Source organism: Pelophylax lessonae (assembly GCF_965119305.1).
Source record: "Pelophylax lessonae genome assembly, chromosome: 7".
In the NCBI taxonomy this organism is placed as follows: Eukaryota; Metazoa; Chordata; class Amphibia; order Anura; family Ranidae; genus Pelophylax; species Pelophylax lessonae.
In genome coordinates, this window is record NC_138774.1 from 171,695,451 (window position 1) to 171,819,749 (window position 124,299).

The 124,299-nt window shown below is 43.0% G+C and overlaps 1 protein-coding gene across 1 annotated transcript; it reads right to left on the bottom strand.

Annotated features, from left to right (window-relative positions):
* Nucleotides 1–1,849: 1,849 nt before the first annotated feature.
* LOC309560944 (ras-like protein family member 11A-like) lies at nt 1,850–115,521 on the bottom strand. The gene is made up of 4 exons (XM_082264642.1): nt 115,220–115,521; nt 106,113–106,169; nt 99,112–99,194; nt 1,850–2,918 (listed from the first exon to the last, which is right to left on the bottom strand). Exons 1-4 carry the CDS (start codon nt 115,338–115,340, stop codon nt 2,451–2,453), a joined length of 729 nt encoding a protein of 242 aa, XP_082120768.1. The 5' UTR covers nt 115,341–115,521; the 3' UTR covers nt 1,850–2,450.
* Between the last annotated feature and the right edge of the window lie 8,778 nt (nt 115,522–124,299).

Consider the following 124,299-nt stretch of genomic DNA (forward strand, 5'->3'; position numbering starts at 1 on the left):
TTCAATACTTTCTAAATCACTGTCCTGGATTCTTGTTCCAGGTCAACCGTTCAAGGTATGGAAGCAAAAGTCTCAGCATGTAGCCAGGCAAGTAGACGTTTTAGGAGAGGTTTGCCATGGAAATATCTAAATGATAGGTTTCCTTTAACTCCTTCCAAACTGAGATTTACAATATTATAGTAATGAAATCAGAAATATTCTGGTCAGATGGCTTTATTTTTTTTATTTATAACTTGTTTAAACTTTCACCGTTCACAGTAACAGACTGGTCACTGCACGGTTAAAGTGGTTTGGAATGTGCTCACTTTTAAGCATTTAAATATTGGTACGTAGGTACACAGCAGGGGCTGACTGGTAACTTTCGGCCCAGGAGGCAAGTACAAACCAGAGGCCCATGGTGCAGCAACTCAGCCCCCCTCCTACTTTCCCTCTGCCTGGCCTTCTCCTGACCCCCATTCCAGGCTGAAGCTCTGCTCCAGGTACTCTCCACTCACCGGCCGAATCCAGGTTCCTGACCTGGCCAGCGGGAAGCAGTTTGGGGGAGCTGGGACATCTCGGTCGGGGCTTCCTGGAGGAGGAAAGTCTCCAGTGGGGAATGGAACCAGCTTCTGCTCAGACACTATTTACACCATCAATGCGGGGGGGGGGGGGGGGCTGCGCTCTGTCCTTGTCTTCATCCCACACTCAATAGGTCAGCAGTGGGGACTTTTTAGTTCTTTTTACCAGGAATACTTTAAGCATGTCTGTGGCAGAAGCAGGGCAGCCTTTTTACAGGGCATCAGAGTGGCCAGGGGGGCAGTTGCCCCCCTGCCCCAGTCCTCCCCTGGTACACAGGGATATAAAAATCAATCCAAGTTATCTATGTAAACCAAAAAGCAAACCTAAAAGGGGTGTTTAGTTTAATCAGGCAAACCACACCTGTTTGACTCCCCTGTAGTGTAACAACAGCACATTTGTGCTAATTTCTTTTTTTTTTTTTTTTTTTTACATTGCTATCACTGATTGTTCTGTTTGTACTGCAATAAAAGCTTTCAACAATAGATGGTGCTGCAGGCAGAATCTGAAATCATCTTACAGTCAGATATATGAAGAAAGGGTAGGGGGTAGAACATTAAAGTCGAGCTTCCAGGCTGGAAGAAAAACGTCCCCCCCACAGTGCAAGAGTTATATGATTTTGTTATTTCTAGGAATTAGCAAAATAAGCTGTACCACTTACCCTGTACCCTGTTCTAGCAGGCTATAGCTCTGTCCTCTGCTTTCCTGAGGCTAACTACAATACACAGCAACTGTATGTGGAGGGGACAAGCATGTGACCATGGCTGTGAGCAGCTTATTGACTAGGTTGTACAGGTAAGGGGCATTTTACCTTGCAGCGCAAGGGGGAGGGGGCACTACAAGGGTATTTTTTTGCAGCCCAGAGTTCAGCTTAAAGGAAAATTTGCAAACAGATGATTTCTTTATAAACTGAAAATCCCATTAAACATTGCTACTAAAATAATACATTTTAAAGGCTTTTAAAATATGTTAATTAGCGTTCCCAGAACAGCAATAAGATCGAATGTGACCTCAGCACAGTTGTATAGGAAAAAGTTGCACTGTGTCAAATCTACAATGTCATAGAACAAAAAAATATATTACTGGCAACTGATTTAATTTTTTACCTTTGTAAATCCATGCATTACTCTCTATTTCATAAATGGTCCTGCTGTTTTAGTAAAGCCTTATTGAAATTGTGAATAGTTATGCATCCACAGTCTTAAACATTTTTTTGATAGTTTTTAAAAAAGGTCAAATAATAAAAGCATTGAATAACAGAGGCCAGACCAACATAGCAGCCTATGAACCACCCACATTCATTAGACAGTATTTGGTCAAAGCCATTGAAAGATCTTATACTTGGAGATACTGACATACTAAAGTTCTTATCCTGAGTGTGGATATGCATGTAAACAACCCGACACGCTTGCTATTACTCATCATTCTGCCAGTGAAATTAGAATATCAGCCACATCCTTGTTGGTAGAACCTCCTTTAAAATTTTGATAGCTCCATTGAGTTTGACAAGGTTTTTTGTCTTCTAGACAGTGAAGATCCAGCCATGACAAAAGTCAGAAGAAGTTGCAAACAGGCATTATTGCCATTAGATACCTGTATATATGCAATTTGGCCAAATTGGTACCAGCACAATTTGGGCCAATAAACATTTAAAGAATAACCAAATGTTTTAAATGTAGGCAAATAAAATATAAAGACTATATAAAATACCCTTCTCAAAAGCTTCTAATGAAAGCATCCATGTTCTCAGGCACTGTGCATCTAGTCACTACACTGAAACAAATTTGTGATCCATGTCCATGAATGGATGCTGCAATAGGTGGCCTCTGAGATAAGTATTTTCCTTTGTGACAGCCTCTTTTAGATCCAAACCACTCTTGCAAAACCAGAAGAGGTCAAAGGGTGGTAGTGGACTTCACTTTGGAAGACAACACCTGTTTAAAACGTCTTTTCAGGTCTTGCATGTTAGGAGACCTGGGGCGCACAAGATGAAGTCCTCTTCTCTTTTCCCCATTGCAGCTGAAGATCATCTTTCCAACCTCCTGACACAGCTGGTAGAAAGCTCCATATACCCCTTCATAGTTTTCTCTAGCAGATACTTCAGCATATGTTCCAGACAGTTCATTAGCAAGCTGAAGACCTTCATCAGATTCTACTTGTCGGGCTCTTAAAAGATCGGCTTTATTTCCTACCAGAAGAAGTGGAATTTTGGTGTTTGGGTGGATTTTCCTTAAGTGCTGGTACAAAGGCCTAATCATACGGTAGCTATTATAGTCTGTGATTGAAAAGACAAACACAAAGCCATCCGCCCAATAAATGGATCGATTAATTTGTTCCTGGCAGGAAATGTTGTCTGTTTCTTCCTGCAATAAAAAAGAGAGAACAAGATATAAGTTTAGCCAATCCTTGTTGAAAGTATTAGCAAGTTGTATCAACTGTAATTTTTTTTTTTCACGTTGTGACCTGAAGAGGGATGTTCCATATGTAAGGCAAGGTAACAATCTCACATGAGGAGGAACCATCCTAAAGATTCTTAACAGCTACAGACTTAACAAGAACATTTAGGGTCCTTTCACAAGGGCTTTCAACCCTGCTGACTCAGTTTTGCTCAGTGGGGATCGTCCTGCTGATCCCCACTGAGCAGGCGGATGACAGGTCCGTCTCCACACACTGTGCAGAGACGGACTTGTCAGAGCCCTCTCCTCTATGGAAGATCGCATAAAAATGGACCGCCTGATTCATCCGATTCCGATCCTCCAGACGGATGGAAAATAGGGTTACCATCCGTCTAAATTTCACAGACAGGATCGGATAGCAGCGGGTGTCAGCAGACATGTCACCGCTGACACCTGCTGCCCCATAGGGGTGCATGGAGTGTCTGATCAGGTACGCCCGAAAAACTGACAGTGAAATGGGCCTCATGTTTTTTGTTTTGTTTTTTTAAGGCCACGTTCACATCTTGGCATTGCTATTACAGGCATTTTTATGGGCGTTTTTTCAGGCGTTTTTATGGGCGTTTTACAGGCGTTTTTTGTGCAGGCGTTTTTAGATTGACTAGAGACCAATGGAAAACGCCTGTAATCTGCCCAAAAAGAAGCTCATGTACTTTTTTGAGCGTTGGGCGTTTTGCTAACGGTGTCAAAACGCTCAGATGTGAACAGGGGCCATTGAAATGAATAGGATTTGTCTTGTTGGGCGTTTTGAGAGCTGATCCTAGAGCAGAAAAAAGCCCCCAAAATGCCTACATGTGAACGTAGCCTTAGGGTGATACCATTAAACAGTAACTTTCAAAACATCCATGTGATAGTCCAGAAACTCTCATACCATATTGCCTATGTGTGGCAAATTTGTAGAGCGATTAAACTTTCAATTCCATCTTTTGTTGAAATTGCAGAGCAATTCCCAGGGACTCCCAAGTTATTAAAATTAACTGAAAACTGTGCGAAGTGTATGGTCAGCTTAGGCTTTATTTAACAGCCTGGTCTGGTTGCACACACAAGTGTGGGACCACAAAATGCATTACTATAACAATCCAAACTTTGGCTACTAATTATCACTCCCTTGGGAGTCACTGAGGCAGCTTAAAGAATAGCAAACAATAGGTGTAGCGCTTATACAGATGACATATAGAGTCCGCAAACAGGGGTGAGTACAGAGACCAGTGATCAACATATCTTGACAGTAGTGTTTCATCCAGGGACCACCACCAACAACAGCACCCAAGTGTCAGAGCCTCTTACCAGATAGGACCGACCCTCATTACAAAGGTCAGTCAGATGCACAAACTCATATCTCCAGGAGAGTCCACAAACAGTCCCCCTCAAGGTCCTTGGTCAATAGCCCGATAACAACAGTACTAGACCTCAGATCAAATAAAGAGGGAAAGACTCCTTATGGTGCATTACGTATCACAAGTATTTTATTAAAATAATGTAGCAACTTACAAAAGAATCAGATGAAAACAGCTCTCCATAAGATAAGGCAGCTAGCTTGATAACCAGAAAGATAGCCGCCGCGTCCGCCGTTGGTGTCGGGCGTCACGCGAATAACCAAAGGCAATACTTTTATTTTGGTTTTAGATAGCGCGGAGAGGAATTAGAACCCTTGTCGGTGTTTAATTCTGTCTGTGCCCCCATTAGGGAGATTCCCCCTCTCTCTTTGCCCTGTTTACCATAATTAAGCAAAAAAAAGGATCAGGTGCCCAGGTAATCAATGGTCAAAAAACACAAAAAAGGAGTCAGGACGAATTGCTGCTAATTAACTGCAGGTGATCCCACATCAAAAGTAGATGAAAATATATCATCGCAAGTTTGTACTCCCCTCACCAGGTGGATAATATTATCCTTTCATCTAAAGTGCTAGTGCATCACAGCGCATCATAAATCTTTTTCAACACTCATATCCAAAAACAGTGCAAGACAGAAAATTGTAGCTTTTTTCAAAAAGTGCTAGTGCAACAAAGTCTGTGCAGTCCAATCAAAATGAATAAAAATAAAAATTTAAAAAATACCTAATCATAACTTTAAAAAGTGCTAATGCAAAAATATTAATTCCAAACATATCTGTGAGGTGCAATCAGAACAAATAAAAATATATGTATATAAAAAAATGCCTTATTAATTCATCAGTAAATTCATATTATACATGTGCAATTTCAAAAACCACATAAAAATAAAACAATAATTTTAAAAAGAAACATTTTTTTAAAACAATATTCAATCTTCCTTAAAGTCCAAAGTGAATATTAAAAAGGGCAAAAAAGTGTCTATCACGTAGTACAATTTCTTCTGTGAAAGAAATGTGCAAAACACCCAACATGATCCTTCCGCCGTATCCCCCAAACTGACTCACCAGATGGGGTAGCTGGTCAAATTATAAAACCAGCAAATGCGCATTTTTGTATAAAATTCCCAGCAGGTTGGTTCTTATTCCAAAGAATGATCATTCCCATATTTCCATACAGGCATTCTCGCAGAGATAAGTAAGGGTAGTGATTTAAAAAAAAAGGAGAATCCATATAGTTCAATTCCGTATAAAACTTCACTTGTTTAATAAAACACAAACGTTACACTCCAGTGTCTACCCAACACTGGGGGTTAAAAGCATTCGTCCTTCACGCCTCCAGCCATGTATCAAAGCCGCGAGTGTGAGTCAGACCTGTGCGGTGGTGTTCAGCGTCTTAACCCCGCCCTACTAGTTTCGTCAGTCGACATCCTCGCGGCTTTGATACACGGCCAGAGGCGTGGAGGACGAATGCTGCTTATTTAAACACTCTGACATCTAGAACCTGGGGTTCACTTTTCTACTCATATGTGTACTGTTATCATGCCAGGCTTTTAACCAATGATCAGTACAAGCTTCTGGGTGCTTATGAGTTAGACAAGGGATTTAAAAAGGTTGCAAAAAGGATTTTAAAAGATTGCCAAATTGTTTAAAATCAATTATTTCACTGTAAGGAAAATAATATACAAGTAGCAATGATTTCAAGCAACTGCTTATTTTTGCAGAAATAGCTGACCCAGCAAATTCAACCAAAGAGATTACCATTTGCTATTAAAAGAAGTTTCCATGAACCCGAAAGGTATTTTCAGATTCTGCAGCTAACTCTTGCTATAGTTGGTGTTAAAGTGCATGCATCTACAATCAAAAAGAGCCTGCACAAATTTAATCTATATGGGAGGTGTGCCAGGAAAATCAGCTCACCATTGAACATAAAAGCAAAGACCAGGCATTAAGGCATAATGTACTGCGGACTGATGAATTTTGAATTTAAGCTAGCCTGTTTGACAACAGTAACATTATACAGTGGGGAAAATACTTATTTGATCCCCTGCAGAATTTTTAAGTGTACCCACTTACAAAGAAATAAACGGTCTATCATTTTTAACATAGGTGTATTTTGAATGATAGAGACAGAAGAACAACCGAAAATCCAGAAAAACACATGATACAAATGCTATAATTTAAGTTGCAGTTCAGTGAGAAAATAAGTATTTGATCCCCATAAAAAACATGACATACTACCTGGTGGAGAAACCCTTGTTGGCAAGCACAGGTTTGCTAGCCAACAAGGGTAAGATGTTTCTTGTAGTTTGTGACCAGGTTTGTGCACATCTCAGGAGGGATTTTGGTCCACTTTTCTCTACAGATCTTCTCTAAATCCTTACGGTTTCTTGGCTGTCTCTTGGCAACTCGAAGTTTCAGCTCCCTCCATACATTTTCTATAGGATTAAGGTCTGGAGACTGACTGGGCCACTCCATGAACTTAATGTGCTTCCTCTTAAGCCACTCCTTTTGTTGCCTTGGCGGTATGTTTTGGGTAATTGTCATGCTGGAAGACCCATCCACGACCCATCTTCAGTGTTCTGGCTGAGGGAAGAAGGTTCTCATCCAAGATTTTACAATACATGGCCCCATCCATTGGCCCCTCAATGCTGCAAAGTCGGCCTGTACCTTTAGCAGACAAACAGCCCCAAAGCATCATGTTTCCACCTCTATGTTTGACTATAGTGATGGGGTTCTTAGGGTCAAAATCATAATTTTTCTTCCTCCAAACACAGTGAATTTAGTTAATGCCAAAGAGCTCAATTTTGGTCCCATCTGACCACAACACTTTCTCACAATCCTTCTCTGAATCATTTAGATGTTCACTGGCATGACTGTACATGTGCCTTCTTGAAGAGGGGGACTTGCTGTGTTTGGAGGAAGAAAAATGGTGACTATGACCCTAAGAATGTACCCTAATGTTTTGGGGCTGTTTCTCTATTAAAGGTACAGGCCGACTTTGCTGCATTGAGGGACCAACAGACGGGGCCATGTATTGTAAAATCTTGGATGAGAACCTTCTTCCCTCAGCCAGAACACTGAAGATGGGTCATGGATGGATCTTCCAGCAAGACAATGACTCAAAACATACCGCCAAGGCAACAAAGGAGTGGCTCAAGAAGAAGCACATTAGGGTTATGGAGTGGTCTAGTCAGTCTCCAAACTTTAATCCTATAGAAAATTTATGAAGAGAGCCAAAACTTTGAGTTGCCAATGGACAGCCAAGAAACCTTAAGAATTTAGAGAAGATCTGTATAGAAGAATGGACCAAAATCCCTCCTGAGATGTGTCCAACCCGGTTACCAACTACAAAAAACATCTTACCTCTGTGCTTGCCAACAAGGGTTTCTCCGCCAACTACTAAGTCATGTTTTTCTTGGGCATCAAATATTTTTGGTTGATATTCTGTCTCTATCACTTAAAATACACCTATGATAAAATTATAGACCCTTCATTTCTTTGTGTGTGGGCAAACTTGCAAAACATGCAGGGAATTAAATAATTTTCGTCACTGTTCATGTTTGGCACAAACCATAGACAGCATTTCAGGATTAGAATATCATACCAAATGTGAAACTTGGTGGTAAAAATGGTATTGTTTGGAATTGCTTTGCTGCATTATGGCCTGCTTTCAGTCACTGAGTCAACCATGGATTTTGCATCTTGAATGCAGATGAGCTATGTGAGGGCATCTGTTCAGGGGTGGCACCAGGGGGGTGCTAAGGTGTGCTTTAGCACTCCCAAAGATTCCCAAAGCACCCCCATAGCACTCGCATTAGCAGCCACCCTGTGCTCCTCAGGAAAGTGGTTCACAGTTTGCAGCCTGGGTCTCCTGTCTGTCATATTGACTGCAGGCAGACCCAGCTCCTGATATGAGTGGTGCCCCCATGCCTGCTCCTACGTGCACATGTGCTTACTCAAGCAGGCAAAACAGGCACTTTCTTTAGCTGTACTCCACACCAGCCTGCCTGGTCACTGCCAAATAAAAATGTAAGTATGCTGTGGATTGTGATAGTGGTGGATCATAATACAGTGTTTATGGTAGATCATACTGTAATGTTTGTGGTGGATCATACTGCAATATTTGTGGTGGATCATACTGTAATATTTGTAATAGGACATACTGTAATGTTTGTGGTGGAGAATCCTGTAATGTTTGTGGTGGAGCACATTGTAATGTTTGTGGTAGAGCCTAGGCCTCTTCACTAAAAAAGGTTGTGTTTAGAAGTGGTACCACCCACTGAATGAAAAATGGCATTTTAATTTTTGCCACAGCTGCAAAGCAAATATCGCAGCCATGGCACTTGTACAGCCCTGAGCAGCTTCATCTCCTTGTTCTGGTTGGCAGTCAAAAGCAGGAGAACCACGACTCAACTGCATGCTTTTACTCACCCCCCTCCGGCCATCCGTGTGAGCAAGTCCCAAGAGGGCACACTGACAACCAATGTAAGAGGGATCATTGATCACCAATGTAAAGGGGCACACTACACATTCCCTGCATCAGGGTAAAAATGAGTACACCCCCACATTTTTGTAAATATTTTATTATATCTTTTCATGTGACAACACTGAAGAAATGGCACTATGCTACAAAGTAGTGAGTGTACAGCTTGTATAAAAGTGTAAATTTGCTGTCCCCTCAAAATAACTCAACATACAGACATTATTGTCTAGTCCACTGGCAACAAAAGCGAGTACATCCCTAAGTGAAAATATCCAAATTGGGCCCAGTTAGCCATTTCCCTCCCCAGGTGTCATGAGACTCATTAGTATTACAAGGTTTCCGGTGTGAATGGGGAACAGGTGTGGTAAATTTGGTGTTTGCCAAGACCCTGAAACTGAGCTTCAGCATGGTGGCCAAGACCATACAGTGGTTTACCAGGACAGGTTCAACTCAGAACAGGCCTTGCGATGGTCGACCAAGGAGGTTGAGTGCACGTGCTCAGTGTCATATCCAGAGGTTGTCTTTGGTAAATAGACATATGAGTGCTGCCAGCATTGCTGCAGAGGTTGAAGGGGTGGGGGGGCAGCCTGACAGTGCTCAAGCCATACGCCACCCACTGCATCAAATTGGTCTGCATGGCTGTCGTCTCTAAAGATGATGCACAAAAAAGCCTGCAAACAGTTTGCTGAAGGCAACAAGACTAGGGACATGGATTACTGGAATCATATCCTGTAGTCTGATGAGACTAAGATAAACGTATTTGGTTCAGATAGTGTCAAGCGTGTGTGGTGACAACCAAGTAAGGAGTACAAAGACAATTGTCTTGCCTACAGTCAAGCATGGTGGTGGGAGTGTCATGGTCTGGGGCTGCATGACTGCTGCCGATACTGAGGAGCTACAGTTTATTGAGGGAACCATGAATGCCAACGTGTACTGTGACATACTGAAGCAGAGCATTATCCCCTCCATTCAGAGACTGGGCCGCAAGGCAGTATTCCAACATGATAACGACCCCAAACACACCTCCAAGGCGACCACTGCCTTGCTAAAGATGCTGAGGGTAAAGGTGATGGACTGGCCAAGCATGTCTCCAGACCTAAACCCTATTGAGCATCTGTGGGGCATCCTCAAAAAGAAGGTGGAGGAGCACAAGGTTTCTAACATCCACCAGCTTCGTGATGTCATCATGGAGAAGTGGAAGAGGACTCCAGTGGAAACCTGTGAAGCTCTGGTGAACTCCATGCCCAAGAGGGTTAGGCAGTGCTGGAAAATAATGGAGGGGACACAAAATATTGACACTTTGGGCCCAATATGTACATTTCCACTTAGGGTTGTACTCGCTTTTGTTGCCTGCGGTTTAGATATTAATGGCTGTGTGTTGAGTTATTTTAAGGGGACAACACATTTACACTATTATACAAGCTGTACACTCACTACTTTACATTGTGGAAAAGTGCAATTTCTTCAGTGTTGTCACATGAAAAGATATAATAAAATATTTACAAAAATGTGGGGGTGTACTCACTTTTGTGAGATACTGTACCTGAGTGTTCACTTAATCCAAGGTTGTGCCCGGCCACAGTGTTCTCTCCCCCCCCCCCCTTCACATAAGGACTGAAAGGCAGCAGCGGGAGCAATTGACTCCTGCTGCTGTCAGTCAAATTCAGTGAGGGGGGGGGGGCAGGGCCAAGCCTCATTGTCTATGTCTTTGGATGCAAGCAGCATGGCTTGGGATTGAGCCTACATGTGTGGCCTCATAGGAAGTGCCTTTTTATGTTTATGGGGGAGCATAGAGAAGAGGAGCCAAAAGTGCAGGTGGGAGACCACAATATGAAGGTTCAAAGCCGCTCTGTGCACTACTATTAAACATAGAGCAGGTAAGTATAACATGTTTGCTATTTAAAAAACATATTTCGACTTTACATACACTTTAAGTGTTCTGAACTACATTACGGTGACTAATCAACTAGCAAAACAGATGTAAGTACCTATCACCACAACAAAGGTATGGAAATAATGGACCTTCTGTGCAGAAAGATTGAGAGCATTTACAGCACTAAACACCCCTGGAGCTGAACTGTTATAGTCATAAGAAATCATCTGATCATAGGTCCCTAGTACCTCATTATATGTCCTGTGAGTACTTGCCTGAAAATGGCTAAAAATGAAGAGTCACGCTAAATAAAACGCAATTACTGCTAATTCATATGCTTATTCCCTGTATGAGTATTAGAAAACCACTATGTATGGTCATACTAAAGGCCAAATGAGAATTTCATTCAATTATCCAATGCCAAACATAATTTCCATTGTTCCAAAGGTTGGCAAATGAGCAGGCAGTGGTTACACAGTGAATTTCAACTTTGTTTTTTGTTATTAGGAGCTCAAAGAGGAGGTAAATGTTTGACTTAATCTGTTCAGAAGAATGAGGTGTGAATATATTAAGTGCAGCAATACTTCATCATATGTCTCGAATAGCATATCCCAAGTAAGAATAGAGGCTTGTTTATTTTTATTAGCTCATTTGGCTGTCACTCAAAATTAAATGTTGTAGGTTAGAGTAAGAAATAAATGCATCACTAGTAGACTGCTCATAAGAATTTCACATATTCAGTGTGTTGTGTCCCTGTAGTGAAAAGAATACAGGGTACAGAACTGAAAGCTATTGAAAAAAAAACTTTTCAAATTCAGGAGCATAAAAAGCATGCCCTTCACTTTAACATTGCTTTATTTTGCTGAAGACTTTTCATGCATTAGTATTAGTAAGGAAAAACATGTTGTCCTCTTAAACCAGAGAAGTGCTAGTGAAACCGCTGTCATCAGAACACTGCTTAATATTGCACCTGTTGATGTTCCCCCATACTAACATAGCAGTGCACCAACCATAAAATATTTCTACTCTACAACAATATATACATTATATGTTATACTTTGCGCTAATTAGGTCACCAGAGCCATGCTATTCTCTATTCGAGCTCCCAACATACACAGTCGCACATAGAAGAACATCAATAAATGCAGATATACCTTTCTCAATAAAGAGGAACGTCATTCCCCCTCTTTTTTCTCTATCCCCTCTTGCCTGTAATGCACCGTTGGTCTGGATCCCCATACTCACTTACCCAGTGAATCCACTGTTGTCCTGCTGTATCTGCACTGATCTGCTGGCACAGCTTGGGGCCCTGTCTCTTCAGGTTCAAACAGATAACCCCTGATGTGCTATTAGCTCTACCCACAGGCTACTGTGTGTCCCTGCTCCTGCAGCCTCCTTCCCATGGACTTTACCTGGCTGAGAGACATCTCTTCCCATGAAACTCACGTGGTTGACAGAATTCTCTTTCCACTGATCTCACCTGGCTAACAGACATCTCTACCTATGGACCCCACCATCGTGAGAGACATCTCTTCCCATGGTGCCCACCGGGGTGACAGACATCTCTTCTATGGACCCCACCTGCCTGACAGACATCTCTTCCCAAGGACCCCACCTGCCTGACAGATATCTCTTCCCATGGACCCTATCAGGGTGACAGACATCCCTTCCCATAGATTCCACCTGCCTGATAGACATCTCTTCCATGGACCCCACCTGGCTGACAGACATCTCTTCCCATGAGCTCTAGCCACTGACAGACATTACCCCCTTGCCAAAGTAGAAAAGTAGCAGTGCTCTACCTCCCAATGCTCATGGGACTGGAAACATTTATCCCCGTGGACCTCCCACTAAATAAAAACACATTCACCCCTGATACAAATTGCTCCACAACCCATCGCCATTCTGACCTAGCCATTTCCCCCAGCGTGCACCCCTTCCCAGTCACCACACTCCCTTTGCACACATTTATTCCTGGCCTTCGAACCCCCCATTGACAGCAGCTGTCACTGTAGAAAAGCTTATTATCACCAAGCCTGCCTACAATGTACACTTCATGTAAGTACACATCTGTACCACATATCTCCCATTTCTAGCCCGCACCACAAAGATTGCACTCCTTTTTTTGCCCATATTTCACACTGTAATACCCTCCACACTACTCTCTTGCATGTTCTTTCTGCTCTCATACCCTCCACCATTCTCTCCTGAAATTGCTACTCATTGTCACAGTTATTTACCTCTAGATCATTTTACTCAATGTTATATCTTCTGCAGTCCTCTCCTGAACTTACTGCCCTTTTTCATACTCTCTGCACTCATCTTCTGCATGTTCTACATGCTGTCATATCCTTTGCATACCTTTCTTGCACATACTACCCACTTTCATATCCTCATATGTTGCAGACAGCGTGTATGGCGTTGTGTGGGTAAGCGGTTTGCTGATGTCAACATTGTGGATGGAGTGGCCCATGGTGGCGGTGCGGTTATGGTATGGGCAGGCGTAGGTTATGGACAATGAACACAGGTGCATTTTATTGATGGCATTTTGAATGCACAGAGATCCTGTGATGAGATCCTGAGGCTCATTGTTGTGTCTTTCATCCACGACCATCACCTCATGTTGCAGCATGATAATTCATGGCCCCATGTTGCAAGGATCTGTACATAATTCCTGGAAGCTGAAAACATCTCAGTTCTTGCATGGCCAGCATACTCACCGGACATTTCACCTATTGAGCATGTTTGGGATGCTCTAGATCGGTGTATATGACAGCGTGTTCCAGGTCCTGCCAATATCCAGCAACTTCGCACAGCCATTGAAGAGGACTGGACCAACTTTTCACAGGCCACAATCAACAACCTGATCAACTCTATGCAAAGGAGATGTGTTGCACTGCGTTGCGTGAGGCAAATGGTGGTCACACCAGATACTGACTGGTTTTCAGACCCCCCCTCCCCAATACAGTAAAACTGCACATTTTAGAGTGGCCTTTTATTGTGGCCAGCCTAATGCACACCTGTGCAATAACCATGCTGTCTAATCATTCTAATGATTAGCATGAAAACACTGCTGTGGGGGAGCTTCTTGTACTCTGCAATGAGAATGTGCGTATTAGCGTGAAAACACTGCTGCTGTATAGACATACATATAAGTGTTGTCACCCTAGGAGAAGAAACTTCATGGAGGAGTGGATCAACAGATGCAAAGACCAGAGGAACTAATTACCCCGTGTAACCCCGGGAGAACCTACAGCCCCCCCTAAGGAGATAGAGCGATACCAAGCTGAGGCAGGAGTGGAGGCCCCCTTGTGGAGAGAAAGCGTTACTACGCTAAGACAGGAGTGAAGGAGCCATATCCACCCTGGCAATAATAATACATGCGTATTATTAATATAATTAAGGTGAGCACCTAGAAGTGGCACCACTGAAGAACGTCTCACTCATGAGTCCCTGAGGTGGAGCAATTTAGAAAGCGATCGAAACAATAAGGAAGCACTGGGAAATAATCACTTAAGAATCAGACACTACAAGACGTTTATTTATTGGACTAATATAGATTTATAAAGCCCGCACTGGAATACACCAATTTATTTGTTTACACTTATATGCACCCGCACTTTATATAGAATCGGATAATTGCACATATCTACCTAATTTAGTAACAATTCAAGCACTTGATATTTATATTTATGGATTTATGTAATTAGCACAATAATTTGTTATACACAAGTCACATATTGATTTGATTTTTTGATTATGATATAATTTTGAGCAAGATATACCATACACAGGTTAATAATAACACCTTTATGTGAATAAGTACTTTATTTATATATTTATTGGGAAAGAAAAGGGTGCGCTGATTGTGTAAAAGGCTGCAACCAGAATATGAAAAAATGATTATGTTTAAATGTGATGGTGCGCTTTTCAATAGGTTGTGAGATTTACCCAAAATATATCTATACACAATATACATATATATAATGTGACAGTGACAAAAAACCAAAATGATTTCCAAATATGAAGTTGAACAGTGAACAAAAAGTCCCATAAAATTCAACCTTGATGTGAATCAAACAAGTGATACATAAAAAATAAATTCCTTAAAAGTTAGGGTGATAATAACAAAAATATGGGTGAAGAGTCCAATAACAAACCATTCAAGTGATTAAGTGTTCCCTCCACCTAATGCCTTCTTACCCGGCGGAAAAAAGGTAAGTGCCTGATAAAACAATTCCTGTGAAGGTGATACAGTCAGGTCCATAAATATTGGGACATAGACGCAATTCTAATCTTTTTGGCTCTATACACCGCCACAATGGATTTGAAATGAAACAAACAAGATGTGCTTTAACTGCAGACTTTCAGCTTTAATTTGAGGGTATTTACATCAAAATTGGGTGAAAGGTGTAGGAATCACAACAGTTTGTATATGTGCCTCCCACTTTTTAAGGGACCAAAAGTAATGGGATAATTGGCTACTCAGCTGTTCCATGGCCAGGTGTGTGTTATTCCCTCATTATCCCATTTACAAGTAGCAGATAAAAGGTCCAGATTTCATTTCAAGTGTGCTATTTGCATTTGGAATCTGTTGCTGTCAACTCTCAATATGAGATCCAAAGAGCTGTCACTATCAGTGAAGTAAGCCATCATTAGGCTGAAAAAACAAAACAAACCCATCAGAGAGATAGCAAAAACATTAGGTGTGGCCAAATCAACTGTTTGGAACATCCTTAAACAGAAAGAACGCACCAGTGAGCTCAGCAACACCAAAAGACCCGGAAGACCACGGAAAACAACTGTGGTGGATGACCAAAGAATTCTTTCCCTGGTGAAGAAAACACCCTTCACAACAGTTGGCCAGATCAAGAACACTCTCCAGGAGGTAGGTGTATGTGTGTCAAAGTCAACAATCAAGAGAAGACTTCACCAGAGTGAATACAGAGGGTTCACCACAAGATTTAAACCATTGGTGAGCCTCAAAAACAGGAAGGCCAGATTAGAGTTTGCCAAACAACATCTGACAAAGCCTTCACAGTTCTGGAACAACATCCTATGGACAGAGGAGACCAAGATGAACTTGTACCAGAGTGATGGGAAGAGAAGAGTATGGAGAAGAAAAGAAACTGCTCATGATCCAAAGCATACCCCCTCATCAGTGAAGCATGGTGGTGGTAGTGTCATGGCGGGGCATGTATGGCTGCCAATGGAACTGGTTCTCTTGTATTTATTGATGATGTGACTGCTGACAAAAGCAGCAGGATGAATTCTGAAGTGTTTTGGGCAATATTATCTGCTCATATTCAGCCAAATGCTTCAGAACTCATTGGACGGTGCTTCACAGTGCAGATGGACAATGACCCGAAGCATACTGCGAAAGCAACCAAAGAGTTTTTTAAGGGAAAGAAGTGGAATGTTATGCAATGGCCAAGTCAATCACCTGACCTGAATCCGATTGAGCATGCATTTCACTTGCTGAAGACAAAACTGAAGGGAAAATGCCCCAAGAACAAGAAGGAACTGAAGAAAGTTGCAGTAGAGGCCTGGCAGAGCATCACCAGGGATGAAACCCAGCGTCTGGTGATGTCTATGCATTCCAGACTTCAAGCTGTAATTGACTGCAAAGGATTTGCAACCAAGTATTAAAAAGTGAAAGTTTGATTTATGATTGTTTATCTGTCCCATTACTTTTGGTCCCTTAAAAGGTGGGAGGCACATATACAAACTGTTGTAATTCCTACACCGTTCACCTGATTTGGATGTAAATACCCTCAAATTAAAGCTGAAAGTCTGCAGTTAAAGCACATCTTGTTTGTTTCATTTCAAATCCATTGTGGTGGTGTATAGAGCCAAAAAGTTTAGAATTGTGTCAATGTCCCAATATTTATGGACCTGACTGTATCTGTGTCCTAGTATCCACCTGCCAAACGTGCACGGTCACACAGGTGATAAAGCTGATGCAAGCCTCTTACCAGATAATAGAGAAAAACAGCCTCTAAATCGGTAGATGACGCTGTAGGCACTCTATTTATCCCTTTGTAGTGTAAATGGATGGCTCGCACTTGTTCCCATGTATCAAACAAAGGTAGCTTCTCGGTCTCTTTATGTGAGCGTAAATGCTTCCCACGGTATTCCAGTAAAATACATGTAAGGCATAAAGAGGACTAATGGTGCATTACCTTTTAAGAGGTTTTATTTAGAAACAAGATTACACTTACATTTGCTTAGGTAGTTACGAGCAGGAAAAGACTTTAGTTACAGGCAGAGGATCTCTGTTGCACCTCGGGTCCGGCTGCAGCATGGACTCCGAGTGATGTAATGACGGCACGCCTCCCTCTGACGCGTTTCCTCCAATAGGGTTTCGACTGAGATGGGAGATGACTTTTTGTTCACTGTTCAACTTCATATTTGGAAATCATTTTGGTTTTTTGTCACTGTCACATTATATATATGTATATTGTGTATAGATATATTTTGGGTATATCTCACAACCTATTGAAAAGCGCACCATCACATTTAAACATTTATATATTTATTGTTTTTGGATCAATACATGAATAAGGATTTGCATATTTAAATCACAGTTTTACTAGCACTTTATCCTATTGGAACATACTTTGATTTGCTATTAGAATGTGTTGAATAATCAGATACCTTATCGATATTCTTACACATTAATAAGGATTCGCAGCTATCACCCTTGACGCGCAGTACTCCCCCTTTTCTTATTGATTTATTTTGACTGTTTTAGGTACCAGTAACTGTACGTGCAGCATCGGGGTATACATTTTTCTTTCACCCTATGATAGCGCAGGAACCACACTCTTAGAGTAAACATTTTTGTCTTTGTATTGGGGAAAAGCATAAATCAGACGATACTGACCCCAAGGTGCCACCAGGGCGTCCGCAGCGTCAGCCAGAGGATCCCACGACAACGGATCCTTGTTCAATTTGGTCAGAATCTCTTTACAGAGGTCTGGTGTTGAACTGCACAAACAGAACCGCCTCAAAGGTTGAAACAATCAGACCCAGCACTTGCATGCAAGTCCTGAGTGATGATAGATGGTTGGACAACAGAAGCCTAACTGCATCCTGTAGCTACAGAAGTTTTGTCTGAGGAAGAAACACCCAGGCTGATGCTGAGTCCAGCGTCAGCCCCAAGTAGTCCAGCTGGGTAAACGGAGTCAGTGCCGATTTCAGAAAATTCAGTGTCTACCCGAACTCCTGTAGACGTCGCATAGTAATGTCCAAGTCGGCTTCTAGAGCCAAGGTAGACTCTGCATGCAGAAGCAGATTGTCCAGATAAACCAATACCCCGATCCCCTTCTGCCGTAGCAAGGCCAGAACTGGGGACAAAACCTTTGTGAACACCCAAGGAGCTGAGGCAAAAACAAAATATAACGCCACAAATTGAATGTGCTCCTCGCCCACGGCAAAACAAAGAAAACGCTGATGCCCGACATGTGTTTGAATATGAAGGTAAGCGTCCTTGAGATCGATAGAAGCCATAGGATCTCCTTGATGAAGCAAAGCTACTACTGTGCGAATGAACTCCATCCAAAATTTCTGAACCTGCACAAAGTGGTTCAGAGCCTTGAGATCCAAGATCGGACAAACCTTGCCTTCCTTCCTGGGAACTGTAAACAGGTTTGAATAAAAACCGTGAAACTGTTGACACTCTGGAACCGGCACAATAATTCCTTGTGCTAACACGTCCTTCACTGCTCCATAGAGGTCCTGTAGCCACTCGTGAAACAGGCGTAAGAAGGAAAGAACCTTGCCAGAGGCAAGGACCAAAACTCAATCTTGTTACCAAACAGAATCAGCTGTGCCAGCTCAGAAGGGTGTTAACTCCCTTCAAGATCCTGGTGTAAAATCATAGCCCATTCTGTTAAAGTCTGGAATACCAAGGTGATGGCAAACACCGGTTTCAAAATTGAAACAGCCACGGTGAAGAGGTACCGGACCAGAGCCTCAGCCCTTTTGTCTACGGGGTCCTTAAAGGACGAGGAATCCTCTACCAGTAACAGTGTAGCCTTATTTAGTCGGGAAACCTGAGAGTCCACCGAAGGCGGAACTGTCAGTTTCTTCAGAAGAGACTTCTCAAAGGGATATTATTATTATTATTCAGGATTTCTATAGCGCCAGCAGTTTACGCAGCGCTTTACAATGTTAGAGGGAGACAATACAGTTACAATACAATAAAATACAAGAGGATTAAGAGGGCCCTGCTCAGAAGAGCTTACAATCTAATGGACATCTCCTAGTGAAACGCTTAGGTATTCCAACCATGTGTTTCAGGGAACCCCACCGACTAGTGACAATCTTGTCATAATAGGCAGGAGAGGGAAACCCCTTTAATCACCTTGGAAGATTTGCGGGTGCCAAACTGCAACGGCGTCTCTGACTCCTCCAACTTTAAAGTTTCCTGCACTGACACAATTTTGGCCTTCACCAGGGCTTTTTCATGCGTGGCTGTGGAGGAAGAGGACTCATCTTAACTATTAGAGCACTCAGCGTACATGGACGCAGGCACAGTGGGCTGACTCTCGTCCGCGGCGGCTAGATCCACCTCAGAATCTGAGGAAGCACAGGATACAGGTAAAGGGGGCGGGGGCTTCTTGCTAGGCCTCCTTTGGATCCCCGAACTTCTTCTGGAGTGGTCCCCTTTAACTTCAGGCAGACCCCCAGGGGCAATCCAAAGTACTCACAACCTGTGTAGGCTTCCCTGGGACTGGACCCATCTGACTCTCCGCAGGTTCTCGGCACACCGGATCCCCTCAGCTTAGCTCAGCACTCTCTGGATCTTTAGGCAGCACCCTGAGATCCTCCTCCTCAGACAGGAGGGGAGACAGCCGTTATCTCATTCCTTACCTCCCTCCTGGGACTCTGCTCCCGCCAAAGACATTGTGTCATGCGCCACCCCCAAACTTATACCCACTCCCAGAATCCTTTGAAGCACAATCTGCATTCTGGGTAGTTACAAGCCTGGATGTGTCCCCTGATTGGGTTTCCTGCACCGCCCTATGAGAAGCCTCTCACAGGAGCCAGTGGGGAGACTCCCCCTTCAGCAGGCACATCTGGAAACCATGACACCCTGGCTAATAAATCACAGCCCTGCTGGCACCCCCTTTACTTTGCTCCTGCACTGGCTAGCTAGTTACTGAATCCCTTTGACCTTCTCCAGAGTGGTCCCCTCTCACTAGGCAGAGAGTAAAAGGGGAAAGAGGGGAAGGGAGGAAAGGTGAAGTGAAAATCTTGGCCTCAAGAGTTTCTTTAGCTGTGACATGGAAGTCGGAGCAGACAACAGTACTGTACAAGTGATAAGAAGGCAGAATTTCCAGCATCGGCAGCTGGTGCTGTCATCCAACTTAAGTCAGAGATTCCACCGGTATGAGTTCAAATTGGGTAGGGGTGAAGGGGCATCACTAGTGATTGAGAGAGGAGAGGAATAAGGGTCCTACGATGAGCACTTCCCACCTGCTGCCAATAGCTGGAGTGTCGATATTAGTCCTAGGTCACTTGAAAGAAATTATACTGAATAGAGCAGTAGGTCAGCACAGAGGCAAATTTGATCAGTGGCGAGCCGGTAGGAGTAGCAGACCAACAGAAAGGATCAGCCGCGATCGGCTGACTGCAGTTGAGTGGACCATCTCCTATCAAACTTGGCAGTGTCAGATGTGTTAGAGAGCCTAATATCCAATGCTTCCTTGTCGAACAGCGATTGGAGTCCGAGCTTGACATCTCTTAGTGTGGGATGGGAGTTCGTTATCCATTTGGCCAGGATAGCTCTCCTAGCAACCATGTAGCAAGAGGACAGCCAGCTTTTATGTTTGAGAAGATTGCGTGCTTGTAGCTGAGAGATCTTGTGGGTCGTTTCATTGAAATGGCCAAAGATCAAAAGGAAGGGGTCGTTGCAGGGGGCGAGCCCTGTGGTTGAGGCCACATAAAGTTCCACCTTGGCCCAGAAGATCCGTATCGTAGGGCAGCTCCAAAATCTGTGTTCAAGAGAAGGTTTGGGCGTGTCATTTAGGGCAACGTGTAGAAACCCCCGCAGAGTTGGAGCGTGGGTATGGGGCATAACCGCAGTGGAGGATTTTGAACTGTTGTTCCCTCCAAAATTCATTGGTGTTGTATTTGCAGGTGGTAAGATATCCGGAAAGGGCACGGTGGCGTGCGTCCATGTCAGGGAAGGCTTTGTCCCATGAGGAAGAACAGGGCAGTGGTTTTGATATCAAGGGGTGGGAAAGAAGGCGCTGGTAGATGTCTGAAATCTTGTGTAGATCAAGATCCAGAAGCTGATCTATCAGAGTTCTTGTGAACCGGTGCGACCTTGAGGGGCAGAGTTTGGCTATGAAGCTCGAAGCCTGTAGAATTCCCAGAGTGTGGCTTGAGGGTAGATTGAAGCGAGATGTGACGGTGTGAGCTCCCAGTGGTTTACCTGAGTCCGTATCAAAGAGGTGTGCAAAATGGGTGATACCTTTGGCAGGCCATAGACGAAAAGGAAGGTGGTACTGCGCCTGTGGAAACAGAGGGTGACCCTCAATAGGCAAATGAGCTGAGACGAGATTAGAGGCTTGAAGCTGTTTCATCACTTCCCTCCAAGTGATTATCGTATCTCTAATGAGAATGTTGTTTTTGAAGTGATTGGGGAGATCTCTGTGTCCACAGTGCAGAAGGGAGGGTAAGGTATAGGGAGCAGCTATTTGCGATTCAAGTAGTAAATTGCAAAATCTAGAGGTTTTGCCAACCCAGTCAAGCCCCACTCTAAGGAGACAGGCAAGATTGTATAGTCTAGTGTGAGGGAGTGACACTCCTCCCTCCCTCCTAGGCAGGAACAATTTGTGAAGAGCAATACGTGGCTTCCTACCGTTCCATATAAAGAAGGTGACTGCTTTATGTAGTCTTTGGACATCCTTATGCTTGAGGAGGAGCGGGATAGTTTGTAGAGGGTAAAGGAGTTTGGGGAAGCTAACCATCTTGTAGAGGTGACACCTACCGAAGAGGGAGAGGGGGAAATGTTTACAAGTGTCTAATTCCGTCACAATTTTAGAAATGACCGGAGGAAAATTGAGCTGGTAAATAGATGATGGGGAGCGGCCAATTTTAATACCTAAGTAAGTGATGAAGTCTTTGGCGATGGGGAAGAGAGGGGTAACCAACCAGGAATCGGGGGGTGAATAACGCAGCGGTAGAAGTTCACTTTTAGAAAAATTTATTTTGAGGCCAGAGCAGCTGCGGAAGGTCTCAAAGATTTGGTGAATCACTTCAATGTCGTGGGATGGTTTAGCGGAGAATATGAGTATGTCGTCAGCGAATAGTGCGATGCGTAGGTCTTGTGTGCCTATCGGTATGCCATGGATGTGAGGGTGCGCAAGTATCAACCTGGCCAGTGGCTCTAAGGCCAAGTTGAAAAGAAGGGGGGACAGAGGGCACCCCTGTCTGGTGCCCCTACCGAGCAAAATGGTAGTGGAGACCTGGCCATTGGCCACTACGTGTGCAGACGGATTTCAATACATGGCCTTGATAAGGTGAACAAAGGGGCCGGAAAAACCAAAGCGAGCAAGGACCATATGCAACCAACCTATGTCCACCCTATCAAAGGCCTTTTCGGCGTCCAGGGATAGTATGGCCATGTCAGAGTGCGAGTCGGCGTGAGCTGCGTTGAGAGCCGCAAGTTCTTTTCTAATATTAGCCGTAGCTGACCTACCGGACGTGAAACCCGCCTGTGCTGGGTCTATAAGAGTAGGCATGATGGGGGCTAGGCGATTTGCAATTATTTTTGAAAGAATCTTTCCATCGATATTTAACAATGAAATGGGGCGATATGACCCGGGGTCAGTGGGATCTTTACCCTTCTTCGGTATCAATTTAATATGAGCCTGGAGTCCGGTAGGGAAGTATGGGTGGCCAGAGAGTATGTGTTGGTATAGCTTCTGAAGGGAGGGAGCAATGGTGGTGGCAGAAAGTTTGTAGAAATCAGAGGTATAGCCATCAGGGCCGGGGGCTTTCCCTGAAGGTAATTGTAAAATGGTGCGGGTGATTTCATCTAATTCAATAGGTGCATTGAGGGACAGGAGTAGGGATTCCTCAATAGTGGGTAGTGAAACCTGATCCAGCCAGGAGGTGGCGACTGTGACATCCGTTGGTTCTGCACTATAGAGATCCTGGTAGAATTTAGCTAGGATTGTTGCAATATCTGTGGGTGAGGATGACTTTAAGCCATTGTGGTCTTTAAGGGTTGAAATGTGTGTAGGGGTGTAGGGTCCCCTGCAGAGCTTAGCTAGAAGCTTGCCAGGTTTGTTTCCATATTTATGGTATTTCAGGTCCTGGAGTGAAGAATGGAGTCTCTCTTGCGCCGCCGCCCAAGAGTCAAAGGCAGACTTGGCTTCATGCCATTGCTGTCTGTTGGCTTGGTTGTTGGATCGAGAGAGAGCTAGTTGAGCGGCTCTTAGTCTAGTACTAGCTTCCGCATAAGATTTGCGGATGGCCTTTTTGCGGCCAGCGGGGTAGGACAGAATCCGACCACGGAGCACCGTCTTTCGGGTCTCCCAGAAGAGGGTTGGGTCGGAAGCGTGTTCCGCATTGGTGTCAGAGTATTCCTGCTATGTGTCATGAATAATGGAGGCCACTTTGTCATCATGAGCCAGAAAGGCCGGGAACCTCCAGCCACTCGGCGGGGGGTTTAGATGAGAAACTCGACAGTGATAGTGAAATGGGCGCATGGTCCGATATGGCTAGATTTTGAATGTCAGTGTCTAGAAACATTGAAGAAAAGTGAAGTCAATTCAGGAGAGAGAGTCGTGCAGGTTGGAGAAGAATGTGAACTCCCTACCCTCTGGGTGTTGTAGACGCCAGGCGTCCGTTAAGAGTAAATGGTCTGCGAATTGGGACAGCAAAGATGGAGTGTGGGAAGGATAAGAGGGAGGGCTTGGGTGAGTGCGTGATTGGTCTTGACCCGGATCCATGACCGTATTAAAATCCCCTGCCAATAGCAAAGGGAGATGTAGGTGTGGGGCATGGTGGGCTGCCAGTGATTGAAAGAATCTCTAAGTGGGAGAGTTTGGGGCATATGTCGTTGAAACCACCCATTCCCTATCACCCATGATCAACTTTACGGCGATGAATCTGCCTGCCTCGTCTATATGAGTGGAGGCGACCGAGCACGCCAGATTTTTGTGCAGTAGTATGAGCATGCCTGCCTTACCATGCACCGCAGGGGAGCCCAATACCTGGCCCACCCACAACTTACGCATTCTGCTGAAATCCTGATCCGAGAGATGTGTTTCTTGGAGCAGGGCTATGTCTACCTGAAGCCTCTTCAGGTGACGTAGGATCGCCATTCGCTTATTCGGGGAACGTAGTCCCTTCACGTTCCATGATATTACCTTGAGCATCGGGGGGTTGTGAGGGACATGGCATCAGTGAGTAGAGAGCATACGGTAGAATCTAAGATGGTATATATAACAGTATGTGAGCGCCAAAATAGATGTTGATGGAGGTAGATTATGGGGAGGGGGGGAGGGGGGGATGGGCAAGGGGGAGACGAATGGGGTAGCAAAACCAAAACAATAGACCAAAACAAAAACAATCAAACATAAACATGGTAGTAACATACCCAAGGAAGCCCTTGCTTCACTTTTTTCCATATGTGCGACCTCCTAGTACGGCGTTACCGAAAGATGGAGAGGATACAACCCTCGCGGCGAGGCCGCCCCCACTCACGAATCACCGCCTCCCACAGGGGAAGTCGTCTACACCATCTGGATGGGACAGAGTAATCTGTATCACCCCTGGTGGCGATATATCGGGTAACTTGCAGCAGCGCCGTAACAGTGGGTGGCTGTGGCCGTCTACCCGGCCCAATCCAAAAACTAGAATAAAAAGAAACAGAGTGATAACATAATAGCATATAAAAACCAACATCAAAAGATAATCGATGAGCGAATGGGGTTAACAGAACCTAATAGTGAATGTAGGCCATCAGAATTAGGAAAAAAGATGTACTAGACTCAGGAGAGTTAAATAATGTGGATAGAGAGATACGACCTCAGAGATGGTGGAGTGAAAAGCTCATGCTGGTCTGTACTGTCCCGAGAGATCCGTGAGGCAAAGTTTTTTAGCTGGATCCTGTCGGGGACTCCTTTGGTCCCTAGGTACTTGCATGCGGTGTGAGGCTGACAAGGGAGGTGCAGAAGTGTCCATAGGAATACGCATAGCTGATTGAACGTATTGCATGGCTTCCTCCGGATGTGTAAACGATTTGTGTTCCCCTGTGTGATCCGTGAAGCGTAACGTGGCAGGGTAAGCCAAAGTGAATTTGATACCCTGTTGGTACAATGCATTACATTACACAGGTTGAAGCGCCTTGCGTCTCCTGGAGACCTCTTGCGAGTAGTCGGCAAACATGAGGATTTTGTGCCCATCGAGTTGGAGGAACTTAGAATTGCGATAAGACTTGAGTATATTTACCATGTCCGTGTAGTTTAGATACCTCACAATAACTGGGCGGGGGGTCAGACGTTCATTAGATGGTTGCCCCGTAAGATGGGCACGCTCCGCAACACAGGGAGTTGCAATACCCAGGGCCTGGGGTATGCGAGTCATACAGATATCCAGGAGAGAATCTGCTCCAAAGGACTCAGGGAGGCCTATTATCCGCAAATTATTCCTCCTGCATCTGTTTTCAAGGTCGTCCACCTTCTCTAGCAGGTATTGCTGTGTCTGTCTAAACTGCTTATCCGTGTGGAAAGAGGCCTGGGTTTCTTCTTCAATTTCCGCCACTCTGCTTTCCAATTCTGTTAAACGCATGGCATGCTCGCCCAAATCCTTTCTGATCTGAGCGATACCAGCTGCCATAGCTTTATCCACTGCTGCTGTAATGGTGGGCGACAACAGGGCAGCTACAGCCTGTGCCATCGGAGTGTACTACTCGTTTGATGGGGCCAGGAGTGTATCAGCAGGGACTGCACCAGGGGCTGGGGCTGTGAGAGAGGCTGTGAGGCCGTGCTGCAGGCTCGCGCCGTCCACCATATTGGCTGTGAGGGAGTCTGACTCTGTGTGAGGATAGCGTGGGACGGAGGGAGCACTGGCCGGTCCGTGTAGCAGGAACTTGTCCATCGGGTGTCAGCCACTATACCGGAGGGCGGTGAGGGGGTGAGGACTCGCCACTGAGGGTGTTATTGCCGGTTTTGTAGTGAGATGAGAACGGAGCCGCCGCTTCCTGCTCCCTCACATATGGCGCCAGAACCGGAAAGTGTTTTAACAAGAGTGTGTATTTATTGCTTTGCATAGGGTTCAGCTTTAACCAGCATTTTCTATAAATAGAAGTTGTAGCATACAGTGCATGCGGAAAGTATTCACAGCACTTCACTTTTTCCACATTTTGTTATGTTACAGCCTAATTCCATAATGGATTGAATTCATTATTTACCTCAAAATTCTACAAACAAAACTCCATCATGACAACGTGTAAGAAGTTTGTTTAAAATCTTTTCAAATTTATTAAAAATTAAAAAAATTAAAAAAATCACAGCTACATAAGTATTCACAGCCTTTGCCATGACACTCAAAACTGAGCTCAGGTGTATCCAGTTTCCACTGATTATCCTTGAGATGTTTCTACAACTTGATTGGAGTCCACTTGTGGTAAATTAAGTTGATTGGACATGATCTGGAAAGGCACACACCTGTCTATTTAAGGTCCCACAGTTAACAGTGCATATTAGAGCACAATGTGTAGAAGTATACTCAAATATATATCGTCCCTTGGAACATATACAATGGTATAAGTAGCGCAGGTATAATTGAGGAGAAATGACGTAGTTAAAACCAGTCACATCTTATTATAGTCCTTTAACGTCCATCAGTGGCAAAATTTCAAAACAAGGGGTTAATTCCTCCAGCAATAGTCCAATCCACCAAGTGAGAAACACCACCAAGTGTTGGGGTCACCACTGCTCTACACCTCCACCGATGTGATAATGGGGGGAATGGCAACTCACCAGAAGCTGTGGCCCACCTATTTGCATAGGACAGGCAAACAAGCTGTTGTAACACAAATCCCACTCAGGAGCGATTACTGCTGCTATTACTGGATTTCAATCTCGGGTAGTCACGTGTCTCCCTTCTCCTCCCGATAATTGCTCAAATGGTGAACATAGGGGGAAAGAAGGAACCGCACTAGTGTGATATTGTTTCACCCATCAGATAATTTATTCAAAAAAACCCCAATACAAATGTACTCACAAACGCATTAAAACCATATGCCTTCAATATCCTAGTAGATATCAGTGCTACGGGTACCGTGGTATGCTGTGTCGATCCTGCTCACCCTCTCCACGCTGGTGTCTCGGATCTCCAAAGCTGCCGCTCGTGTCCCCCGTGCACTTCCGGTCGCCGTAAGGTTCATGCCCTGACGCGTTTCGTCATTTCCGACTTTTTCAAAGGGCGTGAACCTTACGGCACGGCGTCCGATTATATAGGAGTGTCTGCTGACGGTTTTGACGAGGATCTAATGACCCGCCCTCATATGTAAATTGGGCCGCTCCATGACAGCGAGCACTTCCGCCCACACCGGACCGCTGAAAAGGTCCTACATCCTGCTTGTCTTGCCCATACTTAGGTCCTATTCCCGTAAGGCTACACTACACGATTATCTGGTTTCCCATTAGTCATACAATGTGCAGTGGGCGGTCGTACCAAATACAGTATACAGCCGCCGTTATCATAATTGTATTATATTAATCTACGGTGTCCCATTGATTAGAATGATATACATTTAGGTGGTCTTGTGAATACAAGACATACCCATATACCGTCAGCATGCTCCTCCCATATTCATGTAATACTAAATATACAATGAAATACAGGCTAATTATCCTTATACACCTCATAATAATGTGCATATCAAAAATTACATAGAAAATTACATAAAAATCACATTCACAATATCTACTACACTCCCCATAACAGACAGTGTAAGTAACAATAAATTAAAAATTTTTTTTTGTAAAATTCCATAAAATTAAAAATGAAATTGAAAATAAAATTGAAAATAAAATTGTGCAACACTCAATGTCCAATACCACATGTGTGGTCACGAATGATTTCCCAAAAGATGCCAACCAATGCAACACATCAGAAGTCGATATGGATAATAGTGGGATCCAATAGGAATCCACACAAAGCAATTAAATTATATTATATATAAAAGGTCTAAAATTTAAAGTTAAAATTTTAAAATTTAAAATTAAAACACTTATTAAATGGTCTCAAAACCTGATACTCATACTACAATCCCATTTTCTAAAAAGATCTTTAAGGGTTAAAAAATACAATTAGAACTGTAAACTACAACAAAGGTGCATTCTCCCCCTATGTACTGTCCATCAAAGATCACTGATGAAACAGTTCAGGTCCAAATCTATGTTTAACCCTTTGGGGATCAGGGCCTGGGTGAGAAAAATCCATCTGGTTTCGCATTTGGATAGTTCTCGAACCCAGTTAGATCCCCTCCAGGATGGAGTCACCCTCTCTACACCCCAAAACTGTAGATCAGTGGGGTCCTGGTTATGATGCCTCCTAAAATGCTCCGATACGCTGTGGTCCTTAAAGCCATTTATAATGTTTGTGATGTGTTCACCTACACGTTTCTTAACGGTCCTTTTTGTTCTACCAATGTAAATTAAATTACACGGACACATTAAGGCATATACTACGTGTGTGGTGTCACAAGTTATTAAACTTTGAATTTTAAACTGTTTCCCTATAGCTGGGACCTCAAACACTTCCCTTTTCCTCAAATTATTTTTAGTGAATGAGCACGCCCGACAACGCCCACATTTGTGGAAGCCTTTCCTATCAGGGAAGAAGGTAACGTTTGGGGGGTCCAAAACCTTTTTTACCACTCTGTCCCCAAAATTGGGGGCTTTACGGTATATAAAGGAGGGGTTAGTTGGAAGAACTGGGCCTAGTACCCTATCTTTTAAAAGCATAGGCCAGTGCTTTTCAAAAATTGCCTCAACATTTCTGTAGTCACTTGAAAAGTCCGAGAGGAAACTCCATTCCTTCCCATTATCTACAGACTTGGTTTTGTTTTTTAAAACCTCAGATCTAGGCAACTCGAGAATCTTTTTAATCTCTAAATCCAACTTATCTTCCTCGTATCCTTTTTGAATGAACCTCTCTTTGATAACAGCTGATTGTGTCATGAAATCATCATCAAACGTACAGTTACGCTTCACCCTCATGAGTTGGCCCCTGGGAATGTTCTTCAACCACGTAGGGTGGTGGCCACTCATGATGGAAAGGTAACTGTTACGATCTGTTTTTTTAAAAAAGACCTTTGTTGCAAACCCTGTAAAATGTCTAAAAATGGTCACATCTAAAAATTGTATACTTGTCCTGTCCCAATGAAATTCCAGCTTGATATCATTGGGATTGGAATTTAGATGGGACATAAATAGTAACAGAGACTCCTCCGAGCCTTCCCATATGAACAGGATATCGTCGATGAACCGTTTGTAATAACGTAATTCGTTTTTTTGTTGGTTAAATACAAATTTGTCCTCCCATTCAGCCATAAAGATGTTCGCCAAGCTGGGAGCAAATTTGGCTCCCATGGCGACACCTGTCTTCTGACTGAAAAAATAATCCTGAAACCAAAAATAATTATGCGAGAGACAGAAATCCAACGCTTTATGGATGAATCTCTTTTGTTCAAAGGGAATCTCATCCCTCTTACTCAAAGCCCAATTAAGGGCCAACAGAGCATCATCATGCTGGATGATGGTGTACAGCGAGGACACATCGGCCGTCACTAGGAAGGCCGATGAGTCCTCGCCCAACAACACATCATCCAGCGTTAACAACAAGTCTTTAGTGTCCTTCAAGAAGGCTCTCGTAGTCAACACACTGGGTTGGAGAAATTTGTCAAGATATTGGCCCAACCTAGCGGTGACGGACCCAATCCCATTAACAATAGGACGGGCTGGAGGACATTCCACGTCCTTATGAATTTTGGGAAGCGTGTATATTGTGGGTATCCTACACACGCTAGGGGTCAAATATCTTTTCTCCTTTTTTGTTAAGGCATATGTCCTATAACCAAACTCAACCAGGTTTTTCAGTTCCTCATCAAACCTGGATGTCGGATCGGCGGACAGCTTGATATAAGTTTTCTCGTCATTAAGCATACTAGACAATTGATGGTGGTAAAAGCTTTTATCAAGTATTACCACTCCCCCTCCCTTGTCCGCTGGTCTAATAATGATCTCTTTCCTTTTTTCCAAGGATTCAAGACCTTCTGTAATATGCCGCATGCTATTCTGAATTTTCTTAGTGTTGGGAATTAACTCCTGCAAGTCTTCCAGAACTGAATTTTTAAAGACTTCCACATAGTGATTGTTGTTCACTTGAGGGTTCATGGTGGATTTGTTTTTTAAACCACTATTCAACATTGATCCCCGGTTCCCATTATTCGCAGAGGTGTTAGAATTATTACTCACTGAGATGATGGGGTTATTCAAAAAGTGCTTTTTCAGGTTCAATTTTCTAATGAACTTATGAGTGTCAATGTACACATTAAACTTATTGACAGCCCGTTTTGGTGCACATTTTAATCCCTGATCCAGCACATATAATTCTTTCTGAGTCAGTTCCACTTGGCTCAGATTGAAAATCCCTTGGTTTAGAGTTCCCTTCTCCTTTTTCTTGTGCTGGACTCTACGTCCAGCTCTGACTCCTCTTCCTGTGTGTTGCTTTCTACCGGTCTTCCTGGGCCCCCTGGATGTGAGTGTTGGAAGGGGCGGCGTCTCCCCCGTCCCCTCCCTCTCCCTAAAAAAGGCCCATTCCTTGAGGGTTGGCCATTAGATGTTCCATAATCTGCCAGGGGTTGGTAGTAATTGTTATGTATGAAATTAGGATTAGGGTGACCACTATATTGTGGATGAGTGGTAGTTCCACTTTTACCCCTCCCTCGTCTTCCATTGCCGAATCCCCTATTGGACTTCCCTCTTTGGGGGACCTCAGTCCACTGTCTATTCCCTGGGCCATAGGTATTCCAATTACCTTGGTGCGATCTCCAATTGGGGGTGGCGTCTCTAGGTTCCCACTGATTTCTAGGGGGTCTCCTAGGTGTATTATTCCGAATAGGAGTGATCGGAGCATTTGAAGTTGCTCCTCCTTCTCCTAATTCCTCTATTTGAGGTTCATGCACTTCAATATTCGTGGATTCCAACTGCCATTTGAAGATAATTTTATTTTCAAAGTCTCTCTTGTCTCTGTTATATTTCTTAACCTTCTTTTTCTGTACATCCTTATTTGGTACGACCGCCCACTGCACATTGTATGACTAATGGGAAACCAGATAATCGTGTAGTGTAGCCTTACGGGAATAGGACCTAAGTATGGGCAAGACAAGCAGGATGTAGGACCTTTTCAGCGGTCCGGTGTGGGCGGAAGTGCTCGCTGTCATGGAGCGGCCCAATTTACATATGAGGGCGGGTCATTAGATCCTCGTCAAAACCGTCAGCAGACACTCCTATATAATCGGACGCCGTGCCGTAAGGTTCACGCCCTTTGAAAAAGTCGGAAATGACGAAACGCGTCAGGGCATGAACCTTACGGCGACCGGAAGTGCACGGGGGACACGAGCGGCAGCTTTGGAGATCCGAGACACCAGCGTGGAGAGGGTGAGCAGGATCGACACAGCATACCACGGTACCCGTAGCACTGATATCTACTAGAATATTGAAGGCATATGGTTTTAATGCGTTTGTGAGTACATTTGTATTGGGGTTTTTTTGAATAAATTATCTGATGGGTGAAACAATATCACACTAGTGCGGTTCCTTCTTTCCCCCTATGTTCACCATTTGAGCAATTATCGGGAGGAGAAGGGAGACACGTGACTACCCGAGATTGAAATCCAGTAATAGCAGCAGTAATCGCTCCTGAGTGGGATTTGTGTTACAACAGCTTGTTTGCCTGTCCTATGCAAATAGGTGGGCCACAGCTTCTGGTGAGTTGCCATTCCCCCCATTATCACATCGGTGGAGGTGTAGAGCAGTGGTGACCCCAACACTTGGTGGTGTTTCTCACTTGGTGGATTGGACTATTGCTGGAGGAATTAACCCCTTGTTTTGAAATTTTGCCACTGATGGACGTTTAAGGACTATAATAAGATGTGACTGGTTTTAACTACGTCATTTCTCCTCAATTATACCTGCGCTACTTATACCATTGTATATGTTCCAAGGGACGATATATATTTGAGTATACTTCTACACATTTTCTTTCTTAAAGTAGCTGCGGTATTGTCTGTTTAAGACTTGTTTTGAGGTCACTTGTGCGCAGGGGATATATTTGTATCACCAGTAGAGGGCAGATTTGTGCTACACATATATATTTTTTCATATATTAGAGCACAAACCAAGCCATGAAGTTCAAGGAATTGTTTGTAGACCTCCGAGACCAGATTGTATCGAGGCACAGATCTGAGGAAGGGTACAGAAAAATGTCTGCAGCATTGAAGGTCCCAATGAGCACAGTGGCCTCCGTCATCCATAAATGGAAGACATTTGGAACTACCAGGACCTTTCCTAGAGTGGGCCTCCCTGCCAAACTGAGTGATCAGGGGTGAAGGGCCTTAGTCGGGGAGGTGACCATAAACCCGATGGTCACTCTGACAGAGCTTCAGCGTTTCACTGTGGAGAACCTTCCAGAAGGACAACCATCTCTGCAGCACTCCACCAATCAGGTCTGTATTGATAGAATGGCCAGACGAAAGCCACCCCTCAGGAAAAAACACATGAAAGCCCACCTGGAGTTTGCCAAAGGGCAATTGGAGGACTCTCAGACCATGAGAAACAAAAATTCTCTGGTCTGATGAAACAAAGCTCAAACTCTTTGGCCTAAATGGCAAGTCTGGAGGAAACCAGGCACCACTCATCACCTGGTCAATACATCCCTACAGTGAAGCATGGTGGTGGCAATATCATGCTGTGGGCATATTCTTTTAGCGGCAGGAACTTGGAGACTAGTTAGGATTGAGGGAAAGATGAATGTAGCAATGTACAGAGGAATCTTGATGAAAACCTGCTCCAGAGCGCTCTGGACCTCAGACTGGGGCAAAGGTATATCTTCCAACATGACAACAACCCTAAGAGCACAGCCAAGATAACAAAGGAGTGGCTATGGGACGACTCTGTGAATGTTCTTGAGTGGCCCAGCCAGAGCCCAGACTTGGACCCAATTAAACATCTCTGGAGAGATCTGAAAATGGCTGTGCACTGACATTCCCCATCCAACCTGATGAAGCTTGAGAGGTCCTGCAAATAACAATGGGAGAAACTGCCCAAAAATAGGTGTGCCAAGCTTGTAGTATAATACTCAAAAAGACTTGAGGCTGTAATTGGTGCCAAAGGTGCTTCAACAAAGTATTAAGCAAAGGCTGTGAATACTTATATACACGTGATATTTCTCATATTTTTAATAAATATGAAACGATTTCAAACAAACTTCTTTTATGTTGTCATTATGGGTATTGTTTGTAGAATTATGAGGAAAATAAGGAACTTAATCCATTTCGGAATAAGGCTGTTGTTACGGAACCATCCCACACTCAGAAATGATAGCCACATTTGCAACCAAGAACTAGATGGAACTTGTTTAGCTGCAAAACTCTTTATTGAACAAGAATACAGGCTTTTTATACTCGCTCAGGTGAGGCTGATTGCATTATCATTTGCAAATGCAACTGTATACAGACATATAATTAACACTATAAACATTAAGTTAATTAATTAAATAACTAATCACCTGGACAATCAGGGATCTCATTCCAGGTCAGACTTGCCAGTATCGAGCTCACAAAGTACAATACACAATATTATAAGTATAAACACATTTCACAATAGTTGGCTAGCAGACAATAGGTGTGTTAATTACCACAATTAACAATGGGTGAAAGACAGGTGGCGTGAGTTGATGAGAATAACATTTGCTATGAGTTTCCCAGTGTTGAGCAGAAAACAAATAACATCTGAATAAACAGACAATAGCAGGAGACCACCAGCAACAGACTGTCCGGCTTCTACATTGGAGTACATGAAACAGAGATCAATGTGACCAGCTCTTTCAATGAACATGTACAGTTCACAATCAAATAAACCAGGAAAAGTCTTCATATATTCCTTTACAGATATTGTTGATAAATATTACTGTCCCATTTGAAGTAATCCAAAACACATTCTTAGTGTCCAATAGGTAGTTGTCCATAATTTTTTCGGTCACCCTGTGCCCCTAATAAACACATGGTGACTTGCACAAAAAAGGGGTCTGGGGAGCTGAGAGCGGGGTTTCCAAACCTCTCTAAGGTAAGCTGGGTTCCACCGACCCCCCACCCAAAGTGACTTCTGTCACATCTCTCCCCTTCTCAGACCAGTAGGCAACAGACTATAGCAGAATGCCTACTTACAATAAACACATTATGGCAGGGGACCCCAGACAGGTGGCTTGCTGATGACATCAACATCTGCTAGTCTCACAGTGTGAAGCAGTCACTATTTTTAATGAGGCAGTTAGGCCCTAAACAGGGACCCCAGGCCTAGAGTCTCAGAGTCTGTGTGTCTTGGAGAGACATGGACTTGAATCCAAAGTAACATTACTCCAAGGGTCCCCCAGGCATACACCTCACAAAGAGCAGTGTTCCCCCAAAAGCCAGGACCCATAGTCAGAGGGTAAAAGGCTTTCTCCCAGTCCTCTCCAAAAGCCCCTGCCCTGGCTAGGTCTGTGACAGCTGTAACATAACAAAATGTGGAAACATTTAAGCATTGTGAATACTTTCTGGATGCACTGTATATAGTAGCATGACTATGGCTACACTAAATGCCAGGGCAACTAAACTGGTGATCCCAAGGCTTCCATCCAATATTTAGTGTTGAAATCATTGTAGAATTATCCCCTGCAGTATGCTCAGAAAATCATTTTCTCTCTCCAGCTGTATCCTCTCATGTTTAGCTAATCTGTTGCAATTAGCATACATGAAATGTTTATGGGATAATTTGATGGATGAGAACAGCCTCTTTCTCCAGTGAGCAGTTATTCTTTCCTTTATTGTGAACAAGTTCTGTAAAGATATTAAAGTCCATGTTTGGGTTGAGGATTAACCTCAAATTTAGAGAGAAAAGCCTAAAAGGAAGATTTTAACAAGCACAAATCAAGTATAGATATACAAGCATGGATGTAATGACTCAGTGTTTGGTTAACCTAAATCAATCTAAATGAATCCCTGAACATAGAAACTGTTACATGGTTATAGCCAAACAATAAACACCACATCTGTAACCTCAATATATACTTTTCATAGTATGATGAAATTTGATTAAACACAAAAGCACAACAAAGCTTTGCTCAAGATTTGATTTTTCTGCTTTGTGCTTCACTCTAGTAAATACAGGGATGGCAAATGCAAGTTAAAACCTGCCCAAATATAATTTAGGCATCTCATGGTTTGAAGTGCTGTTTATTTTATGCATTTTAATATTTATTGGTTATCTATAAAGATAAACGTTACATGTTTTTGTGTCACAATAACTTTTTTATTACATTTTTCTGCTAAAATAGTAGCAGAAAGGCCGCTGATGGGGGGGGCACCAGTCCTCCTGTAGGGGGCCCGGGCACACAGGGGGGCCCCAACAACATGGGCAATCGGCGCGGTGGGGCAGAGGGGCAATTACAGAAGGGAGCCCTGTGCGGCTCTCTGCAGCTGAAAGAAAGTTTCTCCCACTCCTGCCAGCTTTCAACTGCTGCAGGGAGAGACACAGACACAGGGCATCATTCCTGTATTTGCTTCTCCGACACCGATCCCCCTCCCTGTTTAAAAAAAAAAATGTAAAAAACAATTAAAAAGGGCTAATTCACACAGGTTCCCTGTTATGTTTGTGTCCGCTAGTAATGACTTTAGTGTGTTTTTAGTGAAAATATTGTCTTGATATTCGGGGGGCCTGTCAGGTAGGCTGTACGGGGCCCAATGATTTCTAAGAACGGCCCTGGTAGCAGATGAAAGGGATTTGGTGCAGATTTATAAATAAAGGCAACATTTTGGCACAGTGCTTCCCACACTTTTGGTAGTTTAGTTCTGGTTAGTGGCATAGATACAGGGTTGCAAAAAGTACATTTGCAACCATACCCTTTCCACTGGGGGCTGAAAAAGTTACCTAGAAATATCCAAAATCATTCTCACTTAAGCAAGTGTTGCGCTAAATAATTTATCAAGGTTAAAAAGGGGAGGCAATATACTGGGAAAGCCAGAGAAGGTATAGTAATTGGGGATTTGGTGTGAAAAGGGCTTATGAGGGTTTAGGGGCATTAAGGTATGGAAGGTATGGAGATTGGCATGTTAATTGTAGGAAGAGTTACAGTATATGAACTGAAGAAGCCTGCAGCAGTAGGTACATGAATAGGGATTAGGGCCTGGGTGATATCTTGTACCAGGACTCAGATTTCTACTTTAGAGCCTTTCTCAAATGGCTTTGTTTTCTAAAAGTGGGTTTTGCATTCCTATATACAGTAAGTCTATATAGGGAGGCTAGTTAGTTATTGTCTCATTTCTTCTGAAAGACTTTCTGGCTTCAGTAGATATTTGGGATACCTACTTGCATATTCACATATTTCCTTTCTATCAGCGCTATCTGCATTTTGCAGTGGGTGATCAGCATTACCAATTTGACATCCCTTTTTTTTTTGGCTGTCCACGGCCCACAGGGTTTTCATAAAGGTGCTTGCCCTGGTCTTAGATCTGGTCCATGCCCAAGGGATTCATGTTTTCAGGTACCTAGACAATATCCTGCCGAAAGAAAAGTTCCCCCTTTACCTGTTAGCAAATGTCAAATCTCAACCTACAGAAGTCATCACTAGAACTGTTTCAGAGATTGTAGTACTTGGACCTGACAATAAACACAGACCTATTCAGGATCTTTCCTCCCTAAGAAAAACTTTTGTCCCTATGCTCTCATGCCTGGGCTCTCAGGGCCCTAAAAGGAGAACCTCACTTTGTACCTGCATAAGGGTCTTGAGCATTAGGGTTTGAGGCTGTGCCATATGCCCAGTTTCGCTCCAGACTAATGCAATCAAACTCTCTGACAGTAAGGTGCGAACAGACCCAGTCCTTGGAGTGCCCCGTGGGTCTGACCCCTTCCAATGAACTAGCCCAGGAGGTTGTGATTCTTGGAAACAGGCAGATTACTGGCAGACTGTTTATTGCCCCTTCTGGATATTCTGTTTAAATGGCTGGTCCACCATTCTACTGCTAAGGTGCTGGCCTTAATGGCATGACTGTTGAAATTCAGGTCTTAAGGGAGAGGAGGTCAAGTGTAGACTAGGAAGTCAACTTCTTGCAAAGTCTACCACTGAACCTGCATGAAGCAAGCACAGGAAATTTCATCCTAAGAAGAACTGTGGGACACATCCTGTCCTTCCTCCATTCTGGTCTAGTTCAGCATTTGGCCTTAAATACCACCAAAGGGTATTTTTGAGCCTTGGTCATTCTATTTCCAAGATTGCTGGCCTCCTATTTCTTAGCGAAGGCCTTTGTGCAAGATGTAGCACACATCTCTCCCCGTGTCTGCTCTCCTGTGTCTCAGTGGGACCTTAACCTGTTTCTTTTTTTTAGCTCTACAAAAGGCCATTGAGAGGGGGGACTCGCACAGCTGCAAAAATGGCACCAGCGTGCTCCCTGTAAATAAGAGGAAAAGTCCTACTCACTATACCTGAGGTTCTCAGGAGGTGGTTTCCAATAGACACACATGGGAAAAAATACAAAACTCAGAAATGTGCAGTGCTCTCATACAGTATTGCAAATAAATGTGTGTCGTATTCTTTTAAATAACAAAAAATTTATTCCACATAACAAAATAACCAATATCAGTTTACATCCCAAAAGTGTATACATAAAAATGTAGGAAACAATTCTTCCAATGGTGCATTCGTTTTCACATCTAATTCTCTGTGCTCATAGATGTCATATATGAACAAAAATCCACACTTGATCCTCAGTGTTAAAAATATGTTGCTTATAGACTACCACCATCACCTCTACACTGTGTGCAATATACTGTATATGCTCAACAGGTTCAAGACCTCTAAATTATAAGAGTTTGGATGAACTTATATTCAACCACACCATTCACTGGTCGATCAATGCCCTCCACTGCTTTACTGCTCCCGGGCTATGACAGCAAGTGCCAGGGATGAATCCCTGAGGGCTATATACATTTTCCCTCACTGCAAACCTAATCTAAATGTTCTCCGCACACATGGGAATAGAGAGGCAGGATCAAGGGAATATGCTGCTTCTCTAGTCTTTACCCCTTTGGTGGGCATACCCCTGACCTTGAACCAGTAGAAACTCTGCAACTAACTCAGCACATTACATATCAGTGCCTTTTAGCAGAGTCCAGTGTTGCACTTTAGGTAGTTAAAGAGTGCATTTTTTATAAAGATCTATCCTTCATCAGACCATAAAAACAACTGAGGAGGCAAGAGGGACAGGGAGGTTTGATTTTAAAACAGGAACAATCCAACTCTTTTCTGGAGAGAAAATCAGATGAAGACATTAGGAAGAGTATTGTGACCTCTGTGAGAAGTAATTTATACATGGGAGTGTTACACTTACACACTATATAGCATTTAAGTACTTAACATTTTCCATAATGATATGTCCACTTTAACCAAATCAAAGCAAAACAAAAGCCAAGACTCGCTGGAAAACAATGTGATACGGGAAAAGAATGAATAAACAAGTGAAGGGAAAAGGCATTTTTTTAAAGTTCAAACAAAAAAATAAGCATTATCAAATCAATAAATATGTACCTACAAGAGCTCATGGAAATAACTACTGACAATCAGGCCTGCTTGCGCCAAAGGCCATGAGGTCATGAAGAACCGAAAAAAACCCCCACAAAAATCTTAAAGGGTCACAGCCACAAGTTTAGAGTTTTCGAAGAACCTACAGTCACCACAAAAAAGGATTGGAAACTGTTTACAATAAACATGCAATATTTTCCGCACATTTGAAGAAGTATCTGCTACATAATATATATATATATATATATATATATATATATATAAAAAACAAATATATATATATATATATATATATATATATATATATATACACACACACACTGTATAGGTATACACAAACTGTAAGACTGTAAGTTTGGAAATGTAAAATATTTTGCTTTTATCAGGTAATTTAAACTAAGCTTTAATGTGGAACTTTACCCATAACAATTTGATAAAAAAGAATGTTATTTAGCAAGGAACACACATTCCACATCAATATATATACAGTATACTACTAAAATTACTGTGTGCTGTAAATGGCCTCCAGAATTTCTCCTGTTTCTTCTTGCTGGAAACTGCCATTTCTCTGAAGCCCAGAGCTCCTGAACAGCAGTTCAGGAGTAAAGTGGATCTAAACTAGTAATCGACCCATTATGGAGGGCCGATATGCACTTTCCCCGATATATCGCAGTCAGCCACCAAGGTGACCGATATTGCAGATATTTCAGGAAAGTGCTTGTACCGGAATGATGCCTGCAGCTAGAGGTACCGGCGTCCAATAGCCGACGGTCGGCTGTCTTGTAATGACAACCAACGTGGCTGAGAAGCGGCTCGGCTGTCATTACAAGGAGTGGGAGGGGACGTCCCCCCCCCTCCCGCTGCCTTCCGCGGCTTGCCCGGGTCTCTTGTCCCACCGGGAGACCTGGGAAACCAGCCTACACGGCCGCCGAAGACCTGATCTAAGCCGCATTCTGATCGGGTCTCCATGTAAAAACCCGGAAGTGATGTCATGACATCACTTCCAGGTACTCAGCACCAGATTTAAAAAAAATGACAGCATTCAAAACAGCCAAACTTGGCGTTTTGAATTCTTTTAATTGTAGAGGAGGGGTTTGGGGTCTTTTAGACTCCCAGATCCCTCCACAAGAGTACCTGTCAAGTGATAAAAGAAAAAAATAAAACATTTTTAAATTTATGAAAATATCGGCCAATATCGGCCGATACCAATATGCAATGGCCAAAATATCGGTATCGGCAACGAAAAACCGATATCGGTCGATCATTAATCTAAACCCATTGATTTAATGGTTTCAAAAAAACAGTTTCATTCCTGGAATGCCGGGATTGCTAACTGTCACATTTGCTTGTGTCCTCAACCAAACTGTCAAACCATCAAATGACTGTTGTCATAACTGATCACATGTGCACCACTATGGGAATTTAGGATCAAACAGAAGCAGCTTCCCTGGCTATAAAGGAAAGGAGAATTTAGTTCTGCTTTAAGGCTGTCAGCAGATTGGCCTCTATAAACTCAGCAATGCCAAAAATGCCTAAAAATGGAGAGCAACCGAGCATGTGCAGAGCAGAGTGTATTACTGGATTTTAAACAGTATAGACACTTATTTTTAATGTTTTACATAGCTATACCTGCAAAAGGGGCCAGCCTGAACTGATCTGACAAGACTTAATTTTCTGACTAAAGTTTCACTTTAACCACTTGCCGACCGCCGCACGACTATCTACGTCGGCGGTCAGCCCCTCACAGGCAAACTAACGTAGGGCTACGTTGCTTGCTTGTGAGGGTCTAGGGAGCGAGCGCGCGCCCCCGGAGGCGCACTCCCGCTCCCGCGTGGTCACGGACCCCCCCGAGCGTGTGACCAGCGGACCCGATGTCCGCCGGCCACTCGGCGATCGGCGGGGGAGAGGGAGAATGTCAGGCAGCTTGTGTAAACAAACTGCCTGTCATTCTCCTCGCTGCAAAGACACTGATAAAACGGATCTGGTATGTAGATCCGTTGATCAGTGTCCTTACAGCTAGAGCCACAGCCAATCACAGTAGAAACCACGCCCCTAGGGACACACACAGCCCCTCCCTTCCAAATAAAGTTAACCCCTTCACTACCAGTGTATTTTTACAGTAACAGTGCATATGTATAGCACTGATTACTGTAGAAATGTCACTGGTAACCCCAAAAGTGTCAAAAATGTCAGTCAAGGGTCCGATCTGTCCGCCGCAATGTCGCAGTACCGCAAAAAAAATCGCAGATCGCCGCCATTACGCGTTAAAAAAAAAACAACAAAAATGACAAAAATCTTTCCCTTTGTTAGTAAACGCGATAACTTTTGCGCAAACCAATCAAAATACGCTTTTTGCGATTTTTTTTACCAAACATAGGTAGCATAAAACAAATTGGCCGAAAATTTTTAAAAATTTTGATTTTTACATTTTTTTTTGGGGGAATTTCATATAAAAAAATGTGAAAAATATTGCTATTTTTGCAAAATTGACGCTCTTTTTTTGTTTATAGCGCGTGATCAAAAAATCGCACAGGTGATCAAATACCACCAAAAGAAAGCTCTGTTTGTGGGAAAAAAAGGACGTCAAATTCGTTTAGGTACAGCGTCGCACGACCGCGCAATTGTGCGTTAAATTCACGCAGTGCCGAATCGCAAAATACCCCCTGGTCGGAATGGGGGTAAAATCTTCCGGGGCTTAAGTGGTTAACAGTCAAAATATTAAAACGTTTAACAATAAAACCTGACTGTCTATGCAAATGGAAAGGTTCTTTTACAAAAATTATTTGAAGAAGAGTAGTCTGGTTGCTATTGGTTGATTGGAGTTCTCTAGTGCTTTCATTTCTGTTAATACCTTATTAGTGACATGTGTTTCAGTGCCCTGTGAAGTGACCTTGACAGTAAGGATTGCATTAGTAAGAGATCATGGAAATGTGAGTGGCTGACAATCCAACAGTCCAAGTCTTCCTGTCCTAATTTGTCCATTTCCTTTCCCGCACTAGGCTAGCACAGGAAACATTCTAGATAGCTCCAGACTGCCAGCAGCTGTTCTTTTCAGCCTGGGATGGTTCTTGGAGTCAGTCGTGAGAACATAAAGTTTTCATTCCTATGGCAATGATGTCAGGGAAAACTCACCCATTAAGGGTTATTGCCTTCAGTGTCAGAGACACTTCGAAGCTGCAAGATCTTTGTTCCCTCTGTCCTAATGACTCTGGAAATAACTGAAGATAACCAAACATCTGCATAATGTATCCCAGACCAGTTACATATTTACCCTTCATACACAGGCATTCATTTAAATGCAATAAAAAATAAAAAGTCATAGAAAATTAAATGTGTTATTGCAGTATAATGTGTTTTATTTAATCTTTACATGGACATAAAGCATACTTTAAAAAAGTCATAAGAAAAAATGAGTGGCTACACAATGGGATGGATTTACTATAACTAGAGAGCACAAAATCTGGTGCAGCTGTGCATGGTAGCCAATAAGCTTCTAACTTCAGCTTTTTCAAATAAAGTGATTGTAAACGATCACCTTTGAGGCCCCGTTCACACTGGGGCGACGCTACTTTGCCGGGCGACCTCATAGGTCGCGGCGCGCTGCTCGCCCGCGACCTCGGAGCGGTCGGCACGGACTTCATAACATTGAAGCCTATGCCGGTCGCTCCAGGTCGCCCCAAAGAAGCTCCGGACCCTTTTTCTAAGTCGGAGCGACTTGTGTCGCTCCTATTAGAACGGGTCCGCAGCTTCTCTATGGAAGGCGACCTACGGCGACCTGTCAGGCGACCAGGTCGCCTGACAGGTCGCCCCAGTGTGAACGGGGGCTTAAAACAACCAATTTTGTTTAGAATAGAATTGAAAGGTAAAATATTTTTGTATAGATATAAAAAAAAAACATTATAAATACCTTATTTCCCTTTCTTTTTTTTATAAGGCTCCGTTGAGCAGGCGGATTACAGCTCCGTCACCGCTCTGTGTGCAGAGACGGAGGTGTCAGAGCCCTGCTCTCCTCTATGGGGGAATCGGATGAGAATGGACCGCCTGTCCGTTCTCATCCGATCCGATCCGCCAGACGGATAGAAAATAGAGTTTCCATCTGTCCGGATTTGACAGACAGGATCGGATCGGATGTCAGCGGACATGTCTCCACTGATATCCGCTGCCCATGGGGATGAATGGGGCATCTGTTCAGATCCGCCTGAAAAACTGACAGGCGGATCTGAATGGTCCGCATGTGTAAAAGGGGCCTAAGTGATTACATTCCTTCTGTTCTCAGTTGCATAAGAGTTGGGGGGAGGAGAAGCAGCAGCACACTGAGCTTCCCAGTGAATGGCTGTGCAGCAGGGGCGTGTCAGGACAAGTCTGATCATTGGAGAAGAGAACAATGAGTTCCCAGCATAGCTAGAGAACCGACCTCGCTGTACCCTCCTGCTTAGTGAGGTCAGTTTTTAATAGGAATGCAAAGCGACTAGTAGAAATACCAGGGATTTCACACAAGGGAAGCAATACAAAGAGAACCGGATATTTTCTCATACAAGTACATGGTACAGCAGGCACATATCATACCTTGCTGGCATTTACAGCAGCTAACTCTACATACTCTGCTTCATAGGGGGACTAACACAACACTGACAGGAGTTACACTACCAGAAGATTTAGTACTAGGAGTATGACTAAACATAGCAACAATAATCTGTAGACAGGGAATTTTAGTTTTAGATGGAGAAGAAAATGGTTAAAACCCCTGTCATTTTTTGGAGATTAGTGTCTTACTGGGGAGATTTCTGCTCACATCTTAGGGACACAACAGAACATGAAAATGAATCTCCCAAAAGTCTGAGGAAATCGCCTCTTAGACAGTTGTCACTGATACACTTGTTCCGGCGATCGCTCCGCGCTGAGAGAGAAGAACAGTCAGCGAGAGAGAAGAACAGTCAGCTGTTGTAAACACAGCCGACCGTTCTTCTCTCTGAAATGATCACAGAGCGCCTGTGATTCTTCTATATAGGCTCACAGATCTCTATGGTCATTTCATAAGCCCCTCCCCCCACAGTTAGTAAACACTCCCCTAGGCTTACGTTTAACCCTTTGATCACCCACTAGGTTAACCCCTTTCCTGACAGTGTTATTATTACAGTAACAGTGCATATTTTTAGCACTGATTACTGTAGTAATGTCACTGGTCCCCCCAAAAGTGTCAAAAAGGTCAGTTGGGGGTCCGATCTGTCCGCTGCAATGTCGCAGTCCCGCTAAAAATTGCAGATCGCCGCCATTACTATTTAAAAAAATAAATAAATAAAAATGACATAATCTTTCCTTTAGTTTGTAGACGCGATAACTTTTGCGCAAACCAATCAAAATACGCTTATTGCAATTTTTTTTACCAAAAATATGTAGCAGAATACAAATTGGCCTACAAGGATGAAAAAATTAGATTTTTAAAACATTTTTGGGGAATGTTATATAGCAGAAAGTGAAAAATATATATATATATATATATATATATTTTTTTTTTTTTCAGAATTGTCGTGCTCTTTTTTTGTTTATAGTGCAAAAAATAAAAATCACACAGGTGATCAAATACCACCAAAAGAAAGCTCTATTTGTGGAAAAAAAGAACATCAATTTTATTTTGGTACAGCATCGCACGACCGTGCAATTTTCCATTAAAATAACGTAGTGCCGAATCAAAAACAATGGCCTGGTCATTAAGGAGGCAAATCCTTCCAGACCAGAACTTGTTAAGGGACATTGGGTCAGAGGTATTCTAAAACATGTGAGTTATATGCTGCCTATAGGAGAACTACCGTACTTTTGCAGCTTAAATTGTTGGCTGAAGGACTAAGTTCAATGCATGGATCAGCCTAAACACCCATATGGTAAAACTTAGAGAAGGTGTGAACAAATGGCAACCTTGCAATCTGGGAACCAGATGCCTGATGTAGAAAAGCTCAAAAGATGCTCACTGATCTAGTGGAGTTCACCTTTATAGGAAAAGGTGGATTCTTGTCCTGAAGTCAGTAGGCATGAATAATGAGCTCCCTAAGCCACCCAAAAACAATGAAACAAGAGGCAATCAGTCCCTTAGGAGGACCCCCCCGGAATGCTGAAAAAAGAGTTAGTAAGTCTGAAAGAAGCAATAGCTGAGAGATAAACTCGAACAGCTTGCATCACATCCAAACAGGACAAAGGGAAGAAAGTACAATGTCCCATATAAGGTAAAAGAAGAAGAGACCAGGTAGAGAAGAGGCCTAAGAACAACCTTACCTCCTTGAAAACAAGGAAAGATTCTCTACAAAAGTGGGCCACCAGTTCAGACACTTGCAGTGGTTTTGGCATGGAGGAAGGCAACCTTGTGGATGAGATTTGACAGAGGACTATCTCTGCTAGGATTATAGGGCCATTTTTGAAGATTGGAGAGAACCAGGTTGAGGTTTCAGATTGTCTATAAGCAACACTCTGTATAAAGGCTTTTCCCAAGGAAAGAAGAAAGTGGTACTTAAAAAGAATTGCTAGAGCTAAAATCGGGCCTTGCTAGCACTCAAGGGCAACTGATGTTCCAGACCCTCCAGACACAAAGTAATTGTCAATCTCCCTCTGTCTATGACTCCATGCAAGATCTCACCTCGTGGAGTTTCAATAATCATTAGAACAGTGATGAATCAGAACTACACTGGAGAATCTTGTCAATGATCTCAAGGCAGCTGGGACCATAGTCACCAATAAAACAATTTATTAACACACTACGCCCTGAAGGACTGAAATCCTGCAGCACCTGCAAGGTCCCCCTGCTCATAAAAGCACATGTACAGGCCCGTCTGAAGTTTTCTAATAAACATCTGAATGATTTAGAGGAGAACTGGGTGAAAGTGTTGGAGATAAGACCAAAATCAAACGCTTTGGCATCAACTCAACTCGTCGTGTTTGGAGGAGGAATGCTGCCTATGACCCCAAGAACCAGGGTCGGATTAACGTAAGGGCTATTGGAGCTGCAGCACCAGGCCCCTACCATAAGATCGGCCTGTCCAGCCAGCAGTATGAGCCCAATTTTTCCTGTCCATAAACGTCTATGGGACAGGAGAAGCTGTTTGTAAATGTAGGCGTGGCTGGCTGTACCTGTGTTGGCTCAGTGTGATTATTACAGTGTCAATGTGTACAGTTCCCTCTGCACAAATGGAAGAGGAGAGAGGCTGGATTCGCTTTGCCTTCTCCCACCCCTTTTCCTCTGTGTTCCTATACACTCTGTGAAGTCAATGCAGTGAAGTGAAGGAGCCGCATGGGCGGGAATTTATAAACAGAGCAGCGGGCAGCTACAACATGAATAGGATATAGGGAGAGGACTTGTGATAAGCCTCCAGGAACCATCCAAGTGTGAGCACAGTGACTGGACTCTTCCCCATGCCTCCTTTCTTCTCTACCACCCCCTCTTTTTTAACTTTTTCCTCCAGCTTTAGCTGTTAAAATGACAGCCAAAGTGTTTGGAATTGTGTCATCAGCCTTCGGTAGTACTTGGTCCTTTGTGCTTTTAAGTGGGTTTACACTAGTTTGCTATGGTTTGGCCCATTGCTGGTGTATCGGCAGTTTTCCTGCATTTTACCCACAGTCTTATTGATTTCTATTTGGATGCATGTTTCTTTCTGCATTTTCTGAAAGCTCACCAAAATTCCTGCATGCTGCATCTTTGGCACACTTTCAGAAAACACAGCAAAAACTTGCAACCTAATAGAAATCAATAGGACTGCAACTAAAACTGCAGGTAAAACGCAGGAAAACTGCAGATACGCCATATAATGTGGCCAAACTGCAGCACACTAGTTTGAACTCAAAGGCTTGTACACACTTGCAGCAGGCACTGTCACTAAACTGAAAAGTGACAGGCAGTTACAAGGTGATATCATACCTCTTCACTGCATGTTTTAACCCCCAAATGCCAATCCCTGCAGGTAATAGTATGGTTCTTGTTTAACTCCACCTTATTTCTATTGCTCTTTTTAGGTATTCGATGTGCTCTCACCTTATTTTCTACACATGCAATACCTAAAAATAGCAATTGAAATAAGGTGGAGTGCAAAGTGACACTTTTTACACTTAAGCGGAGCACTTCACAGAACATTTTAGGAAATTGTTAAAGTATAACTAAAGGCAAAATTTTTTTTTTTTTTTTTTTAGTTTGGCGATAGAGTGGAGGGGCATTACACCCCCTGTCAGGTTTCCAACACCGTCTGTGTCTCTGTTAGGGAGATTCATCCTCTCTGTTTGTCTCTATTTGTTCTGTTTACTGTTATCATCAAATGTGAAAATAAACAAAAACCCTAAATTTTGGGTGTCCCCAGATTAGAAAAAGAGTGGAAATCCTTCAAAGGGGACACTAGTTCTGGTGACAACCAGGGATTATCTTCACTTTGGAGGGATTTTCTATCACATCCTGTTTGGCATTGGGACAGGAAGTGAAGGGAAATCTCAATGGGACACGGATTGGAAAAAAAACTGACAGGGGTATGGGCCTGTGTTCACACTATTGCGAACACAGACATTGCATGTGATTCGCACCGCATTGCTGTGTAGATCACATGCGATGTCTGTGCGATGAAAATTCCGCCATACAGTTTGTATGGCTAAACTCACATTGCATTCGCACGAAAATGCTGCAGGAACTTTTTTTCCTGCACTGGAATCAGATTGCACGGGTGTTCACACAAAATAGGAAAACAGTAAAGTTAGCCACATTTTTTTCTATAATGTGAAAGATAATGTTATGCCGAGTAAATAGATACCCAACATTTCATGCTTCAAAATTGGGCAACAAACATTGGTACTTTTAAAAATGTTCTACAGGTTACCAGTTTGGAGTTACAGAGGAGGTCTAGGGCTAGAATTATTGCTCTCACTCTAAAGATCGCGGCCATACCTTTACATGTGTGGTTTGAACACCATTTACATATGTGGGCACGACTTGCGTATGCGATCGCTTCTGCGCGCAAGCTCAAAAGGGAAGGGGCGCTTTAATTTTTTTCTTATTTATTTTACTTTTTTTTTTTTTTTAAACTGTCTCTTAAAAAAAATTTTTTTTGATCACTTTTATTCCTATTACAAGGAATGTAAACATCCCTTGTAATATAAATAAGCAGGACAGGTCCTCTTTAACCACTTGCCGACTGCTCACTGAGCTGGTACTGCGGCAAAGTGGCTCGTTATCGTCTGGCGACGTAGACCTACATCACCAGACTTTCCCCTTCCTCGGCGGCGCGCGCACGCCGCCGGAGGCTCGCTTCCGCTGTATTCAGACACAGTGGGAGTGGGGCCAGGGGAGGAGAGGCTGTGAACACCGCCGCTCTTCCCCGATCGTTGGGGATCGAGTGAGGAAATCCGCCCACTTGTGTAAACAAAGCGGGCGGATCTCCTATGTGACAGACAAGGACAGATTACAGGATTCAGCATAGCTGAACCTGCGATCTGTGTCTGTGTCACACAACCCCCTCCCCCCACACAGGTCAGTAAGCATGAGGCATACATTTAACCCCTTGATCACCAATAAAGTTAACCCCTTCCCTGCCAGTGTCATTATAACAGTAACAGTGCATATTTATAGCACTGATTACTGTAGTAATGTCACTGGTACCCCCAAAAGTGTCAAAAATGTCAGTTAGGGGTCCGATCTGTCCACCGCAATGTCGCAGTTCCGCAAAAAAAAAAAAAAAACGCAGATCGCCGCCATTACTAGTAAAAAAAATAAACAATAAAAATGACAAATCTTTCCCGTAGTTAGTAAACACGATAACTTTTGCGCAAACCAATCAAAATACGCCTATTGTGATTTTTTTACCAAAAATATGTAGCAGAAAACAAATTGGCCTAAAATGTTAAAAAAATTTATATTTTTACATTTTTTTTGGGAATGTTATGGCGCTTTTCCACTGCATAGAACCGTACCGACTCGGCACGCTTTTGTGCTTTTCCACTGCGGTACCGCATGGTATAGGGTCGGAACGGTTCGGTACGGTACGGTATAGGTTTGCTTTTCCACTGCATGGAACCGGATGGTACGGTACGGTACGGCTCTGAAAAAACAGTACCTACTCGATTGTGGTTCCAACAGGTACCAAACTGGTACCATATCCCACAATCCTTTGCATGCAGTCACTTCTAGCCACTAATTGGTCAGAGAATCACACCCACCCCGTTGTTATCCCACCCACTAAACTTTAGTACTACTTTAGTGGAAAAGCAAACCTATACCGTACCGTACCAAACCGTTCAGACACTATACCATGCGGTACCGCAGTGGAAAAGCAAACCGGGCCAAGCAGGGCCGAGTAGAGCCGAGCCGGTACTAGCCGGTACTTGCAGTGGAAAAGTGCCAATATATATCAGAATGTAAAAAATATTGTTTTTTTGTTCATAATTGTCGCTCTTTTTTCAAAAAATAAAAATCGCACAGGTGATCAAATACCACCAAAAGAAAGCTCTATTTGTGGGAAAAAAAGGACATAAATTTAATTTGGGTACAGCATCGCACGACCGCGCAATTGTCCGTTAAAATAACGCAGTGCCAAATCGCAAAATATAGCCTGGTCAGGAATGGGGTAAAATCTTCCGGTCTTAAAGAGGTTAAAAATACGCTCAATGAGAATTGTTTTGTCAAAGACATGTAGCTAAATACATTTTGGCCTATATATTCGACAAAAATTGAATATATTGGATATTTTTTACCTGTAGAAAATGTCAATTTTTTCGCAAAATTTTCGCTCTTTTTTTATTAATATCGCAAAAAATGAAAAGCGCAGAGGTGATCAAATACCACCAAAAGGAAGCTCTGTTTGTGGGAAAAAAAGGACGTAAATTTTGTTTGGGTACAGGGTTGCATGACCATGCAATTGCCAGTTAAATTCGCGCAGTGCCAAGTTGCAAAAAGTGTCCTGGACGTAAAGCAGGAAAATTCTCCGGTGGGAAAGTGGTTAATATTGAGATCTGGGTTCAAAAAGACCTCAGATCTCACATCTACACTTAAAAGAAAAAAAAATGGGCCCTTTAAGGCCATTTGGGAGGAAGCGACGTATGCCATAGCTTCGGTCCTCCAAGGCCATAGAGTCGAGTGGGGGCCATTTTGCCCTTACTCGACTTCCTGCCTGGGACATGGACAGATTAGATAGTTTTCCCCACTAACGAAGGCTCTGGTAAGTGGGAAAAATGGTAGAAAAAAGAGGACTGAGTTATAAGTGACCATACACCGATCTCAATCACCCAGCGCTTAGGTAATCATTAATGAACAAATGATTCAATAGTTTCAATAGTAATTAAAATAAGAATAAGAAACAGCTGCTGCCTAAACATAAAACTTAATTATAAAACAGGTGTATATCATCTTAACGTGTCAAGAATAATATCCACAAGCAGCGCTAAATCATGGCATATAGATAGTCATGACTTAAAAGTCCAGATATAAGTTCATAGGGATAGTAGTAGACAGGTTTCTTGTGTAGTCACAAAGGGGTTAATCACCAGTGCTGGAGCCAGAAAGATTGCTCAATCCCTTCACCTCACCATGTGTGTCACTCCCCAAGGAAACACACTTACCAGATACTGGCAAAACAAGTCGCCCAACAGATCCACTGATGAATCCAGACAAAGAAATCTCCAAGATCCACTTGTAGAGACGAGTGTATACCGCTGATCATCCAAAAAACATGCAGTGCTCCAGCGTAGTGCATAGGAAAGATAAAAGTAGGGGCACATAGAGCAGTATTGCCAAAAAGATTTTATTGCCCAAACAACAACCCTCCTTCACAAATGCACTTACACAAACATAGGATAAAATCAGCTTCAAACATAAAATCATAAGAAGAATAGAGCACAGAGCAGCTCGGGATACCAGATGGTAGCTTACCAGACTTCCATAGCTCGTCAGCGTTCAGGAAAGTCCGCAAGTGTTACTGAGTCCCCGCCTGGCCTCCTGCTGTTCTGATAGCCGTGATGCTCACACCCTGACAGGTTTCGTCGCTCAAAGACTTCTACTGAGGGTGCGAGCATGCGGCTGCATGACCTCTACTTATCTCCAACCTCGGCCGATGGTTCATTAACCCCTTGCTGCAATCTCTGCAACCTCAGGAGAACGGCCTCATCGGTTATCATTGATGTAAACTCCATACACCTGGATCGATGTATGATCACCAATCCAGGCGATCAGGATCATCATCTCACAATATGCAATATTAAAAACAATGCACAATATCACATTTCTCATAACTGCAGTGCATATACCAAAATACACAATTAGAAATAAATCTAAATCACAGTGAAAAAATTGTAGATATATGAATAGATGGCATAAAATACCTGATGGAAAGCAGGCTGATCATCTACTGATTGGATTATATCTCACATGTACCCAAAAACACCTTATACACGACAAAAAAATGATCGTGTGCAGGTATTAATATTCCATACCCAACGCCGTATCTACGGTATCCCCTAGGTATATACCAATGGATGGCTCCCCTATTGCACGCATTCCCATGCATAAACATAGTAAAAACGCACAATAAAAAAATACTAAATGAAAAAATAAATAAAAAAAGCACAATAAAAAATGGGTGCTCCATCCATAAAATATCCAATAATAAAATATAAAAAAAATGATCGAAACCAGATTAAAAATGAATAAAATATTAACATGAATAAGACACCAGCAGGAAAAGGGTTTGGGTTTCCCCATCCGAAGATAAAATTAATAAATAAGTTACTAAAATTAATTTTACGCGGTCTTCTCATTATTCCCAAAAAAGGGAACTGAACACATATATAACATATAATAAACCACAACTGAACGGGATCACTAATATCAGCCAGGGGGCCCTTTTCCATATGAAACTTTTTCTCCAACCCATCAATACAGATAAGAGAGACAAAACTAAATCTCTGGACCACCCAGACTTCAGTATGGAGGTGCCTGACCCCAATATTATTGGTCCGGGGTATAGACATACTACTTCCCCTTTCCTTAAACATTGTGTCAAGCCTCTCTACACTATTGATGTCAAACTAATAGTCACTCAAGAAACAATTGACATCAAGCTCTACGTTCAAGCCATTGGGATGCAGGGCATTGGTCAAGTATATCCAGTAGGTTTCTTTTTGCGAGAGCTCCCTCACTAGATTGGATCCTCGCCACTGTGGATACACTTTCTCAATGCCCCAGAACTTGAGTCCAGATGGATCGCATTTATGGACCTTTTTAAAATGAAGGGATACGCTATGGTCCTTGTAGCCCTTAATTATATTTGAGATATGTTCCGAAACCCGTTTTGTGAGCGTTCTTTTTGTACGTTCAATATAAATATGGCCACACGGGCATTCCAGACCGTATACCACATGCGTGGTGTTGCATGAAATAAAATCCTTAATTTCAAACAGTTTACCATTCGCACTGGATATAAAAGTGGTCTTACACCTTGGATGGTCTCTAACTTGCCTACAGGATTTACACCTACGGCAAGCATAGAATCCTGTCTTTTCCCAAAACATCTTGGGTCTAACTGGCGGGTCCAAGATTTTTCGTACCACTTTATCTCCAAAAGTAGGCCCTTTTCTATAAATGAATACAGGGTCATTGGAAATGCCTTTGCCAAGAATTCTATATATGCACAACACACCCCAATATCTCCTAAAGACTTCTTCAATCTCTTTGTACTGTTCGTTAAAGTTGGTCACAAACCCCCACTCATGTTTGTTACTTACATTTCTTATTGTAATTTTGTCCTCCTGGCATTTGTTCTGTGTCTGAGTTCTTACTTCCTGGATACTTCTCTCTAAATTAGAGGGATTGTATCCTTTTCCCACAAAACAATTTTTTATAATTTTTTATAATCTCTGCCTGTTTCAGGAAATCAGAATCCTTAGTACAGTTTCTCCTGATACGGAGAAACTGACTTTTGGGGATGTTTTTTAACCAACGCGGATGGTGTCCGCTGTGGGTCGGAAGGTAACCATTCCGCTCCGTCGGTTTGAAAAAAGCTTTAGTATAGATGTTACCATCTTCCAAAAAGATCTCCACATCAAGGTAGTGTATATTTTCCCTACTAAAGTTGAAATCCAACTTGATGTTGTTATTGTTGGAATTAAGATGATGCATAAAAGCTTGTAATGTGGGTTCGGTCCCTCTCCAAATAAAAAACAGATCGTCTATATATCTTTTGTATATCACCAACTCCGATCTCTGAGTGGCATATATAAAATGATCCTCCCACTCCCCCATGAAAAGGTTCGCCAAGCTTGGGGCGTACTTGGGCCCCATAGCTACGCCCCTCTTTTGGGTATAAAAATTCCCACTATACCAAAAATAATTATGCGAGAGACAGTAGCATAAGGCATGGTTCAAGAACCTTTTTTGGGGGTCAGGGATGTCATCCCTCTGACTGAAAGCCCAATTAAGGGCTAGGAGGGCATCGTCGTGCTGGATTATTGTGTACAGTGACGCGACATCCGCAGTCACTAAATACACATTATCCATATTTATGTAATCCAAATCTTTCAAAGACTTCAAAAAATCCTTTGTATCCCTAAGGTACGACCTTGTTCGAACAACACTTCTGTGAAAAAAGAAATCAAGATATTCACCAATTCTAGATGTAACCGAATTGATGCTGTGACGATTGGTCGTGCTGGGGGATTTACTACATCCTTGTGTATTTTAGGCAAGGTGTATATTGTCGGAATGCGACTGAAGCTAGGTACTAGATATCTTTTTTGGATAATATCCTTGGAAAATATCCTTGGCTTCCAGTGCACAGACTCAAAAATATCACAACCCCCCTTGTAGAACTCGGTCTGATCAATACCCCTGGGCATTCTCAAATGGCCATACCATCCTGGCTCAGGAGGGTTGGGAGCTCTGGGGATTTTTTTTAACTTTTGACTGTGCAGGCCACATCCAGGCAGAGTCCTGAGGGGGTTTGCAAGTGGGGGGGTGACATGTGACCTGTGCTCTGCGCTGATATCTAGATCTCGCCAAATGGGAAGATGGTGGTGGGAGTTAGTCTGGTGATAGACCGCATGGCAGCTGTCACTGGTGAGAGACCGCTTGGCAGCTGTCACTGGTGAGAGACTGCATGGCAGCTGTCACTGGTGAGAGACTGCATGGCAGCTGTCACCTGTGAGAAACCGCATGGCAGCTGTTACCTGTGAGAGACCGCATGGCAGCTGTTACTGGTGTTGCTGCCGGTAAGAGACCACATGGCAGCTGTTACTGGCGAGAGACCGCACGGCTGCTGTTAAAGGTGTTGCTGCTGCTGAGGCGCTTCCCAGCTGGTGTTACTCGTGAGAGAAAATGTTATTTATTTTAGCAAAAAATTGTCTGGGTTTCCATTTGACTTATTTTTATAAAAAGAAAGGCCCACAAAATCTTCAGCACCAGGTCATGATGCTCTTAATCCAGCCCTGCTAAGAACGCCATCCCCACTGTCAGGGCTGGCCCAAGACATTGTGCTGCCTGGGTGCAAAAATAAAATGCTGCCCCCCCCCTCCCAAAAAAAAAAAAGCCCACTAAAAGACCCCCACATCCATTATTTATGAATCATAATATCTGGCCACACAAACATGGCCTGCAATAAACACAGAAATGTGAACCTAGATTAAGGGCCAGTTCATACCAGGATCACATGGGAACACATGCTTTTCCATGGGGAGCATTTTGACAGTCCATTCATTTGAACAGGCTGCAAAAAGTAACGGACTGCGGAAAAAGTAGTGTTTTACAGTTTATACACACACACACAGTATACATACTGTGATGGTATACTCACCGTCACTGGGAATGAAAGACATATACTTAATGGTTTGGATTGCTTCAAATGGGCTTTGTGTTTACAATTATGATAATGTGTATTGAACTTCAATGTCAGAGACAGGCTCTCCCTATTGTCTGTGTATTGAGGTGTGATGTGTATTCTGTTAAGCCTGTCTGTTCCATTGTTAAATGTTAATGAACTCACATATTGTTTCTGTCCAGATGGCTAGATAATTAGTTCAGGTTAATTCTGTTTCTGTATACAATTTCATCTGCATAGGATAATGTAATCAGGCAACCCCTGACCTGTGTGTAGTAATTTGATCAGAAGGGGGATGTGCTCATGTGTGTATAAATTGAGTGTGAAACTGTTCAATAGAGGAGAAGGTTCCAAAACTTGTACGAGCTAAGTTGTTGGCTAGATTTGTATGAGGGTGGCTGGGAAAATCTGGGATATATGTTCATGACTGCAAGAAATCTGTATACTGACAGAAAACCACAAGTACAGTGTGGGTCGGCGGTTCTGTTACAAGATCATTAAAGGTTTCACGGGGGGGCAAGAGCACCCTGCTTCCGCAGGTTACAAAAAACAGAGAGCCTAACCGCAAACATGGCCCTGTCTTTTTTTTTCGGCTCACAAGCGCTCCTTTTGTCCCGCAGGGTCGCAGGACAAAGGTTCTAAATCCTCCCGTTCCTTCACAGGTTCCAAGAGACCCTGGGGTGGTAAGTCTAAGATGGGCTCCTCTGGTCTCGCAGACAAGCCCGCCTGAAGGGGCGCCCTCACCCGTGGTAGGGGTGGGGGGGGGCGTCTTTACTTCTTTCTGGACCCGTGGACCTCGTTTGTTCAAGACAAATTGGTCCTCGAGTTGATCCGGTCCAAGATTAAGTTTCGATCCTTGCCCCCGGCAAGGTTCTTCCCGTCCAACCTGCGCCTGTCTCCGGATCAGCTTCAGGGCCTTCGTGCAGTGGTGCAGGATTTACTGTCAAAAGGAGTCATAGTACCAGTTCCAGAGTCGGAACGTATTCAGGTGTTTTATTCAAACCTATTAACAGTTCCCAGGAAGGAGGGGAAGGTTCATCCAATCTTGAACCTCAAGGCCCGGAACCACTTTGTGCGGGTTGAGAAATTCAGAATGGAGTCCATTTGTACAGTCATGGCTTCCTTTCTTCTGGCCTCCATCGAAATCAAGGACGCTTACCTTCATTCGCATCAGCGTTTTCTTAGATCTTCCATAGGTGAGGAGCATTAATTCAATCAATTTGCGGCATTACCCTTTGGTCTCACCTCAGCTCCTCGGGTGTTCACAAAAGTGTTGGTCCCGGTGTTAACCTTACTCAGTGGGGAATTCGATCAGGAGGGGGCGGTCCATGCTGTATATAAACTGTGTGAGAGTGTTCAATAAAGGAGAAGGTTCCAAAACTTATACAAACTAAGATGTTGGCTAGCTTTGTATGGGGGCGGCTGGAAAATCTGATATCTATGTTCCTGACTGGGAGAAAGCCATATACTGACGGAAGTCCACAAGTACAGTGTGGGTCGTGGTTCCGTTACACATACACACACACAGTATACATACAGTAAACACACACACAGTATACATACAGTATACATACAGTATACACACAAACACAGTATACACACACAGTATATACACACACAGTATACAAACAGTATACACGCACACAGTATACATACAGTATATACACACACAGTATTCCTACAGTATATACATAAATACAGTATACATACAGTATACACACACACGCATAGTATACAAACACACTATACACACATAGTATACATACAGTTTATACACGCACACAATATACATATAGTACACACACACACACAGTATATACACACTCACAGTATACACACACAGTATACATACAGTACACACACACACACGGTATACACACACACACTATACATACAGTATATATACACACAGTATACACACATACAGTATACACACTCACACTATATATATATAAATATATATATATATATATATATATATATATATATATATATATATATATATATATATATATATATATACTGTAACAGGACGTAAAGTAAATGTGACAGGAAGTCAGATAAATCTGTGAGTGTTGTCACAGATCGGAGATACAATTCACCAATTACTATAGGGTGTCGGCTGCAGAAGCCAGAAGAAATGTCTAAAGACGCTGAACAGATTTCAGCTGTTCAGAATGAGGGAGTTAAGGCTTCTATAATTGTCCAAAGGAAGTCTGAGGATTGCTGCCTCCTGAAGCCATGTGGGCTGGGAGAAGGAGGACAGTCAGACGTGTGCCTCCCGACAGGATGTGTGGGCCTGGGAGAAGACCCCCCGGAGTAATGTGTACCAGGGAGGGTAACCAAGTGTGAAGACGTCTCAAAGGTGAGAAGACTAACTGTTTCTGTGTGAAAGAAACAAAGGACTGTTTTGCCCTGTGAAGATATTAAAACATGGACTACTGATTGTCTGCTGTATGATCAGCCAAGTCTGCCCAAACAGTAGGTTGGGGACAGACTCTTAGGTAGGTTCCAGAGTGAGTAGGTAGCCGCCCACAGAGGCAAGGATTTATTTTGTCTTTTATTTTATTTTGCTGTTTTTGATGCTTGCACTCTGGTGAAGAAAAAGCATTAATAAACCAAACTGTTGTTTGCAAGCACTTATCGGCTGTTTCTCTGTGAAAACGCACCCCCCAAGGGGTCATCCACACCCACCACCGAGCTAATCCCTCACATATGGTGGAGGTATGCAGTGGGCAGAAGCGGAGATCCCTGCAAAGAAGTGCATATGTTTGATGAACTTTGTCTGGTGCACGAGATTGCACAATCTATGTGTGCAGGAGAGAAGATCCTGAAAAAAAAAAAACGTGTTTTAAAGAGACAGCGGTCTCAAAATTTTTGATGAACTTTGTTGTGTCTGGTGCAAGGGACTGCACAAACTGTGTGTACAGGAAAGGAAATCCTGCAAGAGAGAGGAAAAACTACTAAGTTTTAAAGAGACAGTGGTCTTAAAAGTTTTGCTGGACTTTGAAACAATTTTTTGTGGAGTGACTAAAGATGGGGCGATCCAAACGCCTGAAAGATGCAAGGATCGCTGAAATGAGAGACCGGATTCTATGGATGGAGGGGATGCTACCGTTTGAACCAGCCCCATCCATGCCTGAACGGAATCGGCTAAAGAGAAAAGTTGTTGCCCCTGGCAACACTGGTGTAAATGAAACGGTTATGGAGACAGTGTTCTCAGATGGAAAGTAAGCCCAAAATGGAGGAGATGTTGAAACAACTGATTATATCGAATGCAGCCCAACAGCAGGCAAATGCAGCTCAACAGCAGGAAAATGCAGATTTTCAGCAGAGCATTGCAGCTCAACAACAGGCTCACCAAGAGAGCATTGCAGCTCAACAACAGGCTCACCAAGAGAGCATGGCAGGCTGGAAACAGAGACGCCAGCAGCCAATGGAGGCCATCGGTTTGGAGGATGCCGTGCAACGGAAAATGGAAGAAAAGGAACAAGCCTTGGAATTGCTTAGGATGGAGCATAGAAACGTGCAGGCTCAGGTGTTCCAGTGGGAAGAATCCACTGCTCTTCTTTTTTCTGAGTTGCACAAACGCAGAGAGACTATAATGGAGAAAGATACCATCCTCATGGAAAAGGAAAGTGAAATTCAGACTTTGCAGAAGCAAAGTATGTGTGATATGTTGGAGTTGCGAAATCAGCTGGAAAAAAGTCTTCAGTCTTTGGAAGCTACAAAAATAGACCTGCAGGAGTCGCAGGAACAGAATGTCGCTCTGAAAACGACATTGTCTCTCAGCGACAACGAGACAAGTGAAAGAGAGGCTAAATTACTGAGTACTGTGTATGAGCTCACCACTTTGAGAAGTGTGGTAGATGAATTGCATATGGACTGTGAAAGTTGGAAAGATGAAGTCCAACGTGTCCAGCAGCAGTTAAAGGAAAAAGAAGCCTGTGTGGCAGAATTGCAGTCTAATTCCCAGAAGCTAGCCAATGAGGTGCAAGCTCTTATGCAGGGAAAAGGAGATTCGGAACACAAGAGAAAAAAAAATAGAGGCACAGCTGCAGGAATCGCAAGTCAAGGTGTCAGAAGGTGACCGAGTGTGTGCTAAGCTGTCAGAGAAGGCAAACCGACTGCAGGTTGAGCTGGACAATGTTACAAATCAGCTTTCTCAAGCAGAGAGCAAATCTAGAGAAATTGCGGAAGATTTTTCTATCTTGGAATCGCAGCTGCAAGACACGCAGGAACTCTTACAGGATGAGAGGTGTCAAAGGCTGAGTTTTAGTACAAAGCTCAAACAAATGGAAAATTAGAAAAATGGCTTCCTGGAACAATTTAAAGAGGAGGAGGAAGCAAAGAAAAACCTATCAGAGCAAGTCGCAACATTGCAAGCTCAGATAGCGGTTATAAAAAAACGCATGGAAGAAAGCATTTGTTCGTTAGAGAGTGTTGAAGTTGTGAAAAAGAAACCGCAGAAAGACCTTGAAGTTGCTAATCAACGCTATGAGAAAAAAACAGCTGCTTATGACAAGCTTGAGAAGACCAAGACAAGACTTCAGCAGGAATTGGATGAACTGAGTGTGAATCTGGATCACCAGAATCAGATTGTGTCCAACCTGGAGAAGAAGCAAAAGAAGTTTGATCAGATGCTTGGTGAAGAGAAGACTGTGTCTGCAAAATATGCAGTAGAACGCGACCGTGCAAAAACGGAGGCGCGTGGTAACGAGAGCAAAGCCCTGTTCTTGGCCCGCTCCTTGGAGGAAGCTCTAGAGTGTAAGGTTGAACTAGAAAGAGTTAACCAACAGCTGCGTACAGAAATGGAAGAATTGGTCAGCTCCAAGGATGATGTTGTGAAAAGCGTTCAGGAGCTAGAAGAGTCTAAGCGAGTCTTAGAACAGCAAGTAGAAGAGATGAAGATTCCATTGCAGGAACTGGAAGAGGAATTACAGGCAACAGAGGATCTGTCCCAAAGAGGGGATAGTGTGCCTGATGCAGTTTTTAAAAGGATCAGTGTTTTGGGGTCTGTCCTGAGTGAGCCTCAGAAATGTGATGACATGTGGCTTGAATCACCCCTTTGGAATAAACCGTTCCTTCAAAAACTTCAAGCATTGGAAAATGTATCATTAGAACTTCAGCAAACAAAGGAGCTGTGTAAGAAATGTGATGATTTCTCAGTTCAGGCTGAAAACCTAGTGGAGAAAACTAAAGCGGAGAAAACTAAAGCAAGTGATATAAATCTGGGAGGAAAAAGCAAACGCCACCTAGTGGAGAAAACTAAGGCTGTTGGTGAAAACGTGAAGCAAAGGAATTTCAAGTACCTTTCAGGGAATATTTCCAAAATGGAACTGGTGAAAGACAGGTGGCAGAAGTTTGATCGTGATCTTGAGATGCATTCCATGTGGAATTCAGATAGAGAAAAGGAACTAGGTGACCTTGAGCGGTCAAATAGTTCAGCAGAAAATGCATTGAAGAAACCTGTAAAAGAATGTGTTGCAGTTCCATGCTTCTTCACTGATGCAGAGGAGGTCTATAATGGATACCACCCAGATCGCTGGGTTCAAATGTGTTGTTGCCTTTGACCCCTATGTTGGTGGAAGGAAAGTTGATGATGTTCTGGTTGGCTACTTCTGTGAAGAGTTTGGCAAGAAATATAAACTGAATATCAAATCAAATAGTAGGCCTTTACTGTGACTCGCTCAGGAGGGCGAACAGTTTAAGAAGTTGATGAGTGCAAATGCTTCAGATCTGCCTATGAATATGAAATGTTTGGTGAATGATATTGATGTCTCTGGGAAAAGGAACAGGGGTCACTTTGAAGAAATGTGTGACAGCCTGTTGTCTCAATTGGAAAATCCTCTGCACAGCATCTTAGAGCAAGCCAAGCTCAAGAAGGAAGATCATTCCCTTTTACAACAAAAAGTCAATGATTGTGTACAGCTGTATGGAGAGGCAACTCGAGTCACAGAGGGATGTCAAGAGTCCCTACTTGGAACAAAGCTTAGTGAAGCAGAGGTTCTCAAAGTGTTGTGGAAATCATTTGTTGATTGCAGAGAGAGGCGGCTCAAGAATGTTGAAGACATTAAGACTAGCACAATTGAGTTGCCTATGGATCACGGTCCCCCATGGCAGATAGGACAAACTTGTATGCAGGACAAACTTGAGAAGGAGCTAAATGATGCCAAAAATGCAGTTGAGGAATATGTATATGAGAAATCTGTCAATGAAGATGGAGAGGATCAGCCAAAACAAGTGTATGTGGACAAGCTGACGGACTTGGAGAGAGAGCCACCCCTGCAGGCCTTTCAACAGAGGTTGGCAGTTGTAAATTCATGTCGGCATGGAGGACAATGGCTGATGGAGAGAGCCGAGCGGATTGCTCAGAAGGATGTATCTCTTGCAGCTGAAGCAGACAAAGAATTGAATGGACTGAACATTACTTGGGAGGATACTAAGAGGCTTATCAGTGAGAGTCAAGAGCAATGCCAGACACATGCGTGTCTGAAAAACTGTGTCCCAACCCCAGGCTTGAGACAAGGGGGGGGGATATGTAACAGGACGTCAAGTAAATGTGACAGGAAGTCAGATAAATCTGTGAGTGTTGTCACAGATCGGAGATACAATTCACCAATTACTATAGGGTGTCTGCTGCAGAAGCCAGAAGAAATGTCTAAAGACGCTGAACAGATTTCAGCTGTTCAGAATGAGGGAGTTAAGGCTTCTATAATTGTCCAAAGGAAGTCTGAGGATTGCTGCCTCCGGAAGCTGTCTCCTGAAGCCATGTGGGCTGGGAGAAGGAGGACAGTCAGACGTGTGCCTCCCGACAGGATGTGTGGGCCTGGGAGAAGACCCCCCGGAGTAATGTGTACCAGGGAGGGTAACCAAGTGTGAAGACGTCTCAAAGGTGAGAAGACTAACTGTTTCTGTGTGAAAGAAACAAAGGACTGTTTTGCCCTGTGAAGATATTAAAACATGGACTATTGATTGTCTGCTGTATGATCAGCCAAGTCTGCCCAAACAGTAGGTTGGGGACAGACTCTTAGGTAGGTTCCAGAGTGAGTAGGTAGCCGCCCACAGAGGCAAGGATTTATTTTGTCTTTTATTTTATTTTGCTGTTTTTGATGCTTGCACTCTGGTGAAGAAAAAGCATTAATAAACCAAACTGTTGTTTGCAAGCACTTATCGGCTGTTTCTCTGTGAAAACGCACCCCCCAAGGGGTCATCCACACCCGTCACCGAGCTAATCCCTCACAATACACATACACACACGCCAGCACTTTCCATCTAAATATCAGCCTGATCAAAAACCTGATCCCTCTGAAAGTGCCTCCTGGGTCCAATCGACCCTGCGGGACCCAAGGTAGGGCCAGCACTGACCACTGTCAAACATGGGGGGAGGAAACATTATGATTTGGGGGTGTTTTTCTGCTAAGGGGACAGGACAACTTCACTGCATCAAAGGAATGATAGACGGGGCCATGTATCGTCAAATCTTGGGTGAGAACCTTCTTCCCTCAGCCAGGGCATTGAAAATGGGTCGTGGATGGGTATTCCAGCATGACAATGACCCATAACACACGGCCAAGGCAACAAAGGAGTGGCTCAAGAAAAAGCTGATTAAGGTCCTGGAGTGGCCTAGCCAGTCACCAGACCTTAATCCCATAGAAAAGGTGTGGAGGGAGCTGAAGGTTCAAGTTACCAAATGTCAGCCTCATAACCTTAATGACTTGGAGAGGATCTGCAAAGACGGGTGGAACAAAATCCCTCCTGAGATGTGTGCAAACTTGGTGGCCAACTACAAGAAACATCTGACCTCTGTGATTGCCAACAAGTGTTTTGACACCAAGTACTAAATCATGTTTTGAGAAGGGTTCAAAAATGTATTTCACTCATTTAACAACTTTAAGACCGGAAGGATTTGCCCCCTTAATGACCAGGCCCTATTTTGCAATTCGGCACTGCATTATTTTCACAGACAATTGCGCGGTCGTGCAACACTGTACCCAAACTAAATTTACGTTCTTTTTTTACCACAAATAGAGCTTTCTTTTGGTGGTATTTGATCACCTGTGCGATTTTTATTTTTTTGTGCTATAAACAAAAAATAGCGACAATTTTGAAAAAAACAACAATATTTTTTACACTCTGCTATATGACATTTTTAAAATAAAAAATGTAAAAATCTAATTTTTTTTTATCATTTTAGGCCAATTTGTTTTCTGCTACATAATTTTGGTAAAAAAAAAAATCACAATAAGCGTATTTTGATTGGTTTGCACAAAAGTTATCGCGTCTACTAACTACGGGAAAGATTCATGTCATTTTTATTGTTTTTTTTTTTTTACTAGTAATGGCGGCAATTTGCGATTTTTTTTTTTTTTTTTTTTTGTGGACTGCGACATTGCGGCAGACAGATCGGACCCCTGACTTACATCTTTGACACTTTTGGGGGGGACCAGTGACTGCTAAAAATATGTACTGTTACTGTAATAATGACACTGGCAGGGAAGGGGTTAACACTATGGGTGATCAAGGGATTAAATGTGATCCTAGGGGAGTGATTCTAACTGTGGGGGTGGGGGCATGGCTTCTGAAATGACCATAGAGACATGTGATCCTATATAGAAGGATCACATGATCTCTATGATCATTTCAGGGAGAAGGATGGTAGGCTGTGTTTACAACAGCCGACCGTCCTTCTCTCTCAGTGGGGGAACGATCGCAGTTATCTGGCAGCAATCGGAGCCGCCTGACACACGCAACGGCTTCCCCGCTGACAAGCGGGGGTGGGAGCATGCCGCCGGCGGTACACGCTCGCTCCCTAGCCTCCAGAAAGTGAGCGATGTAGACCTATGTGGCTTTGCCCAGGAGCGGCTGCCTGCCGCAGTAAATCTGTGGTAGGCGGTCGTTAAGTGGTTAAATGCAAATCAATTTATAACTTTTTTGAAATTCATTTTTCTGGATTGTTTAGTTGTTATTCTGTCTCTCACTGTTAAAACAAACCTACCATTAAAATTATAGACTGATCATTTCTTCATCAGTGGGCAAATGTACAAAATCAACAGGGGATCAAATACTTTTTTCCCTCACTGTGTGCATATATATATATATGTATATTAAAAAAGAATAGCGCGCAAATGCAAAAGAAATTACTACCAAATCTGAAGAGAGTCCATAAATAAAAATGGGGGTTTGGTCCCACCATATGGCCATATCGTGCTCAAGCCCACTACTGCGTCAAAGTACCCCATTATCAGTGGGTCCTACACTATCCATGAAAAAGAGATGAATCCAGCCCTTCTAACCCTTGGAGACAACACTCCTTGCTGGGAAAAATGTGCAAATGCACTACAGGGGACTCCTCCTATATCCATTTGATGGTGGACACTGATTGAGTACAGGTGTATGTGGGGGGTGGGGAGGGCTGCTCAACCTCGATAGTCTGGTCAGACCGAATACATAATAAACAGGCAAAAAATTTGGGGGAGCATACCCATGTATTTCCAAAGCTGCTGCAGCTATGAACCAAAAGACATGTATATTAAAAAAGAATAGCGCGCAAATGCAAAAGAAATTACTACCAAATCTGAAGAGAGTCCATAAATAAAAATGGGGGTTTGGTCCCACCATATGGCCATATCGTGCTCAAGCCCACTACTGCGTCAAAGTACCCCATTATCAGTGGGTCCTACACTATCCATGAAAAAGAGATGAATCCAGCCCTTCTAACCCTTGGAGACAACACTCCTTGCTGGGAAAAATGTGCAAATGCACTACAGGGGACTCCTCCTATATCCATTTGATGGTGGACACTGATTGAGTACAGGTGTATGTGGGGGGTGGGGAGGGCTGCTCAACCTCGATAGTCTGGTCAGACCGAATACATAATAAACAGGCAAAAAATTTGGGGGAGCATACCCATGTATTTCCAAAGCTGCTGCAGCTATGAACCAAAAGACATGTATATTAAAAAAGAATAGCGCGCAAATGCAAAAGAAATTACTACCAAATCTGAAGAGAGTCCATAAATAAAAATGGGGGTTTGGTCCCACCATATGGCCATATCGTGCTCAAGCCCACTACTGCGTCAAAGTACCCCATTATCAGTGGGTCCTACACTATCCATGAAAAAGAGATGAATCCAGCCCTTCTAACCCTTGGAGACAACACTCCTTGCTGGGAAAAATGTGCAAATTATGTATTCGGTCTGACCAGACTATCGAGGTTGAGCAACCCTCCCCACCCCCCCACACACACCTGTACTCAATCAGTGTCCACCATCTAGTGAATATAGTAGGAGTCCCCTGTAGTGCATTTGCACATCCTTCCCAGCAAGGAGTATTATCTCCAAGGGTTAGGCTGGATTCATCTTTTTCATGGATAGTGTAGGACCCACTGATAATGGGGTACTTTGACGCAGTAGTGGGCTTGAGCACGATATGGCCATATGGTGGGACCAAACCCCCATTTTTATTTATGGATTGTCTTCAGATTTGGTAGTTATTTCTTTTGCATTTGCGCGCTATTCTTTTTTAATATACATGTCTTTTGGTTCATAGCTGCAGCAGCTTTAGAAATACATGGGTATGCTCCCCCAAATTTTTTGCCTGTTTATTATGTATTCGGTCTGACCAGACTATCGAGGTTGAGCAACCCTCCCCACCCCCCCACACACACCTGTACTCAATCAGTGTCCACCATCTAGTGAATATAGTAGGAGTCCCCTGTAGTGCATTTGCACATCCTTCCCAGCAAGGAGTATTATCTCCAAGGGTTAGGCTGGATTCATCTTTTTCATGGATAGTGTAGGACCCACTGATAATGGGGTACTTTGACGCAGTAGTGGGCTTGAGCACGATATGGCCATATGGTGGGACCAAACCCCCATTTTTATTTATGGATTGTCTTCAGATTTGGTAGTTATTTCTTTTGCATTTGCGCGCTATTCTTTTTTAATATACATGTCTTTTGGTTCATAGCTGCAGCAGCTTTAGAAATACATGGGTATGCTCCCCCAAATTTTTTGCCTGTTTATTATGTATTCGGTCTGACCAGACTATCGAGGTTGAGCAACCCTCCCCACCCCCCCACACACACCTGTACTCAATCAGTGTCCACCATCTAGTGAATATAGTAGGAGTCCCCTGTAGTGCATTTGCACATCCTTCCCAGCAAGGAGTATTATCTCCAAGGGTTAGGCTGGATTCATCTTTTTCATGGATAGTGTAGGACCCACTGATAATGGGGTACTTTGACGCAGTAGTGGGCTTGAGCACGATATGGCCATATGGTGGGACCAAACCCCCATTTTTATTTATGGATTGTCTTCAGATTTGGTAGTTATTTCTTTTGCATTTGCGCGCTATTCTTTTTTAATATACATGTCTTTTGGTTCATAGCTGCAGCAGCTTTAGAAATACATGGGTATGCTCCCCCAAATTTTTTGCCTGTTTATTATGTATTCGGTCTGACCAGACTATCGAGGTTGAGCAACCCTCCCCACCCCCCCACACACACCTGTACTCAATCAGTGTCCACCATCTAGTGAATATAGTAGGAGTCCCCTGTAGTGCATTTGCACATCCTTCCCAGCAAGGAGTATTATCTCCAAGGGTTAGGCTGGATTCATCTTTTTCATGGATAGTGTAGGACCCACTGATAATGGGGTACTTTGACGCAGTAGTGGGCTTGAGCACGATATGGCCATATGGTGGGACCAAACCCCCATTTTTATTTATGGATTGTCTTCAGATTTGGTAGTTATTTCTTTTGCATTTGCGCGCTATTCTTTTTTAATATACATGTCTTTTGGTTCATAGCTGCAGCAGCTTTAGAAATACATGGGTATGCTCCCCCAAATTTTTTGCCTGTTTATTATGTATTCGGTCTGACCAGACTATCGAGGTTGAGCAACCCTCCCCACCCCCCCACACACACCTGTACTCAATCAGTGTCCACCATCTAGTGAATATAGTAGGAGTCCCCTGTAGTGCATTTGCACATCCTTCCCAGCAAGGAGTATTATCTCCAAGGGTTAGGCTGGATTCATCTTTTTCATGGATAGTGTAGGACCCACTGATAATGGGGTACTTTGACGCAGTAGTGGGCTTGAGCACGATATGGCCATATGGTGGGACCAAACCCCCATTTTTATTTATGGATTGTCTTCAGATTTGGTAGTTATTTCTTTTGCATTTGCGCGCTATTCTTTTTTAATATATATATATATATATATATATATATATATATATATATATAAATAAACATACACACACACACATAGTTTATCACCCGAATGCCCGCCATCTTAATCCCGTGGAGCAGATTTGGGAGGAGATGAAGAGGGGAAAGGCATTAAATCAGGTTGGACTCTAGCTATTGCTATGGCTAGAGTATCCTTGGACATAGAGACAAACTTGCTCTGTTTGTCATTGAATACTGAAACCAGGAGGTCAACATCTAGTGTTCCCCACCTGTGACAGGTCTTAAAACATTCTCCTAAGTCCAAAAGTTGTTGCGTGAAAAGTGCTGGAACGTGGTGTTCTGTCCAAGCCAGAATCTTGTCAGCTTTTCATTGAGCAAGACTTCCGATTCCTCCCTGATGGTAAATGTATGCCAGCTGTGGCACCATCTAACTGAATCTGGGTCACATTGTTTTGCATTGAAAAGGTCCAGCATTGACAAAATAACCAAATTGATTATAACTCCAGTATGTTGTTAAGAAAACAAGCTACATGCAGAGACTAAGTTGCCTGGGATTGGGAATCCAGAAGTACCTTGAAGAGGCTACCATTAAGCCCCGAATCTTCATGCAAAATTAGAGACGGCTTCTGGACTAAAGAGTCCAAACAAGATAGAGAGTCAGGTGTGTGTCTTGTGGAAGAAAAACCCTGGACTGAGCAATACCTAGAAGGAGACCTAGATACTTCAAGCAAAAATCAATTTCCTGTGCTGACCTATGGAGATTCAAGATCCAACCTAATTTCTGTAGAGACTGAACAGTATGTTGGGCATTGACTGATTGTCTGTGCCATCTGTTCTCTCAGTAAGAGGTCATCAAGGTATCTCACTATGAGAACTTACTGTAAGTGTAGCTAGGCTAGCTCAGGTGGATATGCAAGGTGAAGCACACATAGCAAGCGTAAGGGCAACAAACTGGTAGTGATGCATGCCCACAGCAAAATGAAGTTAGCATTGATGCATTGGACAGAGGGATATGCAAGTAGGTATACTTGATGTCCACAGAGGCCAAAAAGTCTCCTGGATAGAGGGAAACAATAATTATTTTGGTAGATTCATGTATAGCTTTGGGCAATTAAATAAAGACATTGAAAACTTTTAGATCCAGATTCCAGTAGGGTTCTTCCCGGCTGCCAGCTCTTCTGCTGGGTAGGCACTCAGCTGCTGGGACAAGGGACCTACAATCGCCTCTCCTGCTAATGCTGGCTGGTCCTGGGTAGTGGGCACGACCGTCTCCACCCCCAGTGCTGTTGGCTGCTGCTGGGATGAGGGACCTACAATCGCCTCTCCCGGTAACGCTGGCTGGTGCTGGGTAGTGGGCACGGCCATCTCCATCCCCAGTGCTGTTGGCTGCTGGTGGGACGAGAGACCTACAATCGAGTCTCCCGCTAATGCTGGCTGGTCCGGGGTAGTGGGCACGACCATCTCCACCCCCAGTGCTGTTGCTGCTGGGACGAGGGACCTACAATGGCCTCTACCGGTAACGCTGGCTGGTGCTGGTGGGCACGACCATCTCCACCCCCAGTGCTGTTGGCTGCTGGTGGGACGAGGGACCTACAATCCCCTCTCCCGCTAATGCTGTCTGGTCCTGGGTAGTGGGCACGACCATCTCCACCCCCAGTGCTGTTGGCTGCTGGTGGGACGAGGGACCTGCAATCGCCTCTCCTGGTACCGCTGGCTGGTCCTGGGTAGTGGGCACGACCATCTCCACCCCCAGTGCTGTTGGCTGATGGTGGGACGAGGGACCTACAATCGCCTCTCCCGCTAATGCTGGCTGGTCCTGGGTAGTGGGCACGACCATATTTACCCCCAGTGCTGTTGGCTGCTGCTGGACCAAGTCTAGGAGGTGTTGGTAGTCCTGCTCCAACCCCCACTCGAAGATAACCAGGTAGATGAGGTCTAGTCTCAGCTCCAACAAAAACTGGACTGGTAGCATCCTTCTCCGGTAATAATAAATAGCCCAGAACTGCGACATCGCAGGACTTCCAAAATCATCATCCTCCTCCATGGCCTTCCACAACAGGCCTGGGCCATCATAGCCCCCCCCCTCTGGTTGAATGCCTTCTGCCAACCAAGGGTCTCGTTGGACTGCGTACCACCATAGTGCCCGGTACGAGTCGTCCAGCATAATTTCTCTCTGGACCAGGCACTCAAGGTGCCTTTCCCACTGCATCAAGGGTTGTTCTCCCAGGATAAACATCCATTGGCTCACTTATTTCTGCCAGAGTTGCGCTGTACTTGGAAGCTTCTCTTTCCGCCGAAGCTGTGCTACCTCCATGGACTCCTGCCAGAGTTTTTACATTACATATTTTCTCCAGTTCCCCTTGTCCTTGGCTGACATATGGCCCTGTTCCTTTGCCAGTATGTCTTGTAGTCTCCGCTGGAACTCCACCTCATATGGGGACACTGCCCGGGGGCTAGCTCGCTCCATCTCCTGAGTTCCTCCTTAGACCGAGATGCTGCTGGGCTCTTCACTGCATTCCTGGTTTGTGATCTATTCAGAGAAGAATCCCAACGCTTGCCACCAGTGTAACAGAACCCCAATACTTGGACCAAGTATTTCTGTCTTAAGTCTCCAGAATCTTACGTGATGCAGTGACCTGGCCCCTCAATTCCCCCCAAACATCAGCCTAAGCTCGGTGAAGGGTAAAACAAAAGACACTTTATTCAACAACTTACTTCCAATATATACAGTCTCGTGTGTTTGATTTCATTATCATATGCAAATGTAATTGTATACAGAACATAGTTAACATACCTTGACCATCTGGAAAGAGACAATAGGTGAATAAGACTGCAACATTATCATAATTAACTCAACAAACAACAAGCCCCCAAAACAAAGCCGAATACGTATTCCGAGAAGTGTAAATACACAACCACCTCTAAGAGTCCATTCAGATTAGCGCGACTTGTCAGGCGACTTGGTCGCCTGACAAGTCGCGGTCGCTCGCTCGCCATTGAGTAATACAGGACCCGTTCTAATAGGAGTGACACAAGTCGCTCCGACTTAGAAAAAGGGTCCTGTACTACTTTGGGGTGACCTGGAGGCGACTTGCATTGACTTCAATTATATCACATCATCAATAAATACAAGAGAACCAGTTCCATTGGCAGCCATACATGCCCACGCCATGACACTACCACCACCATGCTTCACTGATGAGGTGGTATGTTTTGGATCATGAACATTTCCTTTCCTTCTCCATACTCTTCTCTTCCCATCACTCTGGTACAAGTTGATCTTGGTCTAATCTGCCCATAGGATGTTGTTCCAGACCTGTAAAGGCTTTTTTAGATGTTATTTGGCAAACTCTAATCTGGCCTTCCTGTTTTTGAGGCTCACTAATGGTTTACATCTTATGATGAACCCTCTGTATTTACTCTGGTGAAGTCTTCTCTTGCTTGTTGACTTTGACACACATACACCTACCTCCTGGAAAGTGTTCTTGATCTGGCCAACTGTTGTGTTCCCTTCACCAGGGAAAGAATTCTTCGGTCATCCACCACAGTTGTTTTCCGTGGTCTTCGGGGGCTTTTGGTGTTGCTGAGCTCACCGGTGCGTTCTTTCTTTTTAAGAATGTTCCAAACAGTTGATTTGGCCACACCTAATGTTTTTTTCTATCTCTCTGATGGGTTTGTTTTGTTTTTTTTTCAGCCTAATGATGGCTTCTTTCACTGATAGTGACAGCTCTTTGGATCTCATATTGAGAGTTGACAGCAACAGATTCCAAATGCAAATAGCACACTTGAAATGAACTCTGGACCTTTTATCTGCTCCTTGTAAATGGGATAATGAGGGAATAATGCATACCTGGCCATGGAACAGCTGAGCAGCCAATTGTCCCATTACTTTCGGTCCCTTAAAAAGTGGTAGGCACATATACAAACTGTTGTAATTCCTACACCTTTCACCTGATTTGGATATAAATACCCTCAAATAAAGCTGAAAGTCTGCAGTTAAAGAACGCCTTGAGTGTTTCATTTCAAATCCATTGTGGTGGTGTATAGAGCCAAAAAGATTAGAATTGTGTCAATGTCCCAATATTTATGGACCTGACTTTATTTGTTTAAAGTATTGAGAGGGTATTTTTATTGGTAAGGTTTGGAAAAGGTATAGGTATTTGGGAAGAATACACATTTTCAGTAGATTACATCTACCAAACCAGGAATGTAATCCTTTGTGCCAGTTTTCTAATAATGTGTAGGTTTTAGTCAATAGAGGTGGGTTAAATTAGAGGGGATATAAGTACCCATGTATTTTAGTGCTGAATCTTTCCATTTGAATTGAAAGCTTAATTTTAAAGTCGATAGGAGGGCCAGAAGTATTCTGACTCCCATAGTTTCTGACTTACCAAAATTAATTTTCAAACTGGAGAGTTCGAATTCACGAAGAAGGTTTGGAAGCGAGACTGTAGGGTTTGTTGGGAAAAAGAGCAAGTCATCAGTATACGCTGAGATTCTGTATTGGGTGCTCCCAACAGGTATTACCTTGCTATCTGGATTTAGTCAGGTTTTATATAGGAACGGTTTAAGAGACAGGGCAAAAAGAAGGGGGGATATAGAACATCCTTGTCTCGTTCTATTTTTAATAGGGATAGGGTCAAAGAGGAGTTCGTTGGCTTTAACCTTGGCTATCGGGTTGGAGTAAATCGAGGTGATCCACTGTATCATGGTTTCCCCCAAGCCGATGTGTCTGAGAACAGAAAAAATGAATTTCCAGTTTACACGATCAAACGCTTTTTCGGCAACCGTCCCTAGAAAGACGCATGGCATTTTAGTTGTGTTGGCCACATGAAGCAAGTTAAGTACTTTAGCTGTGTTGTCTCTTGCCTCTCTAGATGAATTCGACTTGGTCTAAGTGGACCAGTGATTGTAAGTGCTGTGGTAAACGGGTCGCTAAGATCTTGGAGAACAGCTTAAGGTCAATATTGAGAAGTGAAGATAGGTCTATAGCTGAAACAAGAGGATGGGTCCTTACCTTCCTTAGGAAGAAAGGTAAGATGTGCTTTCAGACTGTCCCTAGAGAAGACCCGGTGGATCCTACTGCATTGAATAGTTTCATGATATATGGACATAAAGTCGGGAAGAGGGCCTTATAGTATTGAAGGATGAAGCCGTCGGGGCCAGGGGCCTTACCCGATTTTCATTGGTTTTTAATGAAATACTAGGTCTTAGAGCAGCTAGTTTGCTGCATTTCCCCAGCCGCCTTTCTTGCTCTCAAACACTATATATACCGTAGCGCCCCTGACAAAACTCCAGCCTTAAAAAAGGAGGCTAATTTTAAAGGGGTCCAGGGTCTTTTTTATTGCCTTGCCCCAAAGACACCAATCCTAGCATAGTCTGCAATCTGTTTCCTTAGAGGTGCAGACAGGTGACTGCACACCCCTAACCCAGAGAACAGTGGTGCGGGGCCCAGTGTACACTACTCAGCTGAGGTTGATGAGGAGTGCATTCTGCCCTTTTTATCAAGTTTATCTAATAAACGTTACCTTATTTTATTGTCTGGCTTTTATGGTAATGGTACTCACATATCAGCTGCAAAAGCAGGTTTTTTGGCTGACTGTGACCTCATCTCCATAAGGCAGCAGCAATGAAAACTTGGCTCAGTGACCCTTGTGAAGAGTGCTGTGGTGGTGGTGAAACACTTCAGGCTGTTGGGGCAGCACATACACTAAAAGTGTTAGTGACTTGAAGGTATGTGCAGCAGCGCATGTGACGCATTTAAAAGTGACTCAGAGCTGTTCCCATTAGAGTGCAATTTATAGAAAATGAGAATAAATAGTCAAATCTAAAAGGGGGTTTTCTTCAGTGTAAGAAAACATTTTAGAATGTGATTATGTTGTAATGTTTATTAATTCCAAAACTCCCTATATAAAAAAACATATGGTTGAATTCATATTTACTGTGTGTTTGCAAGTTTTATATATCATTCATCCTTCCTATATTTACACTGGACTTCCTGGAAAATTTCACAACATGTTTCATCGGATATGCTGTTATAGTATACAGTACAAGCATATGTAAGAAATTTGCATCTTAGTGAATACTTATTTTAAAAAAAAAAAGTCCAAGATATAGTTTGACTTGCAGACATGTGACAGTTGCTGTTGATACGTAGGTCCTGGTCATATCACTGTGCTCTACAAATCTCACTAACTAAAGATAGTGCAGAGAAAATCAACATGTGGCTAAATTCAGCCAGACAACTGCCAGGAGAAAGGGGTCGAGGGTCTTTTTTATTTTAAAAAACATAAAACCTATGTTTGGTGGCCTTTTTAACTTAAAATAACCCCTACCACCAGCAAAGCATCTTGTCCATATCTTTATGAGGACAAGGACCTCTTCCCCACAACCCTGGCCCAGTGGTTGTGGGGGTCTGCAGGCAGGGAACTTTCCAGAATCTGGAAGATCAGTCCAGAAGTCCAGAAGTATATGGGGTTCTACTGCATAAGCGCAAGCAGCAGAAAGTAGACAGGGTGCCAACCACATGTAAACATTGTGGCAGAACACTGAAGGACACAGTGTCGGTTGACATTTGTGCAATGCGGGACCCCTGCAAATCGACTGTGGGTTCCCACATTGCACCTGACTCCCAGGCAGTTCACACTCCCATATGCAAACTACTGGGAGTGTCAATACAAAGTTAATGACACCCCCAAATAGTTCGCATATCGCAGTGCAAACTGTAAATTCGGACAGGAATCAGATCGCATAGGTGTGAGCACCCATGCCAAAAGTCTCGGCAGAAGCTGTAGTGGGGGAAAGGCATAAATCAGACGATACCGACCCCTCTGAACCTTCTGGTTGAGAACAGAGGCCAACAGGTCCACATCAGGGATCCCCCACCTGAGACACAGTTGTTGAAACACCTCCAGGTGAAGGGACCATCCCTCCGGACACAGTGCCTGTCGACTGAGGTAGTCCGCCTGCCAATTTTCCACACCTGGAATGTGCACCGCAGAGAGGGCCGGAACAAAGCGTTCTGCCCACCCTAGAATGCCAGCCACTTCTTTGGCTGCTGGGGCACTTTTGGTGCCCCCTTGGTGATTGATAAACGCCACAGCTATGGTGTTGTCTGATTTAATCCTTTCCGGACACCCCTACATACGATCCGTCTACTGGGACAGGCAAAGCCCAAAAGCCCAAATTTCCAGGATGTTGATCGGCAGACTGGACTCCTCCCAAGACCAAAATCCTTGGGCTGATTCTGTGCCCAGGACACCTAACCACCCGGACAGGCTGGCGTCTGTGGTAACCACTGTCCAGTACAGGGGGAGAAAAAACTTCCCTTGTCGAAGCGCCGGGGAGCATAACCACCAAATCAGAGACCCTCTCGCACCCCAACTCAACAGGGTCAGATTGTCTAGAGACTGTGGATTCTTGCCCAATTTGGTTATAATCTCCTTTTGCAAAAGTCTGGTATGGAACTGAGCAAAGGGAACAGCCTCGAAGGTGAAAACCATCAGGCCCAGCACCTGCATGCAAGTTCTGGGAGACGACTAGCGATTGGACAACAGGAGCCGAATCGCATGCTGCAATTTCAAGACTTTTAATTCTGGGAGAAACACCCGGGCTGAGGCTCAATCCAGAAAATTCCAGCCGAACTCCTGCAGAGATGGCACCGTGATGTCCAGGTCTTCCCTCAGGACATACGCCCTCAGAAGAAGATCGTCCAGGTACCTCAGTACCGAAATTCCCCACTGAGTAAGGTTAACATCGGGACCAACACTTTTGTGAACACCCGAGGAGCTGAGGTGAGACCAAAGGGTAATGCCGCAAATTGATTGAATTAATGCTCCTCACCTATGGCAGATCTAAGAAAACGCTGATGCGAATGAAGGTAAGAGTCCTTGATTTCGATGGAGGCCAGAAGAAAGGAAGCCATGACTGTACAAATGGACTCCATTCTGAATTTCTCAACCCGCACAAAGTGGTTCCGGGGCCTTGAGGTTCAAGATTGGATGAACCTTCCCCTCCTTCCTGGGAACTGTTAATAGGTTTGAATAAAACACCTGAATACGTTCCGACTCTGGAACTGGTACTATGACTCCTTTTGACAGTAAATCCTGCACCACTCCACGAAGGCCCTGAAGCTGATCCGGAGACAGGCGCAGGTTGGACGGGAAGAACCTTGCCGGGGGCAAGGATCGAAACTTAATCTTGGACCGGATCAACTCGAGGACCAATTTGTCTTGAACAAACGAGGTCCACGGGTCCAGAAAGAAGTAAAGACGCCCCCCCCACCCCTACCACGGGTGAGGGCGCCCCTTCAGGCGGGCTTGTCTGCGAGACCAGAGGAGCCCATCTTAGACTTACCACCCCAGGGTCTCTTGGAACCTGTGAAGGAACGGGAGGATTTAGAACCTTTGTCCTGCGACCCTGCGGGACAAAAGGAGCGCTTGTGAGCCGAAAAAAAAAGACAGGGCCATGTTTGCGGTTAGGCTCTCTGTTTTTTGTAACCTGCGGAAGCAGGGTGCTCTTGCCCCCCCGTGAAACCTTTAATGATCTTGTAACAGAACCGCCGACCCACACTGTACTTGTGGTTTTCTGTCAGTATACAGATTTCTTGCAGTCATGAACATATATCCCAGATTTTCCCAGCCACCCTCATACAAATCTAGCCAACAACTTAGCTCGTACAAGTTTTGGAACCTTCTCCTCTATTGAACAGTTTCACACTCAATTTATACACACATGAGCACATCCCCCTTCTGATCAAATTACTACACACAGGTCAGGGGTTGCCTGATTACATTATCCTATGCAGATGAAATTGTATACAGAAACAGAATTAACCTGAACTAATTATCTAGCCATCTGGACAGAACAATACATTTCATTAACATTTAACAATGGGACAGGCAGACATAACACAATCCACATTCCATCTCAATAGATAGACAATAGGACAAGACTGCCAATGACAGTCTGTCCGTCTCCTTCATTAAAGTACATGGAATACACATCTAGGTGTCACAGACTCCATCGCAACAGGCCACAGGTCTCACAGTGCAAAGTGGGATCAAATCTCCACATTTCTTGAGAGACACCGTTGACAAATATCACTTTCCCATCTGAAGCCATCCAAACCATTCTCTCAGCGTCCCCCAAGTATCTGTCCCTCACTCCCAATGATGGTGAACACCACAAAGGGGAGGTCCGTCAGCACCTTCTTGGAGGCCTGGTCCGCAGACTAGCATTTCAACCAGATCATGCAGCACAAGGTCACCGCTGTCACTGACACCCTGCAGGCTAAAGGGGCTGCATCCAGGGAGGCATCACAAATATACTTTAACCCCTGTATCAACTGGTCCGCCAGTTCATAAGAATGCTGACCCTCTTTCAAATCCTAGCGTAAAAGCTTTGCCCACTCTGTCAAGGTATGGGAGACCAAGGTTATGACAAACACCGGCCTCAGGATTGAACCTGCCACTGTAAAAAGGTGGCAGACCAAAGATAAAGCCTTCCTCCCTGCAGGGTCTTTAAAGGACGGAGCTTCTTTCACTGGTAGCAATGTGACTTTATATAACCTAGAAACCTGAAAATCCACCTCCGGTGGCACTGTCCATTTCTTTAAGAGGGACTCCTCAAAAAAAAAAAAAACACCTCCCAGCGAAACGCTTAGATATCACGACCATGCGTTTCGGGGGCCCCCACTGACTAACGAAAATCTCGTCAAAATAGGCAGGAAACGGGAACACCTTAATGACCTTGGATGGTCTGCAGGTGCCAAATTGCACCGTTGCAGCCGACGCAGCATCCACTCTCCATTTTTAAAGTTTCCCACACTGATACAATCAGTGCCTCCACAAGTGCCTTTTCTTGCACAGATGTAGTGGAAGGAGAATCATCCTCACTGTCAGAGCAGACCCCATGGGGTGACTCCTGTCCACGGCGGCCAAGTCAGCCTCAGAATCTGAGGAGGCAGAGGAAACAGGTGAAGGCAGAGGGTGCTTTTTTTTACTAGGTCTCTTTTGTAAAACCATGTCTACTTTAGACACCAGGGACTGCAGGACTGCCATCATGGCCGCCGTGGGTCCCCACCTCTGAGAGCGACTCAGGTGGTGACACATGTTCTAGGGGCTCCATTGTACCCTGGAGCCATCAGCAAAAGCAATGTAAAATTATTAGGCAAGCTGTGAACACCCCTCACCGCGGTCTCAGGTGGCACCACAGGTCCCAGCAGCGCTGCAATAGCAGAAAGGCAGGGAGATACCGCCCCAGGACTCACCAACAAACATACTCAGCAGGGAGAGAGAGAGAGAGAGAGAAGGAGAAGAATGCCAACAGCCTGCAGCACGGCAATCCGAAAGGAAGGGGAAACAGCCGTGCTGTCACTAGAGTCCGCCCACCAAGCACCACTCAATGCGGCTTCATGAAAAATGGCCACCGCATTACACTATGGGAAACCATGGGTACATGGCTGCTGATCTACAGGTCGTGTGGATTCCCGCAAGGGGTTTCACTTGCAAGCCAGCCCCCGTCCAGTGGGGCTATGTCGCGGCCGACCTAGCGCTGAGTTGCAGTCTGCACGCGCTCGCTGGCCAGACTGGGACGACCGTAAGGATCTAGGCTATCCAGTGTTGAAACAGACTCGACTGTAGAAGAAAAAAACAACAAAAGGAAAATAATTTTGTTTAAAAAATCAGATCCCAGAGATCCCAGCAGGGAGCTAGGTCCGTACCCATGACTAGGCAGAAAAAAAACTGAGATCCTAGAGCAGGAAGTGGGAGTATACCCCCTGGGACTGCCTATAGGCGTAGTTAAGCTTTGTTAACCCTTTCTCGCCTAGTGACCTGCTCCTAGGAAGAGCAGCAGCATAACCAATCTAGAATAAAACCGAAGTGAAGGCGCTTGGTCCAAAATGAAATAAAAAATGTTATAACTGCTGCCCTAGAGTTTTTAAAAGTGTAAAACCGATAAAATAGTGTAAGAGTGACAGGTGTAAGGGCGCTGATAAAATAATAAAATGGCTGGTATATAAATAATTGAAAAACACTTGCAATAGCTATACATATAAAAAGTTATGAATCAAGGTGATAAAGTGCCTGTGCTGAACAGTGATACATATATGCATGAATCAGATAAATAAATAAATCCCAAACTTAATTCATGTGCAGTTGTGCAATATGTGCAAATCACGCAGAAAATAATAAAAATCAAATAATATACAATATCAACCTAATTTAAAGTGCAAATGTGTGACACTATTTGAGACTGCTGTTTAGAGATCTTATACCGGTTTCTGGAGCATTATCTGCAGAGAGATAAGTGGAGTATATTATCCCCTGGAGCCTTATGAATGCCATACCATAATATTCATGGAAAGTGATTGATGGAGGAGGATTGAAAGTGATTTACCTATTATCTAATGCCTGCAGGGTCTGTGAGACCCACTTCTTTCTGGTGAGCGCATATATATTCTCCATCAACTGCTCACTGGATCACTGATTGAGTACACTGGATGAATATAGTTCACCTACAAGATATTTCTTATCCACCTCTACAATCACTATATGGACTAATGTTCATGAGAGCACTTTTTTGCACTTTAAAAATATCACATTTGATTGATTCACGCTTTGTCACTATTGAGTCATAGTTTTTGACTACTAGTGTCACACATTTGCACTTTAAATTAGGTTGATATTGTATACTATTTGATTTTTATTATTTGCTGCGTGATTTTCACAAATTGCACAACTGCACATGAATTAATTTTGGGATTTATTTATTTATTTATCTGATTCATGCATATATGTATCACTGTTCAACATAACCCATCTGTCAAAGAAGATATGAAGCTGTGGTGTACCTGGATTTTGCTAAGGCGTTTGATACAGTTCCCCACAAACGCCTAATTTATAAAATAAGGTCTGCAGGCATCGACCACAAGGTTTGCTCTTGGATACAAAACTGGTTAAAGGGGCGTGTCCAAAGGCTGGTAATAAATAACGCATACTCAGACTGGTCTGGGATGGTAAGTGGGGTCCCCCAAGGCTCAGTCCTGGGACCAATTTTGTTCAATTTATTCATAAATAGCATTGAGGACGGGATCATTAGCTCAATCTCAGTTTTTGCAGATGACACAAAATTAAGTAGGGCAATAACTTCACATCGTGAGGCAGAAATCTTACAGAATGACCTGAACAAAATAACAGAGTGGGCAACTACATGGAGAAAGATCTGGGAGTCTTAGTGGAAGATAGACTTGGCAATAGCAAGCAATGTCAAGCTGCAGCTGCCAAAGCCGGCAGAGTATTAGGATGCATAAGGAAGGGGATGTATTCCAGAGATAAAACTATAATCCTACCACTTTATAAAACACTGATCCAACCGCATCTGGAGTATTCTGTTCAGTTCTGGTAGCCAATCCTCAGAAGGGATGTGAAGGAGCTGGAGAGAGTCCAGAGAAGAGCAACTAAACTGATTAGGGGATTGGAGGACCTTAATTATGAAGAGCGCTTACAAGCGCTTGATTTATTCTCCCTGGAAAGGAGACACCTGAGAGGGGACATGATAGCAAGTACCTCAACGGTGATCTCAACATAGAAAAAAAACTGTTCAGTCGCAATGAATGCATGAGGACACGAGGCCATACAATGCGATTAGAGGAGAAGAGATTTAACCTTAGGCTACGCAGGGGGTTTTTTACATTAAGGGCTACAAGATTGTGGAATTCTCCACCACAAGTGGTAGTAACTGCGGGGAATATGGCTACTTTCAAAAGACTCTTGGACGTACATCTCAAGGATCAAAACATTCAGGGGTATGTGAAATAATTACGTCCACACACACCTACACAGGTTGAACTGGATGGACTATTGTCTTTATTCAAACTCAACTACTATGTAAGCTGTCTAGCCGTCAATAAACGAAAGAGAAAAAACATTTTTCACAATAATAGTACAGTACCACAGTACATTCAACACATCTAAAATGAAAAAATCTGCTGTAATGTCTTGGCATAAAATATCACTTATGAAAAAGATTACTCTCATTTAGAAGCTAGCACTAAGTGACAGTGGCAATGCACTGTGAGCATCACTACTGTACTTCATTAATATTTTTCTCCTATGTAGTATGACCCCATAAAATACAAAAGAATATCTAGAGACCACATGTATCCTATTCAACCTTATTTTAGCTTCCTCGCCTCATTGTATCCTTAACAGACATCTACTTTACTTTAAAAGAATATTTTGTTACATAGCTCACAGAAAGATTTTGGCATGTGATTCAGAAACTTGGCCAGATCACTTAGTTAAAATAGCACACAAAGTCATTGTCCAAACTCATCACACACAATAGAATAAGCCAAACGTGCCGTATATTAATGCTGCTACCACTGTGTCCACACCAAATAGTGTGTGTGTAGTCAAGCATCCTTGGCGCTGACTGCACAGATTTGCAAATACAAGTCTGTTTATATAGATATTGTTTTTTTCCCTCCATGGAATGAGAACAAAACCTTCACTATTTATACTGTATGCTTGCAGTACACACCAGCTACAGTACACAAAGGCCAAATGTCGGCCAACATTCGGCCCACATGTACTAGACTTTAGGACTTGCAAACGAATGCCTAAAACACATCTTTTTAGGTATATACAGTACTGTGCAAAAGTTTTAGGCAGGCTCCTATGTTTTTGTGTGTAGTTGAGACTCTTAGCCTTGGTTCCATGTCCTATGCATGAAAACTAAAACAACTGGGGTGCAGAGAATTGGCAGTAGGTGCTCAGGAATGAGGAGTCAAAATTTGAAATATTTGGCTGTAGCAGGAGGCAGTTTGTTTGCCGAAGGGCTGGGAAGCGGTACAATATTATAAGTGTCTGCAGGCAACAGTGAAGCATGATTGAGGTCCTTTGCAAGTTTGGGGCTGCATTTCTGCAAATGGAGTTGAAGATGTGGTCAGGATCAATGGTGCCCTACATGCTGAGAAATACAGGCAGATACTTATCATGCCATAGCATCAGGGAAACATGTGACTGGCCCCAAATGTATTCTGCATCAGGACAACAGACCCAAACATGCAGCCAATGTCATTAAGAACTATCTTCTGTGTAAAGAAAAACAAGGAGTCCTGGAAGTAATGGTCTCTGTGAGGAAAGGAGGGCTGATTACCGGCAATGCTGACAAGACACAGTGAGTACATTGTTTACACTGATAATCAGGGCATTGATCATCAGTGCCCTGATCATCATTGCAGCCTCATCAGTGCAGCCTCATCAGCGCACATCAGTGAACAAGAACAATTACTTATTTGCTAAATTTTATAAAAGAGACTAAGAAAAAAAAATTTTTTTGTTTGTTTAGCAAAAAATAAAAAACCTAGTGGTGATTAAATACCACCAAAAGAAAGCTTTGTCTGTCTCAAATAATTATACAAATGTCATTAGGGTACAGTGTTGCATGACCAAACCATTCAAAATGCGACAGCACTGAAAGCTGAAAATTGGCCTGGGCAGGAAGGGGGTGAAAGTGCCTGTTATTGAAGTGGTTAATTTACAGCATTTTACCACACCTGCCTCAAACATTTGCACAGTACTGTAGGTGTTTTTTTTTTTTTTTTTTAATTGATATAAATGCAGCCCACTGTTTTTAATTTGCCTGTACACACAGGCATGTAAGCATGCGCAGCATAAAGATCAGTAAAAAAAAAAAAAAAAGATCTGATTGCTAGATAGTATTTTACACACATATAGCACATCCCAACAAAAGCTAGAAAAATGTTTACAGGCTCGTGCGTGTATGCGAAAATCACACAAATACGCACATTTACTATAATTCCAATCCTCCTGTTTTTATGCAGGATATTTTTGCCAGGAGTCTGATATTCATACAGCTGTACCATGTGCAAGAACTTTAACACTACAAGCTGGCTTTTGAAAAATCAGTTGTCACTTGTTCCTGTGTAAAGCACTGAATATGTTTGCAACCAGTGGTGCCTATACATCTCAGTTACCTTCCATCTTCAGTTATATTCCAGAGTGCCCTGTGAGCCACAAAATCCAGTGTGGTCTATTATGGAAATACAGACTTCCACTAAGAATTTTGTCCTTGGACTCTTACCTCCTGTACACAATTTGCCAATTAATGTGACCAAAATCTTTACCAAAAGCAAAGTGCAGGCCGAGATAGGGATAAGGAAGTTGGTATTTGTATATTAACCACTTTACAACCGGAGGATTTTGCTGACTTACGTCCAGGCCACTTTTTGCGATTCGGCACTGTGCGACTTTAACTGACAATTGCGCGTTCGTGCGACGCCGTACCCAAACAAAATTTACGTCCTTTTTTTCCCACAAAGAGAGCTTTCTTTTGGTGGTATTTGATCACCTGTGCGATTTTTACTTTTTGTGCTATAAACAAAAAAAGAGCGTAAATTTTGAAAAAATAACAAATTTCAAATTTTTTTATATGAAATTCCCCCCCAAAAAAATGTAAAAATCAAAATTTTTTTTAATTTTTGGCCAATTTGTTTTCTGCTACCTATGTTTGGTAAAAAAAAATCACAATAAGCGTATTTTGATTGGTTTGCACAAAAGTTATAACTAAGGGAAAGATTTCTGTCATTTTTGGTGTTTTTTTTTTAACGAGTAATGGCGGCGATCTGCGTTTTTTTTTTGCGGGACTGTGACATTGCGGCGGACAGATCGGACCCTTGACTGACATTTTTGACACTTTTGGGGGTACCAGTGACATTACTACAGTAATCAGTGCTATAAATATGCACTGTTACTGTAAAAATGACACTGGCAGGGAAGGGGTTAATTTTATTGGAGAGGGAGGGGTTAATGTATGCCTGGTGCTTACTAACGTGTGTGGGGGGAGGTGACGGGGGGCCGGATTTAAAGAAACTGCAGCTTCAAACATCTATGAGTGACACAAGACAGATCGCATGTTCAGCTATGCTGAACCCTGCAATCTGTCACTGTTTGTCACTGAGGAGATCCGCCCGCTCTGTTTACACAAGCGGGCGGATCTCCAAACTCGATTCCCCGACTCCTCCCCTGGCCCGACTCCCGCTGTGAATGAATACAGCGGGAGCGAGCCTCCGGTGGCGCGTGAGCGTCGCCCACAAGGGGAGGAGTCCAGCGATGTAGTACTGGACGATAACGAGCCACTGTGCCGCAGTAGAGGTCAAGTGGTTAAAATGCTCTGATTATTGGGGTTTCTGGGGCATTCCAGATGCTTACTACACTACTATTCAGATGGCCCTTGACACAGGCCAAGTAAGTAGAGGTACAAGTTACTATGTTTTCATAGTCAGCTGCATTCACAACTGCTCTCCTCTGTAATATTGCATTGTAGGCAGAAAAAGCTGGCTCTCTGCTATACATAGCCACTGCATGAATGCAGTATATGGATATGATTTACTTCCAGATAAATCAGCATTTTTACAAAATGCACACATACACAAGGACAGTCAGTCCAGCACCCACTATAAACAACAATCCCAGTGACTCATGCCTGCCTGATTGTGATTAAGATATGGCCCTCTGCGTTTTGTGGGAATTTGTGTGGTTTATTCAAGTTGGATGTTCTCCCAAAACAAGTTTAATATAGCATTAGCCTCAATGCTGACAGCAAGGCTTGAAATGTTCTATCTGATGGGACTGAAGAATCATTTCCATGTGCTGGTAAAGGGCTCCCAAGCACCACTTCTGTTATCTGGTTTCTAAACAGTACAAGAAGTGCACGGTGTACCAGGTCTCTGCACCCGCAATAACTGCAAGAATTCCTGATAATGCTTTCATATGGACACTCTCGCTATGGCAGTCTGCTTGACTGTTTGACTTTAGCAGGTCATTAAATCACTGGATTTGCAAACAGAAAGTGGGTCAATAATTTAGTGAATATAGTTTAATCACTGGAAAACAATATGATGGTCACAGCTTAATAAAAGTATTAAAAAAAAGGTTACCCATACATGTAAAAATATTTGGGGAAATTCATAAAGGGTGTTGTAGCCACCCTTTAGAATTCCATCGGGGTGCAACAACAAAAGGGTACCAATTTATATACTTGTCACAGACACAATGAATACTTCTTTCTCAGTGCAATTCCGCCCGCCTTAGCCACTGTGCCCATCACACTGACAGGTGCTTGGCTAAGGACTTTTACACTGCTGCGGGCTGAGCCTGATGAGAAACTGAGCAATTAGTTCCCCATTGTTTCCACTCCACTTTTTTTCCAATTGACAATGGACAGGAGTGGGTAGATCCAGATCTGCTATTCAGTCCAAAAGTGGTTTTTAAATCCACATACTGCTGTGCGTTCTCACCCAAAAGGGAAGCGGACCTGATGGGGAACTCATTTTCTAATTTTTGTATCAGGCTCTGCCCACCCAGTGACAAATCTTTTGCAATGACATCAGCTGTATCCCACAGCCCTTTTGCTTACGTTTAGCTTTGACCCACGGAATCTCCTGCTCAACAGATAAAAGAGACAGTGGATACAGCACTGTGTGGGAAGCTGCACATACGTTGTACATGACCGCTTCCCAGCACAGGCACGGCCTGCTCTGAGTACTGGCATACCTCAGAGTTGGTCTTAACCACCTAAATACCGGACACTTTAACCCCCTTCGTGCCCAGGCCAATTTTTCAGCACTGTCACGCATTGAATGACAATGACTGTCATGCAACACTGCTGTACCCATATTAAAATTTGTATTATTTTGTTTTTTGAGACAGATAGCGTTTTTTTTTTTTTTTTGGTGGTATTAAATCAATATTTTTATTTTTTGTCAAATAAATGAAAAGAGATCAAAAAATTTGAAAAAAGGGACTTTCTTTGTTTCTGTTATAAAGTTTGGAAATAAATCATCTTTCTTCATAAATTTAGGCCAAAGTGTATTCTGGTACATTTCTTTGGTAAAAAAAATAACCCAAATCAGTGTATAATATTTAGTCTGTAGGAAAGTTATAGATTCCACAAGCTATGATATATACAGGTGCATCTCATAAAATTAGAATATCATCAAAAATTTAATTTATTTCAGTAGTTCAATTCAAAAAGTGAAACTCATATAATTTATATAGATGCATTACACACAGAGTGATATATTTCAAAAATGTCTTTCTGTCAATTGTGACGATTTTGCCTTACATCTAGTGAAAACCCAAAATTCAGTATCTCAGAAAATTTGAATATTACAGTACATAAAACCAATATAAAAAATATTTTTAATACAGAAATGTTGGCTTACAGAAAAGTAAGTCCATGTACAGTACAGTATGCACTCAATACCTGGTTGGGGCTCCTTTTGCATGAATTACTGCATCAATGCGGCGTGCCACTGGCATGGAGACGATTAGCGTGTGGCACTGCTGAGGTCTTATGGAAGCCCAGGTTTCTCTGATAGTGGCCTTCAGCTCTTCTGCATTGTTGGGTCTGGTGTCTCTCCTCTTCCTCTTGACAATACCCCACAGATTCTCTATGGGGTTTAGGTCAGGCGAGTTTGCTGGCCAATCAAGCACAGTGATACCATGATCATTAAACCAGGTATTGGTACTTTTGGCAGTGTGGGCAGGTGCCAAGTCCTGCTGAAAAATGAAATCAGCATCTCCATAAAGCTGGTCAGCAGAGGGAAGCATGAAATGCTCTAGAATATCCTGTTAGAAGGCTGCGCTGACTTTGTACTTGATAAAACACATTGGATAATAAAATACATTGGACCAACACCAGTAGTGACCTGGCTCCCCCAATGCATCACGGACTGTGGAAAATTTTGCATTTCATTTGGAAATCAAGGTCCCAGAGTCTGGAGGAAGAGTGGAGAGGCACAGAATCCAAGTTGCATGAGGTCCAGTGTGAAGTTTCCATAGTCAGTGATGATATTCTAATTTTATGAGATGCAGCTCTATATTTGAAAATCGACAGTCTGGATATACTTATTGCCTCATCTCATTTCTTGAAACCCTAAAATGCCAGGACAGTACAAATATCTCAAAAATGACCAATTTTTAGAAAGCAGACAGACCGAGGTATTTAGTAAGAAACATGGTAAGATTTTTGAGGTTGTCATTTTTTGTCTTAAGTTTTTAGAAAATGAAGAAATTAAACAAAACATATTTTTTTTATTTACTATCACCAGAGCAGTACAGTGTAACCGTATGGCTAGTGTGCTGGTGATCAGGGATGGAAAAGATAAAACAATAATAATGTTTTCTTTTTTTTTAATATTTTTACATACTGTGACCAAAGCTGTACAGTGTTAGCATAGTGACACTGTACGACACTGGGGAAATGATCAGGATTTTTATTTTTTTGTACACACTATGATGCTTATACCAGTAATGATCACTTTTAAAAGCAAACATTTTTAAGAATTGCATCCTTTCATTCACTGTGTACTACTGCCACAGCTATCACATGGTAAAGATGCATATGATGTCCAGGATAAGAAAGCTACCGCTTGGCTGTCATTTGACTCTATGCCGGGTGGAAAGCAGTTAATTACAGCCAGTTTCCTACACAGAGAACTGGCAGTAATTCTTTAAAGCAGAGTTCTGTCTTCCCCTCCAAAAATTAAAAGTCAGCAGCTACACATACTGTAGCTGCTGACTTTTAATATTAGGACACTTACCTGTCCTGGAGTCCAGCGATGTCGGCACCGCAGCTGATGTTTCCATCGGCTGTCGGCTGCTGCCGCCACCATTGCCGGTAAGGGAACCTGGCAGTGAAGCCTTGCGGTTTCACGGCCGGGTCCCTACTGTGCATGCGCAAAGCACGCTGCGCATTTCTATTGGCTCAGCGGCGGGGAAAGGAGGAGGGGGCCGAACTTCCGGGAAGGACAGCCGAGGCGCCGTGTCCCGGAAGTGGGGAAGGGTACCTGTCAAAAACAGGTCTAAAACAGGTACCCTCCCCCCTAAAAAGTGCCAAATGTGGCACCGGAGGGGGGAAGCAAAAGAGTGGAAGTTTTACTTTTGGGTGGAACTCCGCTTTAAGAATTTTATGCTGTCTCGGTAATAGATTCTTGAATGAGAACTTCAACTAGTGAGTATGCTTTTTCTTACTTTTATACAGGGCCACGTTTTATTTTTTATTAGTAATTTTTCCATATTTTTTTCCATATTTTTTTCCATATTTTTTTCCATATTAAGGGTTCCTAGTTTTTTATAAGAAATTTTGACATATTTTCCATAGTAACGGTTCCTATTCAAAGTGGTGGTAGTAAGTACTACCTGAATTTGCCACACGTATAGGTAATGTTAATGACACTGGCGCAAATGCTTGCCTGAATTAGGTGCAGGTAGTTCTTAAGGGAACTACCTCCAGAAAACTGTAATTGGGGTCGATTTGAATTTTGGTGATTGTGTTTTAGGCAGAGTGGAGTCTGCAAATTACAGGACAACTTTCAAATTACAGCTTCTATCTATAGGAGTTAAAATTATATATAATGTTTTAACAACAATTAAGAAAAAATTATATTCTTTACAGCAACCAGACATTCAAACGTTGCATAACCAGACAGTGTTTAAACCTCAACCTGTTAACTCTTGTATATCACATGTAGTGACCAGCCAATATCATCAGTACCCTGTTTTCCACACCACTCTACAGTATCTTCACTCCAGTCTTCTTTCTTAGGGTTTGCACTGGCAAGCTATTTAAGGCAATTGTACATTAAAGAGGGGAGGTTATGTAATACATTAATAATAATATTAATAATAATAGGTTGTAATACATTGTGGTAATTTTAAGAGGGCATTCTATCTGTGGCATTGAGGGAAATGGAGAAGTACTATTGTCTGTTCTATGAAGGGGGAATGAAAGGATAACTTGTTATGTGACACATTCTGTGGAGGTATTACCCTCTCTGCTTCATGAAACCATAGTAGGGAGAGATTTTCCTCAAATTTTAAAGATTGTGGCAAAACAAAAAGTGCTGGGAGGATATAGCTCCCCCTACAGGGGAAACACATAACTCCTGACCCTTTTGATAGTGAAAAAAAGAGGAACCTGTTGGGGCGGGCAATGAAGGGGTCAGCCTTTTTACTTTCTCTCTAATAGCCAGGAGGGACAAGAGGAAGCAGAATCTGACCAAATGGGGAATTCTTCCTGACTCGAATAATGAGAGTGAACAGAATGTGGTGCTTGACTTACAGGTCAGAAAAAATTATTTTTGTACAGAAAAACTGAAAGACTCCACGATTACTAGAGCCAGAGAAAACATTACGTTGATAGATGGGGAACCTGTTGAACCTGAAGTTGAGATGTCTTTTTCCTACATGGCTCTTAAAAATAATTTGCTGTATCAAGTATCATGTCCAGAGCGTCAGTATTCTGCACCATCGCCCTCTTTTCGAAGTATGCTGATACCTTTACTGATTATTGAAATTCCTTTTTAAAGAATTGGTATTGATTTGGTGGGACCAGTCCTAAAGTCTGCTCGGGGACATCAGCATGTACTGGTAACATACCTCTCAACTTTCTGAGATGGGAATGAGTGACACCTATTAGCAAAAGTAAGTAGGCATGAGTCCTTTACTGTGTGGCCAGCACTGCACAGCCCTTACACAATAGTCCCACGTGCACGATAAGTACAGGCCTGCCAAAGAAATGACTAGGCTATATGGTGTGCGTGTCAGCAGGAGCTATATGTGCCATGGACTTCTTTTTTTCTTTTCTCCCCACTAGAAGGGAAGTTGTACTTTGAGCGCACTTTCATCACTTTTTGTTGTTTGTTACGCCATTCTGATCAAGGTGTACAGGAGAGCCACACAGGCCTCCCTGGAGCATGGGGCCCAGTTGCAATCGCAACCCCTGTAGTTATGGTCCTGGTAAGGTTTTTTTTTTTTTTTTTTTTACTGTAAGGGCAATAAGATTGTGGAACTCTCTTCCACAATTGGTGGTAGCTGCGGAGAATATGGCTACTTTTTAAATACTCTTGGATGTGCATCTCAAAGATCACAGCATTCAGGGGTATGGGAAATGAATGCATCCACACACACCTACACAGGTTGAACTTGATGGACTGTTGTCTTTATTCAATCTCAACTACTATGTAACTATGTAACTATGTGACACTCCTCTGCCAAGCCCCCCTAAAGGAGAATTGTACAAAACAATGATTGGTTAAACCCATAAGTTCATTTTTTTTACCACTATTCCTTTATATTTGCTTTTGGAATTTACAAATGCAGCAATGTATAAATTGGATGAAAGGTTTGGGAATGGGAATGGGAAACACTTTTTGATAGTTAAATAGTGCATTTTATATACAACTGTATAGATCAGACCAAAATGAGGGACAAATGAGGAGGAAAGAGGAACAGAGGGACATTGTTCCGAATTAGGGACAATCCCTCCAAATAAAGGACAGTTGGGAGCTATGTGGTAATACTGGATTATGCCACATGGTAACCTGCAGCCATTCCCTTGCGTAATACTTCAGCCAAGGGTATTTGCACAGAACTTGTTCAGGTATTTAGCTATGTAGGTATTCCGGATGAACTATTAATGGACCAGGGCACCCAATTTACAGTATGTCCAGAGTCATGAAGCAATTATGTAAGTTGTTCAAAATCTCACACCTCCATACCACCCCCAAAACGGGTGGTCTGGTGGGAAGATTTAATAATGTGCCTAAGAACATGTAAAAAAAAAAAAAAAAAAAGTGGTGGACAATGATGGGAAAATTTGTGATTGTTTACTGCCATGTCTCATCTGTACTTTTTAGATGCCTCAGGCATCTACAGGGTACTTACCTTTTGAGCTACTGTGTGGTAGACATCCCAGGGGATAAGTAGATGTCCCAAAAGAAACATGGGAGGGATAGATGCTATAGAAGCATTATCAAGCATATGTCACCGAGGCAGGATAGGATTGCCGCTTTTATAATTATATAAAAGGTGTGTGTGTGTGTGTGTGTGTGTGTGTGTATATATATATATATATATATATATATATATATACTGTGAGATTCGCATCAACTGTAGAGCGTTGAAAGGACACCGTCACTCACTTTTTCTTTCTATTAAGGGCTTTCCTCTCCCATGTTTATTAAAAGGAAAGTTCATCAAGCAGAAAAAATAACATAGGTTTCCCACGCAGGGGTTTCAGCATTTCTATCCTCAGCAAAAATAAATGATCATTCAGCCCTCCTGGCTTGAACTTGCAGCCCTCCTGGCTTGTACTTGCAGCGCTGCTGCTCTGGCCTCAAACTCAAGGCTCTTGTCTGTCTCCCACAGACTTCACTCACCCAACAGGGTGCACACTGATAGCAGCCTCGTGCTGCACTGACTCCCAGGCCAGACCTCCTGTCTGCCGGGGTGGAGCTGTCTCCAACTGTTAGCTAAACCTTGGAATAATATGAACCCAGCCCACAAGTGTGCAATCAGCAGGCCTGTCTTAATCAAAACCAGGCGTAGATTGCTAACACACACAGTGACCCGGGGTCACCTTCCTACAATACATATATATATATATACACACACACACACAGTATCTCACAAAAGTGAGTACACCTCTTACAGATTTGTAAATATTTTATTATATCTTTTCATGTGACAATACTGGAGAAATTACACTTTGCTACAATGTAAAGTAGTGAGTGTACAACTTGTAGAACAGTGAAAATTTGCTGTCCCCTCAAAATAACCCAACACACAGTCATTATTTGTCTAAGCCACTGGCAACAAAAGTGAGTAGACTCCTTAGTGAAAATGTCCAAATTGGGCCCAAAGTGTCAATATTTTGTGTGGCCACCATTATTTTCCAGTACTGCCTTAACCGTCTTGGGCATGGAGTTCATCAGAGCTGTGCAGGCTGCCACTGGAGTCCTCTTCCACTCTTCCATGATGACATCACAGAGCTGGTGGATGTTAGAGACCTTGCGCTCTTCCACCTTCCGTTTGAGGATGCCCCCACAGATGCTCAATAGGGTTTAGGTTTGGAGACATACTTGACCAGTCCATCACCTTTACCCTCAGCTTCTTTAGCAAGGCAGTGGTCATTATGGAGGTGTGTTTGGGGTCATTATCATGTCGAAATACTGCCCTGCAGCCCAGTCTCCGAAGGGAGGGGATCATACTCGGCCTCAGTATGTCACAGAACATGTTGGCATTCATGGATGGTTCCCTCGATGAACTGTAGCTCCCCAGTGCTGGCAGCACTCCTGCAGCCCCAGACCATGACACTCTCACGACCATGTTTGACTGTAAACAAGACCCACTTGTCTTTGTACTCCTCACCTGGTTGCCGCCACACACGCTTGACACCATCTGAACCAAATAAGTTTATCTTGGTCTCATCAGACCACAGGACATGGTTCCAGTAATCCCTGCCCTTAGTCTGCTTGTCTTCAGCAAACGTTTTGCAGCTTTCTTGTGCATTATCTTTAAAAGGGGCTTCCTTCTGGGACGACAGCCATGCAGACCAATTTGATGCAGTGTGCGGCGTACAGTCCGAGCATTGACAGGCTAACCCCCCCACCCCTTCAACCTCTGCAGCAATTCTGGCAGCACTCATACGTCTATTTCCCAAAGACAACCTCTGGATATGACCCTGAGCAGTTGCACTCAACTTCTTTGGTCGACCAAGGCGAGGCCTGTTCTGAGTGGAACCTGTCTTGTAAAGCCGCTGTATGGTCCTGGCCACCGAGCTGCAGCTCATTTTCAGGGTCTTGGCAATCTTCTTATAGCCTATGCCATCTTTATGTAGGGCAACAATTATTTTATTTAGATCCTCAGAGAGTTCTTTGCCATGAGGTGCCTTGTTGAACTTCCAGTGACCAGCAGTGTTGGTCATCTTACTTTAAAAAAGTAATTAGTTATAGTTACAAATTATTTCTCCCAAAAAGTAATTGAGTTACTGACTCAGTTACCACATTGAAAAAGTAATTAGTTACTCAGAAAAGTAACTGCGACTTTTTTTTACTATTCTATAATGCAATTACGTTCTATGAGATCTTTAATAGTGGTGGCGGTGTGGCACACTGTGGGGGTCTGAGTTCTGAGTCCTCCTGACTGTGAGTAACTGTATTTTGTTTTGTTTTTTGGTACCTGCTGCCTGGAGTGGCTGGCTGTTGGTGGTGTGGCACACGAGTGGTGGCAGTGTGAAACACTGGTGGTGGCGGTGTAAAACACTGGTGGTGGCGGTGTAAAACACTGGTGGTGGCGGTGTGAAACACTGGTGGTGGTGTGGCACACTGGTGGTGGCGGTGTGGCACACTGGTGGTGGCGGTGTGGCACACTGGTGGTGGTGGCGGTGTGGCACACTGGTTGTGGTGGCGGTATGGCACAATGGTGGTGGTGGCGGTGTGGCACACTGGTGGTGGTGGCGGTGTGGCACACTGGTGGTGGTGGTGGCGGTGTGGCACACTGGTGGAGGTGGTGGCGGTGTGGCACACTGGTGGAGGCGGTGTGGATCTGAGTCCTGATTGACTGTGAGGTTTTTATTTTTTTGGTACCTGCTGTGCTGGCTGCTGGAGGTGGTGTGGCCTGGCAGGCATTGGCACACTGTCCGGGTCCGTCTGGCTCCGTCCTCCTCCTGGGGCTGGCGCGCTGTGCTCTCTGCCTCTCGAGCCCGATATACCTTGATATGATTAACCCATTATGAGATGATGGCTGCAGAGGGGCGGAGATGACGGCTGCGGAGGCGGAGATGACGGGGAGATGCAATGCTCTGGCAGAACCTGCCTGGCTACATATCCATGGAGGGTCCTGCAAACTATGGAGATGACTACAGCGGGCGGAGGCAGATCGTTTTTCATGCTATGGAGCTGTGGTGTGGAGTACAGGGAGATGCACTGCTCTGGGGGGGGGGGGGAGGGGGTTTAGTGGCTACATATCCATGCAGGGTCCTGCAAATGTCAGGAGTTGGGGGTTGCCATCCACCATCCAGCAACTAACTCCCATCCCACTACTAAACAGGCCCAATGCACACTCATCTGCAGTCCCAACTCCTGACGTTTGCAGGACCCTGCATGGATATGTAGCCACTAACACCCCCACCCCCCCAGAGCAGTGCATCTCCCTGTACTCCACACCGCAGCTCCATAGCATGAAAAACGATCTGCCTCCGCCCGCTGTAGTCATCTCCATAGTTTCCAAAACCCTCCGTGGATATGTAGCCAGGCAAGTTCTGCCAGAGCATTGCATCTCCCCATCATCTCCGCCTCCACAGCCGTCATCTCCGCCCCTCTACACTGCAGCCATCATCATCTGCCGACTCGAGTGTCTCCTTCCTTGGCTGAGTCTCCTCCTCTTCTACTTCCTGTACCACAGACAGCGGTCATAGAGGAGAGGGGGAATTACAATTACATCTACTGCCATCTGGTGGCAGTAGATGTAATTGCAGTAACGCAGCCGAAAGTATCGGCAGCGTCGTTACAGGGAGAGAACGAGTATCCAGTTAGATTACTCGTTACCCTCAAAAGTAACTGCGTTAAGTAACGCCGTTTACTTTAACGCAGTTACTTCCATATCACTGGTGACCAGTATGAGAGAGTGAGAGCGATAACACTAAATTTAACACGCACGCGAAACGCGTTGACGTCACACGCCGGCCCCGCACAACCCGGAAGAGCCACCAATGCGCTCCAGCTTCTACTCACAGCGCGGAAGTTCGGTCTCAAACCTGGAACACGCCGTCCCCACGAGGTTGGCTGGAGCCGCAGCTAGATGCCGGGCCCTTACCAAGACGCTACCCAGAAAAAACGAGCAGAAGGTTATCCGATTCAAATGCCTTAAATGAACGGTGAGCATAAAATCATACATTGATAGGGGGATAGAGAAAAGGCCATGACCACCAAGCTGTCTATGGACACTCAGGTGATACCTGCCAACTAACGGAAGGCCAGTATTTGGCCCATGGTTAAATTAATTTCCATGGGATACAGCCTAGTAATGGTGTGAGCCCGCGCAGAAAATCCATTGCACTGCGTCTCTCCCCTGCTCCCGCACCTTGCAATTTCTGAAAATACAAGTGACTTTCTGCTCCAGAGGAACGTCTGTTGGTTCGACAATGTTGCCCCATTTACAAGAGGAACTGTATAACACCTCCTGAATAACAAATTTGCCCCCGATCAACACGGGATTTGGCTCTATGCACTTCAATTCAGTTTACTTGGTCTGCAGATATTCCTTTAGACACCGCCTCCCTCATGGTGAAATTAATTTGAAAATTCTAAATTTATTGGCATCCGCTATCTTGATGTGAGAGTTTAGTCTGCTATTAAGTATACTGCTGAAATTTAACAATGAATTATATAGTCCATGACTGAACTTCTTAATTATATCATGACAACCGTACAGTGCTGAGCTGCTAAAATGGAAATATGAAAGAAGGTCATGATCCCTTGCTATCTGGTGGTACATTTTCAGTTTATTATTACATCTTGATCAAGTTTATATTGTGGCATGATTAACCTATGGATCCCTGAGCTCACCGCATCAACAAACCCCGTAAGGAGTGCATGCGGCTTGCCAAGGTTCCCATTGGTTTGATCTTCCGGAGTATGTGTGAGGCCGGCCTTGTGTGAGTGTGTCGTTGTTTTTATGTGTCATATATGTTTTCTGTTGCTATCTTTGAGCCTGTTGATATTTGTAATGTATTCCCCATAATGGGGTTATTTTAGATCATGTCTCAATTCTGATCCTTAATAAAGTTTTTCACTTTTTCACTGAGTTGGTTTGAGCATCCCTTTCTTGCAGCCGTTCCAAGGGGTTGTCTATGGCCCCTTAATCTGTATTTTGTAGTATTGCATTTGGCTGTGGTGGCTCCCCTCCTATTTTTTGAGACCAATTGGATTTCCAAAAGGTCTCTTGACGGTTATGTGTCCAGGCTATACAGGACACAGTTGTCTCACATTTTGGGTGCCCCCATTGGTACTAAATTTAACACACCTGCTCCCCATTCACACCTGAGACCTTGTAACACTAACGAGTCACATGACAACGGGGGGGGGGGGGGTTGTAAATGGCTAATTGGGCCCAATTTAGACAATTTCACTTAGGGGTATACTCACTTTTGTTGCCAGCGGTTTAGACATTAATGGCTGTGTGTTGAGGTATTTTGAAGGGACAGCAAATTTGCACTGTTATACAAGCTGTACACTCACTATTTTACATTGTAGCAAAGTGTTATTTCTTCAGTGTTGTCAGCAGAGCTTTATCTCATTCACTAAGCACTCAACGTGGGATAATTCTTTAGTGGACTGCAACTAAACTTGCAAAGTAAAAAGTCCATATACCTTTATGAAATCATCAACCCCAGTGTGTGTATACTGTATACACAGTATACCAAAGAAAGAGCCACCACACAAACAATTAGCATTTGCCAGTGATCTGTGCCACAACCCCTTCTTTTTTACTAATTGTAATTTGATAGGAGCTGGAGTTTGTCAGTGGCCTACACTTGCCCACTGCCTGCAGCCTATTTCTAAACAGAAAACAAGCGCTTTCATCCACAGCTCACCCCTATATATACACAAGCATCTACATTTTCAAAAGTACACATATACTGTACTTCACGCTATATACAGTTAAGGCAGGATTATCAACAAAGAAGTAATTTCCACATAAAACAGACAGTATTCTCTCAAAATATTGTCTCAACTGCACAAATACTATGCTTATAGGATTGACAAACCTTTCCACAGTGGTCTACATTTTTCTTGACTTCAAAACAAAAAATATTAAACAAACACACATACAAAAAAACAGCGACCATCTCATCTGTATCTGTTTTTATAACTGAATGAACCATGTTATATTAATGGGAAAGGTGAAGTAATAGGCTATCCTGACCCAACAAACTTTTTGTATTTTCAGTGATTTGAAAAAGGAACCAAACTGCCCAAAGACTATAAAAACCATATTATTGATCTACAAATTATCCAGGTTATCACGGAAGAAAGGATCCCAGCTGACCCATGGGTGGTCTTGTTGCATGGTACTACTTTGCCTCTTTCTAAATTTAAACGTTCAGTCATACCCCACATGCTTAATGCTGCAAAGGCTCTGATACCCCTTCATTGGGGCACTCCCACCATTCCCACAGTGCGGGAATGGTTACTAAAAGTGGATGCGACTTGTCAGCTGGAAGAACTCACCTTTATTGCCCGAGACAAGCTGGATCGCTTTCAATCTATCTGGTACTCATGGTCAACCTTTAAAGCCTCACCGGCTTATATTTCTTTACTCACAGATGGCGTTTCTACTAACGCCCCACCCGATTAATGTGTACATGCTAAAACTTTTGTAGCCCGTGGTCTACCCACCCTCTCTCTCCTCCCCCCCCCCCCCCCTTCTTCTATCCTCCTTTTTTTCCTTTCTCTTTCTTCTGCTCTTCTCCCGACATAGCTTTTGTTTTACTGCTCATATTGGTTATGGACTGGTTGTTCGCCTCGAGTCAGAGCTGTGCAGGATAAGATGTATGCATTGTGTATGTGTTCTATCGTATTCTCTGGCACTGCACGGCATATGTTGGTCATTTGTACTTATATTGTTATGACTCTGCTGTTCTCTCACAGTATGCTGTGTCGGATTGTTTTGTCAATGTTCTATTTAACCATTTTCAATAAAAACAAATTAAACAAAAAAAAAAAAAAAAAATTATTGATCTTGAATGGTATATGTCCAACTTTTTGTTCTCCATAAACTAATTTACCTTATTCAACCATTCCTCTATCAAGGGAGCTCTATTCGTTTTTCATCAACTAGATTTAAAAGGGATTTACCCGCATTGAGCAAGCGAGTTACCGGTGAATTTTTTTAAAGGATTTATTAGAAATGTTTATTCCATGAAAGAGTGTTGTCAATGGAATATTGGAAATATTAGGTTGTAGTCATTGGTCCATAATGTGTATCACTGATTATAAGGGTTTGATAAAAGGGACAATTCAGCCACAAATTTAGGAGTGTCTCAGTCATCCCACAGCCCCCCAACAGTATGGAATCACCAGGATAAATCACTGCAAGTTTGGATAGTACTCCGTACCATTAGGGGTATAGCTTATAGCAAGACTCCTGAACTTTAGAGCTAAAAGAAGAGGCATGTACCAACTTTGCTACATTAGCCTTTTGACTGTCAGATACTGTGGAACTGAACTCTCTCTTCCCTGATGAAATAGGAGTCCGGTTGCGACTCTAGATTAAGAAGAAATTTATAGGAAAACAACAGGGGTTTAGTAGTAAAATCTCTCGGCAAACACTCTTTCAAACCACATTTGGTAATATCTCCAGGAATAAATTGGAAAGAAACCCTATTACTAGGTTGAGCAAGTAGTTTCAACCTCCCCCCATCCCCGCCTCCAACAGGGCTATTGGAGAGTAAGCTCTAGTACTATTTACCCTGTCTGAATTAATTAGCTTTGCCTGAGTAAGCTGAGAGTCATCATGTCTATAAAGAGTATAAGAGTGTTTAGAGAGGTGAACTAAATAGGTGATGCTATGGTGGATTGTAATTGGGTAACATTACTTCAAATGAAAGAGTTCTGAAATCTAGATAGTTTCATTCGGCAGGGAGATTCAGGGCCTGGTTGTGAAAAACAGAATGCCATGCTTTGGCTTTATGATGCATGGAGTCTATATGAACTACTGTGATATCTGGGTTATTTCTGATTTTACAAAATAATGCTTTCAATGAAAGAATGAATCATAGAAAAAGAGGGTGCCTTGGTCTCATGCTGTTTTTATTTGCAATGAGGTTGACAAAGTGTTAATAACCTTAACCCTTGCTGCTGGACAAACTGTCTAGTGCTCCTACCCACCGAAGCATATTCTCATTCATTACCAATTGTAAAAACTCATTCCTAAAACCCAATCTGTTCTATACAATGCTTTTTCACCATCTGTTGACAGAATAAGCACAGGGGAGTATTAGCTTTCACCCAATGGATGAGTGGAGAGTGACCTCTTAACTATTCCTGGTTTCCCAGCCCACCTGGTCCCAGTGAAATACCCTGTCAGGTAAAATTTCAATCTGTATACAAGGTTTTTGACCACAAATTTCATATCCACATTCAAAGGGGGCATGGGCCTAAAATGCTGGCATTTGGTAGTATCTTTGCACTCTTTAGGGATTATTGTAATATGAGTCAGAAAGACCTCAGAAGCCACAGGAAATGTTCTCTGGCAAAACCATCCAGTAGCTATGGCTTTTCACGGTCATAGATATATCTTCCACCAAATATATTCCTGCTTTAAGGCTGTAGAAATGTGTTTCGTTAGCTCTGGGAAAGACACCTCCTCAGATGTTCTCTGATTTTATGCCTCTGTTTTTCCTGTGCTATAAGGGGTTCCGCCACCTAAATGTATGTAAATCCTGATAACAATCCCTATATGTTGAGGTATAAAAGATATCTGAACAATTGTCCACCCAGGAGGTGGTCAATTTATGGATGTATGTTCTCTCTACCCATTTTTTTTAAGCTCTTTCGCATGCAACCTACCACTTTTTTAGAAGTTTTGCACCTGACGATGTAACTCTCTGACGATATAACTCTCTGTGTAATTTCTTGGCATTTGGAATATAGCTGCAGGGATTCCCCATATCCCCACCCTACCCACAGAGTTTTGATTTCTAGATATTGTTGGATCAATTTCAAGATGTGTGTCTGACGTTTCTTCTTGAGTTGTGCCCCCTGGGCTATAAATCCCCCCCCCCCCCTTACCATGACTATATGGGCCTCCCAGAGGCTTCTCCTTTTCACCTCCTCCAAGTAATTTTTCTCGCAGTATAAAGGAATAGTTTGCCTCACAAGTGCTTCTACTACTACATCATCAAGCATGTTCTCATTTAGTCTCCATTTCCACTTTCCAGGGTGACTTTCAGGGGCATTTTAAGAGAATAGAAACCAATGCGTAATCCAATATTGGTAAAGGATTAATATCCATGAATTGAACTGTCTCTAGGGCTGACCATACATGAGACATTTTCATTCAACCACCAACCATGTATGGCCAGTTTAAGGATATGTGGCCAAGGAACATTAAATCTCTTCTAGAAAAGGACTGATAGGTGATCAAATATTACGTAAAATTTTTCTCAGAGGCATGAATCAGTCTCAGGTTATTTCAACAACCTTAAGAGTTTCTAAAATGTTTCTGGGCTGCTGCAGACAAAGAGGGCCTGCCTGAGGAGGTGTTAAATGAGGGCTCCAAGCTCATATTAAAATCCCCACCAACCAACAATAGGCCTTCTGGGAACTCAAGTAATCTCTGTATAAATTTAGCAAGAAAAATCAGCTGTTGGGTATTTGGGGCATACACCGTAATTGTCTAACTTCTCACAATCAATTTCTCTTAAACAGGGACAGCCAAACACTGATTGAAATTTGGCCAGTCTCTGCTGAACCAGCTGTTTTTTGATCCATCTATTGCCACTTTTAGATTTAGATTTGAAAAAAAAAAACTATATTTTCTACTTTCTGTTTTAAAGAAACCCAATAAAATCAAATTTGGTCATAGTTTACATACAATTTTTCACAGGATTGTGGCTTTTTAACATGTATATGTTGCAGATACAAAGCTTACCTCCATTGATACATAAGGTGTATCTTGCACTTGGAGTGAAATTTGCTCCCCATCAATTGTGACTTTCCTTGAATACAATGCACCTGCACAGTAACAAAGCAAGTTTAAATTAAATTGTGTCTCTGTACGTTTGTATTTCTAACATATTCATGATTCACAAAAGGTAAAAAAAAACTTGATGCAGCCCTGGATCTTTGGTAGTGAACCCTGTGTGTGATGCCCTAGGACAACAGATGACCTGGGATAAAAGGTAAATCATATACAGTATATATTGCACACATGCTGACTTTTGGAAACTCACACACTGGGTACTGAAATATACCTAGAATGAAATTGAAAAAAAAATAAAAAACTTTTATGGCAATCTGATTTCTGCAAAACATTTAGGGCCCTTTCACACTTGGAGTCAGTCAGGCAGACTCCGTTTTTCTCAGCGGGAGATCGATCCGCCGATTCCCCGCTGAGCAGGAGGATGACAACTGTATCTCCGTGCTGTGTGCAGAGACAGAGCTGTCAGGTCCCTATGCATCTCTATGGGGGAATCGGATGGGAACGGACTGTCTGTCCATTCTTATCCGATCCGCTGGACGGATGGAAAATAGGGTTTCCATCCATCCAGATTTGACGGATCGGATGTCAGCGGACATGTCTCCGCTGACATCCGATGCCCCATAGAGATGTATGCGGTGACTGTTCAGATCCGCCTGTCAGTTTTTTTGGCGGATCTGAAAGGTCCGCCTGTGTGAAAGGGGCCTTAGGCTCCTTTCACACCAGAGGACCGATTGAGTCCACCTGTCAGTTTTTCGGGCGAACCCGATTGGACCACCCATTATTCTCTATGGGGAGGCGGATGTCAGCAGACTTGTTTCCGGGGACCCAAAGACTGCAAAAAAACTGGCCCGGGTGAGGAAGGCGCTAGATCCTTGAACAGGTAAGTGTCCTTTTTTTTAAGAGTCAGCAGATAAGTAATTAATAATAAAATACAAATAATGACTTTTTTTTTTTTTTGGTACGACTGAAGAACTGCTTTAAAGTGGCTCTTCACCCTTTACTGCATGATTCCTCCTCTCCACCCCTCCTCCAGTCCTGAGCATGTCAAGCGCTGTTTTTTTTCCCATGTTTACATTTTTAAAAATAAAAAAAATGTCTGTCTCCACCCCCTTCCTTGTACAGCACCCCTTTGACTCCTAGAATATTCACATCACATATCCAAGGAGACAAAGCCTTCCACTTAGTAAAGATGGAGGGGGGGGTGGGCCTAGAAGGGTATAATTAAAAGGTGTGCCTGACTAAACACGGAACAGTGGGCAGCCTCTGGATAACATCGGAGCAAAACATGGTGAAGCGGGACCGAGTGCTACCAGTAAAAAAGGGGATCTCAGCTGGACATCCCTGGATCCACTGGGTGGGTGAGTATCTAAACCGTGCAGAGCTAACCACCAGGTAAGTGGGGGTATGAACAAAAAAAGGGGGGGGGGTGGAATATTGCTTTAAAGAGCTCTGAGGCAAATGGAAAATAAAGTTCCATCAAATGGTAGGCTATATACAGTTTAAATATAAAAACAATTTATTTTCAATGATTTTTAGGCAGCAGTAAAATATTAGTAGTACGGTATATTTTTAGTGGTAGCTATTAGTATTGTTAACCTGTATAACACAGGTACCATTATTGTTTAATGAAATGTCAAATAACGAAAACAAGGCTGGAAAGCAGGAACTCTAATGCTGTAACAGGTCTACAGGCTGGTATTTAAAAAAAAAGTGGTGAGTAGGGGAAATGAATACAGAAAAACTTTCTCTATCAAGCCTTCACTTGGTATATGAAAACCAGCCTAGTATGTGAATGTACAACATTTAGGAAAGGGCAACTGACTGTGGTTTACACAAATAGCCTTCAGGTAGCCTGTCACCGGTGGCCCTGCCCCTTACCTGTTTAAAAAGTGTCAGATGGAGGAGTGGGCAGTCGCGGTTAGCCTTTGACGAGTTTGTTTTTTTCGGGTCCAGCAAGCGGCATGATTGATGATGGATCTACATCGGGGACATTATTTTTGTATTTTTTAAAAAAGGAATTGTCAAAAACTCTGTTATTTTTTCTAAGTGACACTTTTTTAGTGAATGAGTAGGGGTACATTGTACCCCTACTCATTCACATGGGGGGCCAGGATCTGGGGACCCTCTTGTTAAAGGGGGCTTCCATATTCTGATAAGCCCCCCACCTACAGACCCAACAAACACAGCCCAGGGGTGTAAGAAAGAGGCCATTGTCCCTATCAACATGGAGTCTAGGTGCTTTGGGGTGGAGGGGCAGAGCCCCCCCCTGCCACAAAGCACCTGCCCATATTGGGGGCATGTGGCCTGGTATGGTTCAGGAGGAGGGTGCTCACTCGTCCCCTCCCTTTCCTACATTGCCTGGCTGCATGCTCAGTTAAGGGTCTGGTATAGATTGGGGTAGATACCCCACACCAATTTTTTTTTTCATTTTGGCATAGGGTTCCCCTGCAAATCCATACTAGACCCAAAGGGCCTGGTATAGATCTAGGGGGGGGGCACTCTGTTTTTTTCACAAATCTTTTTTTCCGGCACTTCTTTTTTTTACATTCAGCTGTCAGGGGGGAGTTGATGACTAATTGGTTGTTAAGGACGCATCGGCCAGCTTCCGCCTCTGCTTTTTAGCAGCCAGCTATATGCAGTGTTTTTAAAGGAAAAAAAAAACACAAAACGCATGAGAACGGCATGCAAAAATGCATTATAAATGCGGGTTTGAAAATGCAGAACGTGCCTGAAAAACGCATCAACCGCATAGATGTGAACTTAACTTGAAGTGGAGCACTTTTTTTGGACTGTTGTTTTGTCTTTGTCACTTATAGACTGATGGTGGAACGGACACTTAAATATTATATTGGATTACTTTTCATATATAACTTTCACATGTGTTTTCTGCACTTAAAAATGCATATTTAAATATTTTTATATATATACAATGCATTGCGAAAGTATTCGGCCCCCTTGAACTTTTCAACCTTTTGCCACATTTCAGGCTTCAAACATAAAGATATAAAACTGTAATTTTTTTTTTTGAAGAATCAACAACAAGTGGGACACAATCATGAAGTGGAACGAAATTTATTGGATATTTCAAACTTTTTTAACAAATAAAAAACTGAAAAATTGGGCGTACAAAATGATTCAGTCCCCTTAAGTTAATACTTTGTAGCGCCACCTTTTTCTGCAATTACAGCTGTAAGTCGCTTGGGGTATGTCTCTATCAGTTTTGCACATCGAGAGACTGAAATTTTTGACCATTCCTCCTTGAAAAACAGCTCGAGCTCAGTGAGGTTGGATGGAGAGCGTTTGTGAACAGCAGTTTTCAGTTCTTTCCACAGTTTCTCGATTGGATTCAGGTCTGGACTTTGACTTGGCCATTCTAACACCTGGATATGTTTATTTGTGAACCATTCCATTGTAGATTTTGCTTTATGTTTTGGATCATTGTCTTGTTGGAAGACAAATCTCCGTCCCAGTCTCAGGTCTTTTGCAGACTCCATCAGGTTTTCTTCCAGAATGGTCCTGTATTTGGCTCCATCCATCTTCCCATCAATTTTAACCATCTTCCCTGTCCCTGCTGAAGAAAAGCAGGCCCAAACCATGATGCTGCCACCACCATGTTTGACAGTGGGGATGGTGTGTTCAGGCTGATGAGCTGTGTTGCTTTTACGCCAAACATAACGTTTTGCATTGTTGCCAAAAAGTTCGATTTTGGTTTTATCTGACCAGAGCACCTTCTTCCACATGTTTGGTGTGTCTCCCAGATGGCTTGTGGCAAACTTTAAACGACACTTTTTATGGATATCTTTAAGAAATGGCTTTTTTCTTGCCACTCTTCCATAAAGGCCAGATTTGTGCAGTATACGACTGATTGTTGTCCTATGGACAGAGTCTCCCACCTCAGCTGTAGATCTCCGCAGTTCATCCAGAGTGATCATGGGCCTCTTGGCTGCATCTCTGATCAGTCTTCTCCTTGTATGAGCTGAAAGTTTCGAGGGGCGGCCAGGTCTTCATAGATTTGCAGTGGTCTGATACTCCTTCCATTTCAATATTATCGCTTGCACAGTGCTCCTTGGGATGTTTAAAGCTTGGGAAATCTTTTTGTATCCAATCTGGCTTTAAACTTCTCCACAACAGTATCTCGGACCTGCCTGGTGTGTTCCTTGTTCTTCAGGATGCTCTCTGCGCTTAAAAAAGGACCTCTGAGACTAATCACAGTGCAGGTGCATTTATACGGAGACTTGATTACACACAGGTGGATTCTATTTATAATCATTAGTCATTTAGGTCAACATTGGATCATTCAGAGATCCTCACTGAACTTCTGGAGAGAGTTTGCTGCACTGAAAGTAAAGGGGCTGAATAATTTTGCACGCCCAATTTTTCAGTTTTTTATTTGTTAACAAAGTTTGAAATATCCAATAAAATTTGTTCCACTTCAGGATTGTGTCCCACTTGTTGTTGATTCTTCACAAAAAATTACAGTTTTATATCTTTATGTTTGAAGTCTGAAATGTGGCAAAAGGTTGCAAAGTTCAAGGGGGGCCGAATACTTTCGCAAGGCACTGTGTGTGTGTGTGTGTGTATATATATATAATCTTCCTCTACCATTTTTAGCATGGAAACTATCTATGCAACTAAGTGAAGGTAGCCACACCCCGCCCCACCCCGCCCCGCCCACCAGCTTAGTCGGCCAGTGGAGAAGCTGCCGGTGTTCCGTGAAAAAAACCATACCCGTGAGAAAACCATACCCTCGTCACTTCCGGTTCAGCTACGGAGGGTATGGATTTCTCACGGTAGTTAAACTTGCGGCGGGTACATTAAAACACTTCGGGTGCAACACAAATCATGTCCTCTCCTATCGCTGTAACATCCCTCATCTCCGGTAATAAATATAAAAGCGGATCACGGAGCCGCGATCGCCGTCACATTTACGTCTCATACACCCGCCGCCGCTTTTATATTTATTACCGGAGATGAGGGATGTTACAGCGATAGGAGAGGAGATGATTTATGTTGCACCCGAAGTGTTTTAATGTACCCACCGCAAGTATAACATTAGAAACAGTGCCGTGATATTTTCATGCCCACCGAGCATGCGCACTTGTCAAATTCTTTCTCCTTCAATTACGTATCCGGGGCTCTGAGCATGCGCACTACTGCGCTGCTCTGCTGTTTCAGACCGGAAGTGACGAGGGGTATGGTTTCTTCACGGGGTATGGTTTTTTAACGTTACACCGGCTCACAGAGAGACCATCAGGTGACAGGTCTTCCAGCTACAGGAGGCTACACGTGGGGGAAAAGCTGCACTGTACTGCACTCAGGGGAGAAAGCAAAGGAAGCTTGCAGCTCCCTATGGGCAGCCCTGGTTGCATAGATTCAACCTGAAGGTCCTCCAGCGGATAGGAGCGGCGGCATATGTAGGAACCATTCCGTCCATTTCTCTCCTGCCGCCTCTGGATGCCTGGAGGAGGGGGAGGAGGAGAAGAAGCAGACTCTCAGTGGCTGCAGGCAAGAAATGGACGGATCGGTTCCTACATATGCCATCGCTCCCACCCAGGCCTCCACTGCTTACAACCCCTTCAGTGACTTACGGTAAGTCACTTACCTCAGGTCAGGCTTTGCCGGCGCCCCCTGGTATGTTGCATCCTAGGCGGCTGCCTGGGTCGCCTTACTGGTAGCACCAGCCCTGTACCTGATCTTACTACTGGTATGGTGTAATGTCCCAGTGTTATGCTTGTAAAAAGGTGTGATTTACCAATATTGTGTTTGCAATAAGGTGTAATGGCCTGTGTTGTGCTTGTCATAAGGTGTGATGTGCCTCTACTATGCTTGCAATATGGTGACAACAAGCATTCCTCTGGCACATCACCATCATCTCACAAGTCTAAATATATGTGTTTAAATATATATTTATGATTTGAGGTTGATAACACACATTATTGTTGGCATTATTGGGAAAGCATTGTATATGAAGCTTTGCTATTTCATGTGTACGAGTTGCGGGGATTTCATATAGCGCGGAGGGCTTTGAGTGACTGCTGGAAACCTCCGAAACTTCCAATTCCCTTTTATACATTTTTTTTTATGGGACAGGGAGGATTAGGGAACAAAATAGAATGCTACATATGTTTCCCTATACATGGTGGATAGCTTATATAGGAACATTACCTTTAAAAATGTAGAGAATTATTAAAATTGATCTAAACAAGAAAAAATAAAAATGGCAATCTTTTTTAGGGGGGGTCTCAATACAGCTCCTAGCCAAGGGCGCTGGAGACCCTAGGTATGCCTCTGGCTAGAAGCCTACAGTATGTGTGCGCATGGACATATAGGACAACATGCAGGGGAGTTTAGAGGCAGTAAGAAAAAAAGTTGGACGCCCCTGATGTAGCTTCAAAAATGGCCAGAGTGCATGACTTAAGTAGACCTTTATACTACACAGACCTACATACCTGTCAGGCTGTGGACAGGCTTTTACTGAGGTAAGTGGGAACTGTGCTGTGGTTGCACAGGTAGCAGTGTGCTAAATCTTGAAGAATCTATAACCAAACCACTTGGAAAGGGGAACAGTAAGGGGTAAGGACACTGAAAGTGCAATCATCATTTATCACCACTATTTGGAATGATGTTCTTACGGAAGAAGGAAACAATACATTACCAAAAAAAAAAAAAAAAAAACCCAAAGAAAACAGACTATGATACAAAGAACCAGAATGCACACCCCCCAGAGTCTATTATTAAATAGATTCTTTTTGTGTACTTTGCTTTCTGTGCTAAAGAAGCAAATGTAGGGCCAGGTAAATGGCAGGCTAGGTTCGTCTTTTTACATGATATTGATTTGCATTAATCTTGTGCATTTCACCTGTTAACACAAAGAGGAATTTGTAGTTTTCTCATTTTGTAAGCACATGCTGGGTAATTAATCTCCCTCTCCACCCTCTATTCAAACTTACCAGTGTTTGCTTCGTAGTCTCCAATAAACCTTTTTGTCAGAAATCTTACAACCAAAGCTAGAACAAAAGAAAAGGAAAAGCTGTGTTATTGTGATTTAAGAAGGCTGAAGGATTACATATTTATTGAGTCTTAAATTACTGCCTCACTGCATTTTTTCACAAAGTCAATGTAGGATTGCTCAATAACATTGACAAACGTGGTGCAAAATGTAATGCGATGCATTGTTATCTAACTTGACAGGTTTCAGCAGAACAAGGTTGTAGTTCACACAAAACTATGCAGCTGATAATTCATTAATTGATGATTGTTAATTATTAATTCTCAAAAAACATTCAAATGTTGATGTCTGGAAACAAGGTATCATTTTCTTGTTCAGAGGTTTTTTATTAAAGAAAACATTGCAATGTCCAGGCGATAAAATGCAGAAATACAACTGGTCACCCTCCTTTACCACAATAAACACATTTTGTACATTTTTTTACAGTCGACTATTGACAACATAACAAGGTATGGAATGTCATAGAGCACTATATACCTTTAGAGACAAACATTGGTTCCCCTTATACGGGGAAGGTAAAATATACAGAGAGCTCCAAATACACTATACGTGGGGTAGGTGATAACGGTCAACAAAGATGTACAGTGGGGAAAATAATTATTTGATCCCCTGCAGATTTTGTAAGTATACCCACATACAAAGAAATTAACCACTTCTGGACCGGTAGATTTTCCCTCTTAATGACCAGGCCATAATTTGCGATTCTGAACTGCGTTACTTTAACAGACAATTGCTCGGTTGTGGGACGCTGTACCCAAAAAAAATTGATGTCCTTTTTTTCCCACAAATAGAGCTTTCTTTTGGTGGTATTTGATCATCTGTGCAATTTTTTTTTTTTTTTTTTTTGCGCTATAAACAAAAAAAGAGTGACGATCCTGAAAAAAAAATATATAAATTTTCACTTTCTGCTATATAACATTCCCAAAAAAAAAAAAGATGTAAAACCAAAATTTTTCCACCTTTTAGGCCAATTTGTTTTCTGCTACATATTTTTGGTAAAAAAAACAAAAAAAAAACACAATCAGCTAATTTGATGGTTATCGCGTCTACTAACTATGGGAAAGATTTATGTCATTTTTATTGGTTTTTTTTTTTTTTTTACTAGAAATGGCAGTGATCTGCGATTTTTAGCGGGACTGCAATATTGCGGTGGACAGATCGGACCCCTAACTGACATTTTTGACACTTTTGGGGGGACCAGTGACATTACTATAGTAATCAGTTCTAAAAATATGCACTGTTACTGTAATGATGACACCGGCAGGGAAGGGGTTAGCACTGTGGGCGATCAAGGGGTTAAATGTGAGCCTAGGGGATTGATTCTAACTGTGGGCGGCATGGCTTGTGAAATGACCATAGAGACCCGTGTTCTGATGTAGCACCCTACAAGGTAGGTGCTAGGCAAAGTATAGTGGGCCTTGGCTGCCTAACAGCAGGGCCATGGTTTTCAGCTGGGCTGTCATGTCTCCCAGGTGTTGCTATTGAGACTGGGGAGTGTTCCCACTGGCTCCACAAGAAGGGTTCGCATTGGGCAATGGAGGAAACCCAATCAGTGGCACATTCAGGCCTGTATCTACCCCAGAAAGGCAGATTCTGCCGCACAGGATTCTAGGAGTGGGTATAAGCTTGAGGGGAACGCATGATGTAGCGTCTTTGGCGGGAAGCAGAGTCCCAGGAGTACGGCTGTCTCTACTCCTGTCAGAAGGATCGGGTGTCTCGGGTGGCTTGCCTGAGGATACAGAGAGAGCTGAGCTGAGCTGCAGAGAGGATCCGGTGTGCCTAAGACCAGCAGAGTTGAGGGGGGCCCAGTTTCAGGAAAGCATTCTAAGTTTGTGAGTACTTTAACTGCCCCTGGGGGTCTGCCTAGCTGACAGAGAGGACCATTCTGGTGAAGGTCCAAGGGATCCAGGAGCTAGCTAGCAGTAAAGGGGGTGCCTAGTGAGAGGACCCTGAAGTGTCAGAGAGGGTGCCTAGTGAGAGGACCCTGAAGTGTCAGAGGGGGTGCCTAGTGAGAGGACCCTGAAGTGTCAGAGGGGGTGCCTAGTGAGAGGACCCTGAAGTGTCAGAGGGGGTGCCTAGTGAGAGGACCCTGAAGTGTCACAGGGGGTGCCTAGTGAGAGGACCCTGAAGTGTCAAAGGGGGCGCCAGCGGTTGGGCCATGAATAGTTAATGTGTACAGCGTGCAGTGTGCAGTGTTGAGAGTTGCAGCAGTACAAGCAGTTACAAGGAGCTACCTCAGTCAGTGAAGGGCTGGAGGGAGCTGTTCACAGGACTTTTGAGCTTAATAGAGTGTCAAGAGTCAAGTTTCTCTACAGTCCAGGATCTTTTGAGTTAACCAGAGGGTTATAAGTCAAGGTCTAGCACAGTTCAGTAATAAAGCAATCTTCAAGCGTCAGTAAGCATTGGTCGGCATCCAGCTGGCGTCAAGACAGCGCTAACAGGCATTTTTCTACAAAGTGTCCCCGTTTTACCTAGTTGAGCCAGAGAAGTATCCCACTCATTCCCTTCTCCCATCCCCATTACAAAATTAACAAAACAAACCAAAGATGCCAGAATGGTCATTGTCTCAACTCTCACACTTGGGTACTCAGCTTAAATGGGCTGAAGGTGTCACCGGTAACAGTGGCAGACCCATCTCAGGCCCAATGCCTGGAAATGCCTAGCTACACCTATATAGAAGGATCACAGGAGCTCTGTGATCATTCCAGAGTGAAGAACGGTCAGCTGAGACCATTCTTCTCTCTCAGCGGGGAGCGATCGTGGGTGTCAGACGGCAATCGGAGCCACCTGCCCCGTGCATCAGAGTCTCCGCTGCCGAGTGGGGGGCGGGAGCACGCCGCCCCCTAGCTGCAGGCATGCGACTGACGTAGGTTTGCTCAGGAGGGCCACACTGCCGCAGTAAATAGGCGGTGGGTTGTCGGGAAGCGGTTAAGGGTCTATAATTTTTTTTATCATAAGTGTATTTTAAATGATAGAATCCTAATGACAACTCATTGTATAAAATGTGTATGTTGTATATGATGTGTATAAAAGACACCTGTCCACAGAATCTCTTTCTTCCATTCAAAACTCACCATCATGGGCAGGACTAAAGAGCTGTCAAATTGTAGACCTGCACAAGGCTGGAATAGGCTACAAGACCATCAGCAAGAAGCTTGGTGAGAAGGAGACAACTGTTGAAGTGAATTTTAGCAAATGGAAGAAATACAAAATAACCATCAATCGCACTCGGTCTGAAGATCCATGCAAGATTTGGCCTCATGGGGTAAGAATGACCATGAGAAAAGTGAGGAATCAGCCCAGAACTACACATGAGGAGCTTGTGAATGATCTCAAGGCACTTTTGACCACAATCACCAAACAAACCATTGTTAACAATACGCCACTATGGATTGAAATCCTGCAGCACCTGCAAGGTCCGTCTCCTCAAGAAGGCACATGTAGAGGCCCATCTGAAGTTTGCCAATGAACATCTAAAGGATTCAGAGAAGGATTAGGAGAAAGTGCTGTGGTCAGATGGGACCAAAATTGAACTCTATGACCCTAACAGCACCATCCCTACAGTCAAGCACAAAGGTGGAAACATTATGCTTTGAGGCTATTTCTCTGCTAAAGGTACATGCCGACTTTTCCGCATTGAGCGGGTCAATGGACGCAGCCATGTATAGTGTAATCTTAGATGAGAACCTTCTTCCCTCAGCCAGAACACTGAAGCTGGGTCGTGGATGGGTCTTCCAGCATGACAATGACCCAAAACATATCGCCAAGGCAACAAACAAGTGGCTCAAGAAGAAGCACATTAAGATCATGGAGTGGCCTAGTCAGTCTCCAGACCTTAATCCTATAGAAAATTTATGGAGGGAGCTGAAACTTCGAGTTGCCAAGTGACAGCCAAGAAACCTTAAGAATTTAAAGAATATCTGTAAAGAAGAGTGGACCAAAATCCTTCCTGAAACGTATGCAGACCTGCTAACCAACTACAAGCAACGTCTTATCTCTGTGCTTGCCAACAAGGTTTTCTCACCAAGTGCTAAGTCATGTTTTGCTTGGGGATCAAATACTTATTTTACTTACTGAACTGCAACTCAATTTATAACATTTGTATCATGTGTTTTTTCTGGATTTTTGGTTTATATTCTGTCTCTATCATTTAAAATACACCTATGATAAAAGATTATAGACCAAATCATTTCTCTGTAGGTGGGCAAACTTACAACATTTGCAGGGGATCAAATAATTATTTTCCCCACTCAGTCATTTGTTTTCTATTACTGAGCAATCTAAAAAGGCAAATAACAGTTTTTCATACTTTTATTGGACACTGGGAGAACCAAGTCTAATAAAACTGTAAAGAAAAACTTCAAATGAATTACAGAATGTACTACAATGTGGAAGTGTTCTCTCCACACTTTATGTATGGTATATTACTTTGTCTTAAACTGGAGTAAAATCAGAAATTTTTGTGAAACACAGCTTAATTTAATTAGGATTAGATGCTTTAGAAACATATTATGCAAAAATTCTCTACATTCTGTAAATAATACTCATCCACATTACATTTCATGCTTATAACCCCAAGACAGAAATATTTTTCCAGATTTCAAGTGCCATTATTTTTATTATGCCAACTATCGGTCATACTTCTGAGACCTCTGTTATGATATACATTGTAAAGTGGATGATGCATCTAATAATTATACCAACAGAAAACATTTGAGCAGCCATTGATAATTTAATTAACCAGATTGAGAAAATCTGAAATAAGAATCCTTTATAAGGGACAAGTAATATAACCTGTAAGGCTGTATTAGAATTAGGCCTGAAGTGCTAAGAATTACATGCATAGGAGTATCCAGTGTGTGAGATGTAATATCCATTCAAATGACACATCTGTCTGTGCATGAGGAAATCACATGGTTTGGATAGATTAAGAAAGTTTGCAGGTCATGTCCTCACTAAGGACTCCAGCTATTTAATGTTTATCAGCTGTTGGCGGACATACACTTTGATCACCATTCGCCTGGAAAAGGCATTTTTAGATTGTATGAACGTGCCACAAGCACTTTGTTAAATCCTGCAACTTTAGATCAATGACAGAGTAAAAAAACAAAGTACAAACACACATGGATATTGCATATAAACAATATATTTATGTAAAGAATTGAAGTGGTTGTAAACCCTTATATATACCCAGTGAAGGTACTATCCTCATCTGAAACACAGAGATTTAAAAAAATCCTCCTACATAAGTTGTACCTATTTATCTGCAGTCTTCTCTTCTCTACATCCTTTAAAATCCAGAATTAAATCAAATTATAAAGCTTGTCCCAGCTGTCAGAAAAAAGGTAACAGAGAGCTGAAAATACACCCTGCAGAGCTCAGTGAGGAGAGCTCTGGGAGCTTATGAGAAGGAAGGGACATACCCCCTTCACACAGCACACAGGAACAGCTGAGGCTGTCAATCTGTTGAAACTCCTTCCCCTGTCACCATTTTTCTCTTGGTGTCAAGAAAACTTGTCAGAAGTGATTTATGCAGATAGCAGAGGAACGGAGCAGCAGACAGAAATTATACTTAGTGCTCTTAATTGAGACAAGTACACACTTTAGAGGGATATGTTTTGTTCATTTTTCATGTCAGAGGGTTTACAACCACTTTAATCAAACCGGTTTATTCCTGCGTTATTCAACTCATGTGACATTTACTCAGGTACCCCTTTTGCCTAGGCACTCTACAAAAGCAGTATGTGCTGGACTTCCAATGTATTGGCCAGTAGGGGGAACAACTCAAAGCTTGTGTAGACATTCCCCATTTATATTGTGTACATGTACTTTTTACCAAAGGAACAACATAGTTATTGGATAGTAAAGCTATGTATTAATAAAATAGTTATTCATATAACTACTGCAGTTTAGATTGTAAATGCTGGTTTGTATTCACTGAAACCAAAGGGCAGGTTTTAATTTACAATGATCTTATACTGTGTGCTGCAAAGATTTATATTTCTGTTTTCTAAGTGACTGTGTTTATTTATATCATGCTTTCCAGAATAATAAAGACACAAAACACATGTTTAAAATCATAACCATATGCATTGTCTTGAGTGTTCTACCACCCATAACAATGCTTTTATATTTATTTAGAATGGCTTTATGTCACTTATGTGCACATAAATTGGTTCATAAATATATATTTTATATATATATCTATCTATCTATAGATATATCTAAAACTATATATACATATAGATATATAGATACATTAGTGTACAGTGCACAAAAATGCATTTTTTATTTTAATCTCTAAGACTGAAATGTCTTTATTTCAACTCTAATTTAAGCAGGTATAAAATAGATTTACCAAGGTGCATGAAGCCAACGTTATAGATCATCAGAAAGCACACATTAAAAGGAGATGCACATTCATCTATGTAAATATAAAACTGTCAGAATATCAAAGAAGTCAAAAATAGGTCTTCAGGAAGCAGTCATAATTACCTTCTATGATTTACAAATTTGCTTGACTTCTAGGATGAGGAACATAGATACATTTGCAATCTAAACATTTTAAACAAACAGCTTGCACCGTTTTGGTTTAATATGTGCCATCCATTTGTATGTCAGTTATGTATACTCGGCAGCTCTAACTTTGAACTGTAGTATTGTAAAGAAAATTGACTGCAGTGCAAATTGTGATTAATGCAATATTCGTTTCATCAATTCATAAAAGCTGTTGCAGACAGATTTCGCCAAAGTGTCTCTCATGCATTCGTAAAGTTGTGCAGCCAGAAACAAATTCATATACTGGTCTAGAACTTGTGCTTAAATTTTGGCGCATTCTGTGTGAGACACCTTGGCAAAATCTGTGTGTGCCAGTTCCTCTCTGTACTCTAAAAGAGAGTTGGTCTTAATCAGCTTCATTTTCGTAAGATACAAACTCTAGGTATTTTATTTTGAAACTGGTGCATTCAATGCGCCATGATGTAGAGGTAGTGCATTTAAGAACTACCGGGAATTTGGTTCAGGCTGTCAGAACTAAGTCGCAGATCCTTCATGAATTAAGTGCAATAAATTAACAAGAGGAAATAATACCAGAAAAATCACGCCACGGCTTTACTAAATTCCCCTTTGTGTGTTAATATTGGGTTGACTATACCCTACTGCCCGATTTAAATAACCAGTAATCTTAACTGTTCCAAACCAAAATCTAGGTAATTGACAGGAGAAAGTAAGGTCTCTATTGAGTGAATAATAATAAAATTAATTATTATGTGTTCCTTGAAGTTTGTTGCTAAATCAGAACCCTAAGGGCTCTTTCACATGGGCATGTCCGTATTTCATCCCATTTTTTTGCGGATGAAATACGGACATAATGCATGTCAATGGGATTGCGGATGGTCATCCGCTGACATCCGATTTTCGTCCTTCCAGTTCTGTTCCGTTTTTTGGAATGGAACAGAACCCTATTTTTCTTCCGTTTAAAAAAACGGAAAGGAAGCAAAAATCGGATGTCAGCGGTGTCATCTGCTGACATTCGCAATCCCCATAGACATACATTATGTCCGTATATCATCCGCAAACGGATGGGATTATATGCGGACATACGGAGCGGATGACACAAGTGTCATCCGTGTCCATCAAAAAAAATAAAAGTGCCGCAGCGGAAGAAGATATCGGAGCGGCCGCGTGAAAAAACCCTAAGAGATCTGATCATTCTCCTGATTCTACATTACCTCTACATCAGAACCCTAAGAGATCTGATCATTCTCCTTAATCTACATTACCTCTACATCAGAACCGTAAGAGATCTGATCATTCTCCTGATTCTACATCACCTCTACATCAGAACCCTAAGAGATCTGATCATTCTCCTGATTCTACATTACCTCTACATCAGAACCGTAAGAGATCTGATCATTCTCCTGATTCTACATCACCTCTACATCAGAACCCCAAGAGATCTGATCATTCTCCTGATTCTACATCAACTCTACATCAGAACCAAGAGATCTGATCATTCTCCTGATTCTACATCACCTCTACATCAGAACCCTAAGAGATCTGATCATTCTCCTGATTCTACATCAGAACCCTAAGAGATCTGATCATTCTCCTGATTCTACATCACCTCTACATCAGAACCCTAAGAGATCTGATCATTCTCCTGATTCTACATCACCTCTACATCAGAACCCTAAGAGATCTGATCATTCTCCTGATTCTACATCAGAACCCTAAGAGATCTGATCATTCTCCTGATTCTACATCACCTCTACATCAGAACCCCAAGAGATCTGATCATTCTCCTGATTCTACATCAACTCTACATCAGAACCAAGAGATCTGATCATTCTCCTGATTCTACATTACCTCTACATCAGAACCCTAAGAGATCTGATCATTCTCCTCATTCTACATCAGAACCCTAAGAGATCTGATCATTCTCCTGATTCTACATCACCTCTACATCAGAACCCTAAGAGATCTGATCATTCATCACCTCTACATCAGAACCCTAAGAGATCTGATCATTCTCCTGATTCTATATCACCTCTACATCAGAACCCTAAGAGATCTGATCATTCTCCTGATTCTTCATCAGAACCCTAAGAGATCTGATCATTCTCCTGATTCTACATTAGACCTACATCAGAACCCTAAGAGATCTGATCATTCTCCTGATTCTACATCAGAACCCTAAGAGATCTGATCATTCTCCTGATTCTACATCAGAACCCTAAGAGATCTGATCATTCTTCTGATTCTACATCACCTCTACATCAGAACCCTAAGAGATCTGATCATTCTCCTGATTCTACATTAGACCTACATCAGAACCCTAAGAGATCTGATCATTCTCATGATTCTACATCACCTCTACATCAGAACTCTAAGAGATCTGATCATTCTCCTGATTCTACATTACCTCTTTACTAGTTTTATCATAACTGATCATGTACTCAATGTTACCTACTTACTTACTTTAAAGTAATCTGATCATCTGAATAAAATTTCGAATTAGCTCAGAATATAATAAATGTACTCCTTTACCTGTTTTTCCAACACCACTGCCCCCCAGTACCACAATCTTGACGTTCCTGTTAGGGTCGCAGTCCAGGAGAGGATATTCAGGGATAGGAACCAGCAGATAGTTGTGAGAATACTGGGACATAGTCTGTCAGAAGAATCACAGGCAATTATCCAGCTATTACGGTTATGTGTTACTATTAAGTTCCACGGCTTCTTGACGCTAACACCATGATTTAAAAAGTAAGTGAAACTGGTGAGACTTCCCTGGGAAAATCCAACTGTCCACACTGAGGGTCTCCTTCAGAAGCATAAGAGAACTTCTCTCTCCCAGCACAGTGAAAACTGATTCCTCCAGTCACCAGCCAATCAGGATACACGCTTTGACATTCCAAGGGGAGGGGTTCTGGGAAATGGTGATTTTAACTGTATCTTCCCAGATAAGTTATTCTTTAGATAACCTTCTATCCATTCTGCATCTATTCTAAAAACTCTGCAAAACTGCTACGAAGAAAAACAAGCAGACACAAATAAACAATATAAATACTTAAAATAAATATCACTCTTCTATTTTCCTTTGTTCCTTCTTTAAAATAATTCAATTATTAAATGAATGCATTAAATGAAATAAATAAAAGTAAATTATTTTGTATAGTAAATATATGCGGTATATTTTTATCTTTGTTTTAGTTGTCTTGTATAACACTACTAAACTTTATTTAAATATAAATACAAACACATTATGATGGATCCCTGTGAATTGCCACAAACATCCGCCACTCTTTTACAATAAATACCAGTGGGTGATGCAAACTGGTGTATTTTCAAGGGAGTCCGTTTTGGCTGCTCGGTGGAATAAAATGAAATTGGCATAAGAAGTCTGCTATTCTGTACAGAAACAGTTAAATAAAAGTGTTTTCTTCAGTTTGAGAAAGAGTTCAAGCTTCAGTGATTTAATCCTTATTCTTCTGAGATGCCCTGCTAGAGGGAGACACAGAACAATAAGGACTCCTACTCTGTGAGTCAATTGTAAAACATGCAGCCTTTCATCCACTGCTACAAAACTCACTATTAACTGCTTGTCAAGATCCCAGTGATGATCAACTTTACAAAGTATCTGCCCTATTGGTTTGTACTCATACAATATACTGTACATAAGATTTTAGAGACACTAGCACAGCTCGATATTGGTAAACAAGCATAAGGGCCGGGGAATCTTTAAAGTGTGTGTGTGTGTGTGTGTGTGTGTATATATATATATATATATATATATATATATATATACATATACATATACATATACACACACACACAGTATCTCACAAAAGTGAGTATACCCCTCACATTTTTGTAAATATTTTAAACGGGGTGGGCAACTACATGGCAGATGAGGTTTAATGTTGAAAAATGTAAAGTAATGCACTTGGGGGCAAGAAACCAGAAAGCAAGCTACGCACTAGGGGGGGAACCTCTGGGTGAGTCTAGGATGGAAAAAAGACTTGGGGGTACTGGTAGACAACAGGCTTGGCAGTGGCATGCAATGCCAAGCCGCTGCAAGCAAAGCCAACAGAATACTGGGATGTATAAAAAAGGGGATTCACTCCAGAAATAAAGAGATTATTCTCCCGCTCTACAAGACTCTGGTCCGGCCACATCTGGAGTATGCTGTCCAGTTCTGGGCACCGGTCCTCAGGAAGGATGTGCTGGAACTGGAGAGAGTCCAGAGAAGGGCAACAAAAATAATTAGGGGAATGGAGGACATCAGCTATGAGGAAAGACTACAAGCACTGAACCTTTTCTCTCTGGAGAAGAGACGATTGAGGGGGGATATGATATCAATGTACAAATACTGTACTGGCGACCCTAGCATAAGGAACAAACTATTCAGAGAAAGGAGATACAATAAGACACGTGGCCACTCACTAACATTAGAGGAAAGGCGGTTTAACCTTAAAATGCGTAAGGGGTTCTTCACTGTAAGAGCAGTAAGGATGTGGAATTCTCTTCCACAAGCAGTCGTATCAGCAGGGAGCATTGATAGCTTCAAAAAACTATTAGATGGGCACCTTAGAGACCACAACATACAGGGGTATACAATGTACGGTTAAAAGCAAACACACACACACATCATAGGTTGAACTGGATGGACTGATGATTTTTTTCAACCTCACTAACTATGTAAACTATGTTATTATATCTTTTCATGTGAAAACACTGAGGAAATTACACTTTGCTACAATGTAAAGTAGTGAGTGTACAGCTTGTATAACAGTGTCAATTTGCTGTTCCCCTCAAAATAATTCAACACAGCCATTAATGTCTAAACCGCTTGCAACAAAAGTGAGTACACCGCTAAGTGAAAATGTGCAAATTGGGCCCAAAGTGTCAATATTTTGTGTGGCCACCATTATTTTCCAGCACTGCCTTAACCCTCTTGGGCATGGAGTTCACCAGAGCTTCACAGGTGGCCACTGGAGTCCTCTTCAACTCCTCCATGATGACATCACGGAGCTGGGGAATGTTAGAGACCTTGCACTCCTCCACCTTCCATTTGAGGATGCCCCACAGATGCTTTTTAGGGTTTAGGTCTGGAGACATGCTTGGCCAGTCCATTACCTTTACCCTCAGCTTCTTTAGCAAGGCAGTGGTCATCTTGGAGGTGTGTTTGGGCTCGTTATCATGTTGGAATACTGCCCTGCAGCCCGTCTCCGAAGAGAGGGGATCATGCTCTGCTTCAGTATGTCACAGTACATGTTGGCATTCATGGTTCCCTCAATGAACTGTAGCTCCCCAGTGCTGGCAGCACTCATGCAGCCCCAGATCACGACACTCCCACCACCATGCTTGACTATAGGCAAGACACAATTATTTTTCTACTCCTCATTGGGTTGCTGCCACACACACTTGACACCATCTGAACCAAATACATTTATCTTGATCTCATCAGACTACAGGACATGGTTCCAGTAATCCATGTCCTTAGTTTGTTTGTCTTCAGCAAACTGTTTGCAGGCTTTCTTGTGCATCATCTTTAGAAGAGTCTTCCTTCTGGGACGACAACCATGCAGACCAATTTGATGCAGTGTGCGGCGTATGCTCCGAGTACTTACAGGCTGACCTCCCACTCCTTCAACGCCTGCAGCAATGCTGGCAGCACTCATACTTCTATTTCCCAAAGACAACCACTGAATATGACGCTGAGCACGTGCACTCAACTTCTTTGGTGGACCATGGCGAGGCCTGTTCTGAGTGGAACCTGTCCTGTTAAATCGCTGTATGGTCTTGGCCACCATGCTGCAGCTCAGTTTCAGGGTCTTGGCAATCTTCTTCTAGCCTAGGCCATCTTTATGTAGAGCAACAATTTTTTCTTTCAGATCCTCAGAGAGTTCTTTGCCATGAGGTGCTATGCTGAACTTCCAGTGACCAATATGAGAGAGTGAGAGCGATAACAACAAATTTAACACACTAGCGAGTCACATGACACCATTGTTATAACCAATGTCAATTCAATTTTTTGCTGTCCAGATCTCCCTTCATGTCCTGAAGACACAACAAGTGAGAGAAAATTAGTGAGATGCCCTGATTAGACACTTTGTCACTGTAGCTCACCAGTTGGAAGATTCACCCTGGTGACAGCATTTTGGATTTTCCTTCACATATTTTTCTCAGTGACAGTGGTCCCCAGGGCGAATAGCGTGGCCAAATCAACCCTAGCAGGAACACAGACAGCAATAAAAACTTGACAGGGCTGTAATTCTTCCACAATCTATCCAAAACCAAAAAAATATAGTTTTGGCTAAGTAAACACATTAAAGGAAACTCGTACTAAAAAAAAAAATATGGGCCTTCCATTGCTCACCACCATTTGAAAATTTTTAGTTTTTGACCCCTTCTGCCTCAAGTACTCTAATTGCCCTGGAACAAGCATGCAGAAGTCAAAAGCACAGTAAAATCAGAACTTGTGTGTCTGCATATTTGTGCAGGCAATTAATATTTTCAGAAAGAGAAGTTAGTAATGACAGCCTCCATGTTTCCTCAGAACAGGTTTCCTGTTACACAACAGCATCAGTAAATGATGGAACAGCAGTGTCTGTCCTGTCACACCAATATGCATAAAAGCACACCCCTGCCTATGTACAGTGCTGTGCTATGCCAAATGCATATGCACTAAGTTCACAAGCCCAGGTAACTGGAGAGGTCGATATCTGACAAATGACCCTCAGTTACACTAGCGTGCAATCTGCCTGAGCACTGGTGATAAATCTCAAAACGATAAACATTGCAGGTGGTGGTGGTACAAGATCTTCTTAAACCCAAGGGAAAGGTGCTATAGTTTGCCCCCTAACTCATCTGAGACTAATTTTGCTTTCATTCTGCATTTTTAGTGAATTGACCAGGCCATTGCAGGGTGCAGAAATTACAGTTGTAGTTCTCCAAAACAAGGATTGTCACCTTTTGCCACCCTTTGCCTATTAAAAACAAAACTGTAAGGGCGGTGGTAGGGGAGATTAGGGATAAGCTTTATTTTTGGAGCAAAGTAGAAATCAGTCAGTACATTTCGTTTTTGGCATTCAGGCAAACTAAATGGGATGTTGCAATCTTTGGCTGCAGCAGGAAGTGATACTACTACTGCTGCTGAATGTGACAGCTTCCAGCCCACTGGTTGTTAGAAGGCCAGTGGCCATCACTTTCCTAGCAACCAGTGATGCATTTTCAGAGATGTATAGTAACTAAGTAGAACTACTTCACTACTGTACTTAAGTACCGAAAGGCGGTATCTGTACTTTCCTGGAGTAGAATTTTTTTCTCCTACTTCCACTTTTACTTCACTACATTTTTTCAATGATTTCAATACTTCTACTCCAGTATTTTTTTTTTTTTTGTGCTGCATAGTTACTAGTTACAATTATAAAAATTACCACTGCCAGAACAGTAGATGGCAGGTTTCATGAAGCTCAAAACATGTGTATTATCAGCGCATACGAAAATAAAAGCTACTGTATGCATAAATAAAAGCTGCATTTGAAATAATAAAAAACAATATGATGTTCAAACTTTTGACTTCTTTCTTTAATAACTACATAACACAGTACTTGTACTTTTACTTTCAGTACTTGAGTAGCAAAATTTTTAAAAAAACTACTTGCAATACTTAAGTTCAAAAAATGTTGAATACTTTAGTACTTCTACTCAAGTCCCTTTTTGATCGAGCACTTCTACTTCTACTCAAGTCACTTTTTGATCGAGCACTTGTACTTTTACTCAAGTATGGGTTTTGAGTACTTTATACAACTCTGTCATTTTTGCCTGGCCAGATAATCTGCCAGCTAGTAATTCCTGGTTGACTGCTGAAGGTAAACAATGAGGTGGGGGTAGTGACAGACATCACTGACCAAATATCCCAAACATGGCCAAATAATATTCCAAATAATTGGATGGGAACTAATTGCTAGGATCTAGGAGACACCCGCTGGAGTACATGAGGACTTCACCCTTCAGATCTGAGACCCGTAGTGCTACCAGCAGGTGATACCGTTTTTGACACTAGGGCTAGAGGATATTAGGTTTTGGCTACAAACTGAGAATGTTTGTTGTTTAATCTAAGGCCTAGGATGTCTACATGCCAAGTCCCCCATTTTTGACATTTCAGATTTAAGATGTCTGAATCAAGGGCCATTTCCCCTTGATCCAGGTGGAGGGGCTGGGGTAGTCTGCTTTCCAGTTTTCCATTCCTGGAATGTGGTCTGCAGAGATCAATGGACCGTGAGTTCCTGTCCATGAGATTATCTAGTTTGGTTCCTTCAAGGCTGCATGGCTCCTGGTGCCCCCTTGATGGTTGTTGTGGGCCACAGCCATGGCATTGTCTGACTGCACCCTGATTGTCTGTACTCCTGTGTTGTCACCCTGACACAGGCTTCAGAAGGAGACTACAAGTTCAAGACCTATTCCAAAGGAATAGTCCACTGTTGTCACCATTAGGAAACCCCCTTAGAACCCTGCAAAGTAAAAGCATAGCATACTAGCACATTATGAAATCCTTACCTTAAAACGAAGCTCTGCATCACTGCGGTGTCAGCTCTGACAGACGCTTCCATCTTCACCCAGTCTTCTTTCCGTGTTCGCGTCCACTGGCAGCACTACGATGACATCACTCCCAGACATGTGCATGGGAGTCACAGTCCGCGGCAAGTAGCTTTGCAGGGATGGCATGGGTATACCGTCCTTTCACAGCGCATGTGGCGGTGACATCACAGGCTGCATAAAGTGCGAATATCTCCCATAGTACCTACAGGTAAGCCTTATTATAGGCTTATTAAAAAAAAAAAAAACAAATCAATCAAATAAAATCCTTCAAAAATTCATATATGCTAAATACACTAGATTACCAAAAGATTTGGGGCGCCTGCCTTTACACACACATTAACTTTATTGGCATCCCATTCTTAGTCCCCAGGGTTCAATATTGAGTTGGCCCACCCTTTGCAGCTATAACAGCTTCAACTCTTCTGGGAAGGCTGTCCACAAGGTTTAGGAGTGTGTCTATAAGAATATTTGACCATTCTTCCAGAAGAGCATTTGGGAGGTCAGGCGCTGATGTGGAGAAGGCCTGGCTCGCAGTCTGCACTCCAATTCATCCCAAAGATGTTCTGTCGGGTTGAGGACAGGACTCTGTACAGGCCAATCAAGTTCCTCCACCCCAAACTCACTCATCCCTGTCTTTATGGACCTTACTTTGTGCACTGGTCCAAATAATTTGGTGGAGGGGGAATTATGGTGTTGGGTTGTTTTTCAGGGGTTGGGCTTGCCCCCTTAATTCCAATGAAGGGAACTCTTAAGGCGTCAGCATACCAAGACATTTTGGCCAATTTCATGCTCCCAACTTTGTGGGAACAGTTTGGGGATGGCCCCTTCCTGTTCCAACATAACTCCCCTCCAGTGCACAAAGCAATGTATGCAAGGAGTGTGTATATGTGTGGCTGCGTGGTGGGGAATGACTCCGCCACCTATGATTGGCTGTTGGCTTTAACAACATCCTGGTGGGATTGCTCAGGCGGGCGAAGCGTTGCATACCTCCCAACTTTCTGAGATGAGACAGAGGATCCCCCTTTAGCACAATATGTGTAGGCAAAGGACACACCCCCTGCCACACCCCCAATTAGTTGACCTGAGAAGAATTCTTATAATAATAATTGGCTAAACCCAGAAGTGATCTATCTATGTATCCTTTATTCTGGCTTTTCAAAGCAGGAACCTAATAATAAAAAGGTGTTTGTGAAGGGTTTAGGTCAGTGTATCACTTTCAGTAGTAAAGTGTTATCTTTACTGTATTATAGAGGTCTACACTTCTGTCCATAGAGACAACTGAGAAGGTAAGAGGGACAGAGGATTGGGTTCCAAACACGGGACCCTCCCTCCAAATATGTGACAGACGGGCTCGGGCGTGTTCAGGATCCCACCTGCCCGATCCCGCCAGAAGGCCGACACTGCACAGGCAGAGAGACATTTCTTGATCTTTACAGCTGTGGATTGGGAAAATGGGAATTTTGACTTACCATAAAATCCATTTCTCTGATGTTCATTGATGAACACAGCTCCTGATTCTTCTTAACCATTGAGTTATACTGCCCCCTACAGGAGTAGGACACTAAGCAGGAAAAAGCTTGACTACGCAAATGGACAGTCCCAGGGGGTAAACACACACACTCAAGCTATAGGCACTCAGTTTTGTTACAAGCACTGTCAGAAGAAAACAAACTCCACAGAGGGGTGGGTGCTGTGTCCATCAATGAACATCAGAGAAATAGATTTTACGGTAAATGAAAAATCCCATTTTCTTTCGTTCATTTACAGACACAGCTTCTGATTCTTCTTAACCATTGGGACGTCCCAAAGCATTGTTAAACATGAGGGGTGGGAAAAAAGCAGAAAACCAAACGGATTACCTATAGCTGAAAGTGGGTGTATACCCTTTGGGACTGCCCATAGGCATAGTCAAGCTTTTTCCTGACTAGTGTCCTACTCCTGTAGGGGGCAATATAACCCAATGGTTAAGAAGAATCCGGAGCTGTGTCTGTCAATGAACAAAAGAGAAATGTCTCAGTGCCTGTGATTAGCGGTGTGCAGTGCCAGCTTCCTGGCAGGATCGGGCAAGTGAGATCCCGAACACGCCCGAGCCCTAGAGTTGCCACCTCTTCTCTATTTAAACGGAACACATATTAACTACACAGATTCTGTGGCTGACTAAGGTGGTAATTAAACTCACCTGGTGCTTTAGCTGCATTCAATTAGCCTCAGAACCTGTATAATTCATATGTGTCCAGGTTTAACCACTTTACCACCGGAGGATTTTGCTGTCTTACGTCTGGGCCACTTTTTGCGATTCGGCACTGTGCGACTTTAACTGACAATTGCGCGGTCATGCTACGCCGTACCCAAACAAAATCTACGTCCTTTTTTTCCCACAAACAGAGCTTTCTTTTGGTGGTATTTGATCACCTGTGCAATTTTACAATATTTTATATGCAATTCCCCCCCCAAAAAATTTAAAAATCTAAATTTTTTTATCATTTTAGGCCAATTCGTTTTCTGCTACATATTTTTGGTAAAAAAAAAAATCGCAATAAGCGTATTTTGATTGCTTTGCGCAAAAGTTATTGAACTAAGGGAAAGATTTCTGTCGTTTTTGGTGCTTTTTTTTTAAACGAGTAATGGCGGCGATCTGCGATTTTTTTTTGCGGGACTGCGACATTGCGGCGGACAGATCGGACCCTTGACTGACATTTTTGACACTTTTGGGGGTACCAGTGACATTACTGCAGTAATCAGTGCTATACATATGCACTGTTACTGTAAAAATGACACTGGCAGGGAAGGGGTTAATTTTATTGGTGATCAAGGGGTTAATGTATGCATGGTGCTTACTGACGTGTGTGGGGGGAGGGGACTGAGTGACACAGGGACAGATCGCATGTTCAGCTATGCTGAATCCTGCAATCTGACCCTGCCTGTCACTTAGGAGATCCGCCCGCTTTGTTTACACAAGCAGGCGGATCCCCACACTCGATTCCCCGACGATCGGGGAAGAGCGGCGGTAATCACCGCCG

Excerpts from the sequence above, each read along its gene's own strand:
- LOC309560944 (XM_082264642.1), bottom strand. The coding sequence starts at position 115,340 with ATGTCCCAGTATTCTCACAACTATCTGCTGGTTCCTATCCCTGAATAT. Across the intron at positions 99,195-106,112 it reads AGACTACGAAGCAAACACTG|GTGCATTGTATTCAAGGAAA; the intron begins GTAAGTTTGAAT and ends GTTACTGTGCAG. Across the intron at positions 2,919-99,111 it reads CACCTTATGTATCAATGGAG|GAAGAAACAGACAACATTTC; the intron begins GTAAGCTTTGTA and ends TTTTTATTGCAG.